Genomic DNA, 126,134 nt, shown 5'->3' with positions numbered 1-126,134 from the left:
CAAACTTGCAGCAGGCGACTGATCGGTTTGAGGCTGCTTTGAACGGCCCACGTTTGACCAACGAATGCTTTCGCACTTTCCAGTGAAAGGCCTCCCAAACGTCTGGTGCAGTGGTAGACTGGTAACTAGCAACCCCGTGTCTCTGCTGATGCTTGCCTCGATTGAACTCTGAAGACAGCCATGCAATGGTAATGGAAGTTCAGAGCATCACACTGAATTTTGCATTACTACACCGGAAGCAATTCCTGCAGTGAATCTATCCATTGTGCCAAGGAAATTACTGATGAAAATATATCCATTTGCTTGCGCCTTTTAATACATCTGTGAATTTCCCTCTCGAGGAAATATAACTAATTGGGACTGATTCCGAGGGTGCAAGACAGAATTCCAGCCGAAAAATGTACGACCTGACGACAGATCATCAGTCCTATTTGCCCAGGATGATCAATTCCTTGGACCCACCGAGCATCATACGGGACCGGACCCACAGGACAGCAATGGCCCCGCAATTACTCGTATAAATACAAGCCATTCTCTGGGGCAGCATCCATACTTTATCTCCACCGACACGAGGTACCATGTGGAAAATCCAATGAAAATGACACGAGCTTCAATATTTTCTTTTAATTGCGAGAACAGGGATTTGTCCCCCCGCCGCCCCCCCCCCCCAAAAAAAATGAAAACTGAAAGAATTATCTTATCGCAAATATAAAATAAAAAACTCAAATATCAAAACGATCAACGTGCTGTAGCTCCAATTGCACAAGATAAAAGGGAACACAGTACAGCAGCTGGTCCTCACCAGTAACCATAACCCCAGTAACATAAAGCCTGAAGCGTGCACTTGCAAGAAAGGCTGAAGATTCTTCTGCAATCCATTTCAGTTTTAACCTCTTTTCATTAACAGCCTGAACAGTACATATATACCTGGATCACAAGTATCATTACAGGTAAATCCTTTTTTACAGCATGACCCTTAAATCATAGCATTTTACAGGTATAAACGTATTCCATCTTTACAGGATTTCTTTACCGTTATCACCCCCACCACCTAAATTTACATTACATTTACGCTATATACCCTCCCCTCCCCTTCTGTACCCCAATTGCAACTACAGCTACAATAATTCCACGCCTGAAAATTCAATCCAGGCATGTTATTCATCCTGGCACTACAAATGCCAATCTTTTCCCCGCGCTTTTATAGAATGTGTGAGCTGAAATTCAGGCCACAAAGTCATGCATCAGAGGCGATGGCTCGAACCGCTGCCGTTGCTGTTGATCCATCTGGTTCGTGGATTCATAGTCTGAAGACGTGGAAGTAACGTTGAGAGGAGCGGTGGCGTTATAGATGTCTTCGTCCCTGACGCCGGGGAATCCCGGCTGGGTGTTTGGCACTGAAGAGAGGCTGTTCTCGGCATGTTGCAGACCAAGCGTCAGGGACACATTGTTGTTGCCGTACCTCCCGAGCTCTGCAAGGTGATACGCCATGAACTGCGTGCTCTCGTCCGAGTGATGGGCGACGGCATGGTGAAGGAGGCCGCTGCCGTCGGTTTCGCCCGGTCTCTGGGCCTTCAGCATCAGGCTCATGAAGCTGTCCTCTGGGTTCGCCTCATGGAAGCCCCCGGCTGGGGCTCCGTTGAGGCTCATCATCCCACCGACGTTGGCCTTGGATTCGTCAAGCTGGTTGCTTTGGCAAGCTTGGCTTGTTGAAGTCTTCAGGTCCTCCTTTTCTTCAGAAGATGGCGCTTTGTCCTTGCTTCGTGCCCCATTGTCGGAAGAGGAATTTGAGTCCAACTCCCCATCACCAACCTCTTCTCTGTACATGTCTTCGATCATTGGCTTCCAGAGCCGGACACGGGCATTAATGAACCAATTTGAAATCTAGGAAAAAAGAAAACAGATAAGTCTCTCTCAATAAATGTTGCTTTCCATTATTCAAAGGAAAGGAAGCCGTCAGATCGGCAGTACTCATTCAAAGCCAAATATTCAACAGTGTCAATGTGTTTTGTCCATGGAAAGAGCAATTGCATGGTCTTTTTAAAAGTTGGTTGCTATTGGAACAAAATTTAAGGTACCCTATTCATAGGATCTGAACTAAAGTCGGCAAGGTATATATTACTCATGCAGATAAGCAGCCTTGCAGCATGTAAAACATGTTTGCAGTTTGCACTTTGCAGCACATTCATATACAGCTATGCAACAACCTAAATTAGTTAGTTCTAGTTTATCCCCAAAAAAACTAAATTAGTTCTTTCAAAACATGCCTATGGATTGTAATGATATGACATGCCAATTATTTGTAAAATTGATGTGCTAGCTAGTATAGCTCTTGCTAGCAACAGAAAATATATCTTAAGTAAACAAAAATACCTGACTTCTTGTTAACCCAGTTTGTCTCGATAACATTAGCTTTTCAGAATCTTTTGGATACCTGAAAGGGTGTCAGAATGTCATGAGAACAAAAGAAAAAAGTGTGAGTAAACATATCTATAAGTTAAAAGAAACTTACGGGTGGAGGAAGTGTTCAAAAAGCCAAGCACGGAGAATTGAGACTGAATTTTCAGGTAGTCCCCTCTGTGGCCTCCAAGCATTTTGTTGTAGCATACCATACTGTTGGAAAGCTCGCTGTTGCCTTATTTGCTGATCAATATAGCGAAGGCGAGTTAATTTGCCCTCTTTGCCAGATGTATTGTCGTCCTCTCCAAGTTTCTTGCGGATAACACCAATTTGATCATTGATAGCATCCTTTAGGCATCGGAAATGACGCGAGATTGTCTGGAGGGCAACTGCAGTATAAGGCTTGGCAGCTCCAGAACCAGCAACCATATCAAACGATGACATTACAAGTTGCATCTGATGATAATAGTGTTTGTACTTTCGGTCCACCTGGAAGCAAATACCAATGTGATCTTAAAAATTCAGATATACTACGTTAGGAAACAATCAAAATACAACTAACTCATTCCTCTGATTGATCCCATGCTAAGATCAATTTACTGCTGAAGGTTTGGTGGTAATCTTACCCTGAATAATAGTTTTATCAATATAACTGTTTCAACAAATGCTCAGTGTTTGTTCGGAGGACCTTTTAGCTAAAAAACTGGATATCTATAGGTTCAAACTTTGTTGAAAGGGCTATAATTGTGGGCAGCTAGCCATTATTAAGAAGGCCAGACCTGCCTAAACTAACAACATTTGACCAAGCTCTCCCAGCTTTGTTTGTCAAGAACTCAGCTCGTGAAGCTCTTGTTAGGAGCTGAACCATTGCAAATGACCTTTGGATCAGGAACCAACTATTTGACTCGATATTTAGACCACAACTCAAACAGAACCCAAGTACTTTTTTAAGAACAAATGGCAGAAAATAGAGTTGAATTTCAATATATAAGAAAAAGTAATCTACAGTGTCCCTAGATGATAAAGTATTGGTTTATCAAACTTTATATTGCAATATCTGTATATTTAAAGGATTATAGTTGAAGCTAATCTTTACGAACAATTCTCTGAATCTTCATGAAGATTAACCCTACACTCTACAGCAATCAGTCTAGCAAAAACATCATTGTGTTACTGAAGTTTGATTTAAAAGGTAAGGTACAAGTGCAGTAGACTCACACACCTCATCCAACATTGCCATAAGTTTTGCCATCTTATTCTGGAGTTCTTGTTTCTCAGCAGTTGAAAGCTCAGCTGCCGCATTGGCGCCAGACTCTTGTGGATTGGAAGACACTCCCTCGCTTTTAATCCCCCCTTCAGTCTCTTTGCCATCTCCTTTGCCTGCTTCAGCAGGGCCTTTATCTGCTTTCTGCTTAACACTCTTCCAAACACTGACAATCTCGTCAAGCAATTCTTGTGCTGCCTTCAGATACTTGGAATTCCGGATTGCCCGTGAGGCCTCAGATTGCATACCCTTCATTCTGTTGTCATCACCCTGGTACGAATTTGGTGTCAGTAAGTCTGGCTTTGCAGACCAATACGGATAGGAAGGTGCCAAGATATGTGTGTTGAGGCTCAGAGACAGCCCTTGGCCTGGTGCTGACGGAACACTTGTTGAGTTGTGGTTGTTTAACATGCCAAACTCGACTTGTGCTGTGTTATGGGCATCACTGTGGATGAGATCACTGCCACTGCTGTGTGCTCCATCCATCAAATGCATCAACATCTCATTTCTCATATCTTTCAAAGGACCAAAAGAGCGCTGCTCTGTGAGTGAAGTGCCCATGTTAGTAGCTTCGTTGGATGATGAATCATGCGACATTGCTGAAGGATGGCCAGGAAGCTCCATGAAGTTCTGCTGAGGCTGTATAATGCCACTAAATTCTGTATATGGTCCAGAAGATGCATTGTTCGGATAAAGCAAGTTCCCTAGGGCTGATGGCATGGGATATGATGCATTGCCTGACTCTGTTGAGTACATGGTTTGTGAATCTCTTTCACTGCCAGGACTCGAGTAATAAGTAGCCATTATTTTAGCTTTGACTACTCACTTATCAAGATTACTGCAAAGGCATAAACAAGTTTGGAGAAGCAACTACAGAGTCCTCGACCAATATTTCTGCTGGCTTTCCTGCAATTGGGGGAATGGAAACAATTGAACAAAAATCAGTTAAAGGAATTATTCTGTGCATATACAGTGACATAGCAGATGATGAAACAGAGTTTTTATTCGCCGTAAAAAAATATGGTGAAAAAGCTTCCAGAAAAAGATAGGGTGAAAAGAAGCTAAACCATAAACCGGTTCTGCTACTTCTACAAAGATAAAATCATAAAAGACGCCCACAAAGGCCAGTCACGAGTGTGCAGACCAGGGCCAAACCCTCAGTTTTGGCAGTAGTTACCACTACCTTGTTCTTTTCTCTAACAAATTTCTGGAGGACAAACAGAAATGATGTTCATCAAATAGGAGAATATAACTGACAAGGTAAGACGCTGGTTTGTGACCTATAGGTACAAGTGGTCCTTAGCTAAGTTGTTGTCCTTTTGCTACTTCCTTACCAAGAGGATAAGAATGTGGTTGTAAATTCCTTCTGCTTCACCAAAATAATATGGCTATTCAAGGCGCCCAACCAGAAATTCCATTCTATAGCATAGGCAAATTGCAAAACCACGAACATGTTTTGATTTCGAAAATGGTTCTTTGAGCAGAAACTGCTTGTAAGATATCAATACCTTCAATCACTTGGCTGATGACTGATGTGTACACTAGGCTTATTAGAGCTCCTTCACCAGCTCAGCACCCAGGTAGAATGAATACTGCTTCAGAATCACTCTGGAATAAAGAGATAAAATAGCATGAGATTTCAAGTTCGAAATTTCCTAGGAGAGACCGGGATGCTTCGCTGCTCGTTTGCAGCTGTAATTTCACTATTTTTAATGATATGAAAGAGGTGGAACTTGGAGAAATGTCCTAGGCAAAACTTAGTTGCCACACGATAGAAATAAGAAAGCACTTCAACTCCGATAAAAGGAGCTAAGAATTCCATCGAACAAAGAATATAAGAGAGTAATCAAGGGAGTAATCCAACACAAGAACCGACTCCTGAAAAAAAGATGGTGGAAATGATTGAAGAAAAAAAGGGTTCGGTGCTTTAAGGGCATGGCCTTCATGCAGGCATCCAAGCCGATATAAAAGAAGAGATTCAAGAATCAGCAACAAATCCAAAACGGCTCCACCGCAATCAAGCTCAATTCTATCATCCCCACAAAAAGCCATCCCTCCCGGTAGCTGACGAAGCAACTAAACTCAGAACTATGCGGTATCAAACGGCGACAATCCAGCAGCAACCACCACGAAGAAACATGATTTCAAGAAATTAAGCAAGAATTCTGAGTACAGATGAAGAAGAGAGGATGGTTTCTCCAAGCACCAACACAAAAGGAATCAAGAACGTGAGGCCAGGAGGTAAAAGGAGAATCATGAATTCAGCAGCCTGAGCCCCATACCTGCACTTCCACAACAAAGCGAACTCAACACAACCGAAGCAACCCCGACCTGCTGGAATTTCCCGATGAAGCTCTCACGGCTACAGATCCCCAAGCCACCTCAAGAACCCAGGAGTAACCAAGAAACCTCACAATTCAGAGAGACCAGCTATCCCAGAGCCCACAGGACCAAGAAAACCCTGTGCTATAGCACAAACACCACATAATTGGGAGGAGACCAACCAATCATTGGGGTCATAACAGCACCCATGGAAACCAAAAGGATTGGTTGCACCCACCGAAATCGGACGAGACACAATTCCAGAAGCAAAGAAGAAGAGCCAGAACCAGAGCAAGCAGACTGAATCATGTATCCAGGGAATATGCACCAAAGAATTCCTGTTGCTGCTGCCGTTGCTGCAACCAACAGGCGGGAGCCAATGATGCGGAGGCGATTGATTAAGCAATAGGAAAATGGAGGCAGACCTGATGGTGTGCTCCTCGTGGGGGGCAGGGCAAGACGGCAGCGATTGCTGTCACCGGACCCGAGCCGATGCTCAGCCTTGGGAGGAGGGGCGGTGAGGTGAGGTGAGCAGAGGAGAGAAGAAGAGAGGAGAAAGAAACCCAACCCCCTCCCTCCCTCCCAGTATGGGGACAAAATCAGATCCCAAGATAACAATACCAAAAGGAAAATAGAGGAGAGAGAGTCTCTCTCCCTCTGCTTCTTCTTCTTCTCCCTCCTTCCTGCCCCGGAATAAAAAAAATCCAGCACCACCCACTAACTGCAACAAACAACAACACCCAATATAAAAATAATTGGAGGGCCTGCTAGAGAAAGCTGTTTCTCCCTCCCCCCTCTATCTTTATTATTGCTGCTGGTGTTCGTTGATTATTGTTGTGGAGGATTATTGGGTGGGGTGGGGGGTTTGGAGGGTTTAAACCTACTCAGCTCGGCTCAAGTTGGCAGCTCTGCTCGGGCTGGTGGGAGGGACTTGGCGGTGTGTCCACCACAACTTCCGGTTGCTTCTTTCTTCACGATAACGCGTACTGACATGGGCCGCTCTTATTCGCCATACGCATCGTCGCAGCACCAATTATGCGGCTATTCTATTGGTCATAGGTGAGTACGCATAAAATTAATTCTCGTGGTGTACCAACTCACCTTTTTTGTTAGCTCTCCTCTTGGGTACATCACCCTTGAGCAGGTATATTAAGTTAATGTTCTGCAGAGTACCATCTGGTAAAATTCAAAATTATCCAAACGCCTCCAACAATTCATTATGGATGGGAAGAGAGACAAGATATTACATTTACCAAGTGATGAGGTAGCTAAATTTTTGTATTGAGAGTAGACCTGGCACTTTAATTCTTATAATTTGGAGCTTCTTCGAGAACACCATTCTAATCTGGAGTCCGGATGTACTGTACACCCACACGTCCTACTCCCCACCCATTAAGCTAAACTCTGAGTTAGCTAAGCGGATAAGTCCAGGTCTATGATACTACTATGTGCTTAGACCTATCCGTAGCTAGATGTCCGATTTAACGAGAGGATAACCTAGCATCATGTACATATGAATATATATATATATATATATAAAAGGTTGTGTTGTACCTTGGATCAGTGGTGATTCATTTATCGGCCGTGCCAAGATAACATCCAGACCGCCGTCCCGCAACCGGAATGCCGCCGTGGGCCAGCGGCATCCAGCCGTGACATTTCTGCCCCCACTGCACGAAAGCCCCGGCCGCCTTGAATAATTGGAGCCTCCTTCCCCGACTGGGCCATGCTTGCTGCTGGCGCTCTCATCTGAGTCGAGAGCCGGACCGGACGGTTGATGCGAACAAGCTGCAGGTTGGCAAGTACAGAGATCTCGCGAATTACGTTTCGGACTGCTTGGAAACCTGTAATTCTGGGAATCGATCTGGATTTCCTGGTACCTGCGCTCCAGAGATCGGCGTACGCAGAGCACGCGCGGGCCATTTGAAAGCATGGGGGACGGTGATGCTTCGTCGGAGCAGAGGCGAGGGAGGGCCGAGACCGACGGATGAGCTTGATCGCGTGGGGTTGCTCAGGCTCCGGCATTGCGCGGGAGGGATGGAGGTGAAACCTCGCCGCCTCGCTGCTTGCGTATGGGATGAAAGTTGTGTTTAGCACAGCTGAAACTTGTTCTGAAGCCAGCTGGTGGCTACCTGTCCAGAGAAACATCTTGTTAAAGAAGCAGCTGGTCACAGAAGTTAAATGTTTGACAGACTGCTTATTGAATGGGCTGAAATCCTGTATGAAATGAGAAATGACTGAAATACCCTTACTGTTTACTGAATATATGTATTTCTTATGTACAGATATATATTTATTTATTTTTATAACAGAATAACAATAGAATTATTAACAACATAAATATATCAAACAATTAATCAACCCGTGTGCTGCTATGCTAAATTGCTAATACGTTCTCAATTTCAACTCTGATGAATAACAAGTAAAAAAGAATCCCTGTGACATCTAGCTAAACTTGCCACGGCAAAACGGGTGGCTTCTCGCAGGGGTTGGCCTAGAGCACCCTGCCGTCCATCCCGTCAAGAAGGCCCGACCACATCCCTTTCACCGGCGGTAGCTGCGCCACGAGCGCGAGCGGCCTGCCGTCCCCGGCGCCGGCGCGGAGCTTGAGCCTGGACAGGCGCTCCTCCCGCGCGAGCCTGCCCACCTGGGCGTCCTTGGCCTTGCTCTCGCGCGAGTAGAGGAAGGCGAAGAGCGCGACGGCCGCGGCGTCGATGCCCAGGCCCTTGAGCGTCTCGGCCGCGCCGGCGGCCCTCGCGGGGTTGGACAGCGCCGGGAGGAGCTGCGTGAGCACGATGAGGCCCCCCAGCGCGCCGCTGGCCATGAACGCGAGGTAGAAGAACATCCGCACCAACCGGAACGGGGACAGCACCTCACTCCGTATCCTCGCCATGGAGCTGCCACACGCAAGGGGCCACGGCGTGGGGGGAGCGGCATGGGCCGGCGCGGGGGGCGCCGGCGGGGGGCGGCACCGGCCGGCGCGGGGGGCGGCGCAGGTGTTCACGGGCGGGGAGGATTGGATCGGGGAAGAGACGGGTGGAGAGGATAAGCTGCGCGAGAAGCTGGTCCGGTCCGGCTGCTGCGTTCAGCTCGTTTTCTTGCGCTATCCGGAAGCGCTGCTGGAGGAAGCTAGGTCAGAAGCGGAGCGTTTGGCCAGCCCGCGACTTAAACTTGCTCAGAAGCTGGCCCATAAGCTGTGCCAAACAGGCCCGAAGGCAGGGAGGAACGCGGACAACGGGGTCAGGAGGGCGGCGACGCGGAAAGGATCAAGGGCCGGCAGCGCGCCGCCTCGGCTTTGCGGTTCGGAAGTTTGGAATGGGTTGGGGGGCTCGGGGCGCGGGACCGTGCCCGTGCGATGCGGTCGAGTCGGACCATTTCATGGGCCGCGGGGTATAGCGGGGATTTTCTGTGGTCGGGAAAGATTCATAATGTTTTTATCTTACCTCTAAATAAATTCGTGCAACTTTTTTAGAAAAGAAAATGTCTCAGGATAAGCAAGTGGTGCTTTCCCATAGCTCTATAATCACAAAGGTATTTAATCCCAACTCAAAGAATTAAGGTTGAATATAAGTGTTCTCAAATTGAGCTGGACTTGTGCAAAACCTCTGCAAGTACATCAGTGAATTAACCTCCCCGTTCGAAAATATAAGATCCTTCTAGCTTTGCCGTAAATCAAACTACTCTAATGTCGACCAAGCTTAGGAAGAATATACCAACACATAACTAATTTCATTATGTCTGTTTAAATATTTGAAGTGCTAATATATTCCCTATAAACTTGTTAAAATTAAAACTGTTTGATTTATAACAAAACTAAAATAGGCTGCATTTTAAAATGGAGCGGTAAACCTATACACGCGACTTTCAAGTATGGCAGACTGTACCCACAGACTCCACACCCATCGACGCAACAAATCATTAAATTAGCCATGAACGGCGATGACGGGAGACCGGCCGGTTTGCTTTGAATTTTTCACCTGTTTATCGTCTGAAAACGCACACATTTAATGGCCGCGCACGGGAGCGCTCGCCCGCCCGCGCCCGCGATTCGGCGGCATCTAGCGCCGGGGATACGCAGGATCGGCGAATAGTTCCACGACAAAGACATGGGCAGAGGATTTATCGCATGTGACATCCAACTCCCCTTGACAGCACTCCACTGGTGGGGGACCTCAAACACTGCAAACGCTACGCTCACGACCAAGGAAAATGAACGCTGTCATCTGAGAAACGGTGATGGATCGGGCGGGCTGCTCACGGAGTCGATGGACTTATGGGTGAGCTGATGACTAGAGAATTTGCTTGAAATCCTTTCAAAAGAAAGAATTTGTTGCTTGAAACCTATGCCTGGTTATCGACAAATTTCATAAAAAGAAAGAAAATTAGAAGGAAAAAAATGCTTGCTATTGGGATTCGAACATTTGCATTATGCTCGTACGTGTAGCAGTTGTGGATGAAGGGAACTCGGGCTCTCGATTATGTGGTCCATGGTGTTATCTTCGGGTCCACAACCAACAAGCTTCTCTGTGCACCGGCTAGGAAGAGTAGGAGGGGCAAAATGTTAGGCGCACCCATACCATTGGGACTAAGGGGGGAATATGTACACATGTCTAAAAACAGATTCTCAATGTGAAAGCTAAATCGACTTTACTTAAGTTCATATCATAATAATATGTCATGTTGACTTTATCCAAATTTGAATGCGCAATAGCTTTTATGCGAATTATGGAGACATAGACACATCATGCCTCCAACTGCCCAACCTAAAAGGTAATTTTGGTCCATTTTTTCTCATAGTAATAATATCATAAAAGATTCCTCACGAACTTAAGAAAAGTTTCTTTTCCTTTAAAATACCTAGAGAAGAATTTCCACAGGTTTAGCTTTTTACAACCTGTGCTCTAAAGTAGAGTCATAGAAGTTGAAGTGAAGTCACGACATCACCCTTTTACTCTTTGTGCACCTAGTAACAAGAGAGCTACTGCAGGTAGCTAATCTCAACAGTAGATTTCCCCTGACTACCTTACCACGTGATCCAAACCAGGGTAGCACGTGTTTCTATAATAATTCTCTCGCTTAAGATCCCAATCCATCTAGGATTTAGTCACCTAACATGCCTGGTGAAAAACACAAGACAAACAATTTACAGTTGCAAATGCTCTTAGCCACCCATGGTTATTTTTAATCAAATTATGGACCAGAGCTTGCAGCACGCACGTTTAGATTGGGAGTGGGCGTTTTGGTTAGGATGGATGGGAGCTGGATATGAAGATGATAGATGATGGATGGATGGTCTCCATCTCCTTATAACAACCAGTTGGTGGACCTAAAACCGCTTCTTGCCTTAGAGCTACAAAGACCACACCTCACCTATCTCCCCACCTTTATATCTTATCCCATCCTTTTCTTTGCTTTTCAGTTTCTTTCTCTCTCACATAACCATCTTTTTTTTCTTAGAGGTTTTGTAATCATGCATGAATGTGCCCACTAATATATGTGTGTGCACTTTTTGGGCTGTCTATGCTGCAAGTGACACTAGGACCACAAAAGGGTATTTTTGACAACGACTTTGTGAAGCGGGGCAGGTAATATGTAAACATACAGGTGGTGAGAGTTTTTGTGTACTTATCATTTTTTATCTGGTGCAACTGTAAATAGTTTTAGTAGGTCATGTGAAGTAGTTGTGGGGCTTTCCTATAATATAGTAGGAAAAAAGGGACTAGACTAGGACATATTTTCTTAGTGCGACCATTTCGCAAATCAAGTAAGTGTATTCGTAGAAAAAAGTTCTAGAATCTAGATCCGTCACCCGAAGACTTATATTTCTTAAAGTTCAAAATATTCCAAGTAAATGATGTACGTAAGGATATTCTGATGCTTTATGAGAAAAAAATGACTTCTTCTGCATAAGAAAAAACTTTTTACCATGCATGTTTCTTGAGCCAATTCTATCATTTTAAGTTGTTCTTTTATCGGGCTTTGGCATTGAGATATATTGCTAAATCAAACAAAAAGTTGAATTAAAATAATTGACATGATCATTCAAGTTGCGACGTGTAAGCCATCGAAGTTCCGTTTACGCATGAATCACGAGCAATGAAAATACCGTGTGGCGTTTACATGTATATCTTGGTGTATACATGTACATGTACTCGCGACGCGGCTCTCTGTACAAAAGTACAAGTGTAGAGAGATTCTTCTTTCTGCCGCCTGGGATGATGCAACAGTGACGGGCTGACGGCTGCTCGATGAGACAACGATACAGCGGCAGGGGTTGCTGTCAGGCACCTTGAATTTAGTGCAGGACGCTTCTGGCTGCTTACTTGGCAATCGATTGCCTATTTGTTTTTTCCTCTCTCATCACATGCGCAGGGCCACTGGCACTGTGCGTGCTAAGCATGTGTCGACGTGTCGTATTTCGCGTCCTTTTTTTTTCCACGGTTGATGGCGTCGCAAAAGATTCTTCTCGCCTTGGACGGCAGAAGAAGCTTCTATTTTGCATGAGCTGGACGCCACGGCCTCTTGTATTTTCAGCTCGCTACAAAAAAGGGCCGTGGGCTCTTTTGCTGTTGTCTCCTTTTGACACCATGCCATTGCCACGCATGCAAAGGAGTGTGCAACCTAGCAGTTCATGAACCTAGCTAGGAGCTACGGCACCTCTGCCTTCTAGAGCTCTAGTGGTAGTAGCTAGGTTCTCCGAATGCACTACGTGATTTGTGGTTGATTAATTACTGATTAGACATTACTAGTTACTTTAGTTAGGCAGGCTCCAAAACAGCATTAGCTAGCGGAGACAAAAAAATCTCCGGGCATTGGTGCTACCTACCTGCGAATTTACGCCCTTTAGACCACATTTTTATTACTTATTGTTCCCTCTGGTCTGAAACCTCCACTAATCCCGACCTGGGTTGTACTTTGTTCCATTGACAGTGGAGAGCCGCGTGTCAGTTTCCCAATGAAGTTTATGCATCCTCTCCGTCTGCTCGTACTATGTCCTTTTCTCATGCCTTTGTTTTTTTTCCCCTCATGTCTTTGAGATATCCGGGTCGGATCATTTCATAGGGACATTGTGATTTCGATGCAAACCTTTTACTTTACTTTTATGCGTGCTATCCTAAAGAATGAGAAGTACACCGAGGCCAACTAAATATTTAGATGCTGCATTTATTAATTTTTCTTTCACGTGAAAAAAACAAAATTGTTTTTATGCATATTGATTTGTCAAAGTCTTGCACTTTCCTCGCAATCATAAAAAGAAGTCTTGCACTTTGGACTGCATATATTTTTTTTATATCAAAGATAGTAGAGATGACTAAAAGGATGACTAAATTAGCATGTCTATCCACGGTGCTTTCTCCTTGATGTAAACTTGGGTGATGTGCAATCCAAGACGCGGACAGTGGCCATCAAGAACTTCAATCCCCTTGGATAAAACCAGGGGATCGCCATCAGGAAGACGACCTCCTCTGTCTCCAACACTGCCATCACCCATACAGGCAACCAACACCAACCACATCGCGAATATATTATTAATATAAACGAGCAAGCGTTGCCCTCTCACACACGGTTAGGAGCCGCCTCTAAACAACGGCACACACGCTAATCGTGGCATTAGTTTAAGCCGCGTATGCATCGACGAGACCGGCGCTTCGGATTAAACAAAGAAACCTCTCCTGAGTGGTCTCTGTGCGGTGCGGAGGCCAGTCGGCCAGGCAGGCGAGGTACAACAGTTCTTGCTTTTTCAGAGAAAGAGAAAACAAGCGAAGAAACTCCTTGTCTTGGATATCCCCCGCTCCGGTCAGCAAGAAGCTTCTCGCTTGTCGTTCCCTCCGGCCTCAGCCAACATTAAATTATCCTATGAACAATGTTTAAAGAAAAAAATGATGCTCTTCCGCCATGAACATAGCCACCAAAACTGGCCTGAACAAAGCTCACTTCTTCTTATCAAAAGAAAAAAAAGCTCACTTCTCTCGCTCGCCGTCACCCACCCATATCCGCTCGGCGCTCGCCGCAAGCCAAGGGAAAGAACGCAGACGCCGGCGGGGTGGCGGAATCGGTTTAACTAAGATCCGAAAGAGACCGGACGCGATCCCCTTTGCGGCGCTCGATCACGGACGTGCGCGCGGCAGGTTGCGCGGCGCGGCCGCCCAGGCCAGGGCCAGCGCCCCGGGAGAGCGGGAGGCGCTAGCCTAGCCACCGGGGCACGCCGGCGGCCGGCCGGCACCCTATGTCCCCGTCCGCGATCCATCCACCCAGCGATCGCATGCGTGCGACACGGAGCAGCAGCAGCTGCTGCACGGCACGGCGGCGGCAGCACACGGCAGGCTCTAGTTTCTGCAAAGCCTGTTGGCCCGTTGCCATAGTGGGGCAGGCATCAGTACGCTTCGCACGGGCCGACCTCGGTTGTGTGCTGCTGCCTGGAACAATAGGCTTGTGTCCACTGTGGTTTGCCAGCAATAGGCCTCTGTCCTCCTGCAGCGTGCAGACTGCAGAGCAGAGGGGGATGGACCTCGAACAACAATGGGGGATCAAGGACAGATTTACTTCAAAAAAAAATCAAGGACAGGACGTGCAGTTCGAGAGGAAAGAACTATCCATGCGCTAAGGATTTCACGGTGATGATACGATTAATACGTGCTTGCTCGTCATCGTCAGCAACGCTACTAGCTATAATAACTGTTCTAGCTTACCCTAAACAGTTGGAGTTCCATTCTCCTAATCATTATCCATTACAAGATCCTTCTTCGTGGCTGCTCAACGGTTGTGACACATAAGGTCAATCGTTGGGAGATTAGTCAATCCCCACAATGATTGTTTAGCAAACCGCAAACTAGTGCTGCAGCAAACTGCTTAGAGTTTCATAAATATATTTCCCCTCGTTTGGCAGGGTGCCCATTGCACGGCTGGACTTGGTTATATATGGGCTGTATCATGACATGGGAAGCCCAAGGCCCAAGGACGCTGTTTTGTTGAAAGCTGAGAGCCTACCAAGACCCAATGAGTACGCTGTTTTGATGAAAATTGAGAAGGTATCGTCGAGGAAGACACGCGCACGCATTGCAAATCTTCTTCACATGGAGCTACGTGTGAGCTTGTGAATAAGTGAATTTGCAAGATTCTTACAAAGTAGTTTTTCTCCCTCTCCTAGGTCTGAACTTCCTTCGGGAGATGGATATATACAGCAATAGTTGTCTCAACTCTCTTTTTCGGAAATTAAAATGGCCTTCCAATATAAAACACACTTGTTTTATAGATCGAATTGCCAACCTTACAGAGAAATAGACGTAAGGAGTCAGATAACTCAAAACGAGAAACACATGTAAAACTATATCTGTGATGCGTCTTTACGTGCAATCTAGTTTCCACGAAATTATAATTATAACGGATCTTGTCAACTTTTTTTTTAAAAAAATGTTTGTTCCACCACTACGAGCCTATGCTCATTTATACCGACACTCTTAGTGAAGAGAACATCACTCATGACAATCGATGAGAGCACATTATATACTACTACTAGTTGGTTTTAATTATCAAATCTCAATTTATTTTCAAAAATTATTAAATCTCAACCGTCAATGCCATGTATAAAAACTGCTGCAACTTTTACCGTCTCTGTTTGAAACCTACTCCCTCCGTCCTGGAATGCAGGGCGTCCTGCGTTTTTTTCTACAGATTATGGTCCTGTTTGTTTCCGCTTATTTTGAATTTTGAAGGTTCGATTTTAGAAAATCCAAAAGTAGGCCTTCAAAATAAACAGAGCCTATGAAGGTAGTCAAATTACGCATGTACCCCTCGTTAGTACTGTTCAGTTAATCAGTTGCGGCATTCTCGGCCGGCTGTTCAGCTGCTGCACCAAAACCAAGGAGATTAACATCCTTTTTTACTCCCCCGGCCCACTGGAATTGATTTCTTTGCAAAACTGGCACACATGCCAGGGTACTCCCGCGTAAAAAAATTATTGGCGCCTAAACAATGCCTAAAGGCTGCATCTTAACCCATTTAAAGACCTGTGAGACCTGTGCCTAAACAAACAGAGGACCAGCGCTAAAACAAAAGAGAGCCAGCACCTAGAAATTCTTAAACAAAAATTTTGGAGACAAAAATTCAGAGGACGAGCGCTAAAACAAAAGAGAGCCAACACCTAGAAATTCTTAAACAAAAATTTTGGAGCCAAAAATTTAGTAGAAGCCCGCACCCCTTACTATAAATTCAGCATCTCCTCTAGGAGCCATCCTCCATCATCCCAAAAAGCTACGGCACCGGCAGAATCTCGAAGAGAAACCATGCCTCCATAGTTCCAATAGAACCTGTTGCAGCCATCATTCGAAATCATCAACTTTTGAAACCAGAGATCAATTACCATGCCAATTGATCTAAACTTCGAGCCAAGTGCAGAAGAAGATCGAGTACTGCCTGATTTAAACCAGCTGTCGGTAATCTATGACGAAGAAGTTGATCCCGCTTTAGGAGAAAATCATGGAGGTAAGTTCCATTGTTTTGCATATGTAATCTTGCAATATTGATTCAACTACTCTTACCTTCTTATGGATTTATGCGAAAATATTGATCTAAGAAATGATAACCATGAGGAGTAGAACCAAAGTTTGCAAGGACCAAATCATGAAGGTAACTCAGATTCTTTGCATCTGTAATGTTGCAATATTTATTCATCCACTCTTACCTTCTTATAGATTCAAGTGAACATATTGATCTAGGTGAGAGGATCTTAAGATGTCTAGAGAGAGTGAATAGGCTAATCTAAAATTTTAAACACTTTGAAAAAGTCAGCACCAAATGAATCCGGATACTCCGGATATGTGTACGGAGTATCAGGACACTAGGTCCGAAGTCTCTGGAGATAATATCCGGAGGTTCCGGGTAAGAATGCTATGATAAGACAGCTAGGTAAATCAACAAGGAAAGTAGATCTAAAGGATTTGCAAGTACTAGGAGTTTCTATAGAGAAATTCTTACAGGTTGTAATACACTAGAAACTTGGTAATAAATAGATCGAGCTCAAACCTTAAGAAGTTAGTCTCACGAGCAAATAACATATAAAACAAGTAAGGAGCATAAGAGAGAGACGTAATTTATTCCCCGAAGTTCACTCCCAAAGGAGCTACATCTCCGTTGAGAAAGGATTCAAGAGACGGTGTTCAAGAACCCCTATGCTCCTCTCCCAAGGGTAAGACCAACGCTCAAATCTAAATCTAAGGTCACTTACTATGTGTTCCTCCGAGTGGAATGACGATTACAAACTTCCTGTGGTGCTCACAACTTGCTTTAGCACTCACGAGCGACACCTAGCCGTCAAGGAGGTTGAACCTCCAAGAGTAACAAACTTGAATCCACCGGCTAGACGAGAATGATGTGCTCAAATGATGGAATGGAAACTCACTAGCATAAATCTTTGCTCTTGCAACAATCTCACTTGAATCCCTAAACGAAATCACTCAAGAATGAAGAAATAGGGGAATGAGAGAGCTCTTTTACTTGTAGGACGTTTCTGGTCAAAATGAGCAAGAAACAATAAGAGTGAAGGGGTACGGGGGGTATTTATACCCCTCTCAGAAAACTAGCCGTTGGTTTGAGGTATCCAGAAACTCCGGGTATATGTCCGGATATTCCGGACATCTCTATACGGATATTCCGGACCAGAATCCGGACACTCTGGATTCAGTAGGAGATTTCACAAGAAGGCTGTTTATAGTGGTAAGTTTGATTCTTATACTTTCTATAGGTTCTCTTGAGCACAACTACCACGTCAACACTTGTAGATCAGAGTCCCTGTTGATAGTACGGTGTTTCTATACTCAATTTTAAAATAAAATCTAAGTAAATTTGAAACACCGCTTTTTATTTTCTTTTTTGAGGGGTCATCCTTCGTAATACATTTTGTTATTCACCCTTAGCACCTGCACATATGCTTGATAACACGATTAAATATAGATGTGTTTTGTCATCTCACACCAAAATCCACTAAAAGACCTATATATCTTTTACTAGAGAATAAAAAACATGACCCGAGGATGAGCAGAACCAAAGTCTTTGAGTAGAAGATCAGGGGCTGCCCTTTGATTTGAGTAATGCTTATATTTCAAAAATCATAGATTCAGCAAACATGAAATAAAAAATCTCATTAGTTTTCTGATCCAGAAAATGATGCAAGGAGAAATTAGTTGTCTAATGAACAACGCCAACAAGTATATGAAGCTCTTCTAGAAAAGTTTGTAAGATACTGCAACAGTTGTTGCTGATTTATTCGGTGTTAACAGGAGAGTTGTGCAAAGGATATGGACTAATGTTAAGAGATGCAAAGCAGAAGGTTCTCAAGTGGACACCAAATCAAAAGGAACACTCAATTGTGGGCGCAAGAGGGTTCATATTGATCTGGAGCAGGTAAAAACAATTCCTCTGAATAAAAGGACTACCATTAGATCTCTTGCATCAGAATTGTTGGCAAAACAAAACTGCATAAGATATTCAAAGAAAGCCTCGTTCGCCGTCACTCAAGCAGTCTGAAACCTTATTTGAAAGAAGAAGAAAAAAAAACGGCTACAATATTGTGTTTCTATGATAGATCCAAATAATGTCCATAGTCAACCAAGATTTATAGATATGCGAAAAATTATGCATATGGATGAGAAGTGGTATAATGGCACTAAGAAAAATAAAACCATGTACTTGCATCGTGATGAAGATGATCCTTTAAGGACAGTGCAGAATAAAAACAACATACATAAATGCATATTTTTATCACTTCTTGCATTGCCGAGGTACGATGCTCAAAGGAACTGCTATTTTGATGGGAAAATTGCAATATTTCCATTTGTTAGGAAGGTGAAGTCATCTATTACTTTGCTGTCTTTTTATTTGTTATAAATTCTTCAACGTATTTGTGGTTTGTCTTTTTTTTTTTTCAGGAGCCTGCCAAAAGGAAGAGCCCCAACAGACCTAGAGGTATTTTGATCAAAAGATTATAAATGTTAAGAGAGAAACAAGTAAGGCTTTCTTGATATCAAAGATTCTCCCCGCCATCGTACGTTGTTGGCCTAAAGAAGATGCTGGGAAAATCATATGGATACAGCAAGACAATGCTCCCTAACATGTTAAACTTGATGACCCAGACTTTGCATGCCTAGATATACGCCTAATGAACTAGCCCCCAATTCTCCCGACATGAATATCCTTGACCTCGGCTTTTTCTCCTCGCTTCAGTCTAAAGCTTACCTTATGAATTCTAAAAATATTGAGAGGGGATGGGGGGTCAGCGGCGAGCGACGAGCTTGCTTATCTTGCTGGGATTGAGATGGAGGCGAGCAGCAGAACATCGGAATGGAAGATTGGGGGAGACGGAAGGCGACGGCAGGTGGGCGGGCGTCGGAGAAAAAAAGACGCTTCGCGAAGGTGCTCGTGCGGTGGGAACTAAAGACCGAAGGGATAAAGGTGATAGTAAATCTTGTCTAAAAAACCTACGACGACGATTTACATTTAGATATAAATTTTAAACCTTAAGATACTTTACATTCAGAATGGAGGGAGCAAAGCCTTGGAATATCGTTATTCTCTCCCTCTTTTTTTGTCTGTCTCTTGGAGTACTACTGAATCCATCATGCTCTATCCAGTTTTCGCCTCGCCGAGAATTCGTTTTCAGAACCTGGACCGTTGCCCGTCTTCGGAAGTCACCAAAGGCGAAAAGCCCAAGGCTTCCCTCTTCCCCTTGCAAACCCCCCACACCATCCCACTCCCCACCTCGCTCTGACTTCTCAGAGAGTCCTGACACATCCCCCAAGGCGGCAACAGCACAGCTGCATCTCGCCTCGTCTCGTCTCCCCCAAGCGAGATCGCCTGCCGCCGCCCTCGCGCGCCGCGGGCCGAGCGCCCCCGAGGCTAGGGTTGGAGGGAGGACACATGTCGGCGCCCGCGCCGGACCGGATCCAGGCGGCGTGACGCGGATCCGGCGGACGCGCGAGTGTGGGGGCGGCCATGGCGTCCTCGCCGGTTAAATTCTTCTCGGTGTTCCTCGCCGTCTCCGTCGTCGGATGGGTCGTCTTCACGTAAGCCCCCTCTGCCCCCCTCCCTGCCTCTGCGCGAGCGCTGGGAGCCCACTAGGACAGTAGGATCTCGCGGAGGCGCTGCCTGGTTTTTTTGGACTTGACGGGCGGCGCGGCTGCTGGGGACGGTGGTGGGATCCGGCATTCCACGGCGGGGCCTCCCGCGAGGCCACAGAGTGCGTGCCACTGCTGCTACTCGCGGGCGATTGGGGGGTTCCGCGCGCGGGGTGGTGAATTGCGGTTTTCGCAGATGATGCCAACTGGCGCTTGGAAACTGCAGTGGCTCTACTTCCGTGGTCTCAGTATACTGCTGCTAGCAGTGGCGGTGGCAGGGCTTCGCGGAGGTTTTTGGCTTGGGTAGGAGCTGCTTGTGCTGGAACTTGGGGTTTTACTGGAATCGTCATTTGGGTCTTTTGTGTTTGAGCAGGCCCAATCGTTCTGGAGCATTGTGTAACAAAATCCTGTTCAAATTAGAGGTATATATATGCGATCATGATATGATAATTGAGCTGGCAAGCTTAAGCATTGTTGTGGCCTGTGCCTTGGATTCACTCTGTATGTTTTGGAGCCTGCAATCGGTAGTGCTTTGTATGATACAGTGAAATAGTTAGCTTTGGTTGTAACTAACATGACACAAGAGTTGCTTCAATCGTGCTTATTAGGTGGTTTTTCCAGTGAGTGTTCTGTTTGGAACTGAATTTCAAAGTTCTTCTACTCTAGCCTAACACCTGACTACTATAATTGCATATGTTCTGGTGTGTTCTGTTGTCCATTTTCTTGCTCTTTGGTGCAGAATAGGATTATGTTATGCTATAGTTGAGCATGGATTCATGGTCACATAGTTAAAATGATGGTTTTATATGGAGAGACTGGAATAACTTAGTTTTATACGGAGAGATTGGAATAGCTTAGTTTTCTTTCTTGCTATTGCATGTTATTGTTATGTTCTAGATTCAATGTTGCCACTCACATGCTATTCTGATGCCACATTGAGGTAAATCTGGAAAATTAAATCTGAGGTTTTTGATTTTTTGTGTCAATGAATTATTCATGTTGGTTGCAGCTCTATATTTCTGCCACTTTGTAATGGAAATTTGACTGGTCACTGAGACATGACTAAACACATTTTGACTGTTCAATGTCACAATTTAGCACATTACTATTATTAATACCTCTCGAAAATTGATCATTCAAAGAGACAACTATGCCATTAAATCGAATGTCTTACATCCCCAAGTGATGCCATTGCAAACAGATATGATATCATGCTAACACTTTCATCATTTCATGTTTTGCTGTAAATATTTTTCTGGAGTTTCTTTGCAGTGTTGATATGTGTTCTCTTCTTTGCAGATTTGCTGCGAGATTGCTAGCTTGGTTCTTGAGCCGTGTGCTCGCAGCTTCTGTTGGGTTTCGAGTTGCTGGGTTCAATTGCTTGCGGGATGTGACAATAAAATTTCATAAGGTTTGTTTTTCATCACATGCTGCTGAGGCCCTAGAGCTATATGAAGTTTATGATTGTCAATACTTTGTTTTCAATTCATTTTATTAGTGACAATTTGCTTTGGTGCCTTTTGTGTGTTTTTTTTCCAGGCAGTTCTGGTGCTTTCTTGTTGTTACTTTATTGTGGTCTTGTCACACACTTCATTATAGTTTTCAAGCAGCTATTAATGCTATGTACAGCCAAAAAAAATGGCTTGCACTGGGCAGAGCCTGAAAATATTCATGAGGTGGCCCCAGTGCTAACAGATAAACTATTGGAGGAACAAAATCATTTTTCCAACAAATTTGTGAAATTCTGTATACCTAGGAGGGGTGCACCTACCAAGGGGGGTCTTGGCCTCTCAGCCCCTCCCTCCCTCTGCCCCTGCTTTCGCAGTTGCAATTATTGGTGATGATTTGGGGAAGCAGCTTAATAATACCTTGACATTTGAAATACGTATCGTGTAACTGTGTTGCTTTTCATGTTGCTTATTTTTCTGCTTTCAGTAGGTATGGAGAATCTGATCATAATATTTCTTTGTGCTATGAAATATTGATGTTTTTAAGACTCAAAACAATCTGTGTTGTGTTGAATAATTATGTCTTTAGTTATATTTCTGCTTTGATTTTGTTTCATTCTTGCTAATCCATCTGCTCATGCTATCCAACTCCTTATCAGGGTTCAGTTGAATCTGTTTCAATTGGTGAAATAAAACTAAGTTTCCGCAAGTCACTGGTCAAACTAAGTTTCGGTTTTATCTCCAAGGACCCAAAATTGCAATTGCTTATAAATGATCTTGAAATTGTAACTAGATCATCATCAGAAAACAAAAAGGTAAGAAAGTCAGCAAGGCCTCGTTCTACAGGAAAAGGGAAATGGCTGGTCACATCAAGCATGGCAAGACTTTTTTCAGTTTCTGTGACAGATTTGATAATAAAGGTAATTTAAACTGACTTGATAATTTTGTATAAGCTAAAATTTGGTTTGTATGACTGCACCTACCCTAACTAGTAACTAGAAATGGCCAGAAAAGTTAGTAAGAATGCAACAACATTTTTTTGGGTACTAGATAGTCTCATCCCTTCAATGTGTGTGAAGATAAAATTTGTGCTCTGTTAGATGACTAATCTTTCTATCATGATATCCAAATAATTGCATGCAAATCTATCTGTAGAACAAATGACAAGAAACAGGACCGAAGTACCTTGCTTTTTCTCTACATGTCTACATGTTGCATAGGCCACTGTGCTGTGTAGATCAATGGAAAGTTTTTTTTTTGCCTAAAGCTCCTGCCATGTGCTATGCTTGGTAGTGTCGATCAAATGTACTCAGAATTTATTTGCATGCGCTACAGCGCTAGCATTCTGCACAATATCTGTTTAATTTACATAGTTCCGATGATCTGTGTTCTATATGCAAAATTCTTGTGAAAAACATCTAGCAAAACACATTACCCACCCATATTGATGCGATTGGTGTGTGTGTGTATACATATGTAGTTTTGCTGATTGCTTGTCTGGAAGCACTGTAGTTTTCAAATAATCTGTTTCCTCAAATATGTGATGTCTGTTCCATGCTGCTACTTAAGTTTTTCCCTCTTAATTGTGAAAACCAATGATGTAGGTACCAAGAGGTGCTGTTGATATCAAAGAATTAACGGTGGATACATTGAAAATTGCTGGACCTAGCCATATTCTTGGTGTCAAGTTGCATCTTTTACCTTTGAATGTACACTTTGGAGATTTAGGATTGGCTGCTGATCCGATGGGCAGTTGTAATCTGCTTGATGCTTTCCAGTCTGATCAAGCTTCTGTATCCAACTCGGAGAAAAGCTTGGCCCCATTTGTTTGTGAAGATTTGTTGATTACTTGTGACTTCGGTCATGAAAAGTGAGTTGTTTTTCTGCTCTTGTCAGATGATACATTCGGGTGGAGCTTATATTTTAGCAACATACAAATCACTCTACTGTAAAATCATCTAAAATGTCTGGGACCTTGCATTTTATTCTTTAATTAGTTTCTGTTTTTGAAGCAGTAGGATAATTCTCTCAAAAGTAGGGATCATGTATGAGAGACAGATTGCATATTTGATTGCCCAAGAAGTGTTCCATACCATAATAATTTGATGTTTCAAATTTCCATTAATTTTTGGTGTGTGTATTTATTACTTGTTAGTTTTTTATCAGGGAGAAAGGTATCAAAATCATTAACCTGGAATTGAAATGTGGGCATGTTATTGCAAACATTGATGAAAGGTTGTTTCGCAAGAAACATACAGTTCCGAAATATAATACTTTTTCTTCGAACACTGGAGATGCTATCATGGATACTTCAGCAATCAAACAGACAACGAAAAGCAAATCTGTTCTACCAGCGTTAAAGAAACAAATGCTCACATTTCCGGATAAGGTTGGTTTACCCAAATGTTTGAGTTGGAAATATCTATTAATGCTGTTGTGGTGTTTTGTTACAATTACTAATTTTTCATGTTAGCCTTGTACCAGTTTTGCTGCATTGCACACGATGTGAAATTCATATTAGAACTGCCTTATTTTCTCCCCTCTATGGTACATACATATCTTATTTACCAGGATAGGTTGTTGGAGCGTTTGAGACATGTATTTTTTGGTGATAGCTGTGTAGTTGAATTCTTGTTTATCTGCATTAGTAATCTGAGCACACTTGCATGAAATGTGGTTACATAACTGTCTAGTCTACAATGTATTCAGGACTGGATTTTGCCAATTCTTTTTTCAAGACTTATGATTTTGGTTTGCAGCTAAAGTCTTGCCCAACTTTACAGTTTAACCAGCTTGATTAGTTAATATAGCCACCATAGCATAAATCATAAATCAATTAACTCAACTTCATTCTGGTGAAATTAAGCCTATAGCTTGATACACTGAGTCTTATTGATGTTTTGAAGGCACAAGTTAAGTCTGGGTTGTTGGTCTTATGTTTGTTTATTGTTAGCAAAATGTGTTGGTTCCTCTGGCTTATCATTGCTTGTCTGCTATGAATTTTTGGTACTTCAGTACTGATGTTCTCCAATATGTGAGTTGCAATTTACATATTTCTGTTGGCTATCAAAATAGCTGAATGTACTACCATTTTTATCTGTCACAAATTGCTTGCTGTAGTTGCAATACATCATAAATGTTGTTTTAGGCATACATGCAGTCAGAGTTTTCAAACTTTGATATTAGTATATTTAATTATTTATAAATGTTTATATTAGATATATGAAAATGTGTAGCTTTGTCTTTGATGCCTGGGACCCAAAATTAACACTGACCTCTGCAAGCATCAAGTGAAGTGAGGAATAACCAGAAAAGGAGTCACTTATTGACGAGAACAGAAAGGGCGCCCTTCAATCGATTTTAGTTGATGTGGTGTCATACTAGGGCAACACGAATGACATGGCATGCTAATCTGAACAATTTGATATGGACCATGCACAAAATTTGGCAGATTGCACAGAGAAGTGAGACGCTTTCCTGCACAATCTGATGGTCTAAGCCACAATTTTCAAATTTGTTATTTTATTACTTTGGATGCCACAGGAACACAACCTTGTCTATTTGATACCATATCAGAAAAAACCGCAATGATTTTTTGGCGAAATCGCAAACACCCCCTATGAGCCAACTATTTAACTTTTTTTTGGGGTGTGTGTGTGTGGTTGTGTGTGTGGGGGGGGGGGGGTACGTCCAACTTGAAGTGACTTCTATGGTGGTATTTTGCAATCTTCCCTTTGAGTGGTGGTATATTTTGTGTCTTTTTAAGAGGTTGAGGATGTCAGATACCTGGTTCTGAAGTTGAGGGTAGGTTTTCAAACCCAGGCAAGAGCTTTTTTTTTGGGTGCTAATTAGACTTGTGCCTTTATTAAGAGTTTGAGGGTGTCAGATACTGTATTGTGTATGTAGATACACTGCAGTAAAACTTATTGGTCAAAACTATACTTTTTAAGGCTCTGTTGATGTTCAAAATGACATGTTTGGTGACCAGCATCATGCCTTTGTCCACTTATGTTCTCTCTGCCCTGCTCTTCCTGAAAAGTGAAAAATATTGCTAAATATTGTGTTTGTTCTTTGGAAGGTTAGCTTCAGTGTGCCGAAGCTTGATGTGAAGTTCAGGCACCTGCATGAAGGACTTAGTGTTGACAACAACATTACAGGGATCCAGTTTACTTGCGCAAAGTCCCTACCACAGGATGATTTAGAAGAAGCTACGCCACACTTCGATGTTCAAATTGATCTAAGTGAAGTTCATGTAATTTTCTCTCGTGATACCTATTAGTCTTGTTTTCATCAGTAGCTATTCTTTAATCAATAAAATTTTACTTTGTTTCTTTCAGTTAGTTAGAGAAGGCTCTAGCTCTCTGTTGGAAGTTCTTAAAGTTGTCACCATCGCATCTTTGGATGTCCCTGTGGACGTAAGTATCCTACACATTAGTTGGTTTATAATAAGTGATCACCTTTAAGAGCCTTAACATATGTCTTTCTTTTAGCCATTTCTTCCAATCAGAGCTGAGATCGATGCCAAGCTTGGCGGGACGCAGTGCAATATTATGTTAAGCAGACTGATGCCATGGTTGTGGCTTCATTCTTTGAGATCCAGAGGAATGAAACTTTCTAAGAGAGACTCCAATCAAGAAATTTCTCAGAAAAAGGAGTTCAAGCCAATTTTGTGGACTTGCACAGTCGCTGCCCCGGAAACGGCTGTCATGCTTTACAGTATTGATGGATTGGCATTGTACCATGTAAGTTCCTAGGTCATCTTAAGAGTAAGGCCTATTATGTTTATGAATGTTTTTGGGTGGGACATGGCATGTTGAATAGTTGTCTTGTGTAGATGACTTGTGCTGATTACAAATAACATTTCCCTGTTGAAGCATTGTGTGCTGCAGATGCCTTTTGTTATCTTGGAATTATTTGTGAGGAGATGATTACTGTCCATTATATATATATATATATATATATATATTGGCCTTGATAGACTTAACACTTTTGCAAAAGATTGTAGTGAGCCCTTCCTGCTGAGTGCCAGTGTGTTAGTGTGTGTTCTTGGGTTTGAGCCTTGTCCTTTGGGGTGATGCATGGGACTGGTTGTTTCTTTTCTATCTCTAATACAAAGAGGCGTGCAGCTCTCCTGCATGTTGATAAAAAAGTACGTACTTTTGGTTGGTGTAGTTCATTTTAAATACATGTGCTGGTCGTGCGCCATTTGAAAACAATGGAGAAGTTTGTCGAGGTGTGAGTGTGTGACTATGCTTCTAGTGTGGGTATTGTGGGTTAGCTCTCATTATGGGTTCTAGCGACACTTTCTTTTCTCTTTTACCTTCTTTGGAGTAGTACTTAGTGGTTGGAATATGAATGCATGTTCTTCTAAGCTAACTTTTGCTTGGTAATTTAGTTATTATTTGTTAATGCTATGTTCTAGACTTTACAAATGCATTGATCCTTTACCTGCTAAGTGTAAGCATCATCCTTTGACTTGTTTTTTGATATGTTCCCTTTATAAATCAGGCTTGTTCTCAGTCATTACATTTGTTTGCAAATAATATTGCAAGCAAGGGGATTCAGATACACACAGAACTTGGTGAACTGCTGGTGCACATGGAGGAAGAATATAGAGAGTTCTTGAAGGAAAACAGATTTGGTGTGGATACTTACTCTGGTTCCCTAATGCATATCGCTCGGGTGAGCCTCGACTGGGGATACAGGGAAAGTGACGTCCAAGATATGATTGAAACTAGTAGGCATGCACTTGTTTTGTCCATTGATACTAGTGACATAGAAGTGAAATTTGGCTTCAAACATTTGGAATCACTTGTGCTTAATTTGATGTCGTTTAGGACTCTATTTAAGAGTCTTCAGCCATCTGGCGGAAGTGCTAAAGAGAAGAATTTGGAGCATAGAGGGGACAAGAAATCGAAAGGTGTGAAAATATTGAAATTAAGTCTACAGAAATGCTCTGTTTCTTACTGTGGTGATGCAAACATAGTAAATATGGCAATTGATGATCCAAAGCGTGTGAACTATGGCTCGCAAGGTGGTCAAGTAATTGTTAGTGTTTCTGCTGATGGCACACCACGTAGGGCAAGCATAACTTCAGTTTTACCGGGAAGTAACCGCAACTTGCGGTTCTCAGCATCTTTGGTAATATCTCATCTCTCTATGTGTATGGACAAGGAGAGAAAGACAACAGAAGCGGAACTGGAACGGGTGAAGACAATCTATGAGGAATTACCTGAGGATCATAGTTCTGGTGTCAGAGTAACTTTACTAGATATGCAGAATGCTAAAATTGTTCGCCGATCCAGTGGCCATACAGAAGCTGCTGTGTGCTCCCTCTTCAGTGCTACAGACATTAATCTGAGATGGGAACCTGATGCTCATTTAGCACTATATGAGACCTTCATCCGCTTTAAGCATTTCCTACATTATAACAAGTTTCAGAATTCTGAAAAGCTGATCAATACTGAAGTCGCCAATAGCAAAGCAAATGAACATGGCAACATGACTGCTGGTTCAATTAAACCTCAGAAGTCTAACAGAAAAGGATCAATTTTTGCCATTGATGTGGATGTGTTAAGGGTATCTGCTGAACTTGCAGATGGTGTTGAAGCAAACATGCATGTGCAATCCATCTTTACCGAAAATGCCAAGATAGGTGTACTGTCTGAGGGCATGTCTCTTAGTTTTAATGGTTCTAGAGTTCTAAAGAGCACCCGCATACAGATATCATGTATTCCTTTCAGCAATGGAAGTTTGCTTGGCGCAAAGGTTGAGCCATCAACAAAAAGAGATTGGGTTGTTCAAGGGCTAGATGTCCATATTTGCATGCCTTACAGGTTGCCATTGCGTGCCATAGAGGATGCTGTTGAAGATATGCTTCGTGCACTAAAGCTTGTCTCATCTGCCAAAAGAAGTTTACTATGTACTGATGGAAAAGAAAAATCAAAAAAGGTTAATTCTCGGGCATCCAAAGTTGGATCTGTGAAGTTTGTATTGCGTAAACTGACTGCAGATATAGAGGAAGAGCCCATCCAAGGTTGGCTCGATGAACATTACCATTTGATGAAGAACAAAGTTTGTGAGCTAGGTGTTAGGTTGAAATTTCTTGAGGAAGCTATATCAGGAAGTGTAGACCCAAACAATCGCAGCTCTGAGAGAAAAATTCTCTATGATGGCATTGAAGTTGGTATGCATGACACGGCAGCTATTCAAAGATTTCAGGAAGAAATCCATAAGAAAACATTTCGATCATATTATGTGGCTTGTCAGAACATGGTACCCGCAGAAGGTTCAGGAGCGTGTTCAGAAGGTTTTCAAGCTGGATTCAAACCCAGCTCGCGAAGAGCTTCTCTTCTTTCACTTTCTGCTTCAGAACTGGATGTTACTTTGATCAGGATAGATGGTGGAGAGGTAGAAATGGTTGAATTTATAAAGGGGCTTGACCCTGTCTGTCAGGAGCAAAATATACCATTCTCTCGGTTGTATGGTAGTGATGTTTCTGTCCTTGCTGGGTCCTTGGTTGTACAGTTGAGAGACTATACTTCTCCTTTGTTTTCCTCGCTCAGTGCGAAATGTCAAGGTCGTGTTGTGCTTGCCCAGCAGGTCAGTTATGTTGCATTCTTTCTTTTGTGTTAGAACTAATGAGTTTTTAAAAGATTTGTAATACATTGAGAATATTGCTTTCACAAAACACAAAACTGTTCTAAGTTACGCCGCCTGACGCATTCTAGATGTATGATTTAGGTTGATCTTCCACATATTAGTATTCCTTCTATTTGACGCAATGCTCATGCATACAAATTTTGAAGGGGAATGGGCATGCTGTTTATCTAGTTAGTCAGCTTCGACAAAAAGCAGATTGATCCCCAGTTCAGCTGCTATGTGGAGCCCCCTCTCCAGAATGGAGGAACTGTGCCCCAGCTGGTATTTACTATTTAGTCTTGAACTGGTCACTGCGATAAGACTGGCAAGTAGTACTGGACACCCAATATTAAATAGTGGTGACTAGAATTATTTCATGGGCACTGGCCATGCCGCACATTGAAAACAGGTATACTTGGTGGTGTCTATGTCAGATGGAACTTAAAGACATAGTATATAAATAATGAACTACAAACGTGACAATTTTGAGTATGACTTGATTCTCAGGTTGGCAGATTTGGATATTCTGATATTGTAGTATTGCACACATGTGCACACATAAATGTACTAGTCAGATTCTGTACTCTTACTGTTTGCCTGTAACTGTTGACCGTATACTTCGATAACTCAGATTCATATGAACCTTTTGTTTTGAAAATCAGTTTTTGTTCATTCAATGATGGTTACCGATGATAATGAATACTTAGGTTATCTAAATTCAAAATTGACTTTTTTTTTAAGAACATGTGATTTTTGATACTTGTCCATACTCGTTTTTCTTTCTCACTGTGGCTACTTTCAGGCAACATGTTTTCAACCCCAAATACACCAAGATGTTTATATTGGAAGGTGGCGAAAGGTCACGATGCTACGTTCTGCCAGTGGTACTACTCCAGCAATGAAAATGTACTCTAATTTACCTATCTATTTCCAGAAGGGAGAGATATCTTTTGGAGTTGGTTATGAGCCATCATTCGCTGATATAAGTTATGCATTTCAAGTAGCCCTGCGGAGAGCTAATCTTAGCAAAAGGGCTAGTTCTAGTCCAGCAGTCCAACCACCCAAAAAGGAGCGCAGCTTACCGTGGTGGGATGACATGAGATACTACTTGCACGGAAAGATAGTTTTGTATTTCAACGAGACCAAATGGAAATTCCTGGCGACAACTAATCCTTATGAGCATATGGAAAAACTCCAAATTGTTTCTGAATATATGGAGATCCAGCAAACTGATGGTCATGTGGATGTTTCTGCGAAAGAATTCAAGATGTTCATCAGCAGCATAGATAGTATTACGAAGAACTGCAGGTTAACACGACCATCTGGTGTGCCTAGACCTTTTATATATGCTCCTTTGTTCTCCTTAAATGTGGTTATTGATTGGCAGTGTGAATCTGGGAATCCATTGAATCATTATTTGCATGCCCTCCCTGTTGAGGGGGAGCCACGGAAGAAAGTTTATGATCCATTTCGATCAACTTATCTCTCTCTTAGGTGGAACTTCTCCCTTAGACCATTGCAATCCCAGTGTGGTAATGGCCCATCATCTCCCTTTTATGGAAATAACTCACTGGTCCGTGGGACCACATCTGGCAGTTCTTGCAAAACAGCTGATGATGAATTCCCTACCATGAACCTGGGAGCTCATGACCTTGCTTGGGTTTTCAAGTGGTGGAGCTTAAATTACAGCCCCCCTCACAAACTTCGTTCGTTCTCTAGATGGCGTCGTTTTGGAATTCCTCGGGCTGCTAGATCTGGTAACCTCTCACTGGACAAAGTTTTGGTTGAATTCTTTTTCCGTGTTGATGCTACTCCCTGTTGCATAAGACATGTAACTTTATATCCGGAGGATGACCCTGCTCGTGGCTTGACGCTTAAGATGTCAAATTTGAAGTATGAGTTATGTTACAGTCGAGGTAAACAGCAGTACACATTTGATTGTAAGCGTGAATCGCTGGACCTTGTTTATCGTGGTCTGGATCTTCACAGGCCAGAGGTTTATCTGATGCGAGACAATAGCAACCTGTCTTCAGTTGAAAATGTATGCAAAGTAAGGACTAGCGTCCAACATTCACCAGGTAAATTTATTCACGACAGAAGTAACATGGGCAATTTCCAAGAAAAACATGAGGAGGGCTTCCTCTTATCTTCGGATTATTTCACGATAAGAAAGCAAACTCGTAAGGCAGATCCTGAAAGACTTGTGGGATGGCAGGATACTGGTAGGAGTCTTGAGATAACATATGTTAGGTCTGAATTTGAGGATGACAGTGAAAGTGACCACACTTTATCTGAGCCTAGTGATGATGATGATGATTTTAATGTGGTGCTTGCAGACAATTGCCAAAGAGTATTTGTTTATGGCCTTAAGATTTTATGGACTCTTGATAACCGTAATGCAGTTTGGTCATGGGTTGGAGGGATTTCCAAAGCATTTGAGCCTCCAAAACCCTCTCCTTCACGACAATATGCGCAAAGAAAGATGATTGAAGAAAGGAATGCTGAGGGCTCTAAATTGGTGCAAGATGCCAGCTCTTCCATACATGTGGCTTCTCCATCAGTGCAACATGTGGATGCTTCAGATTCATCTTCCCCGTTTCATAATAAAGCCAATTGCTCCTCTGATAAGGATGGTATGCTTATTCTTGCGATGTGTTTTTCATGCTGCACCATAAGTTGCAACTTGTGGTCATCTTACTTCTGCCTGAGTCCAACGAAACTAAACATTGTCGAGTTATATTAAATTATTGTGAGCTTTGTTATTTGACGTTGAGCTTGTACTCTCAATGCAGTGAAGCATGACATTTTTGATGACTCGGACAAGGGAGGAACACCCCAGTATATGGTTAATGTTTACACACCCCAATTCAACCTACAACCTGAAGAGTCAAATGTAAGTTATTGTGGAAATAACACAGGTTTCTTTTGTTCTCACTTGGTGAATTTCAATTATGAATTAGTTTGTTATGTACTCGTAATCAAGAATAATACCATGTAGTTTGTGTAGGCAATCTATATCATGCCTTCCAATTATTTCAAGAGTTTAAATTGGAGAACAGTCCAATTTTTAACCTTAACCTTAATTCAGTTTCACCTGTAGACTTGTTTCACGAGTCACTTTTCCATGTTAACAACCACAATAACTAGTTTCGGCTTGCATCTGTTCTACTGGCTACAATTCTTATTGCCATAAATGCCAAAATGATCACGGTTGCCAAAATGAGTGAAACCACTCAGGAACCAGCCCTAGGAACTAGGGTAAAAACTGACATTTTTTTTAAAATAGGGAGTTGCAACCTTAACCATATCTGGAACTAAGTCTAAATTCTGTATGTACCAGGGAAGGTTTCTACTTGCTGCAGCCAGTGGTCGTGTGTTGGCACGTTCATTTCATTCGGTTGTTCATGTTGGCAAAGAAATGCTAGAGCAAGCATTGGAAACAAGCAGCTTACATATTCTTGAGTTACAACCTGAAATGACCTGGAACAAAAATGAACTCTCGGTGATGCTTAAAGACGTCCAAGCTCATGTGGCCCCCACTGATGTAGACCCCGGTGCTGGCCTGCAGTGGCTTCCTCGGATTCTAGGTAGCTCTGAGAAATTGAAGCGCACAGGTGCCTTGTTAGAGAGAGTATTTATGCCTTGCCAAATGTACTTCCGTTATACTAGACACAAAGGTGGAACTGCAGACTTGAGGGTAAGCTAGACCCTGATACCTATGAGTTTTTATGGGATGTACTTGGAAAACTAAACTTTTTACATGAAATATTTTATTGTGATGGTTAATTAATATCATATTTTGTGATCCAGGTTAAGCCATTAAAGGAGCTATGCTTTAATTCTCCAGACATTACTGCAACGATGACTTCACGCCAATTTCAAGTGATGTTCGACGTGCTTAGGAATCTTCTATTAGCAAATCTTCCCAAGTGAGGCTTCTTTGAGTTTAATGAATTCTTTTTTGTTTTCTCATATTTATTACCTTCGCAGTTTGGTCAAATGGTCTATGCCAGCTCACTCAGTAATTATTATTCATTAGAACATGAATATTACTTTGTAGGGTTAATATCAGTACAAAAGTACAGTTTTGGAATCAACATGCTTCTGGCAGGAGTTGTTTGAAATTCCGTCATCTAGCATGCAGGGGTAGATTTAGTTGGTAAACTAGACATGCTTGGTTGAGCATGCATTTCCTTTAGACTAGCATTTATAAATTGTTCACTGGATCAGCCAGCAGTGTGTGTGCGGGTGGGGTTGTTGTTGTTTTGGGGGGGGGGGGGGGGGGGGGCGGGCAGTTGCTACAATAACGAGCGAGGACAGGCGGCCGACAGCCATGAGCCATGGCGGATGCTGGGCAAGGGCACCAAAGCGAGATGCGAAGGGGGAGACTGAGGGCATCAACCGGCTTGGTTGCTAGGCTCTTCAGAAACTTTCCTGAACCAAGGGGGGGCCGGAGCCCACTATGGCCCTAACGTAGCTCCGCCAGTGGCAGCCAATATCTACCCACCCAGGGGTTGAACCCTGGGCACCACATTTATATGTCCACCTCCTCATGCAATGGTTGGCGGAGAGTCCTAGTCTGCCAAAGAAGCAGCTCTTAATATTTTCCGGAATTAGTGTTCTTCAGTGGTATCGAAATTGAGCATTTAGCCTTTGCTATTTTTTTTCAGTGACTGCAATGAATGAGGCTGATTTAGGTGTTAACATGACTCACGCAACTTTGTACTGAACGATTCTTCATATTATGACTTCTATCTAGGTGTAGATTTTGTATAGGTAGGTGATGTCAAAAGAGGGGTTGGGTGGGTGGTGGAGGGGGAGTTGCTTTGGGAGATGTGGCCACATAGGAGGGCAATTCAAGGCTAGTGTTTAATCTTTACAGTGTGGATGGAGGCTAATTATGTGGGTTGCCGTTTACGAGCCCTGGCTGCCACAGATAAAATGAGGGGTTCTAGTTGTTGGGCCTTTTTCATGATGAACGTCACCAGGGTGATTATGAAAGGTACTAAGAAATGAAGAGGACTGATTGTGAGTTGTGACAGCCCAATCGGATGAGATATCACTTGTTTACAGTCTTACAGAAACGTGCCAATGTGTGCTTACATTGTTTAATTTTACTAGTTCTGGGTATCGGTCTTTTGAATCCTGCATGCCAGCACATGTAGATCGACGGCCTGCACATGGCAATTATCATGCTGTGGAGCATAAATTGGACCTTTATATTCCTGATTAGTGAAGATACAAATATCTGTGTTCTTATATTATTACCCTTCTAAGTTTCTCCCTCTTTTTACACAACATATTGAAATAAACTAATCCTAATTAAATTCCTGGCACAGGCCTAGGAGAAACAGTCTTAAGTATCCATCAGACGATGAAGATATTGAAGAAGAGACTGATGAGGTGGTGCCTGATGGAGTACAAGAAGTGGAGCTTGCGAAAATTAACCTTGAACAGAAGGACAGGGAAAGGAAGTTACTGCTTGATGATATAAGGTCCCTCACTGGAAATTGGGATAAGGGAACAGATCAGTTTCATTCTGTAGAAAAGGGTGATTGTTTATGGATGATCAACTGCGGGAAAACTTCATTGGTAAAACCTTGACTCTGGACAGCCTGTATCAAAATCAATGGTTTCATATTTTCTGCAGTTTTCAGTAAACCACTTTATTTCTGTAGCAACTCAACTAATTTGATTTTAGAATAATAAAGTACAAGCTTTGATCGATGATGTACTGTAATCAGGTGGCAGGACTGCATAGGGATTTTAAAAACATTGAGACATCTCGAAAATCTGCATCTTCAGCATTAAGGGAAGAACTTCATAAGGCTGCACAATCATGCTTGGAGAAGGGGAAGAATAAAACCCCTTCTTGTGCCATGCGGATTTCAATGAAAATTAGCAAGGTTGTATGGAGCATGCTCGCAGATGGAAACACTTTTGCAGAAGCTGAGATCAATGATATGGTGCGTGCTCAATATTTCTAGTAAATATTTATTTGCAATTTTTCTGATCTTTTTGTTTGCTTCTTTTTCCCGGTCAAATGTTCCAGTTGATCGTGGCTTCACTTCTTATTGGCTTTCATTGAGGTTTTATCATTGCGCAAATTGCATATTTGCCAGTAGTTTGACCCTCAAACTGGGATTTGCCATTAAAAAACTGGAAATTTGCCATAGAAACCCCCTCCAATTAGATCTGTTTGACACCAGTTTCTAATTTCAGTTAGGTATCCATTGGTGCAAAAATATTTCAGAAAATTCATTTTAGAAAAGGGGCATTTGTGTCATGTTCATGGCGTTTGCTCCCTTCAGCATAGGGAATGTTTAATGGTTGACTGACACTTCTAGTGGCAAATATGCTGTTATGTCATCTTTAGTGGCAAAGCCACAATAACGATCCAAAACGGTGGCAAAAATGCAATTGGCCCATCATCATTTGTGGATGAGTCTTCACCTATATTACTACCTTTCCTTGAGGTTTGGAGAACTGTTTCTATTGCATAGCCATTTTGTGGTTCAATGATAGCACCTGAATATATTTGCAGGTGTATGATTTTGATCGGGATTACAAAGATATAGGCATTGCTCGGTTTACAACTAAATACTTTGTTGTGAGGAATTGCATGGCCAATGCGAAATGTGATACATTATTGTCCGCCTGGAACACACCTCCTGGAAAGTAAGAACTAGTTTTCATTTTATCTCCTTGGTCGCTTTTCAAGCTGTTCTATTGATATTTAATTATAGTGTTGAAAATTCTGTGAAAGATGTTTATAAGCCGTGTTGTTCTTTTTCTTTGTAATGTCTTAAGTTCACTGTGAGTTCCCCTTAAAAATGGTATTCCATTTAATGATGATTGATTGGATTCTTTTACAGAATTAACATGCTCCGTGTGGATGCGAAGCAAGGTGCTCCTAAGGATGGAAATTCTCCACTTGAGCTCTTTCAGGTTGGTTTAGCTAGTCAAATGGTCAATTTATGGTTCTGCGCCTGCCATGCAATTATTAAATTTTGGCCCTGGTAACTTCCAATGAAGTTTGTTAGCTACTCCCTCCATTCCAAAATGTAGGTTGTTTTGGCTTTTCTATTTCATAGTATTTGCTATGCAACTAGATATAACATATGTCTAAGTACATAGCGAAATCTATGAACCTAGAAAAGTCAAAACGACCTACATTTTGGAATTGATGGAGTACTAAATATTATGTGAGCTAATTGCCTTTGTTTGTGGGGAGCTAAATGTTTTTCAAAACAAATCCATCTTAAACTACATGGACGCTAGCACAAGAAAACATGTAATATATTTGTAGGGATGTCTACAATCATGTGAGACAGGCGGTTCACCTGTCTACAAACCTTACGTAGTTTTTGCTATGTATCTAGGCATAGTGTTTATCTAGGTGCATAGCAAAAACTATGTATCTAGATTTGCCAAAACGACCTACAATTTTGAATGGAGGGAGTAATATATGGAACTGAGCCATGTAAAAAAAAGTTTACATAGAATACTGTTATACTGTGCTCTGATTTTTGAATTGCATTCCTACTTATGATGACAACATGTTCCTTTGGGCACAGGCAGGATCTGTGAAATCCAATTTTGACCATCAAGTTATTTTACATGCAAATGTGAACCTTTATCTTTGTCCAGTTGCTGTGACAGTAAACAATTTCGAGCTCTAAATATTTCATGATTCTACTGAAAACTGTTACTGTCTAGTGTCTGCACTCTTGCTTTGCTAGCTCTGTTCTTTTTCATACCAACTCCTTAAGTTTTTTCAGGTGGAGATATACCCGTTAAGAATATATCTGTCTGAAGCAATGTATAGAATGATGTGGGAGTACTTCTTTCCTGAAGAAGATGATTCGCAGCGACGACAGGTAAGCTGCAAGGCCCTGTTTGTTTGGCTTATACTAGCTCCTGCTTAACTTCTAATCAATTGGTAGCCAATCAAAGAAACCTGCATTTGAGGAGCCCCTTTCAGAAGCCATCTATTTGTTTGAAAAGTTGACGTCTTTGGAAACGGGCTTCTCAAGTGAGCTTCTCCGATTACGTCCCATCGCACCATGGAGCCACGCAGAAACCAGAAGCCACCCAAGCAAATTCTGTTCCATTTTTCTCCTTGCTTTGTCCTACAGTCCTTATTTTCGATTTTTTTTTTTTGGGAGAAAAGGAAGTTTGGAGAGTTTCAACATCAACTGGACCTCGAAGAACAAGAAGGCCCTCTTCTGGTGTTGATGCTGCTACTTCTAGCAGCTATTCTGTCAGAGAACATGAGCTTCCTGGGAAGTCAGGTGCAATTGTATCTACATCAACAAATGTCTCGAGTTGGCAAGGCTTACACGGTGACAACTCACAGGTGAGTCAACTGGAACAATACAATAGAGTCCCTCCATTTTTAAATATACGATGTTTAGGGAAAGCTAGCTAGTTCAGGAATATACATTTGAAAACGCAGGGAGTGTCTTGTTTGGGTCAATACAATGATCCAATCGAGTCCCTATTATTTGTAACATGGTATCACAACTCTAGGTTTGTGATTCAGTCGCCTCATCGTCAATCTGCTTTGTGTATCTTCTTCTTAATATATTGATGCGCAGTTCTCCTGCGCGTTTGAGAGAAAAATCTGCTTTGTGTAGCTTTTTTGTTTCAATTGTTGCTGGGCTGCGGGCCTTATTGACCTGGATCCCCAACATGGCCTCATTCCGGCCAGATCTCCAGCTGTTGTTACATTTTTTTTACTGGTGGTGGCCCTTCGTGACCCAGTTATCCTACCTGCTCGTCATGGGACAGTGGCACTGTCTGGACATCTCCATGCCGTCTGTTGTGGTACTGCTCCCTCTGCATCCCGTCGCGGCATCCTCTACCGCGGCCTTTTGATGCCCATCGCTCATGGAGATTGCGCCATATCTCACTGCTTACTGCAGTTCACGTGCAGCTCGTCATTGTCCCTGTCAACAACGCGTAGTCGATTTGTCATGATCCCCATCAGATTCAACTGCTGTGGACCCGTGTCTGCTGCTCATGAAAGATCTTCCATCACGGGTCTTCTTTGTTGATGTCCGCCAGTTGCAGACTCGGCACTGCTCTTCTGCTGCCACCCAACATGGTCATGTCCTGCTGTCATTCAAGCCATCTGTTTTGTCCTTCACACTGCCCGTCATCGCGAGTGGGATATTGCTCACCCCAATCCCCCAACATCAACCAGCTCCCCTCGTGGGATCCCTCCTATAATACAAAGATACCCAACTCTCCTATGTGTTAGAGATAAAAAAAAAAGATCCCATGGATTAATATTCTGCATTCTATTTGATCTCTAAATTTGAGGTGATGTGTTATATAGAAGTCTATTGCAGAGTAAGGATTACAATGTCTTCTTTAAACTTTGAGACCTAAGGATTTAGTCTGAGATGGTGGTGGTTAATGTTGGTGAGTATATTGCAGTATAAACAAACTGTCTTTAATGCTTAATCCGCACACAGGTGTCGAAATTTCAGAGTATAAAAGCAAATATGGTATGCGGTTCGCATCAAGAGTTGCGCCGGTCATCTTCATTTGATAGGACTTGTTATGAAAGCGCGACAGAAAGCGTCACAAGTAATGATGTGCTATCACTCGTGAACTCTTCAGCTGTTTATTCAAAAGTAGATGTGAACAGTTCTGTGTCAGAGAATTCTGTTGTGGTAACTGATATGTGGAGAAGTAAAACGAAAGATTCTAAGCCTGCCAAGTCTGGCCGTCTCTCTCATGAGGAAAAGAAAGTTGGGAAGTCAAATAATGATGAAAAGAAGACACGAGCTCGGAAAACGATGGAATTTCGTAACATCAAGATCAGCCAGGTATTATCTTTTTTCGCTGCATTCAGAGGTCCTATAACAGTTATTTTGGTTTGTCTTACTTAAATGTTGCTGATGTTGTAGGTTGAACTTCTTGTCACGTACGAGGGATCGAGGCTTGCTATTAATGACCTAAGGCTGCTTATGGACACTTTCCACAAGCCAGAATTTACTGGTACATGGAGGCGACTATTTTCTAGAGTCAAGAAACACATCATCTGGGGAGTTTTGAAATCAGTGACTGGAATGCAGGCAAGTGTTCTGGGTGTGCGCCATTTCATTTTTACAAAATCTGTGCTCAGTGCTTAGGCTGTATCGTATTCTAGATCCGCATTATCTCCACTTTTTATTTGGTCAAAAGCTGTTTTATGTTCTGTTTGGTTTTAGTTTCTGTACTTTTGGAGTCTGATACCCTAATCAATACTCCCAAACAGTCTTTGAATGTCGACTTATAACGCAGCTAAGGTTCAGCTCCCGATGCAGATCGGTGGGTTAGGTTGTTTCTTAGTTGGTCAGGTCTTGTATGTTCTATCTGTAATATTCTACAAGTGTCCTGTGTAAGGGCATGATACAGGCCCCTAACTGTATCACCCGGGGTTTTTACCCCTCTTTCTTCTTAATATATTGATGCGCAGCTCTCCTGCGTGTTCGAGAAAAAAAAAATGCTCCCGATGCAGCTAATTTCTATGTGGGTTCTCTTTCTGCAAACTTTAATGGGCCTGCCCCTGAGAAATTACCTTTACACCATAACTGTGGGGTGCTGCTTGGGCCAATATACCATGTTTTTTTCTCGAACATGCAGGAGAGCTGTCTATCTTTGTATTAAGAAGAGTGAAAAAGGTAGGAGAGCTCTCACAGCACATGCACACATACACACTTAGGATACTAGATTACATCTGCACTTGTAACTGTAAAATAAAGCGACCGCGCTAACATACAATGTTGCTTCATGTTCTTTTAGTTGATAGTGTTACTGAGTTATGGGATTCGCATGGTCCCTTTTCTGTTTATTGAACAGACCGAGAATAATCATGTTCATCTACTGTCAAACCAGCATCCACATATTTTGAGGGGAAGCCCTTCCCCAATAATTACTTTACTTCAATCCGAAAGGGTAACTGATGGTTTCCATTTGGGCAGGGGAAGAAGTTTAGCAACCATAGGGAAATACTTGAGGGTGCTGTTCCTGAAAACGATCTAAATTTGAGTGACAGTGATGTTGATCATCATGGAAAACCTGATCAATTAACAGCTTCATGGTTGAAGAGGCCAGGCGATGGTGCAGGTGATGGATTTGTCACGTCAATTAGAGGGCTCTTCAATACACAACGCCGCAAGGCGAAGGCCTTTGTGATTCGGACAATGCGAGGTGATGGACATAGTGATGAATATCATGATGAATGGAGCGAGAGTGATGGCGAGTACCCTTTTGCGAGGCAACTTACAATTACAAAGGCCAAGAAGCTTATACGAAGAAAATTCCGTCCAAGAGGGCAAAAGAACTCGGGTATTCCTGCCGTGTTGATACTTTGGTTCACTACTTGAACACAAGTGCAAATCCACTCTTCGTAGGACTAACGATTTCTTTTCATTTTCACCTTAGGTCTGTCATTGCAAGATTCACTCCCATCTAGTCCGCGGGAAACAACGCCATATCAAAGTGATTCCTCCAGGTCATCATATGAGGACTTCCATGAGCAGTAAAACCGTGCTGGTAGATGGTTGGTGCTGTTTTCAGCTTCTACATTTGGTGGACAAGATACAGTTGGATGGGGGCAAGGACAATCTCCGTATAGCCCTTCCAAATGTGGCGGAGCTGTCTGCCTGCCCAGGCGCATGGCAAGCCCCTTGTACATATAGGTAGGGTGTAGTGGAGGAATTTGTGTAGCGTGTGTTTAGCAATCAGATGTATCATCAAAACATTAAGATGTATCATATATATAGTGGATGGGCATTGTATCCCTAATTATATGGCCATGTAAATTAATAAAAGGCCCCTCGTGCTCCTAGAAAACGAAACCCCTAATTCATGGCACAAGGCCCTCACATGTACTTCGGAACTAGTATACATGTATATTCAATGGTGAACGCGTAAAACTACTTACACCCCAATATACCTGTACGTGTATTATTGCCGATGTTAGGAATTAGAAATGCATTGCAAACTAATTCTAGGATTACTTCACATTTGACAATAATGATATGCTCAAAAGAAATTTACATGTCAAGTAACCCTTCAAAAGATGGCGTCTAATTGATATCAATAAGGTTTACCGTCATGTAAGTATGGGAATGTTACAATACTTATGCGATCATATTCAGAAATAATAGATCATTCTTGGTTCGAGAACATACTCAGAAATCCAGCAAGTAAAAAGTTCAACCTGAGTTGCATTTCATGTCTTTTCCGTAAGTTGATAAGAAACAAACATTATTCTATATATCATCGAAGGTGTAAGGATTAGCAATTACAGCAACTGCCGCTGATGCACATTCATTTACAAACCACAACGGCATGTTAATTTCCAGTCAAATGGGTCGCTTGAAATTAAACCTAAATCATCTCCCATGTAAAGGTAGTCTGGCAACTGAAGGGGGTGCTGCCAAAAGGAAACGCCAATGGGAACACCCATCACACCGTGTCATCATGGAACCACCACCTAGTCTCCTTCGGTGACCTCCCATTGCGGCAGTTCCTGACATAGCGATCATTATCGGCTGGGCGTTGCTGCAATCAGTATCTGTATTAGCCAGACATCAAGGTCCACTGCTTCAAGAAGGATAATGTAGAAAAGATATGTAACCTTTGCTGGTGAGCTTGACAACATAGACAAGATGCTGATACAGACAGAACTGACCGTCATCGCTGGGGACCATGAGTCATACAATATATCTGTAGACAAGTGAAGGAAATGTAAACCGATAATCCGTCTCGGATTGTAACCTCCACATATATACGATTCTAGCAAGTTATTAGAATAGCTTCTCATGGAAAAATTCCAACAGGGAAGGTCAGCTTTAGGGTTTAGTCTTGCGTCAAAAAACAAGAGCACAGGAGAGACTACATGTTTCACCTTCTACAGCACTCAGGATACAAAAAGAATTCTAGCACAGAAGATATTTGTTAAGTTGTCATGAAACTGGCAGATTGAGGTGAGGCAATATGTGCAGATGCTGAGCAAGATGTGGTCAAACAAAGCGCAATTGCGCAAAAGTGTGCATTTAGTGGAATACACAGAATCATAAATTTCCTAATGCCCGCCAAGTTGTAAACAACAAATATGCAAGGTGCCTCACCTCAAGCTGAGTTTTGTGATGCCAATCATGGCATGAAAATGCATCCTAAATCTAGTTTTAACGTGAGTTATGTGATGCCCAGGCCCTCATCATCGAAAGCAAAGATCTCTAGTGAATTTACAACGCAGGAGATGGACAAAAAATGGTGACTAACAGTTAAGAATCATACCTAAACAGATGTGCCCATTGCTGTAGATGTGCGGATGCATTGGTGCTGGGTGCAGAAATATAACCTGCAAAAGTAACCAAGAAAAAAAAACTAGAATCTAATGCACAACTAATAATCAATTGAAACTAAACGACATGGGGAATAAAGATACTGACCTGAGGTGCCTCCATGGGATAATGCTCAGGGAAGTCCACCTGCAGCTGGTACGTCTCGCCGGTGTAGAGGGTGCCTGGCGCTCCAGCCACATCGATGACCCACCTTTAGTATTGTTTCATCCACCGTTATTTTTCATTTACGTTTTCCTTTCGTTCAGGATAAAAAACTACTACAAAATTATAACGAAAATCTCTTTGGAAAAGAAGACAGAGAAATCCGCAGAGAATTTCACAGCAACAAACCCCAAACGCACGCAACGCGTCTTGGATCAATTCGGTGGCGGGTAGAGCTCCTCGATTTCACCAGGACTAATCGAAACTCGCAGACAGAAAACAGTAGCCATGCGTCGAGCTCGAGCCACGTGCGGAAAGAATCATAATAGGAACCCCGCAGGCAGTGATTGCTCGGTGAGAAAGGGCGGCGAGGGAAGAATGGGCACCTCTGGAGGTTGTCGGTGACCCTGTGCTTGAAGCCGGCGGGCGGGTTGACCTGCCACTCCGAGAGCTCCTTCTGCAGGCGGCTGCACGCGATCTTGCTCAGCGCCTGCACCCCCACACCCACAAGCACGGAGCAAGGAAAACCCACACGAAAGGGGGGAGCGAGAGAAAGATCAGTCGAATCGGGCGGCGACCTCGGGGTTGGGGGGGGGGGGGGGCGGGGCTTAGGGTTTCTTACCTTCCGGGAAGGGGACGAGGAGGAGGGGGAGGAGCTCGTCATGGCGCGGGCGCCGGCCGGCCGGCCGCTGGGTCCCCGCGGTGGCGGAAGGGGCGAAGAGGGGAGGGGAGGGGAAGAGGAAAGGTATCTGCGCGCGCGTGTGTGGGCGGCGCGGCGGCTGTTGTATTGGTGGTGGGGCGGCAGCGCCAAGGGGGAAAGACCTAGGACGAGGAGACTTTTGGCCGAATGGACGGCCTTCCGCTTTGCATGTTCTCGGTCCCGGCGGTTTGAATTTTGGATGATGATTCGCTAGGAAATTCGACTAGAGTATAAACTCAAATCCTGTTGATCTGTTAAGGTATCCCTAGCCCTCCGTATATAATAGTTTTATAGCATTAATTATATCGTCATATAGAATTTTTATTTTGTATATAAGCAGAGGAAGAAATTGGATCTCACGTAAGATCCGGTGCCAATATATAAACAAATACGCTATACACTATAAGTTGTGCATTGGAAGTGAAATGGTGTCTTCTTAATAAATGGAAAATAAATATGGTAGGTAGAGAAAAGAGAGTGAATTTAATAGGAATCTACACCAAAATATTATGGATTGTAGAGTGTAGTTTCTAAAAGTGATGTTTTGATGATATGGCAACCTAAACACTATCATAGACACTATGGGTTAGGATTGCCCTAACATTAGTACTATTTTATACTAAAAGAAAATATAAAAGAACATTTTATGTGCTATGCCTATAATTTATCTGCTACAACTCAAATAAGGATTACCGAAGGTACATTAATTAGAATTTGAGGAGCAAGAGCTGCCTTCAATACCCAGAGTCCGTTTGGCAAGATTTCGGACCCTTTTAGAAGGACTCCGGCTCCATACTCGGAGGGCGGAGCCAGAGCAGGCGGAGCTAGTTTTCCTAGCTACGCCTGCTCAACCATCTCGTAAGCAAAAGCTGAAAAAACAGCTCTCGTATGTTTCGATGGAACCGCTTCACCTCCTTCCTCCGTTTGGCAGGGCTCCAGCAAAAGCTGCTGAAGGAGCCGGAGCCCTCCCTAAGGGGCCCAGCTCTTATAAAAACGGCTCCGGCTCCTCTTGTAGAGCTGCTCTCTAGTGGAGTTGAAGCTGTTTTGAAAAATATTTGGCAAAACAGCTTCACCCTCCTTTTCATGAATGAATTGAAGAGCAGGAGACGGTTGGAGCCACAAAATGTAGCTCCACCATCATAGTGGAAGCCGTTTTGAGCTTCACCAATAATTTTAAATATGGAGCCGCTCTAAAAACAACTCTTTAAGCAAGGCTTCAGCTGGCGCCGGCTTTGGAGCCGTTTTTAGCCCTGCCAAAGGGGCTCCTAGGCTTACATAATGATGGACTATGTGAGGAGTCTAAAATGCCAACAATGATGAATGTAATGACAAAATAATAAGATGGTAGACTATCAGCAATGAAGTATAGCTTGTCAATAAGGATCAAAAGGATACAACATCAGAGAACTACAACTGAGTAGGATTCCGTATAAGGAGCAAGAGAAGAAAGAAGTATTTTAACTAACTAAGAGATAGAAAAAAAGATAGATAGTCGTGCCACCACGGTAGAAAGTAATATTTAATACCTCTATGTTGATTATGTAATAATTTTTCTGTATATATGATAGAGTTATTTTGTATATTACATTTGTCGTTCACCTCTTCTATACACAAATGTAAGCCTAAGAAAATTAACGTAACCGTAAATAAAACATAGAAGAAAATAGAGAATCCTTTTTACTCATTAATTAACTATCTCTCTCTTATTTTGGCTTTTCACAACGAAGTCTCTCACCAGTCCTACTTCCAGCCCAGCCCGCAGGCGAACCAGCGTCCTATTTCTGATAGTTAATGCCGGCCCAGTCCCAACAACTCCGCCACGGGAGCGCGGGCTCACAACCGCCGCCGCCGTCGACGCCCGGCGCTTGCTCCTCCCGAGTCCCGATCCAGACAACCGGCGGCGCTCACGTCAGCGTTAGTCAACCCGAGGCCCTCTACGGGGCCACCCGGCGGTGCGCCTGGGCTGCGCCAGCGCCGCAGGACAGCGGGGGCTCGCAACCGCCGCTGGCCATCCAGCATCCTCGCCGCCTCGCCTCCGCTAGCCCCTGTAAGTGTGACTGCTACGGCGTCGTGCCCTATTCCTTGGGCCTTGTCAATTTGAATGTACTGGTGGGTGTATCTCAGTATCTGAACTACTGGTTGTGTGGATCAGTTCAAGCAAACGGGTTTATGAATTTAGTAGGGTTTAGTGGTCCAGGTATAACAAATGAAGTGTTTAACATAATTTTCCTCCAGAATACCCAAAGGAACTCCCCCATATTGTGTAGTGTTGATGTATTGGCAGGCTAAAGGTGCAAAATGGCGCAACCTTCTGTCATTCTAGCAACTGCAAGCTATGATCACACGATCAGGTTTTGGGAAGCCAAGAGCGGTCGCTGTTATCGCACGATTCAGTATCCAGACTCTGTAAGTATTGACTCTGGGTTGTTAGAACTCTTGTCATTCGGTTTGCATATACTCCCTCTGTCTATCCATCAATGTAAGGCTAGTATTTTTAGGAGAAAGTCTTTGAAGGTAAATTTTTCAACCTTTAATTGCTCTTGCAATATATTGTCAGTTGCTACAAAATCATTTTTGTCATAAAAATCCTTTCAAACACGAATATATGATGCAATTTTTGTACACTAAGTCTAGATATAGTCTGACTAATCAATGCTCAAAATTGATGAACTTTGACATTTTCAAATCAAAATATGCCTTCATTATGGGACAGAGGGAGTAACAGATAAGATGATTTTCTTTATTGATTCCTTTTTCTGACTGGTGAAAAAAAATCAGTATTAGATGCCAAGTTACCTGCTGTTTGTCATAGTCACGTTCCCTATATTTTTCTTCTTTCATTTTGATAACCACAGTAAGCTTTTTGTAGATGTACTTTTTATAAGAATCTTGGCTTAATATGATCTCGGTCTGTGCATTTTTTATGCTACAAAACCAATGAGGTAGGTACCTCTATATGTTGTCAACGTGACTGATACTAGCCAACAAAAACAAAAACCAATGAGGTAGGCTCGATTTTTGTCATTGCAATATATTATCAATTGCTACAAAACCAATGAGGCTGATTTGGATGGTTAAATTGAGCTTCTTCATTGACATGCTGTGCGACAAAACAAAAATTGTTCTACATACACATAGTAACTTATGGACCAAAGCTTGGGATATGGTGATTCACTTTAAGATTAGAGCAATCTAGTTTTATACCAATGTTTTGTACCTTAAGTCTATTGTAACCTCTCGTTTGCAGCAAGTTAATCGCCTTGAGATAACCCCAGACAAGCGTTTTTTAGCTGCTGCTGGCAATCCTCATATCCGTCTTTTTGACGTTAACTCCAATAGCCCTCAACCGGTATGTATCTGTTTACAACAGCAGCCATTGTGGGCCACCATTTCCTTTTCCATATTTAATCAAAATGCACCTGGCAGGTAATTAGCTATGATTCACATACTAGTAATGTTATGGCTGTGGGGTTCCATTGTGATGGGAACTGGATGTACTCAGGTTCAGAGGATGGTACTGTACGAATCTGGGATTTAAGGTGAGATTTCAAAAACTTATTGTCTTGGTTGGCTCCAATCTCCAGAGTTGCAAACCATTTTTTTTCTTGGCCTGCGATTCTTGTGTAAATTTCAACGACTATTCTAAGTTATAATTAGGAGGAAAATTTATTGCAAATCCATCTCCAGGTGTTATCATGCAAACCCAACAATCCACCATATAGTCCATCAGGTTGGTTTGGAGGGACTAGATGTATGGAAAAACAAATGTCACATGGATGAGCATGATAGGCGCTAACAAATTAAGAAATCATCTATGAATAATCCCTCCACGTGATATCTAAATCTGATCCATCCACATTTCATACAACCACCTATACGAGAATTCGCTATTAGCCTTCTAATTTATGTACAGTGCTTATGCTACTAATCTTCCGATCATAATTCATTTTATGCCTTTGATATTTGTCTTTGGTCTTGTGCATCTTTGGTTCCAGGACTGCGACTTGTCAGCGAGAATATGAAAGTCGAGCAGCTGTCAACACAGTAGTCCTACACCCAAATCAGGTTAGAATCATTTTATTCTGTTGTCATCTTCTGTATACTTCAATACTGTCTTTAGGTAATGACTGGAATTTTCGGTTCCCTTGACAAACCTGTATTGCAATATGTTGACACATTACGCCTGCATGCATGCAACTTTGAAACCTTTTTTTCCCCTGTGTATCCATAGCTTTCAACATTTAGTTGTGGTACCCGATGTTAACCATAGTGAGAGTGAAGTGAACATGTGACAAGCCTTTATAACAAATTATGGAGATGGTTTGATTTACATGTTTTGTCTGTAGTATTTTTCCCATTAGTGATACAGTTTTTTTTAAAAAAAACAAGAGTTGGCGATACAGTTTGACTAGGCATATTAATGATGACACACACGGGTTTCTATTACTATTTCCATTGTCTTGCTAAAGTTCAGTTTTCAGTTCCTGGGCATTGTTTTTTGTTAAGCTTTTCTCTTGTGGCTCTAAAAGATTAAAGTTCAGTTGATATTAACTGTGCTGTGTGCTGTGGTGCTGTGCTACTAAGGTTTATGTTATTGTGCCTCTGGAAGTTATGCTTTCAGCTAACTGCTTTAAGCAAAAGATCAGGTACTTTTATGAGCAACTCCATTGTGTAAGAGATCCCAAGTCTCCCTCTGTTGGTCTTCAGAGTCCCTTGTAAAACTTCATTTTCTTATACATAATTTGAATAGCATTTATTAGAATGTCCCGGCACTTGAGATAATTCTCGTTTGCCATTTTTTCTCCATGCACTATTATATTGATTTCTTGCCGTTCAAATTTGGTAACATTGTATCCCCAATTTTTCAGAAAGAATTAATATCTGGTGATCAAAATGGAAACATACGTGTGTGGGATTTGGCTGCTAATTCATGCAGCTGTGAGTTGGTGAGTCAAAAAAGTCCTTATTATGGTTCTTCTGGGGTAGGTGATACGCAAGAACACAATTGATTTGTTGATTCCATTTATCCAGGTACCAGAGGTGGATACTGCTGTAAGATCTCTGACAGTCATGTGGGATGGGAGTATGGTGGTTGCTGCAAATAACCGTGGGACATGTTATGTTTGGCGCCTACTTAAGGGTACACAGGTCAGTCAGTTATACTGACCGAACAGCTGCCGTACAGTCACTTGTGATCTATATATTTTCAAACTGATGAAGTCTATTACGCAGACAATTACCTGCTTTGAACCCCTCCACAAATTGCAAGCCCATGATGGCTACATTCTGAAGTGCCTACTTTCGCCAGAATTCTGCGATCCTAACAGGTAACGTGCTCATTACATAGTTGTCCATTTATCAAAATGCATTTGACAGTAATATTCCATTGTAAAGCGCCGTCTGCTCATCACAGCTCAAGAATCGCTTAACTCACTCAGTACCACGTGCTCTTTTGGGAACTTTTGTAGGTATCTTGCAACAGCATCATCTGACAACACTGTAAAGATTTGGAATGTTGATGGCTTCAAGTTAGAAAGAACTTTAGTAGGTAATGTGTTTCCAACAATTTAACCAAAAGTTGTAAAATTTTCTGAATGTGATCTTGAAACATCGCGGGCTATCAATTTCTCAGGTCATCAACGCTGGGTTTGGGATTGCGTGTTCTCAGTTGATGGTGCTTATTTGATTACCGGTACAAACTACAGCTTACATCACTCTATGTTCCATATAATCCATGAGCTAATCAGATGAATTTTTCTGCCATGCAGCTTCATCTGATACTACCGCGAGATTGTGGACGATGTCGACTGGAGAGGCAATCAGGGTGTACCAGGGACATCACAAGGCAACCGTCTGTTGTGCTCTACATGATGGGGCTGAATCAGCTCCCTCATAAGTCATAAGCACCGTATGACCTTGGATTCTGTACATAACTCTGACTGCCTAGTTTCCAGCATTGCTGTAACTGAGAACATGTGGCTACTGTAGTGAAACTGTACACAGCCGTATCTGGGGTTTCGTGCGAAGTAATTTGGATGCTAGTATTTGTCAAATTGTTTTGGGAATTTGCTGATATTCAATTACTTATGCAGAACTGGAGGCTGAAGCACTCCATTTCTTTTTACAAGGGGCGCACACGTTACAAGATTCGAATTTCTGATATACGGCCAATAATTAGCTTATCCTTTTGTAGATTTTTTTTAAAATTCTACATTAGCACAATCGGATCCATATTTGAACGCACTTTCCTAGACTATAGTTTTGTTGGCCTGGGATTGTATGCTTGGAGACCGCGCTGCATCCTATTGTATTGAAATGGATGGAACAGTTTGTTTATCAGAGTATGCGTAGAACGGCGGCAAATAGGCTGAGTCGCTTTCGGTTTTTGGCTAGCTGGCCAGTTGCATGATGCAAGTGGCTGCTGGTGACACGACACCATACCTGTCTTCAACAATATTATCTTTCGGTTAGGGAGGCACTTAACGGCTACTAAAACGCATGGTCGATATGCATCGCAGTAGAAAATCTCGCCGACCGTTCCGTAGAAAACGGTATGAGAGCACGAGCACGGCCGCTCTTTTTTCTGCAGGGGTCAGTACCATGCACGTGAACGCGATGGGAACAAGCACTCCGATATTTCCCTGCCGACAAACTTTCTTTCACGTGAGCATCACGTTTTCGAGAGGCTGCTGCACCGATTTAAATTTGTTTTACTCGACTCAACCAAAGAGCGTCTGACCAAGATGGCATGCTCTGGTCCTGTCAGGAGCTGCAAAATATCTGGATGGTCAAGAAATAAATGAAGCGGGTATAAGAAGGAACCGGAGATGAACTGATTATACAGAAATGAATCATTGACATCCAAACTGACACGAAGGCCTATAGCACAAAACACCTTAAACATGGAGGGGAAGATGATGCAAGAGGCTTATGATCGGCATCCTGAGATTCCCCACGAATTAGCATGTAACCAAAACTTAATCCAGCGCAAGGCAAAGTAAGCCATTTTATTGCTGAAACAACCACAGCAACAGAACATCAAAGCAGTTCCTACATATGAGCCCATTTTATTGCTATCGTGCCACACACTAAGTTAAAAGAGCTTTTATCTCCATTTATACTGTTACTTCCATACAATGAACTGAATAACTCCAAAAAGACAACAGGTAAAAAGGAAAAAAGAAAGGAAGAAAAAAGCTTACATCTAGCTCAGTCATTTTTTCTACTTGGATTATCCCAATTGTGGGTAGGGAACTAGGGCAAACAATGAAGGATTAATACAAGGGTCTGATTATTCATAAATTAATGGAACAGAAAAGGAGGGGCTGAACAAAGGACGGACTCGGAATCATAGCAGGACCTCACTAGGCACAGAAACTCTGCAAGAATTAGCCTTCACTACCACCACTGTGTCTGAACTCAGTCTGACATTTTTTCCTTGATGCTTGTGATCCCAAGTCATCAATGTTGATATGAGTGCACAGCAACTGGCACCGATAACTTGTCATCTCGATAGGTGCACATGGATGCTCATGGGATAAGTGAGCAGCAGTTATCTGAGGAAGCATAAACATGCTTTCAAACGATGTTTGCATACTTGTGGTCTTATGGATGCTGACACAAAATACTAAAAGATAAATGTCCATAATAAACTGAAAGTTCAATACAGATATATTCCATCTTTTTGTCAACTGCCATGACCAAGTCAAAACAAAAGGTAAGCAGTACAAAAAGTGGCAATGCATCTCACAGAAATGCTAAAACAAAGGGAGAACATCAAGAAGAGGACATAAACAGAGTAATACAATTTTAGGTTACAAGATTAAAAACAACTTACGAACACAAGCCCAACAAATAAATGAAGCAGGAAGGTTATATTACCTAGTTGACCAAAACCATGTCATCTCCAGCAGCCTTGGCAGCAACAGCTTCCAATTGTCTCCATGCAGATTCTCGTTGCTCTTGGATCTCTTTAGCTTTTGCTTGTTTCTCCATGTATTGCTGTTGGCACTCTTCAAATAGCTCACTGTCCATATCCAAAAACATCTTACGCACATTTGCAGTGAGACCATGAACGGCTTGATTCCAGTGGCTCTGTATATTCCTCTCAAGTGCTTCAAATATGATTGGAAATATAGCACCACGATTTTGGGCTATCAAGCTTACAATGTGATCATTGTTCCACAAGAACAATGCACGCTCAGCAACCTGACAAAGGAAAATCAATAATCAAGCAAAAGAATCAGACATGGAGAGGTCATGTATCACAGTAGCAGGAGCTAGCAGCTTAATATAGTGAAATACTTGTCAGAACAAACAATAGGGAGCAGATTTTGTTCAGCAAGGGTAGCTGATTTTTTTAAATTCTTTATTGCAGAATATACCTAGCAGGGTCAACATATCCATAAAAATGATAAAAGGAGTAGGAAAAAAATATTTCATAGGCGAAGACCAGGAAAGAAATCATTGAGTGGAAGAGCCATCATTGGAACATGGCGCAGAGATACATGATGAGATGAAACTAAGCAGAGAAAGGACCATTCAGCAAATTGTTCCATAAGGTCCTGGTATTGGTGCCCACAAGGCCACAATATTGAAATAAGGTATAATGGTTTGAGTGTAGAACCAAAGAAACAGAATTTCAATCATTCGTGCAAACAATATAGCTTGGGTGTATACAAGCAAAACGTATCATGTATCTAGTCTCCAATAGTATAACCAAACGCTATAATGAAAAAGGACATTACTGCGCCACAGTTGATTAAATGGATGTGTTTAGCTAGAAACCAACTCCAAACTTCATGAGTTGAGAATGACTCGGAGCACTTTATCAACCAACACTCAGTATTGCACTATGAAGAGGCATTAACGAACTATTCAAGAAGAAAGTGCACTATACTTGCATAATGATCAAGCTGAATAGAAACTGTCGTAAATTAGTATCCAGCAAGCATCACAATCGAGTATTTAACACCCGCAGAGTACTGGTGCTCTTGAAATGCTTAAAAATAAAATAGAGGAAAATGGTTGGACCCAATACAGAGGAAGTTTGAACAAATAATTATAACCAACTGATTTCATGAGGAGGCACAGTGGGGTCTGGAGTCAATGGCATACAAGAAATGTTACAACTACACAAGAGTAGTCTAGAACAGCAAGCTTTATTGTAGTAGCACCATGGTTCTCAAGTCATTGCCTACGCGTCGCCTTGGCGTCCGGGCGGAATTTCAATCCTGGCGTCGCGGTCGCCACGCCCTCCCCGTGTATGGGGTCCAAAGTCGTCGCCTAGGCATGATTGGCGTCGTTGTTCCGCCCAGCGGACGCCGCACGAGCCAAATCGACTCTGCGCGCGGGGAGCAAAGAGCATGGCGCAAAGTTGCGCGCGCGGAAAAGAGGCACGGCGCGGAGTCGCGCGTGCGGGAGCCGAAAGAATTGCGCACGGGAGAAACAGCGGGAGCAAGAATCGCACGCCTACACCTCCCCAAGCGACCCCATCTGTGCCGCGCACTGATTCAGAATGAGGGAAGGAGAAACGAAAGGAGAAGAGGGCGGCGGCTCTCCGAATCCTCGCCGGCGGCGCGGAGCCTCAGTCCAGCTGCGCCCACACCTTGGTCCAGCAGCTCCATCCCTCTGCTGCGAGCCTGCGACCAATCCAGTCCGCCTACATCTACATCCAGGCACTCGTCGTCTCGTCCCTTCTGCTCTGTGCTCTGCTCCGCCTCCTCGTCCTCCCGGTCTGCTCGCCATGCACGTACCTCTTCCTCTCCCTTCCTCTGCTCTATTGCTTATGCTTGGTTAGCTTGGACATGGATATACTCTGCTCTGCTGTGCTTCCTGAGGTGGGAGGCAAACAGCATTGGCTGCTCTGCTCCACTATACGGATTATATAAGGTAGCTTTGTGTGAATGTGTGCCCGATGACTGATTCATGTGATTCTACCTTACTGCATTTTTCTTAGTTTTGCCACTTGCTACTCTCGGCTTCAGAATTGACAGCAACAAGGTATGTTTATGCTGCTTCATCTTAGATTAGGATGAGTATGGCGTCGCCTCGCCACGCGCCTTACTCGCCTAGGCGTCTTGAAGGGGGTGGGTGGCCACGCCTCCCCTTACCGCCTTAAAAACCATGAGTAGCACAGAGAGTTATGTTCCTATATTAAAAAGTTAATGCGACATATGGGCCAATATTATATGACCATATGGGCCACAAGGATGAATTAGCTACACACCTATAGTACACAACCAAAAACAAAATGATTGAGACCTGGAGAAAAATTATTACCATTGGCAACAAGTTATTTTAACCTATTGAACTTATCTACATGCTACAAAAGTCCACTTAAAACTGGATAAACTGTGACATAAAACAACAGCATGAGAAAACAAAAGGGAAAAGGGATTGTTTTCTAAAGTCAACTTAAATCTTCAATCCAATAGCATTCAAGTTTTCTAAAATATTTCAAAATTGCAAGACTGGAAACTCAATACATATATGCCACGACTCTTATTAATATTGCTAACACTTCATGACTACCCTTGGTTCTTGTATGCAGCCCATTTGTCCTGTGAAAGCTATCAAATTGCTACTACATTGTTTGGAAACAATTAGTTATTACGAGGTGTGTTCTACTGTATCAGAAAGAATGCTTGTTTTTCTGGCTAATTACAGGCAAAAAGCTTGATGAGAAAGAATGTGTCAAAATGATGAAAACATTTCTTTTCCCTGCAGCGCAGTTTCTGACTTCTCAAAGCAGCCGGTAAACCCCAAAATGACCTTGCATCCAAGAAGCATGCAAACCTATACCTCTAGCAGTAAGCTATGATGGGTGATCAATAAAGAGCATACCACAAATACAAGTTCAAAACTATTAACTCTCAATGGTGGTGTACACTTGACTGAAAACTCATTTGCATACGCTTCAAGAAATTTTATGCTAGGTTGTTAGAACATGCAAATGGCAATACAGCCATGTCATTTTTCATATTGATAACACAATGCCTTGTTATAATAGCTTTGTTTTCCCCCACATGCAAATAGTCATTTGGAGTAATACCCACTCAAAAAGCATATCACAAAACATATGGAGCGCATTTGACTAAATGCCATTGTTAATGTATGCAAGCATGCTGATGAAAATATACTCAGCCAGAACCCAGCAAATAAATTAAAGCAGTACCTGGAAATGAGAACTGTTAAGGCACCGGCCAATCTGCTTAAAGAGTGGCACCATGCAACGCTGGAACTCTGCAGGCTGTGTCGCCTCGAGCACTTCTTCTAGCTCTCCCAGAAACAACACCTCCTTCTGGCAATTTGTGACTGGCCAGTATTTGAGCAGTCCCCTGATCACAGTATCTGCTAATTTGTAGTCCTTCTCAACGAACTGAACAATACAGTAGGATAGCTGCTGATGGTAGATTGCAACAGACTTGGGCTTGTGCAGGGGGATGAGAGCACGGGCAAGGAACAGCTTGTGCTCCTCCTTCATTGGCAAGGCAAAGCCATTAATGATGCTTCCAAGGATCTCAAGGAGCTCCCCTATGCCATTGTGGCGCTGCGTCTCAAAGATGAACCGGTAGAACACATTGTTGATGGCCTTGCGGATGAATGGGCGGTGTACCATGAACTTGCCATAGATGCGGTGGAGCACAGTCTTGAGGTACTCACGCTCACGGGGATCCTCGGAGTCAAAGAGGTCGAGGAGGCGGAGCACGAAGGCATGGTCCACGTACCGCTTGGCAACCTTGGTGTCGGTGTCAGGAGACACGACATACCGGAGCAGTAGATCATAGACGAGCTGGAGGTGCGGCCAGGCGGGGTCGAGGTAGGGCTCCTCCTCGTCATCAGGTGTGGCACCGGGGTCGATCGTCGCAGCGGACTCGTGCAGCGCAGGCGGAAGTGTGCGGAAGATGTTGGCGGAGATGGCGGCGACGAGCGCCTCCTGGACGTGGTCCGGGAGGCGCGCGGGCGCGTTGGCACCCGCGGCCTGCGCGGGGGCCTGCACGTAATCGACGAGCTCGAGGAGCGCCTGGCGCTTGGCCTCCTTCTCCCGCGGATGCTTGAGCGAGTCCGAGAGGTCGAAGATAGCGGCGACGAGGCGGAGCTTGCGGAGGAGAAGCCCCGGGCGGTCGGCGGCGGCGACATCGCGGAGGAGCGGGAGCGGCTCGAGGAGCGGCGGCGACGCAGCCCCCGCCGCGGGGTTGGTCGCGAGCGCGGACGGCGCCACGTGCGGCGAGGTCGGCGAGGACGGCGTCGCGGCGGAGGCCCGGGAGGCGTGGTTAACGGTGACGGGCGCGGCTCCCCCCGCGCCGCCACCACCGCCCCCGGAGGACGACGAGGGCGCGGCGGGGCGCGCCCCTGGCTCCGCGCTGTCCCCGCGCGCGCTCTTGCGGTTCCCCCGCTTGATGATCTTGTTGAACATGGCGGCAGCGGCGGATTGGGAGGCCGGTGGCGGCGGATCGGTCGATCGATCAGCCAACGAACGAATCCCCTCCTCTTCCCTCGGGGATTTGGGGATTTGGTGGCGACGGGAAGGCGAAGGCGGTGGGTCCCAGGTGGCAGGGAGAGGGAGAGCAGTGGGGAGGTGGGGTCAGCCGGTCAGGTGCGGCGAGGGGAGGGGAGGAGGCGGCATGGCTCGCTGGCGATTTGGGAGACAAGAGGACAGGGGAAGGGGATCAATGGGGGAGGAAGGAAGGGGAAGGCTGAGGAGGAGGAATGGGGATTTTCGGATTTATTTTTCGGGCGTTTTTTTGTTTTGTATTTATGGGAGGCGTTTCTTTTGTATTTTGGAGTTATTTGATCGGGTTTTCATTTCCACGTCCGGATAAATGGGACGGAGTTCTTGATCTGGCGCTCGGTTGGTAGGGTTTGATGTGGCTGGACCGGGCTTTGCTTGGAAGCAAAATAGGCAAGCTCGTCTAAATTTATTTCAATTAGCGGATAAAACCAAGCTGCAAAACTCCAATGACATTCACCGCTATACATTCATCTTAATATACTTACTAAAAACTGCACTTCCACCCGCTTGTGTAGAAGCGCGGTATGAGAGTTAAGTTCTCAAAACTACTTGTTCTTGTTCTAACTTACTAGAGATTTTGATCTAGTTTAGAGAGGTGGAACGATCCTCAGTTACAAATAAAATTTATAATAGATTAATCATGACGCCTTTAATGTTTGTGCCATATAGTTTTACGTCACTTGCCTGCCATCAACGATTTAAGACAAAAAAGCTAAGATCTTATTTAGAGAGGGGAAGATGTGATATGAAACCACCGCTCAATAAGAGACTAATGCTGCATCAGATAAGTGGAATACTGCGTCATATTAGAAGGTAGTCGGTTATGTGTAAGGTTAGAAGATAGTCGGTTATGCATAAGGTTATTATCTTGAGACTATGTCTTTTATATGACTTCCTTTAACAGCCATATAACCATACATGGTTGAGCCCTCGCCAAAGCTCATATATGACTCAAGAGGATGCGAGAAGGGAGTATCTCCAAACACATCTTCTATATCAGATATTGATTTTTCAGAGAGAGGGCAAAAAGTGGAGGGGACGTCACGTACTCCACCCGTGCGTGCCTTGTTTAAGTAGCGCACACTAGCCAAAAGTTAGTTTCGCTTATCGCCTCAAACTATCAGTTTCGAAAGGAAAACGTCCGCGGCTAGCGGGCTCCATCCACTTCACTAATAGCATACTACTACATATATTAGCATAAAGAGGCAAGGCCAATGGTGCTCATCAATCAGCGTCCATATTGGCAGTTCTTCGATCAACGTAAAAAAGTGTATTAACATAACTCCTTTTCACTTGAGAACGACGGCCACTAATTTGGCGTTACCGGACCGTACATAAATTATACGCTAATATAACTAGGCAAATACGTTCGTACCATGCTAACGTTACCGGAGTCATCCATCAACTAATGTTAATATAACTAAATAAATATGCCCGCGCATTGATACGAATAAAGTTAGTATAAATATCGGATGCGTATAGTTATCCGTACAATACGTAGAAATCTAAGTGATCGAGTCGTGAATGGAAGATTGGTAGGTCCATCCTGTGACACGAGACGGATCAACCATTTAGATGAAAATTTTACGTGCTTTAAAAATAGGTATAGATACAGATTAAAGAGTTGGACTAAAGTATATATTACGAAACCAAAGATTATGATTTTTCTTGACGAGTCCAATTACTAGGACGGAGGAGGATAGAGACGGGCAGCTTTTGGATAAGTCACGCTGGACGGTAGAGATGCGGAGACGGCGACAGGCGGCAGCGGCAACCGCACCGTGTTCTTCCGAATTGAATTTCTTTTTTTGTCTCTCGCTTTTCCCATATTTTATCGGTGCCTCTGAGGTCTGCCGTCGGTGTCACCCCGTACTTTCCCGTGCTAAGATGAAACTGAAAATAATCGCCGGACTCGAGCAATGTGAATGCTCAGATTTACAAGATCTTCGAATCGATTTACAGATATTAAGGTTATGTACAAAAGCCATCACCGGCAAACCATGAAAACGAAATAAAGGAACGACGCAACCTATTGGTTTGCTAAACAGAGGCATCACAGAACAACACTCTACCTGTGCAAATAGAAGATACCCATCTAACATGGGGTCTGCTTGGGCCAACTTATGGGCCAGCTTGTGAGCAATTTTAAGCCGCGGGCTGGCCAAACGCTTCGCTTATGGGCCGCTTCCCCCCCCCCCAAGCGCTTGCCGACCGCCTTCATGAAACGAGCAGCCGCGTCTGACCAGCTTCCGCAGCTTCTCGCTTCCCCAATCCATTCCCCCTGCGCCGCCCCCCTGCGTCGGCCTCCCCGCGCCGCCCCCCGCGCCGGGCCCCCCGCGCCGGTACAATTGCGGCTAGTGATGATTGGTGGGAATAAAAAATTCATGTAAGCAACCTTGAATTTGATTTTGTTGTATTATCAAATTATGTTGTTGTATGATAATATAAACTCATAGAGTTTTTGTGTTTCAGGCCATGCCGTTGTGCAAGAAATTTAGATTTGCCCCTTTGGATAACGAAGAAGATGTTGAAATCATATTTAGTGGTGCGTCCTGCACCAATGCGAATGCTGTGGCTCCAGGTGCAAGAGAGGGGTCAGCCGGTAATGATAAGGATAATGGTAGTGATGATGTCTAAGAGCTACATCCAAGTCCTGCTGAAAAACAACCTGTGAAAAGAGGTGCTGCTTATAAATCTCCAAAGAAGGGGAAGAAAAATTTTAGAGATATGCAGTTCAGCGATTTGTGGACTCATTTGTGGAGAAAGCTAGTTCAAGCTCTGCAACTTCTTCACCCACTGATCATGTTAGGCAAGAGATAGCAGAAATGTTGCAATCAGTCATTGAAGCTGGGGCATGTGAAGGAAGTGATGAATATTTTTATACCACACAACTCCTCATCAAAAAAGAATTTAGAGATGTGTTTGTCACTCTTAAAACCCCTGAAGGGAAGCTTGGATGGCTTAAGAGGACTTGGGAGGAGAGGAAGAAACGCTAGAGATTAAGATTACTAGTGTATTATATTTTTAAATTATCATTTGTATTGTACCTTTAATTTAGTGTGTAGTATGCTGAATCAGTTTTGAATTTTGAACTTTGACATATGGTTTTTAGTTATCTATACAGATGGCTTTCACTTCAAGTGAGTCTAATGATTCTGAAATGGCAAGTAATTCAAGTGAATTAAGTGGTTGGATGTATGAAGCAGCAGCAATAGTAGCTTATGCAATGCTTGATTCTGGGATATCTTCATCTGAAAAGAAGCCAAGAAAAGTGTCAGAAGAATCAAGTTATCAATTTATTCAGAGGCAACTTAATAATGAAGAGAGCTGCTATAACATGTTCAGAATGGGAAGGTTAGTGTTCTATAGCTTGCATGAGGAATTAGTTAACAATTATGGTTTGACATCCTCAGATGAGATGTGCTCGATTGAAGCACTTAGTATGTTCTTATAGATGTGCGGTGCACCTCAATCAGTTCGGCAAGCAAAGCATATTTTTTCACATTCTTTAGAAACTGTGAGTAGAAGGTTCAATGATGTCTTAGAAGCTGTGAATCTTTTGGCTGCCAAAAATATCAAATCCATAGATGAGATCTTTGCTGTGGTGCATCCAAAAATCCGAGAGCATAGATCCTGACCTCATTTCAGAAATTGCATAGGTGCAATAGATGGAACACATATTGAAGTCATTGTTCCACCATCTGAGCAGGCAGTGCATATGAATCGACATGGATATTGCAGTCAGAATGTTATGGTTGTTTGTGATTTTGATATGAGGTTCACATTTGTGGTAGTGGGATGGTCTGGGTCCGCTCATGATACTCGCATATGGAGGGACACTGTGTTCAATAAATACAAAAATAATTTTTCACATTCTCACGACAGGAAGTACTATCTTATTAACTCAGGTTACCCAAATAGAAAGGGCTATCTAGCACTTTATAAAGGTCAAAGTTACCACATCACAGAATTTCAAAATGCTAGCCAACCAATTGGGTTGAAGGAGTTGTTCAACCATGCTCACTCATCGCTTAGAAATGTTATTGAGCGTTCATTTGAGGTGCTGAAAATGAAATGGCGCATTCTTTTAAAAATGCCGAGCTACTCAATGAAGAAACAATCAAATATTATAATTGCTTGCATGGCGTTGCACAACTTTATTAGAGATAGCAATTTGAGTGATAATAACTTTGATACACTTGCATCTGATGAGACATATGTTGATGGGGATGCGGGAACTCTAGTTATGTTGGTGATGAGGAAGATATGGGAGATGTACGAGATGCTATTGCACAAGTATTGGCTGGAGGATATTGATAATGTAATTTGCGCAAAAAAATGATATAATGACACTCTATTATCTAATTTATAATTATGCTATCTAATTTATAATTAAGTTATTATTATCTTATTTAAGAGTAATTTATGATTAATTATTTGATATATTTGTATTGTTAATAATTCTATTATTATTCTGTTATAAAAATAAATAAATATATATCTGTACATAAGAAATACATGTATTCAGTAATCAGTAAGGGTATTTCAGTCATTTCTCACTTTAGACAGGATTTCAGCCCATTCAATAATCAATCTGCCAAACATTTAACTTCTGTAACCAGCTGCTTCTTTAACAAGCTGTTTCTCTAGCCAGCTAGCCACCAACTGGCTGCTAAAACTTTAGCCACCAAATAGCTTCTGAACAAGTTTCCGCTCTGCCCAACATGACCATGGTCTGGCTCGGTGCTTTTCTAAACAGCGGTTTTCAGGACTGATAACAAAAGTAACAGCAGACTTTGGCACTTTGCATTGTTTTCAGCTATTTCCAGGGATACTTGACAGCTGTTCTGTTATAATCCTTGCGTTGCAGATATTCTGACTAACAATGACAAGAGACCACTGTTGACAGGTGTTCAGTAATCCTTGTATTGCAGATATTCAGTGTTTCAGACTAACAATGACAAGAGACCACTGCGAATATATCCTCGCAAACAACCATGTATGAACAACAGTGACAAGCGAGCATCACTTAACATACAATCCATGCAAACCGGCTATTCAGACCAACAGTGCCAAGCAATCTCTAAAAATATAATCCTTGCATACCAGATACTCAAATCAGAATCACTGAGAACCTCAACTCCCTACAACTGCAGGATGCACCACATGCACAACTGAAACATAAGGTAACAGCTCAGAGCAAGATATAGGATCTCAACAAGCAAAAACAGTCTGCCAGATAAACTTATCAAAGAAGGCAACATCAGTGCCAGTACTGGTTGAAGAACAGAATTAGACATAAAAGTGCCAAGGAGGGATACATTAATCATTCAGGTACACGAAACTGCAAACATTAAACTGCAACATCAAGAGCTTGGGTCTGCAACGGTTCATCAGTAGCGATCATCAAAACGTCCTCCTCCCCTGCTGGGGCGATCATATGGCCCAGGCCTCTCCCTGTAACTTCCTCCGTCATAGCGTGCAGGTCCTCCACCGCCATAACGATCAGCGACACCACCACGTGGACCATCCCTGTCATAGCCACCACCCATGCCACCCCTCGGGCCATCCCTATCATAGCTTCCACCACCCCTTGGGCCACTCCTATCATAGCCGCTGCCGCCACCACCACCACCACCACGAACTCCATCCCTGTCATAGCTTCTTTCTCGCTCCCTACCATAACCACTTGGTGCATAACGATCTGAGCCACCTCCATACCTGTCTGCACCAAAGTGATCGCCACCGGAGGGGTAGCGATCATTGGCATAACGATCACGGCCCCCAGCATACCTGTCTCTTGTGTCAACTTGGTCACGGTACCCATAACGACCACCATCATAACGATCATCCATGTAATGATCGCCAAACCTATCTGACCCAGAGAAACGGTCTCCCCTGCCACCACCACTGCCACCACCAAACTTAGATGAGAATCTGCCAGAACGACCACCACCAGCACTAGGGCAATCACGAACCCAATGTCCAGGACGACCACACTCGAAGCAATTACCAGGGGGTGGACCATCACCTCTACCACCACGATACTCTCCTCGTCCACCACCATTGTCATATCTTGTGTCATCTGTGTTCATCTTAGGCTCAGCCTTGTTCACTGAAATGGTCCGACCATCTAACTCTTGGCCATGCATCTCTTTGATAGCGCTGTCAACTGCCCGCCGATCTTCAAACGTCACAAAGCCAAAGCCCCTGTGGCGGTTAGTGTGTCTCTCCAGCATGATCTACAAGTAAAAACGCTCATTAGTATATAATGAATGTGAAGAAGACAAAAAGATACTAAAACAAGTGAAAAGAATATAGATGTCAGTAACAAATGGCCTGGAAACAATTGTTTCAGTAACATACAGCCCATACACAAGCCACCATCCATAGTAAGTACTTGAATTTTGAAATAAATACAAGGGCAACAAATAATTTAATTTACGCAAAATAATTCTCCATTTGGTACAAAAATGTTGCTCTAACATTTCAACATAAGCTTACTAATAATATTATAAAACAGCATTGTATCTTCCTACTTTATTCGAAATTAGAAGCATACATTGCTCAAAAAAGGTTGCCACTTATGAGACTGCTACCTTAAAGCGTAGTTATACAGAGGAACCATTAAAACACAGCACACTAACATAGTACAATGTGAAACAGATTTCACTAACCAGAATCATTTCTGGATAAATTTAGAGACAGTTGATGGACAACTTTAAGACATTACCTTGGGAGGGAGAGAGAAGCACTGAGATTAGGTTATTCCTGGATCTCTGTGATTCAAGAACAATCGTAATCCTGACACAAATGCATCTAGCTGTAACTATCTTGATCAAAAAGTCTATTCCCAAAACAGCAAAGCTCATTATCAGAACAAGGAGCAAAGTCATAGAGCCTCTGGGCACCATGTTCCGGCAAAGTGAACTATTTCCAACCAGGGACCAATTTTACAGCTACCCACATGAACTAACTTCTCTCAATAATTTCAGCATATTCTGGTGTCAAGAAATCTAGCAGATATGCCACCGCCATATATACTTCTACTTTACACATCAGATCATCTAAACCAATGCTGAAAACCTAGAGAGGCAAGCAACTTCCATTTCCATGAAAACAACAGTGAAACTCTGAGCCGCTGGCTACCTCGTATGTTAAATAAATCTGTTCTCTTCCCAATACTGCAATACAACGCATGGAGGTGGCTGAAAGCAATATCACACAGAGACAATGAATCAAAGGTCCGCACTGGTGAGGCTAGCATCAATTTTCTGCTCCAGCAGTAGTCTGTCAAATGTCCATACATGATCACTGAATACTGTCCAATGCACCGATATGCAAATCTGGACTTTCAACAAATTTTGACTTCCATCAATGGAAGCATTTACCGACTCAAGCAGGCAAGCAGCAATAGTATTAATAAAAAATGGATTATACAAGAAAGAACATTGGAGTGAAGTGTCCTTAAGAAAGGAGTTGCTTGAGTTTTAACAAAATAGAAAAAAGGAAAAACCAAATTTTGCTGGAGCTTTTAACTATGCAATGAATTAAGCATGTCCATAAAGAGTTGCAGCTGTAAATCATAGCAGAAAGACTTTATCTAGTTCTAACAAAATACTGGAACAGGGAAAGATCAAACTTGTCTCTAGTTCGCATAATGCTGAGAAAGGTAGCAAGATGTAAAGAACTATGCAGTCAGGTCATATAGATAAAAACAAAACAAGCCAACTGTGGTCATGATCTCTGTCTGCAAGCATGCCAATGAACCCAACTGAAAACATGGCCATAGACTCAACCAGATACTAATAACAAATCGATGATTTCTGTTGCTTCTTATCAGCCAATCAACTCGGTTCAACCAGATACAGCTGTAATTTGTTTTGATCTTTTCATAGTAGAGCAATGGGCCACTCCTGTGTCATGGATATGGGCCCTGTTGCTTGTTCTCCACAGGTGTGCACAGCTCTTGTGCTGGAGGAGTAGAATTTCAAAAATCACAAGGACTGCAGACAACAAACTAAAGAAACAGGGTAGGGCAGGTATGCTCGTCCAATTGTTTCAATTAATTGGCAGTAACGTCCCATTCATTTTTCATCAGACCACCAAACTGAACTAAGGAATAGCAGAAGACTAGCAAAAGTAGGACCAATGGCTGTTCCCCCTTATTCAATACGGATCAATGTGCTCAATTCAGGCATCTAACTGTAACGAACATCATCACATTTCAGCTTGGGAAAGCAACACGTATCACTGTGCAATCCAGCTCTGGAAATCTGCCAGCTCATTCAGCCTCAGCAAACAATGAATGGAGAGCAGACCCCAGATGCAAAGAAAGATAGACAAAACAAGAGCAGTGAGTTAAATTACCCAGAGAAAGCATTCAACATTGAAAAATAACGAAGGATCCTTTGAGAAGTTAAAATGTATGTATCTGCATTCCCATTGTGGCGTATATGATACTGAAATCTTTAGCCCATCTTAGCAAGAAGGCCCGATAGTCATCATTTTAATTTGGTTCCGGAAACCAAAGGATTTGGTTACCTCTAACTAAAGAAATTTATTTTTCCTTCACCTATTTGCGTGAGAGGTATAAACGCAAAGCAGATTCCCGTTCGACCACACACAAGAGCAATCCACAGATCCACCTTTCCACCCTGCACCACCACACGCTCCGGCCCTTCGTCTAAGCATAAAACCGTCGAAAATCGCGCCGCCGACTACACCAAACTAACAGATCCAGCAAAACTTGCCGGGGCATGAGGCGCTAACAGAGAAGAGCGGGGGACTACGGGTACCTGCGCGTCGACGACCTTGCCGAAGCGGTCAAAGGCTTCCTGGAGCTTGCGCTCGTCCGTCTGCCACGACAGGCCGCCCACGAAGATCCGGCCTTCCTCCTTCCCCTCCATCGCCGCCGAACGATCCAATGGGTTCGATGTGGAGGTGGGGAGGGAAGATTAGGGTTTGGGGAGAACTGGAGAAGAGAGAAGGTGGTTGCGAGGGGAAATAGGGAACGCCGGACCGGACAGCGATAGAGAGATGGGGGAAGGTTCTAGTATTTGCTTGCTGCGCGCACGGTGGGCCGTGAACTTGGTAAGCACCTATTGGGCCTTGACAGAGAAGGTCGGTCTTGTGGGCCAAATAGCTAGTTGCGACCTCTGTTTTTCAATATTTGTTACTTTTACTATTCCAAATTTAACCAGAGGCTTTTATTAATACATATCAGTTGACGAAAAAAAATTCATGCAGCGACCATGCAGTAACACACTGAACCTGGACAAAAGACTTGCTAGTCAATCTGACCCGTTGATTGATAAGAAAATGAGATGTTAAATTTAGGAGTGAACGGCTGGTGTACCGAATTTCTCCAATAAATTATAACAGCAAAGCTGCTGATACTGTCGGTGTTTAACCAGCTGCCCACCGAGAGATATACCCAAGGTGGTAAGTTTTGGGTGAGGAGACGCCGAGATCAGGAACTCGAAGGTGCAAGGAACACAAGGCTTTTAGACAGGTTCGGGCCGCATAGAGCGTAACACCCTACGTTCTGTATGGTGGTTTGTATTCCCTTTGGTGTAGAATGACCTAATGATCTTCTCCTTTTTTTAAGAGGGGTCCCTGACCTCCCTTATATATCCGAAAGGTCAGAGTTACAAAGATGCTAACCAACTCCCGTCGAGGGATCACACCAGAACACATCTCGAGTAGATCCTCTCCGTGTTGGTTAGCTCTATCTTCTATTTAAACGGGATAAACAAGAGATAAACAAAATGAATAAGAGATAAGACGGGCTTAATCTCTTAAACTTCGTAACGTGCCCAGCCCGATGGCCCCGGGTCTGACAAGCCCCCGAGCTCTTCGTAGCTGAGTACTGCAGGCTTATCGAGTACTTTCGAAGCAGTCTTCGACTTCTTCCAAAGCTTCGTCTTGAAGTCCTTCTTCGAGTACTTGTCTGGCTGCATCGAAGCTATGAGGTGCTCATGCCCCGAATTTTTGTTATGGTGTGTGATTTAAAAATCGCACTCCATATGGAGTAGCCCCCGAGCCTTAGGTTGAATCGGAGAATCAGGCTGAGGGTTACATTAATCTGTAATCCTCCTTATCCTTCAAAGAAATTTGAAAAATAAGTAGTCGATGCCACGTACCCCGCAGCCCTCGAGCCTTAAATCCAAATCCCACAAAATTGGAGATAAGGGTCCAAAAATTGTGGCATATAGGCTAAACAATGACACGTTAAGGGGAGACCAAAGTGATAATACAAATGATGTAATTAGACCAAAGATTCGAAAATCCCCTTTTTTCGGGCTAATTAGCCCTGAAAAAATGATTAATTGAATATTTAATCCATTCAGACCACCAAACGACCCCTCACCTTCGGAATATTCCACAAAATGACTCTTGAACTTCAGAACAATAACTTTCCCCTCCCACTGGTTACTTAACCCGCGGCAATAGGAGGGAAAATTGTGCTTTCAGTCCGCATTCCGCCAAAAACCACCAAAACCCCAATCTGAGCCAAACGCTGCCGCCTTCCCCCCAAGAAAACCTCCCACTCCGACCTCCCCGCCCCTCTCCCCGCAGCCCCCGAGCATCTCGTGGCCGGTGCGTCGGAGATGGCGTCCAAGAAATCAGAGATCGAAGAAATGAAGAAGGATGCGGAGCCATTGACGACGGGGTGGACACACAGTAAGTGCTCCCTCAACAATCTGAAAAAATTAGTTTCCGAGGGGTTGCTGCAAGAGAAGAACCTTGTCAACTGGTGCCCCTCATTCCGTGAGCCCTTCCCCATGGAGAATGTCGACGAAATCGTCACATTCTTCCATTTTGCCGAACGGGGATTGGCCCTCCCCACTTGTTCCTTCTTTCGTGGCCTTCTTTACTACTACGGGCTTGAGCTCCATCACCTCAACCCGAATTCCGTTTGCCATATTTCTATTTTCATCCATTTCTGCGAAGCATTTCTCGGAATTGAACCCCTCTGGGATCTGTTCCGCTTCCTCTTCCGCATCAAACCCCAGCCTACCACAAAGAAACTAGCCGTGGTGGGGGGCGCCGGCATCCAACTGCGACAGCAGGCCGGCGAAAAATATCTTTCATATAAATTCCCCTCAAACCTTCCTGGATGGAAAAACCTATGGTTTTACATCGAAAACCATACTCCCCACCTGCCAACGAAGTCGAGCAGACCGCCAGTGGTGAGGGGGGAATGGAACCTTGACCCCTCCGGCATGGAGATGATACAAGTCAGAGAGCTGCTGGAGGCCATCGAGGCACAGAAGAAGGAGCGGGTGACCGGCGCCTCCGTCATGTTCTCATTTTACAAGCGCCGCGTCCAACCCATCCAACAGCGCTGTTGCCTAGGCTTCGAGTACACCGGCCCCGCTGACCCTTCTCGCATGTGCACAGAGGAAGTGCCAGACGAAGTCGTGCTCCAGCGAGTTCAGCGGGTGCTGCTGGATGTGAACGCCGTGCCGTACGTGCCCACCTTGTTCTCCGCGCGAAATCTGCCCCCGCCGGTAAGTATTCGACTTCTTTCACTGAAGAAATCTGCTACTGCACCGGCGCTGAACTGAAGGACTTTCTGCAGGGTCACACGGAGCTATATTGCAGCTACCCGCCGCAGCCTGACCTCCCCCGAGCATATCATCTCCTCCCTTCTGCTGTCCAGGAAGCTCGCCTTGCTGCAGCTCAAGGCAGCAGCGAGTCCGCCGAGCGCGTGGACTCGTAGGCGGGAGGAGAAGCCGAAGGAGAACCGCGCCCTGCTGCAGCCACGGCAGCCAAGAAAGCTCGCCTTGCCGCGGCCCAAGGCAGCAGCGAGTCCGCCGAATGCGTGGACTCGCATGCGGAAGGAGGAGCCGAAGGCGAACCGCACCGGGACAACTCCTCCGACCAGAGCGTGGAGTTGGCCGGCGCTCTACCTCCGGTGCCAAAGGGCCAGCGGCAAGTGCGCAAACGCAAGGCCCAAGAAGTCGAGTCCTCCAGGTACTGAGTTGTTGTTTTGGCTAGTTGCCAAGTATCAATGGTGCTGAATACTGACAGTATCCACTTGCAGTCTTCCTGCTCCGCCACCCGGGACTGGACCCGAAGGGGTGGAAACGGGCCCCACCGCCGCCGCTGCGGTGACAATTGCCGTGGCGGGAACCCCTCCATCGGCCGGCCAGGCCTCGCCATCAGCAACGGGCATTCCTCGACGGGCCTGGCGGGTGAAGAAGGCCACCAAAAAGAAGTCGACACTGTGAGTTGTCCTCCTGTCGCTTGAAGATCTTGCTTTTGGCTACTTGGATAACAATGTCTTTGATGTCATCAGGGCGGCGAGCGCCGTACAACTGCAGCTGGAGCCGGGCACAGCTGTAGCGGCCCCGAAGCCATCGACTCGCGCTGATCCCTCCGGTGCGGAGCCTGCCTCGACTGCTGCAGCCTCCGTGCCCTCGGCGCCTGGGGGGCCAGTACCCGCGGAGGTGGCCCCTGAGGCGGATGCGGCGCTCCCCGACTTGCCGCCCCCCGAGCCCTAGCAAGAGGGAGCCGGACCCAGTGGCGGAGAACAAGTCGAGATCCTGACGCCGCTCGTACCGATGGCACAGGTATGCGCTTACCCGCCCGTGACTGGCTGCCGAGGTCTGGGCATAATGTGTTGACCACTTTGTATGCTTGCAGGTGTCCAGCCGCCGCCGTCCGGAGATGCCGCCGGACCCTCGGGGGGCCCCCGTGAGGTGTTGAGGGCCGGGCCAGGACACCAGAACGTCATTACCACCGACCTGGTGGATGACCTCCTGCTATCGGCAGAGAACATGAAGACCTTCAAGAGCACCTTCAAGGAGTTATACGACTTCTCCATGGTAATACTCGGGTAATGTTCCAGATGTGCACGTTAGAGAGTTGTTGAGGACTCATTCCCCCCTTTTGCGCAGCATGTGATCACCAAATCCCAGAAGAAGTCGGAGAAACTCCGCGCGGTCATGAGTGACGCGTGAGAGCTAGCTGCCCTGGACAGGCGCATCTCCGAGGAAATCATGAAGAATTGCTATCTGCAGCGAGAGCTTGATATACTGAAGCAAGAAAGGACTCGAGAGACCTGGTTGCTCAAGAATGACCTGAAAAATATGGAGAAGTCCAACTCCGAGCTCCAACAACAGCTCAAGGAGCAACAAGCAGAGTACCAGGAGCAGCTCAAGGCAGAGAAAAAGGCGCACCAAGGTAGGCCCTCGCACCCTTCGAGTACTTTTCCTTAGTTACTTCTCTTAGATGCTGAAGTACCCTTACCACAGAACTTAGGAAAATAACGAAACACAAAGAGAAGCTGCTTACTGACGTGAAGAATATGCTGTATCGTCGTACAGATGACGTCGAAAGGCTGCAGAAGGTGATCGGCGACACTGAACGCCAGTTTGTCGACTGCCTTCAGCAAGTCAAGACGCTGGGCGAGAAGGACGGGCAGCTGCGCAAGGAGCTGGAGGACCTCCAGGGGGCCACCCAGGAGCTGGTGGACATGGTGGATCCGCCAGAAGAAGGCGAAGCAGGCCCGCGGCCCCTGCTAGAGCGGCTCCGCGAGGCCCCGAAGAAAATGCTGAAGTTCCTGTCCGAAGCTCCAGTTGCGTGTGTGAGTAATGCCCTCGCCTATGTAAAGTCCTTCGTGCTGAATGCGCAGCTGAGCATCTTTGCGCAAGGGATGGCGGCGGACTGCACAGACGAGCGATTCGAAGAGTACTTGCAAGAGGCCCAACCTGTAGCGGAGCAAATTGTACACAATGTACTACAGGATTAGGGTGTATGAAACAATTAATCATTCTCTTATGTAAATGCTTTACTCGACATCTCTACTTGTTTGCGTGTCTTAGCTGAATTGGGATCCAGGCTTACGAGACTCAAGTAGTAGACGCCTCCCTGGGTGCAACGACCCGAAGGGCAGTTAGTATTCGTCTAACAGAATAGCCACAACTCGATCGAGCGGGTCTAAACTTGTTAGGAAAGAACGCGAGCATCGTCGCGGGGTTGCCGTGCGTAGAGCTTAAAAATAAGACTGTCCCGAGTGCGGCGGCCGGGGTGTAGTCGAAAGTCGCTCCTGCTGTGAGCGTGCTCCGTAAGCTGGAGAAGACCCGGACGGACGGATCAAGCTTGCAAGGAGCGAGTGCGGGCTGCGCCGCGAGCTTTCCATTCTTTTTGGCAAAAACAAGACTGTTCTGAGTGCAGCCACTCAGGATGTAGTCGATGTGGCTCTTTATGCGAGCCTTTCCAACGTACTAGGTGTAAGCCAGTCGAGCGGATCGACTGTGTTGGAAAAAGTGCGACTGCTGTCGCGTGCGACCATCGAAGGTCGCGGCGGAACTCGATATGCCGAGGAGTTAGCCGGAGCCGAGGGCTCTGTGGGAAATGAAAGTCGAAGGGGGATGACCGTGGCCGTAGCCCCCGCGTCATGCGCGACAAGAAGTCGATATATATATGTTTGCACGTGACACTGGCCATCGTGGAAGTAAGAAGGCATGTACAACCCGAGTCGTGTGGCTCATGGCCTCCAGAGTGATTCGGGAAAAGGAGATCTTCTGAGCCCCCGGGGAATTAGCGATTACCAGGCCTCGACTTAAGGGTAGAACTTGCGCAAGTTCTGAACGTTCCAGGAGTTTGGGACTTCGCGACCCTCGGGGAATTGTAGTCAATAGGACCCTGGCCTTGTGACCTGCTTGATGACGAATGGGCCCTCCCACCTTGAATTGAGCTTGTGGAGGGCGGACTCGTCCTGAATACGGCGCAAGACCAAATCACCGACGCTGAATGGCCGCTCCCTGATGTTGCGATCATGGTATCGCCGAATCCCCTACAGGTACCGGGCTGACTGAACAAGGGCGGTACAGCGAGCTTCTTCCACAGAATCGAGCTCTAGCTGCCGCGCCTCGTCCGCCTCGCCTTCACTGTACATTTCGACCCTTGGAGACTTCCACATGATATCGGCTGTTAGAATGGCTTCGGATCCATACACGAGGAAAAAGGGTGTTTGTCCTGTGGCTTGGGACGGCTGAGTCCGAAGCCCCCAGACGACCTGTGGCAACTCATGCATCCATTTGCCTCCCTTCTTGCTGCTTTCATCATAAAGTCTCTTCTTGAGGCCGTCAATGATCAAGCCGTTCGCCCTTTCGACTTGTCCGTTAGCCCTGGGGTGCGCAACCGAGACATATTTAACTTCAATGCAAGCATTCTCGCAGAACTCCCAGAACTGGTTCGCCGTGAAGTTTGACCCCAAGTCCGTGATGATGGTGTTGGGGAAACCGAAGCGATGCATAATATCTGAGATGAAGTCGACGACCCGGTCTGGCGTGATCTTGGCTATCGGCTTGTACTCGATCCACTTAGTGAACTTGTCGATAGCCACCAGAACATGGGTGAAGCCGCCTGGTGCCGTCGTGAAGGGCCCGATCATGTCAAGGCTCCAACAGGCAAAAGGCCAAGATGGCGGTATGGTGATGAGGCTATGAGCTGGGACATGCGTCTGTTTGCCGAAGAATTGACAATTTTGGCACCTGCGCACGAGATCCTCCGTGTCGGTGACTGCAGTAGGCCACCAGAAGCCGGCCCTGTATGCTTTCCCAACCAGCGTTCTTGAAGCCGCATGGTTGCCGCAGACGCCTTCGTGGATCTCCCGCAGTATGTCGTAACCATCTTCCTTCGTGACGCATTTCATGAGAACTCCTGACCGAGCGCCACGCCGGTAGAGCTTGCCGTTGACCAGGGCGAAGCCCTTGCTTCTTCGCAAGACGCGTACCGCTTCTGCACTCTTGGCGTCAATTCCCGCTGGTAGCCGTTGGTCTTGAATGAAGTCGATAAAGGCCGCTCGCCAGTCCTCCCCCAGCACCATAACCTCTCGATCGGGTTGTTGGGAACCCGACTCGATGGTTACCTGCGGAGAAGGCTTGATGGATGGCTGATCGAGCTCCTGGACGAAAACCCCCGGCGGGACTTGAGCGCGTGTTGATCCCAACTTGGACAGGATATCTGCACCAACATTGTGCTCCCGTAGCACATGGTGAACCTCCAAGCCGGAAAATTTGCTTTCCAACTTGCGCACTTCCTGTACGTATGCGTCCATTGTCTCCTTGTTGCAATCCCATTCCTTATTGACCTGCTGAACAACAAGAAGAGAATCGCCATATACGAGTAGTCGCTTGATCCCTAGTGATATCGCCAAACGAAGCCCGTGAAGCAAGGCTTCATACTCGGCTTCATTATTGGATACCTTCCATAGGATCTGAAGGACGTACTTCAGTTGTTCGCCACGTGGGGAGATAAGCAAAACACCAGCGCCCCCGCTGTCGAGCTTGAGGGACCCATCAAAATATATGGTCCAGTGCTCTGGCTTGTCCACTGGGGTTGGGACTTGATTCTCCCTCCATTCAGCCATGAAGTCGACTAGAGCCTGTGACTTGATTGCAGTGCGTGGCTTGAAGTCGATTGACAAAGCCCCCAGTTCCACTGCCCACTTAGATATGCGTCCTATGGCATCTTGATTATGGAGAATATCCGCCAGCGGGAAATCCGTAATCACAGTGATCTTGTACTCGTCGAAGTAATGGCGCAACTTTCTTGATGTAATTAGAATTGCATATAAGAGCTTTTGAACAGCTGGATACCGTACCTTTGATTCGGAGAGGACCTCGCTGACGAAGTAAACAGGCCTCTGCACTCCAAACGCATGGCCTTCTTCGCCTCGCTCGACTACAATAGCACTGTTGACAACCGCGATGTAGAGTAGTAGATCCTCTTCCGATAGCGGAGCTGTAAGGATCGGAGGCGACTGGAGGTGAACTTTCAAGTCTTGTAGAGCCCGCTCGGCCTCCTCCGTCCATTGAAACTTGTCTTGACGTTTTAGGAGCTTGAAGAAAGGTAGTCCTCTCTCCCTGAGTCGGGAGATCAACCTGTTCAGGGCCGCCATACAACCTGTCAGCTTCTGCACATCCTTGATTGTGGCCGGAGCCTCCATATCAGTAATGGCAGTGATCTTTACAGGGTTGGCTTCGATGCCCCGGTTGCTGACGATGAACCCGAGCAATTTTCCTGAAGGTACTCCAAAAACGCACTTGGTGGGATTGAGTTTCCACCGATATCTGCGTAGACTGCTAAATGTTTCCTCCAAATCTACGATCAAGTTATCGGAATCCCTGGTCTTGACGACCACGTCATCCACATAGGCCTCAACATTCCGGTGTAGCTGATCCGCGAAACACATCTGGATCGCACGCTGATATGTTGCTCCTGCATTCTTCAACCCGAAGAACATTGTTTTGTAGGCGTAAGTCCCGTACGGCGTGATGAATGCAGTCTTGATTTGGTCCTCCTCCTTGAGCGCAATCTGATGATACCCTAAGTAACAATCAAGAAAACAAAGAAGGACACATCCAGCCGTCGAATCGACGACTTGGTCAATGCGCGGCAGCCCAAAATGATCTTTTGGGCAATGCTTGTTGAGATCGGTGTAGTCGACACACATTCTCCATTCATTGTTCTTTTTCTTTACAAGGACGGGATTCGCTACCCACTCTGGATGGATTACTTCTTTAATGAATCCAGCCGCGAGAAGTTTAGCGATCTCCCGTTTAATGGCCTCACGCTTGTCGTGGGCAAACCTCCGCAGGCGTTGCTTCTTAGGCGTGGCCTTCGGGTGTACATTCAAAGCATGCTCGATCAACTCCCTGGGCACCCCTGGCATATCCGCTGGTTTCCATGCGAATATGTCTCGGTTAGCCCGAAGAAAGCTGACGAGCGCGAGTTCCTATTTGTCACCCAAGCCCGCACCGATGATGGCGGTCTTGGATGAATCTCCCTCCTGGAGCTGGATCGTCTTGAGGGCCACATCATCAGTCGACTGGATGCTCGACTTGTTGGCCTTCTTGTAAGGAATCTCCAGCCCGGTCTGGGAGAGCTGCTGCGCGGCCGCGAGTACTTCTCCCGAAGCATCTGGCACGCGAGTAGTCGAAGCGTACTGGATCGCCTCCTGATTGCAGTCATACGACTTCTTCAAGTTGCCGCGGAGGGTGAGCACTCCACCGAGTCCTGGCATCTTAAGAAGCAGATAGACATAATGCGGCACTGCCATGAACTTGGCAAGTACCGGTCGACCCAGTATTGCATGGTAAGAAGAGTCAAAAGTAGCCACTTCAAACTTGATGAATTCGGTACGATAATTCTCCCGCGTGCCGAAGGTGACTGGGAGGACCACCGTACCAAGCGGGTGCGCCGCATTACCTGGGACGATGCCGTAGAAGGGGGACTTGCTGGGAACCAGCATATCCTTGAAATCCAGACCCATCTTCTTTAAAGTGCTGATGAAGATGAGATTGAGCCCACTCCCGCCATCGATCAGGACCTTGGTAAGCTTGACCTCCGCCACCACAGGATCCAGGACCAAGGGAAATTTACCGGGCTCAGAAAAGCTCGTCCACTGGTCATCACGAGAGAACGAGATGGGGACCTCCGACCAACGGAGTGGTCGCGGTACCGCCGGCTCAATGGACAAGATCTCCCGAAGAAGCAGCTTCTGGTCCCGCCTGGAACCGAAATCCTCATCTCCTCCGAAGATAACGTTGACGACCTTTGAGGCATCCTGGAACTTCGGATTGCGCCCCTGGTCGTCGTGGTCGTCATCCTCGGATTCTTTGTCAGCAGGCTTCTTATTCTTCTTTCCACCACCGGTGTTGCTGAACGTCCTCCGAAGGTGGTAGCAGTCAATGGCGGCATGGCTAGCGCCCGGATGCCATGGGCACTTCTTCTGCAGGAGTTTCTCGAACTCCTCCTGCGTCGTCGACTTCTTGCCCCGCGAAGGACGATCGATAGCCGCGATGACATCATCCGGGTTTCGTTTCCGGGGTGGCCCGGAAAAGTCCCGCTGGCCTTTATCGCTGCGGTTGTCGTTTGGGCGCCACAGATTGTTATCGTGGCGCCGCGGGAACCGCTCCCGCATCTTCTCCTCTTGGTCGGACCAATCGTGCATCATATCACGAAGGCCCGCAACAGTTTTCGGCCTGTTCCGCCCGAAGTCCCTATATATGCTCGGGTCGGTGATGCCGTTATAGAAACAGTCGATGATGTCCTCCTCCGAGATGTTCGCGATGGTGGCGCGGACGTCGAAGAAGCGACGCGTGTAGGACCGCAGGAGCTCGTTGCGTTCTTGCTTGCACTGGGCAAGATCATGTCGAGTACCTGCACGAGCAATCGCTCCCTGCAAATTGTCGATGAAGACCTTCTTAAGTCGTTCCCAGGAGTCGATGGAGTTGCTGCCGAGGCTCTCCAGCCAAGTGAGCGGCGTAGGATCCAAAGCCATCGGGAAGTAGACGACTTTGGTAACGTTAGAGCCCCCTGCTACCTCGATAGCCGTGGAATAACAACGGAGCCACTGCTGAGGAGCCTGCTTGCCGTCGTACTTGGTGATGCCAATGGGTTTGAAACTCTCTGGGTACTTGTAGCTGCTGAAACGTGCAGAGAAAACAGGAAATCGATCACTACAGTCAGTACCTTCGTTTTCGACTTCTTCGCGGGTCTTGCGCCTGGAAGAAATTACGGTCCGCGCATCGCGGCCTTCATTGATGTGCTGGCGCAGATCCTCCGGAGGAAGTCGATGATTGGCTTGTCGTGGCTGACCCCCTTGCGGTGGCTGCTGCCTCCCGCCAGGGGTCTGGCTCCCGCGGGCGTTGTCGTTGCTGGGCTGGTGTCGAGGTCGGCCGCCAGCCGTTCGGCTGTGAGCCTGGCTCCGGCTCTCACCCATGCGCTCCTCCCTGATGGTGGGCGCCGGGTTGTGCTGATCCAACTGGATCCAGGCCCTCTGTGCATAAAGGAGCGCTTGACGCACTTCCGGATCATGGCTGCGCTCGAGGATGGCTGTTACCCTGGCGATGTTGGCCACCGGAGTCCGGAAACCCCGCTCGCTTACGGCGGCAAACTCAGGGTCGAGCTCGCGATGCATAGATCGCCTTCGCTCGTTGGCCCTCCTCCGCCGGATCGCGCGGGCCCTGTTCCTGGCCCTCCGCGCTTCGCGATCGCATCGTTCTCGTCAGCGGCGTCGGCTGTAATCTCATCCTCAGAGATCGCTTCAAAGTTGACGATGAGGAGGTCCTCATCGCCCTCGCCTTCTTCGGCCATCAGCACCTGGCGGGAGGAGAGCTCGTGAGAACTTTCGTCGACTAGTTCAGTCGACCCCTCCGCCATGGTGGCCAAAGGCCTGCCCTCTTGAAAAGGCAAGGGCTCAAGGTGGGCCACGAGTCGACCCTCTGCCTCGAGTAGATTGGGGAGCGGCATGCCCCTCCAGTGCACCACGTGCCCCTCCGACAGAGAGGTGACCACCAAATCACCGGTACCAGAACAACCCGAAGCCCCCCGACACGCGGTGGCTTCAAGCTTTCCGACCTGGAGTAGCAAGTCCAGGTCCTTCTCTAACATGGAGAGGGACCCAGAGGCGTTGGCCTCCTGAAGGTCAGTGGCCGATTCGCACAAGCCGAGTTGAGATCGGTTACGCAGATCCCTAGATTGGAACGAGTCCAAACCAGGGGGAATTGCCGCAACACCAGAAGAAGTCGAGGTTGGAGCGAACTCCATCTCGATCTGTGCTGCGGAAGTGTGGAGCGACAAGTTGTCGAGCCCGTCGACGAACTTGTCGAGGTCGCTACGGAGATCCACAACGGGGGTTTTTGGCTTCATGTCGACGAGGAATCGCCGAAAACTGCCCACACCATCTGCGACGCAGACCCATGAACCAAAAACGAATGTCGTGCCCTGAGAGGGAACTGACCTGACGAATTTGAACGATGCCATCGAGCTCGCCGATGGATCTTCGACGCGCTCCCCTACCTGGCGCGCCAGCTGTCGGTGTTTAACCGGCTGCCCACCGAGGGATATACCCAAGGTGGTAAGTTTTGGGTGAGGAGACGCCGAGATCAGGAACTCGAAGGTGCAAGGAACACAAGGCTTTTAGATAGGTTCGGGCCGCACAGAGCGTAACACCCTACGTCCTGTATGGTGGTTTGTATTCCCTTTGGTGTAGAATGACCTAATGATCTTCTCCTTTTTTTAAGAGGGGTCCCTGACCGCTCTTATATATCCGAGAGGTCAGAGTTACAAAGATGCTAACCAACTCCCGTCGAGGGATCACACCAGAACACATCTCGAGTAGATCCTCTCCGTGTTGGTTAACTCTATCTCCTATTTAAACGGGATAAACAAGAGATAAACAAAATGAATAAGAGATAAGACGGGCTTAATCTCTTAAACCTCGTAACGTGCCCATCCCGGTGGCCCCGGGTCTGACAGATACGAGTAAAGACAAACAGCTAGGGAAGCCGATTGTAGTAACATGAGCAATGTAAAAAGCTACTAAAACATGATTTAAATAGAGCTCGGTAAATAAACGCTCGAAACATATCTAAATCAGCTATGGAATAGTATATTTTAATAAATCTGATCTAGCTGATAGAAGTTATTTCAAGCTGAATCAATTGGTGATAAAAACTAAAACTACAAGATTTGAGTTAAAACTTGTAGATCTAGCAGGTATTGATAAATTGTGAATAAATCTAGATAAAATGACAGCGATGCACCCGAAGTTAAAGTCTAGAAAATATTCGATAAACACGGAACTTACCAGCGAGCCGGAGATCGAAGCGATGCGGCCTCGCTAACTCAAAAGAACTCGTGGAAAAAAGAAAAAAAGATTCGACGAAGTCGCTAAATATGAAAAGTAGATTGCGAAAAAAATAGGATTTTGGTTTATATTGATGTGTACAAAATTTTTTTAGACCACACAGGGTCGCTATTTATATCCTACGATACAGACTCCTTATCAAGCAGGACAAACACAAAACTTGACGCTAAAGAAATAAACTTTCTAAACAATCTTATCGACCCACACAAGAGTTGGACTCGACACGGAACCCTAATCGACCACAAAACGCCATAGGCCCAATCCGGCTCAATCGGTTGTAATGTTCGATTGGCAATCAGCTGAATCCCTTGTGCAAAATTGGCCAATCCTCCAATCGGCAACCCCATCGGCCAATCCTCATTTATCTCTTCTCAGTCATCTGAATCAGCGATTTTTTTCTTTCACGCCACAAAGGCCCTCCTACTCCTTTCCGACGCCGAACTCGACACGTGCCAAAATAAAAGGTGTCAACAATATCTAAACCCTATTACAAAATATAAATACTAATAAAGTGGTATCAATATCAAATCTATCGATCATATGTTAGAACAGTGTAGTCAATAGTGTCAATTATTTGAAAACAGAGGTAGTAACTCTACCATACAGAGGTGGACAGGATCCAACGTTCAAGGATCCTACCAGCTTCATCAGCCAGTGTAATGTGATTTTGATGTAGGCTACAAACAGTAAGGGCCGTGACCAATTGCAACTGAAACGTTTAACTGCAGAATTTTGGCAAATGGAATGCCAAATATGTTGTCAGCACCAATGGCAAAATAAATATACAAATGTAGATCGCATCATATGATTTTGAAACTGCGGAAACTGAATTCTTCCTTGTATAACTCATGTTAATTACTACATTGCAAATATTTATACTTTTTTCAGTTCTTCAAAATATTTCAATGTATGCCGCCAAAGCGACTGAAGTATTCTTTTTTTTCAATTATATGAACCCTCACCTATTTTTCAGTTTTTGTGATTTTGAGTCCTCAGCTATATTTTTTTTAGTTTATGATACATTACCAAAATTATCTAACAAAATCGAAACTAAGGAATTACCGATGGGCGTGGTCCTTTTTTCATTACCGATAGCCGTATTTAAACTTCCATCCTAGTTGTCCTTTCATTAAAGATTATATCTCATTGTACCCTTGGTAATTTTTCCAACTTATTGTTTCAGTAGGAATTTATTCAACAAACAGTGGCAAGTCAAGATCAAGACGATGAATGACCTACTTACACCTACTTAAATATTAGCTATCAACAGTTGTTTACTCAAATCAACATATATATGCCATGGGTATATAATTCAGAAGAGCATGGTTAAATTTCCATTTAGGGGGTGTTTGGTTCCCTGAGATTATTTTAAGTCCCGTCACATCGAATATTTCAATATCAATTAGAAAGATTAAATATAAATTAATTATAAAACTAACTGCATAAGCTTATGGCTTATTTACGAGATGAATCCATTAAGCCTAATTAATCTATGATTAGTATATATTTATAGTAGCATCATATGGGCTAATCACGGACTAATTAGGTTTAATAAATTCATCTCACGAATAAGCCTAGGGGTTATGGGATTTGTTTGATCATTAGTCTCTATTTCATACTTCTAATTAGTATCCAAACATTAGCCCCAGGTAACTAAGCACCCTAAACCCCTTAGTCTTGAATGCAAAACTCTATTCAGATCTCAAATTATCAAATTTAGACTTTTGGACCTTACCTTGCATAATTTTAGCGGCAAAGACTTCAATTCGCTGCATCCACCAAAAGAAGACTCCTCGTACCTAATCCGTTCCAAATTGTAGGTTGTTTTGGCAAATTTAGATGCATAGATCTTGCTATGCATTTAGATATACATTATGTCTACATACATAGTAAAATTTATGTATCTTGATTTGTTAAAACAAACTATAATTTAGAACGGACTGAGTAGTTAGTAGATAAATATGCATCATAAAAGAACATCATATTCATGCTGATTCTGCATTATTTTAATTTATTTCATTCGGTGACACCCAAATAACATAAAAACCACAGGTACACATGATAAAACGTAGATAAAGTTTCCAGTCCTATCACAATTGAGGCAGTTCCTTATGTGCCATTAAAAAAGTTCTTAATTCTATACTTGCCACTGGAAATGTTTTCAGTCCTTGTGTGCCATCACTTGAATTTTTGTTTCCTCATATGCCATTTCCGTCCACTATCTGTGAGAGGAGAGTTAGATTACATGCTAAAATATATTTTTGCACATGGGATCTACCTGTCATCCTTCACCTTGTCCAGGGAAGACAGAGCCATCGGCGTCGGTCGCCCGCACGGCTGGAGGTTGCAGCGTCCGCCTGTACGCCCTGAGCCTGGACACCCTTACGTGGCCATCGAGAACTCTTCAGCCCCGCTCTGGATCGAGTTCGGCACGCTCGAACTGAGGTTTGCAGTGCTCGAATTGAGGTCTGCAGTGCTCAAATTGAGTCCAACGCACTCGAACCGTGGTCCGCAGTGCTTGGATTGCGTCCAGCACCGTTGTTGAATCGAGGTGCGGCCCTGGTGACGGACGGGTGGGAGCTTCGCCGGTGGCGTGCGTGTGGGAGCACTGCGGCTGCCGCGCAGCGTCCGTCGCCTGCGTGAGCTTCATCATACCTTGAGCCACCACTGCATCAAGCGGAGGGGGAATCTGCCGCCACCAGCCACGAGTGAGATCTTCGGCGCGAGCGGCCTCCATTACGGGCAACCTCGGCATGGCGGAGGCAAGATTTCAGGACGCAATGGCAACGCACAGGGCGGCGGCGGAACGTCGTGAGCGAGGCAGCGGGCGGCTCGGCTAGCGAGAGGGAGAGGGCCACAACGCAGCAGGGAGGCTGCGCATGGTCAACGAAACCGTGAGAGAGGGCAAGCAGGGGTATTGAAGTCAATTTTGACAAAAAAATCTGACATGTAACGGATGTTTTAACTCCAAAATTTGACGGCAGTGGTACTAGAATCCAATAAAAATTGACTCAATGGCTGGTGGCAGGTACCGAATTAAAAATTTTTTTAATGGCACATAAGGAAGTGCTCCCATCACAATTTATTCAATTTATTCTGAGCAGATAGAACCCAGTACACAAAGTGACTACAGGTGTGAATGAAGTCTAGACAGACAACGTTACACAACTTAACCAAATAAAGGGATGGATCAAAATACGAGACCAGATCCCTTGAGCTTGTCTTCCATGACATCATCTAACTTCTTAGCCATCTCTTTGCTCATGTGGTCCTCCCAGTCCCCCACCTTGCCTTTCCTGAAGAACATCGATTTCCCAATGACTATGCTGTCTCCACGAGCAACATCTCCAGCCTGGTTGGGCTCCAAGCCGCTGAGCATTTCGAAGCTGCACAACCTCACCACCTCCTCTCCTCTCTTCCTCTTCGGTGAACGGGACGGCAAAGAAGCCGGCAAGCGTCCTCACAACCTCCACCGGGTCCGACGCAATCTCTTCATACTTGAGGAAAAGGACCTGCTCGGGCCTCGCCAATCTCTCCTTCCAGTACTCGAGGTAGTGCTCCCAGAAGGGCCCGAAAGGCGAGAATCCCTCGCAGAACATGCTCAGCGCATCGTCAAGTTTTATGGGAGAGGACCCCTTGCGCATCTGGTTCGCGAAGTACCACCACGAGACGAACGCGTCCTTGGGCTGCCGGCACAGGTACACGACGCGGCAGCCGGAGGCGGCCACGGCCGGCGGGAGCAGGGAGAGGGGCAGGTGGGTCGCGAGGAGCCGCGGGGAGGGCATCTTCTCGATGCCAGCCAGGTCTCCCGCCGGAGTGGGCACCTCAAGGGTGGCCGGCGGCGGCGGGCGCGTGGCGGCCGCGGGTCGTGACGGTGAAGGCGAGCGCTTTCAGCCAGGTGGTTCCGCACTTCGGGTAGGTGGCGAGGATGATGTCGTCGCGGCGAGGCTTGAAGTGCGCTCTTTGACGGGGATGATGTGCTCGAGCCTCTCAGGGTTCAGCCAGTAATTCCGGTACAGGACGAGCGGCTTCGCCCACCCTCCCCGCCTAGGAAGCGTGGATACCAGATCGATGTAGCTTTTGGGTGGAGTTTCATCAGCTGAGGATTTGGTGTCGCTCTTGCTGGATTCAGAAGGGGCCTGCACCATGATTGTGGTTGAGGAAAACGATGGCCGATATGATTGGATTGGTAGGAAATTACGAGGCAAGCAATGAACTGATATTCAGATCGGGTGAGCACAAGTAGAGCAAGAGCTGAACGGGAGGATAAGCTACAGTAGGGATCACCGGCGAGGAACGCGTCGAGGACGAGGAGCTTGCTGAAGCACGAGAAGTCCTCTGGCACGAGCTCGAGCTCGCTCCGGGCGTTCACTCTGCTTGTCGCCTGCCGCGTGTCCGGCCGCTCGGTCGCCGCTAGCTGCGCGCACTCTCCGACAGTCCGCGGCCAGCTCGGCCCGCCGATTTTCGCCGTCGCTTGATCTCGGTTGTGCCGTGTGGAGGGAGAGTATAGAAACTAGGACAAGGATAGGGTTGTGCTCCCTCCCAGTGCTGCAGGCGGCAGTCCCTCGTGGGCTCGTGGCCCGTGCCCAGGCGGGCAGGAAGACGGGCGGACAAGCCGCAGCCGCTCGAGGCTGGAGGCCGGTAGCCGTCGCCGGCTTGCCCCAGGCAGGCCTGCAGGCTGCAGTGCTGCAGCGAAAAGGAATCCGCGAAGATGAAGCCACCGAACCCCACAGGAGGTGCAGATGCTTCTGCTTCGTCGACGCACTCGAAGTGCCTCCTCTGGAGTGCGGGAGTGTGGACTGTGGAGTGTGGAGTGTGAACATCAGGACATGTGGTGATGCTGTCCTTCTGATTTGCTGTGTGCGATGTGCCCATGTTTAGTTCACGAGTAGTTGTCTGTTGACACTTTGAACTCCTTTATGGGTAATGTAGGACCCTAGAGTAATGCATTGATCAACTTATTTATGTACTGCTGTATATTCTCATATACTCATTTGTGTAGTGTGCTAGTACCAGGGCTGTACGAGTTTTGTCGCATCGAATATTTGAGGTGGTTACATAATTTATTATTCTTATTTTGAAGTAAGGATTCTCATGGTTACCGACGAAATGGTTCGTTTTCGGTGTACTGTATAACCGATTTCGTTACCGGTGTTACCGTTCTCCTTCCCGTTTCTGAATCTAAAATGCAGTAACGGAAGTGGTTAGATGGTTTTCCCTGATCATTGTCGACCATTTTCAACCCTAGACAAGGGCATCTAAGTACAGATACAAACACTCGTGGGTGGAGTGGGACCCACAGCTTTGGTTATCCCCTCTGCTGATGACGATCGGCAAGGTTTTGATATGAGATCATGCAGCGAGAGTTCAGAAACAGGGGGGAACATTTCTGTTGTCAAAATAATCTTGGCTATTTGCCAAATTACTTTTGTTTTGGCCTGCTTCCTACAAACCTGCTCACCGTGTATAGAGAGATGGCTACGGTACGTTCCTTGATTCCGATCCCTTACCAAAGCGGCGGAAGACTTACCTCGACCTTGCGCTCGTCGGTCTGCCACGGCAGGCCGCTCACCGTGATCTGCCGTCCCTCCTCCTTCCCGGCCATCGCCAACTGCAGGTGGTGTGCCACTGCTATGTGGGCCGGAGCCCACATGGCATGCAGAGGCACAGTGGGCCTTTAGTTGTATTCCTTTAAATTCGGCATTACAAGCGCCGGCGAAAATCGGCGGTGCCGAGCTGGTTCGACGTCTGCTTTTTGTGGGCTTGTGGGCCGGAGCCCAAGGATGACGCCTTGCGGTTTTTTTGCGCCGGAACGTGTCTCAACTCTCAAACGTGCAGCGTGCACGCCGGCCTTGCCGCCGTTGGTTACCCGTTACCACGCACCGCCGCCGCCGGCCCGGCCGTGCGCGGCGGCGACGGAGTGGCTACACGCGCACGGCACGTTCCCGCGCCCGACGGTCCGTGCTGTGTCCACATGCGCATAAGTCACCGAGAGATCGTCACGCGGTACATGTAAGTAGCGCAGCGCACAAATTCGCCCAACACGATGTACCGCATGCACTAGCTCGCTGAAACATGCATCCTACAGATCAATTGACCCTGACAAGGTACATCAATGGACTCTGTGGTGGTACATTTGCTCAGGGAATAATCTCCCTTCATCACCTCGTTAACAATTCAAACCTTGCTGTTGCCATTGCTGCTCTCGCTGCTGCTACTGGTGTCCCTGGCGTCCGTGTCACTGACACCGCCGCCGCTTCTCGTTACTACCTCATCCACCTTCTTGTCCTCTCCTCCTCCTCCGGCAGCTGCCGCCCCGACCATGCCGACCTCCCTGAACCGGCCGTACAGGTCCCCGCGGTAGAACTCCCTCGTCCTCCACGCCAGCACCAGCGACACGAGCGCGCCCAGCAGCGTCACGCCGGTGATGATCAGGAACGACTCCCTGAAGCACCGCACCCCGACGCAGGTGAGGTCCCGGCCCTTGCGCCCGCCCTGCCGGAGCGCCTCCCGGTCGTACATCCGGCCGGCGATCCGCACGTTGAGGATGTAGGACCCCACGGGGCTCGCCACGGCGCCGAAGTTGTAGAGCGTCGAGTAGTACTTGAGCCCGAACACCTCGGAGATGATGGCGAACAGCAGCGGCCACTGCGCGCCGAAGCAGAAGCCCAGGATCACGGACGCCGCGTAGAGCCCGTTGCTCACGCCGAAGGCGATCAGCGCGTGGCCGACGCAGGCGAGGAGGAGGACCACGGTGAGCGCCAGCGGGCGGGGCACCTTGTACCTGGCGAGGACATACTCGGAGGCGAAGCCGGAGACCACGCGCCCGGCGTAGTTCCAGATGCTCACCAGGGAGACGAACGTGGTGATGGAGCGCTGCGGGTAGCCCAGCGACTGCCCGATCTGGCCCATGTTGTCAACCGCCGTCAGCGTGCCGCCGATGCCGCAGATGGTGGCCACGAACAGGACCAGCATGTCCACGCTGAACAGGGCCTGCAGGATGGTGTAGTCCTGGCCCCTCGCCGGCGGCCGGAACACGTCCTGGAAGCACGACGGCGAGTTGTCGGCGGCGGCCTGATCATCAGACGCCGGTGCCTCGTGTGTTTTCTCGTCGTCGACGGTGATCGCCACGATGGAGGAGGTCGCTGTCTCCGGCGCCGGCGGCTGAAGGTATGTCTTGAGCTCTTGCTTGACCACGATGACGATCGGGAAGAAGATGAGCAGGAGGAGCACGGTGGCCGTGACGTAGTAGGCCGGCTTGGGGAAGTGGATGACCTCCAGCTCGACGACGTTCATGACGAGGAGGTAGACGGCGAGCACGATGGAGGCGTAGAGGAAGAGGAAGAAGGCCTTGCGCTCCCCGCTCGCTCGCCCGGCCGCGGCGTTCGGCCGCGGCATGATGCGGATGGTGGGGATGAACAGCAGCGAGATGGCGGCGGGGAGCCACGCCATGAGCAGCACGAGCTCCGCGCCGTCGTTGTCGGTGCCGTAGATGGCGCGGTAGAGCTGCGTGAAGATGGCGCCGCTGAGGCCGACGAAGCCCTTGAGCAGGCCGAGCACGACGCCGCGGTCCTCGGGGAAGTTCTTGACGGCGGTGACGAGCGCGCCGGTGTTAGCGAACGACTGCGAGTTGGCGCCGACGGCGATGTACACGCACATGAGCCACACGGGCGGCCGCGCCGTGCGCCCCGAGACGGCGAGGTAGATCATGAGGTAGCCGGCCAGGTTCATGCCGGCGCCGCACGCCAGCACGACCCACGGCGGGGTGACCTCGTTGATGAGGCCCGGGAGGATGCCGACGTTGGCGCCCACGTCCTTGAAGAAGCTGAGCGTGTTGAGCGTCTGCTGGTCGTACCCGAGCGATGTCTTGACGGCCTTGGAGTAGATGCCGAAGATGTAGGTGCCGCCGGCCGCCGCCATGATCAGGATGGACGCGAAGAACATGAACCACCGCCCGCGCACGACGTGCCGCGCGAACCGCATCGTGCCCGCGGCGTCGGCGCCGGGGCCGCCCGTGGCGCGGTCGCCGAACACCATCGTCGTCGCCTGGTGGTTCTCGATCGGGACGACGACGCACAGTCGCACAAGGGGTTTTCGCTTGAGCTACCACTCGTGTGAGCTCCTGTAATTGTGGTGGCTAGCTTATATGTAGTGAGGCAGTAAGGGCTGTGGAGTGTGTGAGCTTCCAATTCGGATACATGACTGAAGTGTAATTAGGCCTACGGCGTGGCTACGACGAATTATCAAAAGGAAGTTTCCTGACATGCGTTTCCGCTGCGGTTTGTTTGGATTGAGACATTGATAGTTCAATGAATCTTTTTGTAGGTAATTTGAAATTTATCGATTTATAAGCAGGAACACGAGATGTGATGCCACAAGTTTGAATAGTATGGTTTGAATCCTTGAGTCGAAAGCGTACAAATAAAGGATATTCTCGGTCTCTGTACTGCCCTTCACAGCGATACATACGACGACTTCGCCATGCATGGGCTTGCACTGTGCTGCTTGCTGGCCGGAAGACGGCCCCGTCGACTGGTCAAAACACAGGCCGCCATTTCCTGGCACGCCACAAATTGTAAAACGTTCTAGATATTAGGCCTGCTACAACAGTCAATTGATTCCTAATAACAGACTAGAAGGGTTGAAACTGCACAACGACGAGTCGACGACCAACATCTTTCTTACCACTTGCAAAATGAGAAAAAAAAACCCATCGGTGTGTGACGTGATCATTGCCTTTCTTTCAAGGATCGATGATGTGATCGTTCCTAAATGCTTGTACATCTCCTGGTGCTCACGTTGGATGCATCACAGCCGCGTGAATCTCAGAGGAAACAATTTAATTCCCTTGATTTTGTGCTGGATGCACGGTTTTTTTTTTTAAAAAAATATTGGTCTGGAACTTGTTGCACTACTTAAAAAGGACAGGACTAAACAGAAGAAACTAGTAAGCAAATGTTTTTGGTCAAGGAAAGAACATACGTACCGAAATACAGCCGAGGACGTACATCTCCTACAGATGTAACTATGCTATCTACACATGTCGCTACGTAGGAACGCGATGCTATGCAAAATGAGAGGATCAGAGACAAATCAGCCCATGGGAACGCGAGGCTATTGACTAGACCCAGAGAGAGACACTCTGCGCTCTTGACCCAAAAAGTGAGCAGGCGTGCTGGTCTCCTTCACCTGCGATCACCGTCGTGTAGAAAAATCCTGGCACAACCTCCGTTCGGCACTTGGCCGTGCTCAGAACACATTCTGTCGGAAGCACCACGACCTCCTCACGCAAAATTTTGCGAGTGGTGGCCCTTCAGGAGCAAAGGGTTCCACCACGTCAGCGGCAGGAACTCTGGACGAGTTCTAGATGCGCTTGTGTGCAAGTACTTACAAGTGTACGACATATGTGGTGGACAATTTCAGGAGATTTTGTCATGCAAGGACTAGTCTGTTTTTAAGCATGATACAATTAACAGTGTCTTCCAAAACCGCACTTATAGATCAAATAGGGTTCATACTAGATGTGCTCAATCTCCTGCCCTGCAGGGAGGAACTCTCAAGGAGATGGTGCGGTCATCGGACGAGCCTCCTCTGCAGTACCGCAGAAGGATGAGGACTCGTCCTACTTATATATGGCTCCCAGCTGAGTGGGACTCACATGTACGTGACATCGAGTTCCTCAGCAGTAATGCAGAGGAACCGGTTCCGTGGTCCTTAGGGCGCACGTTCGAAAGCATAAGTGTTCAAATCGTGATGTCTATCTCCATGACACGCAAGGTCGAATGCTATGGAAACAATTGCCCTTGCACCATGGCGTCGTGAATATAATTACTCGCGACCTTTCTACGAGGGAACTGATGATTTCCCCAACTACCGGGAACCATAGACGCCGGGCCTTCAGCCTCGCCACAGGCAGTCAACGATGCTGACTGCCGATAAGTTGCGAGCTCTTTTACGCACATGAATATTCAACCGCATCTCTCTATCAGCCCGTCACCACTCACCAGGCACCATCGATCTCTTTCTCTGACCAAGCCGCGTGAGAATCTTCAAAGGACGGCGCAAATTTAAACTCTCGAGTCAGCCGGCTCCGGCCAATAATGCCACTACAAAACTCCCGGCTGCGAGCTGTTAGTCTGAGCGGCGTTGCTTCCGGGGCGTTTCATGGCCGGATAAGCGCACCGGCTTCTCAGCTATTTGGGGGTAGTCTCCAACTCTCCGTTCACACGTGGCCAATGGCAAGGCAACAAGCCACAACCAAACCGAGGATTTTTTTCAGAAAAAAAAAAGATGAATGGGCGATGGTTTTGCTTGATAACTCTGACTAAGCAGCTGGTGTGGACAGTTGCGTCAGGAAGCGGTAATCAATCATTCATAGCTTCCGTTGATTCTAAATCTAGAAAATTAAGTGCTAAGGCCGCGTGGATGGCGGTGACGGGACCGTGACTCAGAATTGCGTGCCCCAAATGCAACACAAACATCCTATGATGTAACAGGACCTACAAATTTATATCCAGCAAGTCAGAGCGTTCCAGAGCCTGTACAAGGATGCCAGAAATTTCAGAGGCAGCACCTACAAGGCTGCAACTAGAAGCTCTGAAAATCACTCTGAATTTAGGGAATCCAGCACAGATAGATTTTAAGACTACATGACGAAGGCAAGCCACTTCGGCGACTTAGCTAGTTCTCAATCGAAGGATGAGTTGTCCAAAAGATGATCTGAAGGTCATGCACCCCGCCTATGAACCACGTGCCATATTAAAACATGGTATATAGCACACTTGCCTGGTACAAAAAAAGTAGTCCTGCATCTGGCCGCCCTAACTTATACCTTTGATGACTAAGTTACAAAGTGAACCATGAATGTAGGCATAATACATTATTCCCACTATAATCCAGAAGCAAACATTTTGAAAGCTTTACGTTGTGTTTGTTACGAGTTCCACGTAAATAATGAGGAGAATAGTGCGTATGGCGTACCAATATTTAGGGATAACCCCATCTGTGTAGCGCGTAAACTTTGATAGTAACCCCTCCAGCATTCCACACCACTGCCAATCTCACCTCCATGTCCAAAGGCTTGTGAGAAAAATGAGCTTGAGATGGAGACATACCTATCACGGTTTGGAAAAGAGATAGAAAAAAAGACCCAGAACTTGGTGAGAAAGGATCATATACACCTGCCCGTCTGGCACACAACATAAGCTGACTGGCACTCTGTGGACATGAAAGTGCATGGATGTATTGTAATTACCTTGCACTCGGGCAATGCCTCAGAGCAATATCAAGGGCTTGGATAGTATCCTGTGGCAATTCCCTCTGCCTACCAGCCAAGAACTGATTAAGGATGTACAGATCTATTTTTGCAGCATCTTTTATGGTCACCTTGTACTCTTTCTCACTGTAGGCAGGAAGACAAGGATTAACACAACATAAACACATAAAAAAACATGTTCTGGTATGAGAAGCAAAAATTATACCCCTGGTTTGCTCTCTCAGGATTTGTTAGTTTCAGAACAAATTCTTTGGTTTCGAATGGGAGTGGACCAGCAGTGAAAAGGCCCTTTTTACCATCATAAACAGGCAGTCGCCCATCCAATTACTGCTTGTGCAATTTAACAAGTTCGTTAACAATCCATCGGTTTCTTTCCCGCGACTTTGATTGCGGAGTAATCACCACCCGCACAAGTAGAAGGTATAGAGATTGTACTTAAAGAGGGAAGATGAACGTACATATATGGTACTTTGATTTAGTTCCAAAAGTAGGAATAAACTTGGCACAAGCTCTGAATTGCAGCGGGCTTTTTCCCAGGTTTGTCATGAGCCCAATTTGAAACTCATTTTACATACTGATGTATATATGGAGCTGGACCAGCTAGTCGATCATTTCAGTGTCATATCTTTCCAAAAAGTATTTACAAGAACAAATAATAACACAGCTCTATGTGTGCACGATCAATAGAATCATTGATTCAGTAATAAACAACAAAGTAGCAACTGATACGACATACTAGCTAATCGGACAGTGTAAGAGGATTATTTAGCTTCTGATTAGGTACTCGTTCGGTTTACTTGCGTAAGGGCGCGCAAGAAGCAAGATTCAAAATTTATACATTCTAAAAAAAAACTTGAAACGAGTAAAACATGAGAGAGAGAGAGAGAGAGAGAGAGCCCGTGTGCAGACATCGTAATGGTAGATCTCCGTGTCGGCGACGTGTACGAGGAAATGGTTGGATCGCACGCGGCACCTCCGCCCGATCGTCCCGTAACCCGGCCGCGCGGGGAACACTAGCGCCTTGCTCGACGCCGGAGGCAGCCTCCCTGCAGGCGCACCCACCACCTGAGCCGCCTGGCCAGTCTGCACCGACGGCATCCCTTCCGTCTCAACCTGCGCCGCGGCAGCAGGTTCATCGTCGTCGGGGCCGACGCCGCCCCCTCGGCCGCCTCCGCGACCACCACCACCCTCTGGACCTCGCCGCTCAGCACCTCTACCTCGGCAGCTGGCAACGACGAGGCAGACGGCGAGGCCACCTGCCAGCGCCCCTGAGCAGCGGCGCCATAGTGCTGCCCACCTCGCCCGCCGACCGGCTGGGCCCTGTGGAAGGAGTGCCCCGCTCTCTCGCCGCCCCCACGGCCGCCTCGCGCCGCACCGCCACCTCGGCCACCTAGCTCCGCGGCGCCTCGCCCTCGCCCTCGCCCTCGCCCGCCACCCCCACCTCCACGGCCTCCTCCGTGCTCGCCTCGGCCGCCCCGCCGACCGCCTCCGCCACCACCGCGCGTAGACATAGGGCCGGAACCCTAGCACGGGCACGGCAAGCTCTCGCTCGTAGTGAAGCTCAACATGCGCGCCGAGCGGCGGGCGGAGACGATCGAGACGGTGTCTGGTCGTGGAGCGTATATATCGGCGTGGCCTTGGAGAGGCGGACGCATACGAAAGCGCAAGCGACACGCGCCGGCGTTCCAACTGGTGGGCCAACCCCGCACGTCATCAGGACCATGGCAGGCGCCGGCCGAGCGAGTGGAGCGGCGGAAGCCGGGGAGTCCGCCGGCCTCCTCGCGTTTTCCTTTTCGCACCATGCTGGCGCCCGACCCGCCGCGCGCGCCGAGACCTCACCCGTCGGCTGGGCCCCTCGTGTCAGCGGCGTCCGGCAAGGCGCCTCCAGTGAACGCAGCAGCGAGTGTGCGGCCGGGCCCTCGTGGAGCGGCGGTGCGCGCGCGGGCCGGCGCGGCGCTTGGGGAACCGTGTGTGAGTGTGGGATGGGGTGGGGGGGGGGGGGGGGGGCGCGGAGCGGGGACAGGACGGGGAGCGCAGGCTCATCATCACGGCTAGGTGCTGGCACAGTGCTCGTCGTCGCCTGGTCTTTGATCGGTCATTTTTCGCGAGGCATGCAGAGTACACTCCCTCAAGCTGCTGGAGGAGGAGGATGACTGGATGACGGCACGGCGGCGAGGAGGACGCGCCAGTCGTCGTTGGCTCACGCACCGCACCCGCTGGCACACGCCGATATATCACAGCGGCCGACGGCGACCAGCAGCCACGTGCATTGCGGTCACCGCGCGAGAGCGCCGGACTGAAAGCTCGGCCGGCCGGGATAAGTCGAGAAGCTGATCCACGAGCAACCCGACACGCATGCCACGTCGAGATCCTGGCGATCGGGGGTCGATAAGGAGGGATGCGTCGGTCGGTCGGTGACGGACAAATGCTCACTAACCTACTACTGCTAGCTCGTAATTAGTGTGCCGTACACTGTTCCGCAGTCGGTAGTAATGTGGCATACACACTGTTCTGTCCTAGTGCTCCACATTTCTGGCCTTCAAAATTTACCCCATAAAAGAATGCATTATTAGGGCCTGTTGCTTATGTTAATTTAGTTCCAATAAATTCTTAAAGTGCCAAATATGATGATTTATTAGGACTAAAGATCTATAACTCCATAAGTCCTAAATCCTAAAGTTGTACCTTACCGAAGCTAAAAGATATTTTTGATAGCGATACCTTTCATTTATTGCTGCTACAGTACCCTCCCTTCCGCACCCACATTAAATGATTAGATCTTTACACAACCATATTAAATAACTTTAGTCCTACAACCAAACAATATGGACTTAAGTTTAGTCTCTAAGTTTAGTCCCTAGAGGAACCAAACAGGACCTTAGTACTTCCTCTATTTTTATTTACATATCGTATTAGATTTATCCTAAATCAAATTTAGCCAACTTTGACTAAATTTTAAAATAATAATAACATTTACAATATCGAATATGTTTCATTGAATACACCATGAAGTATACGTCGATAGTGCATACGTTGTTGTTATATTTTTCTATAGACTTGATCAAAATTAGCTAATTTTGACTTAGGACAAACCTAATACGACATGTAAATAAAACGGCGGGAGTAGCTTTTAGACAAACTAAATTTAATTGTAAGAACATTTAATTGCCTTAAATTTTCTGTTATCAAGGAGCATGTACATTTAGTTGACAGCTTTTTTTTTCTTTCCAAGATTCATTTTATGCACCAAAACTGGACTAGAGGGCTGTGGAGAATGAACTCAGTAGAGCAAATGGCAAGCTTTGTGCAGCTTTGGGATCTGGTGCAACAGATTACCCTCACAGGTGAGCAAGATGCAATAACCTGGAGGTGGACGAGTCATGGGGATTGCACAGCCAAGTCTGCTTATGAAATGCAATTTGTTGGAGCCAGCAGGGATGTGCCGGGCATGGCAATCTGGAGAGCCCACGCAGAGGGAAAACACAAGTTCTTCACTTGGCTTTTACTTAAGAGTAGGATTCTAACCAAGGATAGGCTAGCTGCGAGGGGGTGGCAAGGGAACAGCAATTGTTCTTTCTGCAATCCTCATGAAGAAACTGCAGAGCATTTGATCTTGAGTTGCCCCTTTGCGCAACAAGTGTGGAACAGGTGACAGTTTGGCTGCATGGAGTCATGTCCTTCCAAGGGTTTGACCTCCAGTTGGATGATTGGTGGAGAGCAAATTTGCAGAACCTGTCCAAGCAAGGACAAAGGGTCAAAGCGGCAATTTTGATGTATGTGGCTTGGAACATCCGGAAGGAACGAAATAGAACTGAGTCAAGAACAATGACAGCGACGTCCTTCGAGAAATCAAGTTTGAAGTTGGGCTTAGGCAGCAGGCCTGTGGGAGCCCTGAGCTTAGTTAGTTTTAATGCATCTTTTGCTTTGTTCCAGTTTGAGTTTCTTTTGTTTTTTATGTAATGGCTCGTTGTTTTTTTATGTAATCGCTCATTGTAAGAACTCGTTTGCTTCCAACTCTTAAATGACATAGCAATGCTCTTGCACATTTTAATTGTCTACTTTCCCACTTCTCCAAGGTTTAGATCATCAAGACGTGGTTGATTAACTGCTTTAATTAGGGGCATCCAGGTCATTTCTCATGCCTACTAATTTGTTCTAAACACCCTAAAAATGTTCCTTTGTGGGACCGATGGAGTAATTATTAGTGATGTGACATACTCTATTATACACTATTTCGCAATCAGTAATGTGGCATACACTATTCTGAATGTAACAGCGAGGAATGATCATTTCTTGCCTCCCATGTTCTTCCCGTTAGAGAACACACCGTCGGAAGGATATTAGCAATTTAAGAAAATCATCGAGATCAAAACTCATCAAAACATCTTCGTGCAGCAACAGAAACATTTCAGAATCACAAAAAGCCTTCAGTTTAAGAACCATGACAACCAAAATGTGCGTTTTTGCAGTTTGCCATAATGAGCCATCCAAAAAGATATCGCCTGTTGGCTTTCGATAACTAGTATGCCATTTTTGCACAACAGCGATACTTCTAAGCCATGCACACGACCACCAAACGTTGCCATGTCTGGTCTTAGAGGGATACCGTCCACCTCTAGCAGTAGAACATGAACTGCTGGACGTTTTCCTTGATTTTGGGGAGTTGCTTCACGGGGACAGATTGATCATACGTCCAAGAGGTCCCCGTCGATGAGCCTTGGTCGAAATTGTCCTCCTCCATGTAGTAACGCGCACGGAACGCGCCCAGGTGCGCATAATAAGCTGGAGGAACTGTTACAACATCAAGAACAGATCAAACTGTAAGCACAAACTTGAAAACGAAAGGAGAGAGATTGCGCCGACGAACTAACAGCTCTTGTAATAAGCAGAAACTTGATTTTCTGAATGCAGGAGCACTCACCTATAGACACTGAACGAGTGCACCGGGCATAGCTGAGCAAAAAAGACACCAATATAAGAAAATGTCAAATCATGGTAAAATTGTAATCTTTTATGCAAACTGATGAGAGAACATCACCAACGAAGCTTACGTGTAGCACAGACTGTAAGTCAAGGTCTGTAGCGCGTCAGCAGAGAACCTATTTTCGTCGAAAAGAACATGATAATGTGCTGGGCGGCTTGTTCCCTGTCCAAAGGCAAAAACGAACGTATCAAGAAAATTACATAACAAATCTTTATCGATATAATTAAGGTGGATGCTTAATAAAGATAACACAATACATCACAAGCACTGAGCAGCACAGCATGCAACTCATTCATATGCAGCATACCTGAATACCAGAATGGCTACAGAGGTAAAAATCAAACTCGCTGGGATGGCATATCGTTGTGTCAACAACCGTCCCTGGGGTCAAAAAGCACTTGAAACTCCAATCTTGTTTTGAAACAAGCATTGACCTCAAAATAATCATGCATATCAATATTAACAGCTTCTAAACGAAGAAGACTTACCAGGTAGAATGTTTCCACTCCTATCTGTCTGATCTTTTGAACGATGATTTTCAGGAAACAGGCGGGTGTGATGCCTCTTTTGCACAACAACAAATGTGACTGGGGGAAGATAACCCTCCTCTAAACTTGCGCATGCCTGACAGCACAATCACAGACAGCAGTATGTCACAAACACATGCATATCAAATAGGCATGAAATGCACAAAATGAAAACGCCAAAAGTGGGATAAACACAAAAAACAGACCTTCCGAATAGCATCCATTTCATAAAGCAAGACTTGGCTGAACTGCCCCTCACTAACACCATCTCTGAAAATAATGTCATTCAGTACATCAGCATCAAACAAAGAAGAGAAAAATGAATGCATGGAATTATGTTAACAAACCGATAGAATATAATCCTCTTTGGCTTATGGCCAGTTGACTTTTTGAATGAAATAAGCAAATCCCTACAATATAGAAATGTTAGCACCGCAAAAAGTAAACAAACAAAAATATTAATTTGTCTTAACGTACCTAATCATTCCACCTCTGACAATGCCCTTGACTGAATCTCTCACTTCTGTGAAAAGATCATTTATGATTTCGACCCTATGCCCTTGTGAAGACACCAAGCATTTGTACTTAGTAACTTGCGGCCAATCCATGGATGCAACGACCTACATGGATACAAATTAGGAAAACTTCAAATCCAACATGTAAGCAAACTATCAGAAAATGTGTGCCCAGACGGGTGTGTATGCTGGAAAAAGTGTGTGTGTGTGTGTGTGTGTGAGAGAGAGAGAGAGAGAGTGTGTGTGTGTGTGTGAGAGAGAGAGAGAGAGAGAGAGAGGCACATACCGCTGCAATAGATGGAGCCGAGCCCTCACCAGGAGATGGATGGGTAACATCAGCTCCAAAGACTATCGTAGGCATATCTGTTAGAAGTGGTATATTCCTGTTCAAAGCATCTTCAAGCACTGTGTTCCTCCCTCCAACCTAATTGAAAAATGCAATGCCGTCACTTTTCTTTTAGTCTGATTATAAAGTGTATAGTAGCACCGCAATGAAAAAGCTTCATCGTACCTTAGCATTGATTTTTAGGGCGAGATTTTCAAGAAACTGTTTTCCTCCTTTCTTAACATTCTTAGGTGCGCAACACTGAGTTATTACACCAACCTCAGTTTCACAAAGTCTTTTAATCAGTCCTACATATATTGGGTAAATTGCCAACAATTAGAACTTTACGTTAGAAAAGAGAATGAAGAATCATTAGCTTGAAGATCCATTTAAAGAGCATACCATAAGAACCACTCATATCAGGTAAAATTATGATGAGTAACTCAAGTTGTTGCCCTGATAAACCTTGCTGAGCAAGCACTTCTGCAGAATGCCCATAAATATCTCTGATTGCAGCTTCTAAATTTTCTTGGCGTGCTTTCTTGATTTGTACACACGGTTGGGTGCTTATTCGCTACAAACAAAATAATTAAAAATTCTTTTAGCCAAAGTATTTGATGGTGTAAGAAGTGACTTCTAGAGAGAAACTTACCATGCCAATGCTGTTGCACATCATTACAAGATCCTCGCAAAACCTCCCGATCTCATTTGGATGGATTTGAGAGGTAAAAGTTAGACATGCCCAAAATCTGATAGATCCTCCATCAACCATTCTCTGAAAAATTCACCAAATATGCTATGATATTGAGTTATAGACTATAAATCTAATAGACAAGTAAGATCTAAAAGCACCAATAGAAATATCCCTAAAGAAATATAGTGATCCTAATTTCAACACATTGCAGTCATTACACAAATATTTCACAGTTATAAATGAGTAACCACAACAAGAAACATGAACTTTAGGCGAACAAGGTATGTGCAGAATGAGAAGAGATGAAGCTTATAGAACAGCAGCATTGTACCTTATTAATCATGTTCCACTGGCCAACAAAAGGGTTACAAACCTTTTCTTTTCCAGACTCATGGTATTTAAGCTAAAAAGTAGAGGTGAATATATAATTAATATATGTTAAGTTAAAAACCACTCCAAAAGAAAAAAAATGCATTTACCTTTGGTGCCGGAAGCACACGAGCATCAACCAAGGCAAGTTGGTTGTTCACCTTAATGCCAAATTCTTTTGCATAATCATCAGCGGTATAGTTGTTCTTCTTGAGAACCTGAGAATGCACATAAGGTGTTGATACATTATGAAAACAAATCTAATAGTGTGAATAAGAAAAAACATATGGACTGGAAAATAAAAGGTGAAGTCACAGATAGGGTTAGTGACAGTATTCACCCCCAAAGTTCTCTCCTCTCTCTCTGCTGGCCGCTGACAGGCCAACCTCAAGATATTTTTGACTTGATGCTCATTCAGCTTACTCGAGTAGCGCTGTCCCTTAGCTATGTTGCAAACCTGCATAAGTAGAACATTGTAATAACATGTCAACAGATCAGATATGTCTTGAAGGAGGCTGACAAAAAGGCATAAAAGCGAGACCTCCATAGGTAAATAGGTCGGTCTGCTAGCACTGCCAGCTTGAAGGCATGGCCAGTGAGTGTATTTCAGTGAGTAATTATATTGCCGTCTGAAGTACTGCACAACTGACACCCTTGTGCCATCTTGATCAAACCTGTAAACACAAATATAAATATTTAATGATACAATGTGATTACAGAAATGGAATGACAATACGAAGAACTCTGTAGTCAAAAAGATACGTCAAATCATTTAATGCAGCTGAGGTTAGCCCTGTAATCTTGTATCGTATGGATATATCACGGCGATGTGTGGTCTCGACCCGGACACCCTTGAGTGCTTTCTTCAGCTATGATGTAAAAACAAATCAGAAACAGGATGTAATAAAAGAATTAAATAGAACTAAATTGAGGGAATCATAAAGGTATCATGGTCCATACTTTTATGCGTTCCTGATCAGACAAACGCTTTGAAGTATCACGGACGTTCAGATACTCGACTGCAAAGTCTATGATGGGTTGAGCCTTGTAAAATGCTGTTGCAGAAATATCTGAAATACAAGAAATACAAAGTTCCATCACAAGTACTGGTTTTCAACAACAAACTCCATATATACTGTAACACGATATTAAAAGTAAAGCTCATCTCATTAAAAAGGATGTATTATATTATAACTCAAAATAAAATACAATGCCAAATTTGTGTTTTATTTTCCAGGGGGCAGGAAAAAAGAACAAAAATTCTACAGTATATATTATGACTGCTACAACTTAAGATCCTAGAAATTAAAGCAGAACATATTAAACTAAAAAGTCAAATGAATCAAATTGATAATTAATTTCAATCTTCTCTTGATGTAGGTGTTATCATGTATTCCTGTCTCTCAATCCGAAAGTCCATAGAGAAAAGCTTCATGGTCAAATATTCAGATCATACTAATGGACTTTCTTTCTATTCATGTCTCTTTTCTGAGCAAGTGAGCATTTTTTTTGCTCACATTTACTTGTTCAATCAGTTAAGCATCAAAATAAGTTCAGTGCAGGTTAGATCATTTTTTCTGTTAGTCCAAGAGCATGTGATGCCAATGGTCAGTTATGTTACAATACTAGTATACTACTGTAATAGTTATTTGTTTTCCTGTAAGAACACTAGGTTGTGACAGAAGCTTTTACAGTGTTGATGAATAAGATGCAGGACGAAGTAGGCCAAGGTTTATAGAATACTTTGTATGGTTGGTGAAAGGTATCAAAATTATAGTTGAATTAGTGAGCCTAGATGTTTTGACTTAAATTAGCAACACCTAGGACTCAAATACTTTGCTGTGCTTATGCACCAAGATCTTATCAAAACCATGTGGTTACTGCACACAGAGACTAACATTTAGCATGATAAAAAAAAAGACAAGTTTGCACAATCCTAGCTCAGTTGATGATTAAGATACACAAAGCACTAGGAATGTGGGTGTGGATTCCCCCCCCCCCCCCTGAAACAGAAGCATCTTGAAAACAAATATGGCAAGTTTGTTACTTGTAAGAGTTAGGGATGCAGATGTAAATAGTATACACTACCACCATATATAATATGTGTAAATGCAAAGAAAACAATAGAATGACCAAGCAGCTGTGATTTAAGGTAAAAAAGAAGCATTAGGTACGAGCACAACTCTACCAATGTTAAGGGACAAGCCCATCTGTGTAGGGCGTAGGCTCTGATAGTAACCCCTCCAGCATTCGACACCATTCCCGAGTGGTCCACCAGGTCCAAATTCTTGTGATGAGAAAAATGATCTTGAGATGGATGTATACCTGCCACAAGATTGGAAGGGAAAAAAGGAACACATCATCATAAACTAATGTAAAATATGACACTGGGAGTCGGAGAAGTAATAATAGAACCATATAACAGTAGATACAAAATGATTGTCCATCTGTGCATTGATGCATTACCTAGAGGATGGGCATTCCCTCAGAGCGATATCAAGAGCCTGGATAATCTCCTGTTGCATTTCTCTCTGCCTACCAGCTAAGAACTGCTGAAGGCTGTACATATCTATCTTTGAGGCGTCCTTGATCACCACCTTGTACTCTTTCTCCCTGCATGACGCTAGGGCTACACATAAGCACACAGGAGAGCACAAAATAAACATGCACGCAAGGTTAACTACTGAGTCGCGTCATACCCCAGGTTTGCTCTCTCAGGGTTTGTTAGCATGAGAACAAATTCTTTGGCTTTGAATGGCAGTGGACCTGCTGTGAACAGGCCTTTCTTTCCATCATAAACAGGAAGCCGCCCGCCCAAGTACTCCTTGTGCAAGTTCACGAGCTCGTTGATGATCCATCTGTTTCTTGCCCGGGAGATCGATTCGGGAGTGATCGCCACCTGTATAATAAGAAGACACAGACGGCACTTATTCGATGCAAGAGATGAATATACATCACAGATCACACTAGTTTTCTTCAGATCAAGTTCCACATCATTATTTGTTATAGACAGAACAGAAGAATACCGAACGAGAGATTGAGTGAGAGGGGAGAGGTATAGGTTTCCTGCATACATCGTAGTGGTAGATCTCCTTGTCGGCGAGCCGGACCTGTACATGATTGGCGCGCACGCGGCATTTCCGGCCGGCCGTTCCGTACCCCGGCCGCGGGGCGAGCACCAGCGCCTTACTAGAAGCCGGAGGCAGCCTCCCTGCAGGCGCCGCCAGCGCCATCTGTGTCGCCTGAGCCGGTGACTTCCCTTGCGTCTCCAATCGCGCCGTGGCAGCAGGCGCCTGGCCCGGCGCCGGCGCCCGTGCTGGGACAGACGATGAGCTCCCTGCAGTCGCCGGCGGCGCCGCCTGGCCCGGCGCCTTCGCTTGCATCCGCGGTCGCGCCGCGGCCGCAGGAGACAGAACCGGCGACGGAGCCTGCCTCTGCGCTGGGGCCGATGACGGGCCCTCAAAGGGCCCCGCCGCAGGCACCTGTGTCACCACAGCCTTCCTCTCCACCTGGCGCCTCAGCGCCTCAACCTCCGAAGGCGTCGGCGCCGGCGCTGAAACCTGCTGCCCGCGCCCCTGATGAGCCACGCCAGGGTAGCCACCTCTCCCGGCCCCGGCCACCGGATGTGGGGGCTGGAAGTTGCCCCCTCTCTGGGCGGCGCCTGGCGCCGCGGCACCGCCGCGATCGCCACGGCCGCCACCCCATCCTCGCGCGACGCCGGTAGGGTGGGCACCGAGGTCCGCGGCGCCCTCACGGCCGCGCCCTCGGCCGGCGCCGGCGCCTCCACGGCCTCCTCCCTGGTCGCTCCGGCCTCCGCGCCGGCCGCCTCCACCGCCGCGCGACGACATGGCGCGAACCCTAGTACAAGCACGGCAGGCACCACCAACTTGGATCAGTAGCAGAAAGTTAAAGCGTTGTGGACCGTAGGAGACGCGGCGGGCTACTGCGGCGGGCTGTAGCTCTCGCCTAAATACTGGGATCCGTGTGGGGGCCCGCGGATGGAAATCAAAGCGGAAGTCCAAGCGAGCCTGCTTATCCGGCTGGCATGTGGTCCCACATACGGCACGACCCCACGCGTCATTGATTCTTGGCAACGAGGTTCATGAAGCGGGCCCGGCATGTCAGTTTCTTGGCAACGAAACGTCTGCGGTGAGCGTTGCGAAGTAACTGCCGGCCGAGGGCCCGCGCGCGCGGCCATCGGCAGGGCCCTCGCGCCCGAAGCGCGGGGCGGCGGGCGTGCGCCGTGCGGGCCGCCCCGCGGCGCGTCGCTTGGGAATCCGGGACAAAATCTTCAGGCGGGCCCCAGGAGATCCGCGGTCGGGGGCGAGAGGTCTCGCTCTGTCGCCGTCGGGGCGTCGGGTCTCTCCGCCATGACGTGAGGTAGCGGCGGCATGGCAATGGGTCTCTACCGCTCACGAGTTACGAGGCCAGTTTGCAAGCAATGATGCCCGCCCCACTGCAGCGCGCTGCGGCGGCCGGCGCGCGAGCGGGAGACTACGCTACGCAGGCCGCCGCGGCGACCAATCAATCGATCAATCAAATCGTCATTTACGCTGGGCGGCGCCCTGATGGGAGCCTGGTCTGATCGCTACGGAGGGCATGTTCTGCTCCTTTGCTGTAGCACGATCGCCTCTGGAATTTGCAAAATCCATTGATCCAAAGGTATCATCGTGATGGAACCTCCCAATTTATAGGCACGAAAATTAGAGAAAATGGTATTAGTATTTTCTTGAAACGAAAATGGTATTAGTAAATTGGAAGCGAAAGGGATTCTTGGCTGGTTGTGCGTTTAGTTGAAGAATACTCCGTATGGTAAATCCACTCTTTACCCCAGATATAAGATAGTGTCATCTGGACGTTTACTTGGAGAGATGGACTATTTTATTTTTATTTGGTCAGAGGTGGGGTGGCCAATTGTGGTTTTTACATATATGAGATAGTGGTCAATTGTGGTTTTTACATATATGTGATATGCCAATGTCAATCAATTTTTAGTAGCTGTTATGTTTATCACATGAGTCCACCCCCACCTAAAGTTTTCAGTGAGGTACGCCACTGCTCGTGGGTGAGCACCGGTGCACAGGATCTGGCGGAGCGTCTCATCTATCATGTAAGGCCTTCTGAGGATCTTCTTCCGCGCACAGCTGATCCCGTGTTCACTACCAGCGCTGATGACCAAGCTCGTCATCCCCTACCACATCGACCTTCGACCACACCGAATCAAATCACGCCACCACTCAACTCGTCTTACGCCAACCAAGTCGAAGCTCCAACTGATGCATCGAAGCCGGCACTACCGAGCTCATCCTCTGCCCGCTAAAATGAGGCTCGGACCGCCGAATCGAAGCGCAGAAGCCGCCATCTCATCCCGAACGATCTTTGGGCGCTCCGCCTCCTCACTTCCTGAGTGGGCTCTAGCCTCAAGCGCTCCCTCAACTCTTTTTGTGTGTGCCCGCGGGGGGGGGAGGGGGGGATGGGCGGGCTCATATTAGATTTTGAGAGGGATATTGTTTTGTGGATCCACTTCATCCATCGCTCTACAAATAAAAACTACCAAGAACCGAGTAGCTCCATCCAATTTCCTTTTATACCATGAACTAAATACTACCTAAATTAAGCTACGCCGGATTCGCTACGCTAGTACTCATACGCAAACCATGGGAAATGTATATCATACCTTGCGCCTTGGACGAGCTTGGTGGGGAATGAGGTAGTGGATAATGGATCGTTGTTCATGTTAGGTTGAAGTATGAGCGAAGGACAATGCCGAGACGAAAAGAGGTGTGGACTGTTCCAAGGGTAGGTGCAGCGGCGGCGACGGTGATGAGGCAAGGTTTAGGGTAGGGAGGGAGCGGCGGCGGCAAGAAGGAGGCAAGGTTTGGGGTAAGGAGGGAGCGGCGGCGGCGGTGGCGATGAGGAGGCGGGGTTTAGGGGGGGAGGGAGCGGCAAAACGACGGGGTTTCGGGTGAGGGGGGGCAAGAAGGTGGGGTTTGGGGTAGGGAGGGAGTGGCGGTGGTGAGGAGGCGGGGTTTAGGGTAGAGCGTCGGCGGCGAGGAGACGAGGTTTAGGGGAGGGAGGGAGGGAGGGAGTGACGGCAGCGGGCGGTAAGTTGGAGTAGGGAGGGAGTAGAGATGTACCTAATGTAGGCTAGGGTTAGAGGCTTATATATATATGCTGAGGATAAATCTAAAGCATTGGAAAGTGATCAGATGCTTTAAAATTCTAATTATTTTAGAAGGAAAATATATTCAAACAAAAATTAAACCATCCTCTATATATCACTCCAGTTGGAGAAAAGTGGATGGAGATAAGGGAAATATTTTTTTATTTTTGAATAGAATGTGAGTCTTTTAGAAGTGACAAGTTAATAATTTGTTTTAGTCATTTTTAATCGATGTTTTGTCAAATCATAATATGCCTCGATACCAAATCTCAATTTACTATAAACTAAAAATAAAGATCGATTGAAAAATGAAAAGCAAATCGTATAACAAAATGAAAAAGAAGAAGATTGATGGAAAAATAGGTAACAAATCAGTAAAACATACTCAAACTGAAAGTCCATATTCCATTTTAACTTTTCTACTCTCACAAAATTTCAGTGCTACTATCAGAGTGTGTGTCACACCCACACCACACGCCCACACGCACACACACTTTTTTTAGAATGATATTATGCTTGCAGAGTGGCGATCCTGGTGAAAAAAAAGCAGAGGGTTTAGATATTATGCTTTTATCAAAACAGAAAGCCATTATTAAGTAAGATTCAATTTTTTATAGAATGATTTTATGCTTGCAACAACATGAGATGCATATGCTTGTACCCCCTTTGGATGGGTCTAAAATTTTATTGTTATTTGTATTTTGAATGTTTCTCTCTATTAGTTTAGGAGGAAGTATAAGTGGACGGTGGAGATTCATATATTCCAGCACATGCTCCTACATTTTTAAACGATCCTGGATGGAAAGGAAAGTAGACCATAACAATCGCCTTTTAGAGCATCTCCAAAAGCATCTAAAATAAAATTTTAAAAATCAGTTTAAAGGAGAAACGCGAAAAACAGCTCCAACAGTAGCCTAAACCGTTGCCCAATTTATTGGCACGCCCAAAACCAGCCGCAAACGGAGCTGGATTTGCGTCGCTCGCGAGCGCGCCCCATCCCGCGGTTTGCGCGCACCTCGGCCGCTTCGCGGCGGTTCGCAGCTGGGTGCCCGCGTGACCACATCACTTTTCTTCTCTGGAGACCACGGCGGTGTTTTTTTTCCCCTTGGCATCTTCTGATTAGTCTACGTGATGGAGTTCAAGTAGCAAACGTCGTCCTCTTTTTCACAGCAGCAGAGCGCTTGGTCAAGGTGATTTTTCTTTTTTTTTATGGAATCTCAGATTAGCTTCTTCAAGGATAGCAGAAGCGTGGCGTTTGGTAGATTCTGTACAAAAATTCATGAGCTGGCAGGGGCGAATTGTGACGTGGCAAAAATAAAAGTTATTTTGGGAATCAATTTTTGGCAACTGTTGGTGGAGGATACCTTTTTTGGCTCCCAATAAGTTTTAGCAAGTTCTTAAAAGTAGTTTTTAGGACTTAATTTCTTAGACACTCTTGGGCTGATATTTTTAGGCTTCATCTCAAGTGAGCTACAAACAACGGCTCGCACGACATAGCCAATCTTATTATCTTATTTATCACGTAATACAAAAATAATTTCACATAATCCGATGTAACTTGAAAACTAACTTATCTTAGCCCAGCTCGCTCGAAATTATTTGGGTGCCAATAAAACAAGCACCTGCCAATGGTTTTTATAACGAAAAGTACAAATTCCTACCGTTCCATCTCCCTACAATCAAATAGAAAAAACAAAATTAAAATTAAAGGAGATGTCGGAATCTCCAAGTTGGTCATCCGATCCGGCAAAAATGTGAAATTGATAAATTCAAGTCATGAAACTACCAGGTGACGATCAGACATTCTCTGCAACGGCATAACCATTTATCAAATATCTGATCGTACCTTATCAAAAAAATTCTGACCATTCTGTGGCAGTTATCATGAATTTTCAAATGTACAACAAACTGAATATTGAACAGCCGCAAATGGTAGACCTGCAGTGATCAACTCATAACGACTTGCCACAAATACAGTAGTATCGTGAAAAATGTTGCTTACCTACCAACTTGGCATTTCCATCTGCAGATACTCACAAAACTAATGAATGGCATTATGTTTTCTTGCTTACTCGAATCATTTGACTTCAAAAGCTTGGAACTTTCGTGTAATTTCTCCAAGTCTTTCCTTTCAGTTTGTGTCGTTCAACCCGTGTGGCTGTAACACTCCGTCCTCCAAAGTTGCATAAGTGCATCATCAACTCAAGAATTGAAGTTGTAGGTGAAGTATGAACAGTATGCATATGCTTTGTGATAACAAAAGATGGGTACTCCGAGAGGTCAAGATGAGTGACAGAAACATGTCTTAGCTACTATATGGAGGTACTTGCAGAGGTTTGGCTTTGACTTGAATCTCCTGTTGCTATCAGATGTGAGATCGATGTGGTACCATGCATGTGCATCAGGTGCAGTCTGAACTGTGGAGTTTCACCAACAACAGGCTAGGGACATGGTGGCTAGCTTTGCGGCCGCTGACTTTGCAGCGCACTCCAAATGGCTGCAATTTGCAAACTAAAAAGTTAATATATTAGGCCACCGGAATCTGTAAGCTCATTGGTACGTTCACCTGGTTTTCTCTTTGTAAAAGTTTCATTCTTGGCCATGCAATAGGTCATAGCATTTTTTTTGAAAGAAAAAGCAATAGGTCATAGCACTTTTTTTTTTGAAGAATTATAGGCCATAGCCTACTGCAATACAACAGCAACATTGCTTGAACGTAGTCGTTGGATTTCGTCCTAAACTTATTCGAATGTAACGAGATTCACCCCGCCCCCAGGAGAGGACGAAAGCACTAAAAGTCATCCGCACAAAGTCCTTATCCAACTAGCGAGTGAGTGAGTGGGGTAATGAATATCATGTGAAAAATATGATTTTCTGGTGATGATGCATTTAGATCAAACGTGTGAGACATAAAAATTCAGGGAAACATCAGCGTCAACCATATTTACATGATAAGATAAAATGAAAATACTTAGTATATAAAAAGTCTGAATGAAAACTCAAATACTAATGGGTTTTTTCCCGATGAAAATGTGGCGACAACTTTTTTTTTCTAAAAAAAGAGAAACAGAGGGGAAGACGTCCCCTAATTCAGCTACTGGACCCACGAGAGGAGAACATGCCTGTGAGTTTGATCAGAAACTGGCCGGGGTAGATGCTGTCATGCAGAGCTTATGCACTCATTCCATCACAAAAGAAAAGAGAAGAAAAGAACATTACGGTATGTCTGAAAAATTAAGATGAAAGTGTTGGTCAACAAAACAAATTTCTTACTCCAAGGTCAGAAACGTACGATATTCCTGGACCATTCCTGCGTGTATGGATGAACGACTCAACTCATGTAAGGTCTTATTATAAAAAAGAATCATGTAATAATGTCTCTAGCCAGACATCAAGAGGGCTCGCATGCCTGGCATGTAACCGTTCAGCCAGGCAAATTAACCGTACTCTGGGCATGTTCATTTCCTACCCTCTAAATTTTAGATCCATCACATCAAATTTTTTTTTGCTATTTAGAAGTATTAAATAAAATCTATTTATAAAACTTTTTGCACAGCTGGGTGCTAATTCGCGAGGCAAATTTAACGAGCCTAATTAACCCATAATTTGCCACAGTGATGCTACAGTAATCATCCGCTAATTATGGACTAATATACCTCATTAGATTCGTCTCGCGAATTAGCACTGGGGTTCTGCAATTAGTTTTATAATTAGACTTTATTTAATACTTCTAAATGATAAGATTCTCTTTGATGTGACCTCTCTAAACTTTAGACCCCAGAAAACGAACACACCCTTATCATTTAGAAGTATTAAATAAAGTCTAACTATAAAACTAATTGCAGAACCCCAGTGCTAATTCGCGAGACGAATCTAATGAGGTATATTAGTCCATAATTAGCGGATGATTACTGTAGCATCACTGTGGCAAATTATGGGTTAATTAGGCTCGTTAAATTTGCCTCGCGAATTAGCACCCAGCTGTGCAAAACGTTTTATAAATAGATTTTATTTAATACTTCTAAATAGCAAGATTTTTTTTGATGTGATGGATCTAAAGTTTAGAGGGTAGGAAACGAACAGGCCTGTATCAACAGCAGGTGACCAAATGCTCTGCAGCGGTACTGCCTGATGCAACCGGTGAGATTGCTACGACAAAGCAGAGTTCAGACTTGAGACTTGATCGTACTGTACGTGTCAGTAGCTCCCCGTCCATTTTTTTACCTTATTTAATTTGGGACGTCGATGCATGATGCAGAAAGTTCTCCAGAGTTGTAAGTTAGGGGCTGTTTGGAATATGGATTAATTTTTAGTCTGAATTACATCGGATATCTGGATGCCGGGACTAAATATGGGCTAATTATAAAACTAATTGTATAAATAAAGATTAATTCATGAGATGAATCTATTAAGTCTAATTAATCTATAATTAGCATATGTTTATTGTAGCATAACACTACCAAATCATGGACTGATTATATTTAATGGATTCGCGAATTAGTCTCCATTTATGCAATTAATTTTATAATTATTCTATATTTAATACTTATAATATGGTGTCCAAATATATGATGTGCTCGTGGAATCGAAACGGCCCCTTAGTAACATCAAAATACAATTGATTCCGGTGCTACATTTCATAGAGCATCCTCTCGAAACCACCAAGTTCGTTTGCTGCAAGAGAAAATCAGGGGAAGAAGGTGTGGTGTATACAGTAGGATATTCTTTTTCTGCATTTCCTGAGCGAAATATTCGGAGTGACATCATATCTGAATAATCCATGTCTAATTGAACAGCTTCGTTATTTTTACTTCGAAAACTCGTCGTAGCAGAGTTTTGACTATTACGATTGCACAATCTGACAGATCAAGCGACCACACGCACCGCGACGGTACGCCATGGGGGGAGGACGACACCTGGAGGCTGGCGCACTGCGGAGCGGGCGTGCGCGCGACGGGGCAGACAAAGGCTGCCTTGCTGTGCCGATGCAGGCGGCGGCGGGTGGCTTGCCGGCGGCACTCTTAGCACTTATTCCGGATAAGTGTCCTCCTCCTGACCTCGCTTGCCGGCTCTCGGCTCGCCGGCGGGTGGCCTTGCCGCCGGACACGGGGACCAGGGGTGGACGGTATTTCATTTACCGTCCACCCCGGGCAGCCAAGGGCTGTTCGATCCGCAACCGGCGGTGAGGATACACCCGATTCAGCCACGTTATCTCCTTCCAAGCAACATGACAGCAGCAGGCAGCCACCGCACGCCGTTCGGCCGCCCGTCGTACATCACCGCCCCCGACTTCTCCCTCCCGCACGGCGCCGCGTACGATGGGGACGCCACCGCGTTCCCGCGTGTGGCGCGCTACTCCGATCACACGCACCGTGTGTGACGGTACGGCATGGCGGCCGGCCGGCCAGCTGCAGGCGCGCCTGGCCCCTGGCGCTCTGCGGAGCAGCACGACGCGCGCGCAACGGGCCAGTTGGGGGCAGAGAGAGCTGGCAGGCTTGTCGCCGACGCAGGCGACGGCGGGTGGCACGCCGGCGCTCTTAGCGTTTATGCCAGAGCAATGTCTGCTTCCTAGCCTCGCTGGGGGCGGCCCTGCCGCTGCGACTGCAACCAGGGGGTGGACGGTATTTCATTTACCGTCCACCCCATGGCCAGATGAGGGCCATCCAATCCGCATACCACGGCCATGAAGGCCCCAATACGAACTGTAGTGAAGCGAACGGAGCTATCCCTCGTCAAGTCGTGATCCCCGCGAGGCTGCCTCGCCGGACTCCGGCGAACTCCCGAGCCTTGCACGCACAAGCGTCGAGCCGAAGTTCATTCGATCTGGCTGGAAAATCTCGATGGTTCTTTAATTCTTTATGTATGGCAGATTCGATGCGAACAGAAACTTGGAGCGTCGAGGCCCGCGAGTTCGTTCGACGTGCCTCTTCAAGTTTCTCTTGGATCTTTTCTACTTTAATGAAACAACGGGCAGTTCTCCTGCGTTGTTCGAGAAAAAAAGTTTCTCTCGATCTCCGACGCATCTCAGCCCGTTTCTGTGTCCATGGATGCGCATCTCAGAATAAATGGTTCCTGTAGTGTAGATGTGCTATCGACCCTGTCAAGAATATCTTAAAAAAAAGACCCTGTCAAGAATAATAGTAGGAGCAGGGATGGCATGGCATGGCATGAAAATTGTCCCTGCGAATTTCTGGTATACGCTTCGTCCATAAGAATTTGCTCGGTAGTCTGAAAGTGTGCGCACCTTCTTCACCTGATACAAAGACCAAGACTTTTCTGAGTTCCTTGTTAACCGTGCTTACTGCATAAAGCAGAGGCGTCCAATTTGTATCTTTTTTCTTGTTCGGTCCTTTGTCAGTATCACTCTACCCTGTACCCCAGTCCCCCTCCATGTCGGCGCAGTTTGGATGATTAAACTGTCACCGTCACACCATGTATCTTTGGGATTGGACTGAAAGTTTGGCAGAAAAGGAAACAGATCAGCCTTGACACAAAACAGTGGAACCTTGCCAAAAACATTTTCAACAATCCAAATCCAAGCCAAAATTGGTCAACGTATACACACGCTACTGGAGTAGCATAGCAGCCTTTTAAATATTTGGCAAACTTAGGCTTCAGTTATCATATATTCAGTGACGTCCTTCGTCTCTGTTCTTTTCGTTCAGTCACTTGACTATATACTGCGGACATCATCCTGAATAGTAATCTTTATCACAATAATGGAGCACCCGGTATGTAGATGATTCTACCAGCAGTACGTCCAAAAACATCAGTGGTTTTCTCGCCATCTGATACACTTCTGATCACTTGTATGATTGTGCTTATTAGGTGTCGTAGGTTCAAGCCAAATGATATATGCATTGAGGTCAAACGACCTCCGAGTCCTACATGCGACAAGCTTGTAATCAAGCCGGCCTCAACATATCCGTCTTGCTTACTGCTGCATGACTGATACATGCATGGAGTGATGGAGACCGGATCGCACGAACCATTTTGCAGAACTTTATTGCAACTTTTGATGCTGTGAGCATGCGATTTTTTGACAGCCTCAGTGTAGAAATAATGGATAATTTCTGCTCGATATCGATTAGGTTCAACTGTTGAATTTGCAGTTGACTTTATATACGTTTTTTTAATCTTAACTAGCGAGGTGACCCGCGCTAATAGCGCAGCTAGCTCGCTTTTTTATGCCAATATTTTGATAGTTTAGTTCAAAATAAATGGATGCAAATAGTTGCTTAGTCAAATCATTGTAACAGACCAAGGTATCTTATATACATTTTTTTCATCATCATATTCTAAAGTATATCTTTTTGGGCTATAAATAGTTCGGGAGAAAAGGTTTACAGAAACATCTTTTTTAGTATTTACTGGAAGCAATATAAAGATTTTAACATTATTACAGGATTGTTTTTAGATTTTTGGCTGGCATTGTACATTTTTGTTTGCGAGTCCTTTTTAACATTTAAATTATTCTTATATTTTTAGTAGAAAATCTAGGTGAGTAGTTCAATGTATACCACCAAAACTAATAATTATAATTTTATTTTTAGTTGTAATCAAAACATAAATGAGTTGCGGCTGCATCCCCTTTAGTTCTTATCTTATCTAAAGCTCCTCTTTTTTCTTTTTATTTTTCTTTCAGTTGTTCCTGAATTCTATGGTAGACGACCTCACCAGATAGAAAAAAAATGCAAACTTGATTGTTAGTATTGATCATTTTCTTATCCATCATTGACTCCTGCATGCTTGATCACGATGATTGTAGCTTGTATGTGCTTAATTTTCTTATTTTCTAATTTTAAATTTATCTATTTACTAATCATATTCGGCATGATTCTATTATTTATTTTTAATTCTGAAATTCACTATTTAGTAACCGTATTTGTTATGGACTCTTGAGCTAGTTTAGACTGTTAGATCTTCATAAAATTCAACGGTGCAAATCCTTCATTTTTTATATTAACGTGAGAATTTCTAGACCCTCTCAACAAATATGGTGACTTCTTTTAATATTCCCTTATCAATTAATACTCTACGGTTTGGAGCTTTAGCAGACTTATTGATAGAAATCAATTGTGTATTCCTATATGCTTTGTCATTCCTTTTTTCATTCTAGTTATTTCTATGCGAGAGATAGGATTCTTCTTGACATGAAGAAAATTTTCCTTTTTAAATTGCTTTTTAGTATATGAAGCAAAAATAAAGAAAAATGGATAACAATTGTATTCCTTAATTATTTCTCTATCTTTTAGTATGTTAAGAATACCTCTAGCCAGCAAGATCATCAAGGGAGCATAGAAACTCATCTCTTCAAACGTCTATCACATCGCTGCTTAGAAAAACTAAGGAACGTGCATGTTTCATTCAATTTCTCTCCATCTTCTTTCAGTTCTCATTCAATTATCATCCCCGTAAATGAAGCTGTCCGCCGGTCTGGTTTCGGGAACCACTATGGAGTTGATCAAGCTAACACACTATGAGCCTACTGCTCCGTCATGTGTCACATGCTTATCCAATTAATTGCTTAGTAGTTCTGGATCACTTCTAATGCTATTTTTTTTATTTTTCTAATTCCAAATTTAGCTACTTACTAATCATATTCGATATGGACTCTTTGTTCATATCCTACTTTTTGTTAACTTTTCAATTTTGAAATTACCTATTCACTTGTGTTTGGTATGGACTCTTTGGTCATAAAATCCAACGGTGCAAATCCTTCTCTTTTTTAGATTAACATGAGAATTTCTAGACTCTCTTGGTGAACGTGGTGGCTTTTTTAACGCTACCTTATTAATATAATAGATTTCCTATGCTTGGATGAGATCTATTTGCATTCGTTAGCAATTATTCGAACAAAGACTCTGGTTTTTGAGTCATGATATTTTTCTGACAATGAACAAATCAAGTGAAAGAATCTCTACAAGTTGTGATCATTTATATGTATGATGGCAAATGTCAACCTGAAAAGAAAACCAAATTGCTGCATACATATCTTTTCAACAGAAATGGCACCGCGGTTAGGTAAGCTGTGGGAGGCTAAAAGCAACTGTCCAAACTGATTTCTAATCCCACTTGCCATTATAACTTAATTATGTAAACTTTGGTCAAATCGTATATTACTAACCCTATTATTGTGAGATATCTCCAATGCTTGGCAAGAATAGTTCATTACACTGTGGGATATACCTAATGAATCTACATATAGGAGACCAAAACTAGGACTTCAAATAAATTTTCAATAAGATCGTTATATTGTCTTGATGAATTTTGGAATGGACCAAGTTTTGATGTATACAAAGTTGTGCATCCGGCCCTTTCACAGTTTATGCGCTTCCTCGCCAGATTGAGCTCTAAGACCATCTCCAGCAATATCCCCCATCCCACCCTTTCTCCTAAAATAAAGGAATTTTGATACTTTTCACATCTCCACCGGTTACCCCAACGTCTCCCCAAAACCCGGAGCGCCCCCCGCGGCCACCCATTTCTACGAGTGTTTCTCTCTCCCCTATCGCTCCGAGCCAACGGTCACGGGACTTCCTCTCGCTCGTCTTCCTCTGCTCGTCTTTCCCCACGGTACTCTCTCTCGCTCATCTTCCCCCTCTCCGCCACCACTCGATTCAGCGGTGGTGCAGTCTCTTCTTCCTTCCTCCGCACTTGCGCCCTTCCTCGGTGTACTGCGCCCTCTCTTCATGCGTTTTCGTGGCCGTGGGCGCGTCGTGAGCTTCCGCCCGCGCGCGCGACTGCTTCCGCCTTCTTCCGCCCGCCCGCCCGCGCGCGGGAACCAACTGCCGCCAGCCGGATGGGGAGGCCGAAGCGAGACACCGCTGGAAACGGGGGTTCAACCGAGTTGGGATAATGGTGGGTCCCACGGGGTTTTCCCCTAATATGGGTTAAGAGATGGGTAATGTTGCTGGAGATGGTCTAATGAATTACTTTGAACACCCATACACACCATCGTGCATCGAGATTAATATAACCCGACTCGCATGCATCCATCATGTGAATCCACATTATATCTACGTTTTGGAAAAAAATCATAGGAAACAGAAAATAATATATATATAGCATGAAATCTTTGTAGGTTTTTATATGACTTGAGGCCTGACGCCAAATTATGCTCTGCACCTACTCCCAAAGCGTGGACATTTGACGAGCAGTCCTGTCCATGCTGCAATCCTAACATTTTTCTTGCCCTATTCCAGTACTTGCTCAAATATTTGGAGCTATCTCTTAAGAATGCTGCAAATGTTTTGTTTTTCGCTCAAGAACTCTGTATCATCAGTCTGCTCAGCTGGTCTTCTTTTCAGCTTCATGTTCTGAACCTGTCACCGATGGCCCTGAAAGTGCCTGTCTGAAACCGCACTCTGCAGGACAGCAGCCAGCAGGAAGAGTAGGCGGATGGCAGCCGTGTCTACCAGAACGTGCCTGACCACGCCGGCGGCGGTTTCACGCAGGAATCTGGCACCGAGGAACGTAAGGCCGGAATGCGGCGGCGCCGTACGGGCCGAGACGCGCGCGGCATCAAAGCCAGAGGCGGCGCTCCGGCCGGTCCTTGACCTCCGGAACACCGGCCGGTCCTTGACCTCCGGAAACTCTTTGCTCCGCGCAAGCTGGGGCTGCTACGAGACCGGCAGGGGAAGAAAAGGTACCCAAGGGATGCCAGGAGTGAGGCGGCGCTCCGGCGAGTCCCGGCGGAGGACCGGATTGCAGTCGCTTGTGAAAGTCACCCTGGATCGATCGCGATTAGACGATTCAATTATTTGCAAAATGCCCCCGTATATTTACATATAACCTCCTAATTTGGATCACGATTATTAATCGCGATCCAAATATTTTCAAAATACCCCCAAATATTTACAAATAGACCCCTAATTTGGATCGCGACTACTAATCGCGATCCGGTTATTTGCAAAATGGCCCCCAAACATTTCATATAGGCCCCTGGTTTCGGATCGGGTCCTCCTCCCGGTCTCTCCTGTCCGCCGCCGCCGCCGCCGTCCTCCGCCTCCGCTGCGCCCGGGAGTGCATACCCACACCCATCCGATCCACCAATCCCCCCGCAGGTCTGCTCAAAAGATCAGCAGTCATTTGTTCCCACAAACCGCATCACGATATCTACCGCATGCCAGAGGCGGGCGGCCATTCGCAACGAGACTGAGCTCGCACCAGCTGCGCATGCATGGCGAGCTCCGGCAGTGGCGGACCCTAGACGTGTTTGTGGAGACGCCACGCCTGCTTGGCCTCCGACGGGGCTGCCTTCCTCGATCGAGAATCGCGGCATCCGCCACCTGCGGAAGCTGCTCGATGAAATGCTGCACCAGCAGGTAAGAACCGGAACGGCTGATATGGAAGGAAGCTATGGTTAGCTGCCTTAATTCCTGGGTGTTTAAGTTGAGATCTGGGAGTAGGTAAGTTGAGTTCTACGAGCAACCGGAAGTAGAGTGAAAATTAACCAGCAGACAAGTCGTTGGTTGCAACTTGCAAAATTTGGCAGCAGAAAACATGGTGTTGGCTTCTGAATCTGCTACTGTTCCTGTCTAGCTATAAGATACGCAGTTAGAGGATAATCAGGCAGATCCCTTAAAATTTGACAAGTAAGCTGATATACTAGAATGTTAGAACAAATAAGTAGTCGAACTGAAAGAGAACTTCTCAGAGCTTATTTATCTTTTGCATTCACATCTGATTTTGGTCTATCTCAGGACTTTATGCCGTCCAGTCAGCTTGTCTTTGCTGATTATATATATCACATTCGAACGCATATCATTGTTCAACAAACACGCTAACTGGGATAGTGATGACATAATGTGAATTCTGAGAAATCATTTTGATAAGGAAAACTTGGAGCAAAACTTGTGGATCCGCAACATGTAAAATACACTAGCTGCACTTCTAGATGTCATGATCAATCCCCGGCCGAAATTAGAAACCAGCTAGAAGCATATTACTCAAATATCTACCAACTTCATTTTCAATTATATCCATTTCATTTTTTTTGTAAGATAGGTGCATTATTCAAATCTCTACCAACTTCATTTTCAATTGCTTTCTAATTTCTATCCATTTTTTACAGAAACCATATCCATTTTTTACCTCTAATCCGTTGGATGAACCTGGATTGTGGGTGAGACCTGAACATAGAAGTGACTATTCTAAGCAGTTTTTTTTTTTAAAAAAGGATTATTCTAAGCATCCAATCTATCAGGCCAATAATTCAGAATCAGTACTCTTAGTTTTCTCGTCGGTGACAACTAGGGAAGAACGCCCAAGTGATATGCTGCAACCTGCACCACATCCTAAGGCTGAGGTGCCAACTGGGGTGAGAAGTTCATTCTGTGATGTTGATGTCATCTTTTTAAGTACTCTACTAAACATAATCGACACACCAATTAAACAATATATCATCGCAAAAAAGTGATAACTTGCTCCTATAGAATTAGATACAGAAGTGAGAACTATCAAGTCTATGTACAAGAAAAACTTACCAGGTCCTCTCCATCAGCTGGTCAATTTGGCAGATGAGATGAAAGAAGCAACACTGGCTAGGCCAATAACAAGCTAGTGCCCAAGTGGCATCCATATGAGAAGAATTAGTCGTTCAGAGATGCATGCTCATATACACCATGTATAATATGAGTTGATCTCAATCTCGCTGCTAATACAAAATATGGATAAACAAAATATGTGAGTGCAAGCTATGTATATGTTATTACCTACCATATTGCTTATCATGAATTAGCTATTTTATTACTTTGCTTATTACATCAGTTGATCACGGTCCAGTGGTGCACTCACTAGATCGATACAGATAATCCAGCTTGCGATTGGGTAGAGCTTGTAGCTGGTAAGCAAATACGTTTGTGTAATTTTATCCCTCGTACTTGGTTTGTCGTGCAAGGATGATATTGATTTGGCAATTTCCGAGATATTTGCTAGAATTACATTTGCATAACTCATCTGAGTTAGAAGTTAGAAGTGCTGCATCAAATGCCAATATTAACTTGGTGGCAATAGATTACTTGAGTTAGAAGTCACCTGGGGTTCGGGTTCCTAACCCAACACAGGTGCTCACATTTACGCCTAAATATACTTTCAGCGTGGTAAGGAGGTACCAGTCGGTGAGAGAACAACACATATATATACTTGATTTGTACTCTTCTCTGGAAAAAAAGTATAGATTTTAATATTGGAGATTACAATTGTGTTTGTCTTATATGTTGATGTCTGCTTACCTGTTGCATGATTTTTTTATCCCCTGATTGTTCAGTTTTCTGACCGTTATATTGAACCCAGCATGCTAGATACCTTTCTCCCATTGCTTCTCATGGCTAAAAAGTGGGTGAAATGGCAAAGGGGAATAAAATGATTTTCTGAAAAAAAATCTGGAACATTTAATTTCTCTGCTTCGAATAATTTGTATTGTACTAGTTTTTTAGTGACAAAGAAACATTATCTAAATCAATGCGCTAAAGCTTACTGCTATACAAGCAAGGATTCTTTTTGCTGAACTAATAAAAATCATTTGAGATACAAAAAGGTTTAGGCGAGTCAAGAATGATGACCCGTAAGCTAAGTCACCTGTCTAATTACTGTGGAACCGTGGTAATTATAACCGGGAACCCTGCTGCTTTCCTAGATTTTTGCTTTACATGAAAAGTTCTCAGCCCCTGCGCGGGAAGCCAAGCTGGCTTGATTGGCCGCGCAGACGACCAAACCACCGGTCATCCACGATTTCTGTTAAAATATGGGTGTTATTTGCTTACTTTTGCCTCGGACTTGGAGAAAATTCTGCTGAATCCTGTTCTTTCTGGACTTTGCCAACTGTTTGATGATCCAAATTGGATTATCCAAGGTTGAAGGTTCCGGTCCGAAGATAATTAATTAATTAATTCTGCCATTTCTTAGACATTATAATATCATTAGTTGCAAATCATATGGTATTTGTATAGCACTTCAAATCTTTCTAAAACAGTCATCGGCGATCTGTACGTGATCGATGAACCTTTGCATAGCCTTTCTCTTTTTATTTTTTTTATAAGTATGTATTTAAGCCTCAAGAAGGGCGGAGCGCTTCAAATTTGGTAAAATGCAACATACATTTTTTTGAACTAGCCATCGGTTGTAGTGGTCGACGTTAACCACAAGGCAGCATGGTGCCATTAGCCATACCGTTGGACTAGCTGCCCACTGTCATCTCCACCCTCTACAGTAATTAGCAGCCGTTGTTCGTCCTCTGCTTCTCCCTGTTCCAAAAGTGCCACGATGCTAAGTTAGACAGAGAAAAAAGATCCACAATTAGGTAAGAGCCAGCTGATGCAATGTCATGCACGCACGAGAGCTCAGCAGGGGTTTGGTGATAGTGACATCCAAGATGAAGCTCCGGGTGCTCCATCAGGACCGGTTCAAACCACCTCCCTTCTTGATAAGGCCGTGTCAACCTCTCTGTGTTCACATATCCATGACGCCGTTCAAGCTTGCATATAGATGTTGTACAGCTATATATATCTTGTGTTTGTCCCAGTATTTAGCCAACACAAACCAGAGCTACAAACCCAAAGCCCAACTGCTCAAACCAAAACAAAACCACACGTACAACTTCGCACAACTCGGCCTCTCTCTTCTCTCAGCTAAGCTAGCTCACAGCAGAGAGCAGCACACCAAGTAGTAGTAGCTGACAGCTAGGTAGTTTCACCTGTGTATGTGCATGCACATAGCTCAACGACGAGGAGGAGAGACGCCATGAAGGTCAAGATCACGAGCTCCAGGGTCGTGAAGCCGGAGTACAGCGGCGGCGTGGCGCCGACCACCGGCGACAGCGTGCCGCTGAACGTGTTCGACAAGGTGACGTACGACGTGCACATTGCCGTCATCTACGCGTTCCAGCCGCCCAACCCTCCGAACGCGGCGCTGGAGCGAGGGCTGGCGCGGGCGCTGGCCGTGTACCGGGAGTGGGCGGGGCGGCTCGGCGACGGGCCCGACGGCCGCCCCGCCGTGCTGCTGAGCGACGCGGGCGCGCGGCTCGTGGAGGCCACGGTGGACGCGCCGCTGGCCCGGTCGATGCCGTTCAAGCCGTCGCCGGAGCTGCTGCGGCTGCACCCGAGCATCGACGGCCCCGTGGAGGAGCTGGTGCAGGTGCAGCTCACGCGGTTCGCGTGCGGGTCGCTGGTGGTCGGGTTCACGGCGCACCACCACATCGCGGACGGCCAGGCCACGGGCAACTTCCTCGTGGCGTGGGGGCTCGCGACGCGGCGGCTGCCGGTGGGGCCGCTCCCCGTCTGCGACCGTGCCACCCGGTTCCAGCCGCGGGACCCGCCGCTCGTCGAGTTCCCGCACCGCGGCACGGAGTACTACCTGCCCGCCAAGAGGCGCGCCGCGGGCGAGGACGGCGACGAGGAGGAGGAGATCGGCGGCGCGGCGCACGACAAGATCAAGGTCCACAAGGTGCTCTTCACCAAGGAGTTCGTGGCGCGGCTCAAGGCGCGGGCCTCGTCGGGCCTCCCGCCGACAGCACAGCGGCGCGGGTACAGCACCTTCGAGAGCGTGGTGGGCCACCTCTGGCGCGCGGTGACCGCGGCGCGCGGGCTGGGCGCCGGCGAGGCCACCAGGCTCCGCATCTCAGTGAACGGGCGGGCGCGCATGCGGCCCCCGGTCCCGCGCGAGTACTTCGGCAACATGGTCCTCTGGGCGTTCCCGCGCGCCGACGCCGGCGACCTCGTTTCCCGGCCCGTCCAGCACGCCGCCGACCTGATCCACCGCGCCGTCTCCCGCGTGGACGACGCCTACTTCCGGTCGTTCATCGACTTCGCCTCGTCCGGCGCCGTGGAGGCCGAGGGGCTGGCGCCCACGGCCGACGAGTCGCAGGTGGTGCTGTGCCCGGACCTGGAGGTGGACAGCTGGCTGGGGATCAACTTCTACGACCTGGACTTCGGCGGCGGGTGCCCGTTCTACTTCATGCCGTCGTACCTGCCCATGGAGGGCACCATGTTCCTGCTGCCCTCCTTCCTCGGCGACGGCGGCGTCGAGGCGTACGTGTCCCTCTTCGAGGGCCACCTCGAGGAGTTCAAGAGGATATGCTACAATGTCGCCTAACAATAATCCAATCACTGATCCAGCCGCCAAGAATAAGAAAATTATAACCGAGAACATCCAGCCATCGATATCATACAGGGTAGCTGCGGTCGTCGCTTTGTTAGCATCGACTCGTAATTCCATTTGAAGTAACGCTTGTTTTAACCTTTGTGTCAAAACTAAAGAGCGCCTGGATACGTGCTGGTGATGCGCGGGGCGAGGGATATAGAGGCAGCCAGCGTTGAATTTTGCGTGGAAGGAGGTGTATACAACTATAATATATATGTTAAATGCGTTTGCCTAGGTTTGTACATCATGCCTAGTGTTGTTTGCTCCGAGTAACTGTCCTAATCACGCAGCGGACAGAACCACCGGTGTATTAATTGTTCGTGCAGAGGGAGCTCACCAATAATCAGTGGGAAGTAAACAAGTAAACTAATAAAGCAAGATTCTCGTCCGTGTGGTAGTGCGTGACTGCTAACGTTTTCGTGTACTCAAGATAAAGATAAAGGTTGATTGGGTACAGCACCGCCAATTACTGATGGGTAGTTTAATCTAGTCCGTTTTATTTCATGGAATGAACAGACGCTTGCAGTAATGCCCATGGAAAAAGAAAGCAAGCGTGTATTTTCTGAACCACGTGTAAATGTCCATAACCCTTTTTTTAAGAAAAACTTCAAATGGTATAAAAAATACTTTGATATTGGCTACTTAAAAATATTTTCGTAAATGCACCTTGATTAGGGTAGTAATGGATCATAGCCTTAATGGGCGAATGCTGAAATTAAGTAATTTCATTCATTTCAAAACAAATTTATACTCAACACATAAAGAGAATTCGTACCCAACTGGGCAATCCAAAATCGCTTATTATTTGGTTTCTCATTATTTGTGACCGGAGGAAGCAGGACATTTGTTGATCCAAAATCGCTTAGCGTGCTTTTACTTTGTTAATCTATAAAATCTACCAGACTGCTCGATCATGACTTCAAAGTTAAAACCTTCAGTCGTTCACAATGTCCAGACTAAGCCACGCACTGCTCCCGCTCCTCCTCCTCCTCCCCCCAATTCACAATGGCGAAAGCCTTGCTGAAGAAACAGCATGGCGCATCCCGGCGGCGCCGCCCAACTCAAGAGCGACGCTGCCCGACGGGATTTCCATCGTCCTAGGGAACCACCAGCGAAATGATTTTGGGAAGCCGGCAGTGATTGTCCTCGGAGGCGGAGACGGCGACGAGGCGGCGACATTCTTGGACGTAAGAGGCTACGGTGAAGCTCCAATTGCCGTCTTCGCAAAACGCAACGGGAGCAGCGACTACAAGCTGCTCGCCGTCGATGACGGGCAGCGGAGCCCTGCCGCTGGTGGACGGCTTGCGCTCCGAACTCAAATTTCAGTAGTTTCTGGCTCCCCCACCCACGCACACCCCCACACCTTTATCCCTTTATCTCCGCTTCTTTGTAATGAATAATCTGGTCGTGTGCACACGGCGGAGCTCCTGGCCGTGCGCGTGTTCAGCTCGAGGCGTGCTTGGTCCACGCCGGAGCGCGTCGGTTCACGTCGAGCGCGGCATGAACCGGGACGTGCAAATGGTCATGCCGTGCAAACAAGTGAATTAGGTGGCCCAAACGGCCTCGTTGTAGTCAAACTTTTTGAAAAATAAACCTTTGTAGTCTGCTATTCGTTTCGTTAAACAGAGGAGAAACAAACCGAAAGAAAAGGGTGCAGGAACTTGAGCAGCGGAAAAACGATCGCGCGCCCCGCCAACAAGTGGGGCCAAGCACTGCGGCGCACCATCGACACCATATTGTTGCACCATCTCTCGCGGACGGGCGCCGACAAGTGGGACCTCCATGCGCTCTCTCCCCCAAACGCCACCGTCCCCGGCTCCCCGCATCCACCTCGATCTCCCACACCATTTCTGCTCCTGTCTCCCGTACGGGGACGTCGCCCCGCCGGCCGCCGCCTCCTCACGGTCCCTCCAACCGGCAACGACCTGTACGTCTAGGGCTGGAAAAATCGCTCCTGGTTAGCTCGGTCGACTCGCATCCGGCTTAGCTCGGCTCAATCCAATTCCTAACGAACCGAGCACAACTTCGTGCTTGTTAGTATAACGAGCGAGTTCGAGTACCTCGCGAGCCGAACGAGCTACGCGTATAGCATGATTTTCACCTATGTTACAGGCCGTCTAGAAGCCAAGATTCAATATTTTTTTATGCCTTTGTACTTGTCCAATATCCATTGAATGGACCTATCAATTGACTCACTATTTTGTAACCTTTTGGCTTATGATAGACTAGCTTTTGGGCATACATTATTGATGAAACGTGTATGGTTGATGAACCATGGAAGTATCACCTATGGAATTGTATATGGTCCTGAAAGTATGGAAATGGAACCATATGTTATCCTAATATTTTTTTTAAATTTGATCTGTATGGATGTACATCACCTAGGAGAATATTAGTGTTTAGCTCGCGAGCTACCCGAGCCGGCTCGCGAGCTGAACCGAGCCGAGCCGAGCGCTTTTATGCTCATTAGGATAACATGCCGAATGCCGAACCGAGCTAGCTTGTTATTTTAACGAGCCGGACCGAGCCGAGCTGACTCGTTATCCGGCCCTAGTCTTCCTCCCCACTTCAAATCCCAAGTGACGCGTAAGGAGATTGAAGACAGGAGGATTTTGGAGGAGGACTTTGACTTGCGCGGCTCCAACAGCCACGGAGCATGGTGCGTAGGGATGGGCGTGATTCAACCATGGAGCCAACCATAAGTCATAACCGATCCATCGATCCACTCAGCTTGGATAGGAGCGCCAATCGATTCATTTTGCATTAGTTGATTAATGCTCTGCCCGAATGGAAATCGTGGGTCGACCCATCAATTTCAGCATCCATACTACATGTCTACATACTGCTTGTGGCTTGCTTGCTTACGTAAATAAGAGACTGGCTTGCTTGCATGCGCGTGCACTGTACGTGTAGATACGTACTAGATACAGATGTTTTTGCATTGTGTTTTGTCCCACACCACAAGCATGTAAAAAGTAGCATAATTTTGTAATTAAATACTTATGCAGCTTCACGGCGTGACGAGTCCTTAGTTTTCACAAAAAGAAATGGTGACGAGTCCGGAGGCGCTGGCCGTCATCCTCAGCTTCCTCAGTCAGCTCAACCTTCTTCTCGTTTGCTGTGGGGTTGGCGCTCGTGGAGCTCTCCATGCATGTCCCCGTCGGCCGGCGCGAAGAACACGACGCTGGCAAACACGTGGGGCGCGCTAGTGCCGAGCGATAGGAGCGCGACGGCTGGTTGCAGCCGCAGGCCGCTTCCTGCCCCTGCGACGAACAGAAGCACTTATTGATATGAATATCAATAATTCGTGCGTGGAGGCGTCGTCGATAACTTTCTTATTCCCTTAGTGGTATTATTAAATTTTTAGCATTGAAGACATATCCTATAAAGAAAAAAATATATCAGATTGTCATATAAGAGAGCAGAAGAATTAATGAGTGTTATTAGATGCATTCACTCAGCATATCATGGTGTCCTGAAGGGTCAATACGGGTACTTGTGCCAAGAAAGAATACAAGCGAAGCAACATCAAGCCATACAGATGAAGTTACCGTCATGCAAAAGTTAGTGGCATTCAGAGGAAGTTAGCGCTATGTCTCAGAACGATAAGCTCGGCAAAGAGGATAAGAGCAGCGAAGATCTCAGCACTCTCCGCGGCAGTATATAAGGAGGATATGCTTCACACAACGGAGGCATCGGAAGGAGTAGCCAGAGCCTCCAAGAGCGAAGTTCATGCGAGAGTTCCTAAAACCAATAAAATCTCTAGTACCATCCCCTGTAAGATAGTCACCAAGTCCGTTATAATATACCTAGGTAATATTTTTCCCCTCCTTGTTTTAAGAGTTTAGGGTTCCCTAATAAAGTAGTTTCCCTTTAATTTTTTTGTATCTACTGGTCAGGTTGTGCATTCTAAATCTTTGGTTGTGCATTCTAAATTTTTATGCCAAGGACCCTAGAGAGACCTCTTCGGTAGTTCTCGTTTAAAGCAATGTTTAGCAATTTGAGAGAACGTTATTGCTATAGAGAAGTGTTTCTTTCGGGTGCAATTGTCTAGGGAGATGATAGGTGTTTAGACCGCATAGTCATGACTGTAGATAATTCTAAGAGATTGCTTATTAAATACAGACTTGCAATAAATATGGTGAGTACCGAGTAGGACTTCACAACCACATAGCACACCGGCTATTGTGTTGGTTTCGCCAACCTGAAACGATCTTACAATACATATAAAACTAATAAGCTCCGGAGCATATAAAACTCTAATCACAAAAGAATAAAAATTAATCAACAAATAAACAAATACACAAGTCGTATACTGTAGAGTTTGTATCGCAGTATTGATCGTCGATCTCTCCCCCGATGAGCATTCGTTTCTCCGTGCACCAGAGCTTCCAGACCAGAATGCAGACAGTGGCTGATCGCTTGGCTGTCTGGTTGCCAATCTTTTGACCGCAAGCATATGCATGCTACAGTGAAAATACTGTATCTTAGCGACAAACTGAAAAAGTGTATAAAGTTAAAGGTCTGTAGGCTATTTCTGCGGGGCGACCGGTTACTGCCCCTACCCTCCGCCCCCGTCAAGGATCAGCCTAGGGATCCCCAGGACTCACAGGGCCAAGTCAGGTGTCCTGTCTGCTACAGTTTGTCCCGTTGGAGAATGGGGATGCGTTGGTCCCCGATGGGCCGTGGCACCAGTAGAGGAAAGAGGATGGCATCTGCTTGCTCACCGTTGAGCGGCCAAAGCAAACGGAATTTACGAAATGCAAAACGACATGCGCGCCGAGGGATCACCTGCACGGCACGGGCGTCGGGCGCTCACGGCCGGCTGAGAGGCCGTCACGTACGGGCTGTGGTGTGCCAGCGGAATACACACGGGAAGGCACTAGGGGCCTGTTCCTAGCGAAAAACGCAAAAAAGCTGTAAACGCAAAATTTTTGAAGGAATCTTGCTAATTTGATTCCTTAATTATAAATTAATTAGCATCATTAGATTCGTCTCGCGATTTACAACCCATCTGTGCAAAAAGTTTTATAAATAGATTTCATTTAATACTTCAAATTGATAAAATTCTTTTAATTTTTTTTTTACATTTATGCGCCGTGATCTAAACAGGTCCTAGGCCCATGAATTCGTGTGCCCAATGTACCCCCCTCTCGGCTCCCGAAATCTCGTTCCATGCGCAGACTGGGTAGGCACACGCGCTACTGTCTCTGACATGTGACACGTACCAGTTCACGGGACCACTTGTCAGTGACATTGGTAGGCCCCAACAGCAGTTTATTCGGCGGAGACTGCGTGTGGCCTGTGTTGGTTAAGTACAGATAAATCATAAATGCATGGACAATGCTATATATAGTTATATTTAGCGGGAGGAGGGGGATGAAAATACCATTTCTGAGATAGGAAAAGAAAGACAACCACAGGTGTACAATTATTCACTGTGTGAATTTTAATTGAGCAAATTTCCTATGTGCCATTGATAAATATAACTCATCCTCTATGTGCCATCGGAAATTAGCATATCCTTTCTATGCCATCATTTATAATTTCTCATCCTCTATATGCTGTAACCGTCAAATTCGCATGTTAACGGCATTAAACTTCTTCTTTTAGGATATTTTTACCCCTATTCCCAAACCAGAAGCAGCGCTCACTAGTCACTAAATGGATAAAAAAGAACGCGCCCCCACGCCCCACCCGGCCGCGACGCACCCATCCCGCGATGCCCCCCAAGCCGGACCCTAGATCGGCCCGCCGCCTTGCTGCTCTCCCCGACCATCCTGCATCCAGCGGTTGCGATAGGAAGGACAAGTACGAGCTTCAGTAGACGATATATCAAAGAAAAAGAAAGATGTTTATTTATCTGCACCATCATCCTACCAAGCTCAGAAATATGATTCAAATTGGCAAATCTTTCATCAGCTCTCATGCTATCGATGTAAATAGGAAGCTCACGAGCAAGATCTTTTAGTTGTGTTGAATCAAAATCTTCTGGGTATGACTGAGTCAACTCCATCAAACTTTCAAATTTGTAAGCATCAAAAGAGTTCTTGGGATTAAAAGAAGCGATCTGGGTAAGAAGTTTAGAGTTCACCTTGTCAAAACGATCATTGAACTCTGCAAGTGGCAAGTCAATAACTGGGTTCAGACAGTCATATCTATAGTACCTTGGGCCTCATTGGAATCTCTGAATAAGTAGCAATACAAACAAAAACACTTATCCACCTTCTCGCTATACTCTGGCCAATCATATGTAGTGAACCATTCATGTTGACATCGACGTGGAACACCTGCTATGATAGTTTGTGGAAATCTGAAACCAGGTGGTGGTTTACAAGGACCTCTAGTCAAATACTTTCGCCTTACATCATCTTGTAACTTTTGTCCAATGTAATCTGATATTCTCCTTCTATCTGCAGGATCATAAGGAAGCTCGTCCCAATTTACCTCCTTTCGTGAGATTCGAGAAGTACGATGGGCAGTAGGATTGATGTTTGATGCATTGCCATCTGTTCTAGGAACCACTGCATCACGATCATCTCCATCACCAACTGGAGATGCTTTTCTTTTCAAGAATCGTTCCAGCGTGCATTGATTACCTATTAAATTAGTGAGGATAATTAACACAAGAGGAGAGAGCGTGAAGAAAATCTGATTATGCAACAACCACTATAATGAGTTATCAAAATTATTAATCCCTTACCTGGCATTTTGCTTTGCAACAAAAATGAATAGATTGAAGAAGCTAACAAGGCTCTTGCTGTCCACTCGTATCTGACGTCAAAATACTAGTAGCTAACAGATTGAAACAATAAACATTCAGACTTCAGAAATTGAACTGAGATTGCACTGGAGATTTGGAGAATTGAGGTTTTGGGGTAATCAGTACCTGATCTCAGAGGCTCAGAGCCTCGGAGCCTGCGGCCGAGGCTGCAGGAGGCAGGAGCGGAGGGGTTGCCGGTTGCCACGGTGCGCCGTCGTCGCCGTGCGGGCGATAACCGAGAAGACACCGGTAGGAAATTGGAAAACGAAGCGTCGCTGCGTTGGACTTCAAAGCAATAAACAAGAGGCCTGTGTGGTTGTGCCCTACTGCCCTGTGATGGGCCGTTGGCCCATTGCATATTGAGTTTATGGGTTACGTACTTGCGTTTATGGGCAACAGGGCAAAACGTCTGGCTGTTGGTGTTGGGCTGCCGATGTCATCAATTTTTTTACCGATGTCACAGCAGGTAACAAATATATGGGTATAGGAGTTTTTTGGCAAGTCATCGTTGTCAGCTGACAACGTTGGTTGAACGTAGCTCCGCCACTGGAATTGTGACTTCGGTGATGTTAGCGCAGCTGTACTCGTCTGAGAGGAGAGATACTGATAGTTCCAAGAATAATGTATATGCTTGCGGTGCGTTTGGATTGTGGAACGAGTTTGGATCTGGATTCTAACTTACATGTTTGGATTGCGGAATGAGACCGACTCATCTGGAAGGCCTGATAGATCCGGCATGGAAAATAGACCTAACTCGCATTGTGCACTGCAAGTGCAAGATGTTGGTCGCCAAAAGAG

General features: G+C 45.6%; 10 protein-coding genes and 1 pseudogene across 15 annotated transcripts; 3 read left to right on the top strand and 8 right to left on the bottom strand.

Annotated features, from left to right (window-relative positions):
- Positions 1-878: 878 nt before the first annotated feature.
- LOC112874033 (BEL1-like homeodomain protein 7) lies at positions 879-6,845 on the bottom strand. Of its 2 annotated transcripts, none has more exons than XM_025937181.1 (6): positions 6,412-6,845; positions 5,173-5,272; positions 3,623-4,570; positions 2,513-2,889; positions 2,374-2,434; positions 879-1,884 (listed from the first exon to the last, which is right to left on the bottom strand). In XM_025937181.1, the coding sequence occupies exons 3-6, from the start codon at positions 4,466-4,468 to the stop codon at positions 1,225-1,227; spliced, it is 1,944 nt and encodes a 647-aa protein (XP_025792966.1). In that variant the 5' UTR covers positions 4,469-4,570; positions 5,173-5,272; positions 6,412-6,845; the 3' UTR covers positions 879-1,224. The 2 variants fall into 2 exon arrangements, with proteins under 2 accessions (XP_025792966.1, XP_025792967.1); XM_025937182.1 differs by lacking the exon at positions 6,412-6,845 and adding an exon at positions 5,947-6,367 and having other exon boundaries at positions 1,225-1,884.
- A 1,539-nt stretch (positions 6,846-8,384) lies between these two features.
- On the bottom strand, positions 8,385-8,879 carry LOC112877450 (protein LOW PSII ACCUMULATION 1, chloroplastic-like). The gene has a single exon (XM_025941762.1). It carries the CDS (start codon positions 8,877-8,879, stop codon positions 8,481-8,483), a length of 399 nt encoding a protein of 132 aa, XP_025797547.1. The 3' UTR covers positions 8,385-8,480.
- Positions 8,880-19,707: 10,828 nt separating this feature from the next.
- LOC112874995 (protein SABRE) lies at positions 19,708-41,131 on the top strand. The gene is made up of 23 exons (XM_025938652.1): positions 19,708-20,043; positions 21,394-21,505; positions 22,202-22,462; positions 23,147-23,412; positions 23,709-23,931; positions 25,621-25,794; positions 25,880-25,957; positions 26,033-26,284; positions 27,051-29,144; positions 29,986-31,816; positions 31,976-32,076; positions 32,524-32,880; positions 32,994-33,112; positions 34,523-34,775; positions 34,928-35,149; positions 35,728-35,861; positions 36,059-36,131; positions 36,965-37,063; positions 37,357-37,542; positions 38,666-39,022; positions 39,104-39,271; positions 40,160-40,526; positions 40,623-41,131. Exons 1-23 carry the CDS (start codon positions 19,973-19,975, stop codon positions 40,721-40,723), a joined length of 7,899 nt encoding a protein of 2,632 aa, XP_025794437.1. The 5' UTR covers positions 19,708-19,972; the 3' UTR covers positions 40,724-41,131.
- Positions 41,132-41,390: 259 nt separating this feature from the next.
- On the bottom strand, positions 41,391-43,541 carry LOC112874996 (ubiquitin-conjugating enzyme 15-like). Its single transcript, XM_025938653.1, has 6 exons — positions 43,317-43,541; positions 43,081-43,184; positions 42,641-42,743; positions 42,486-42,549; positions 41,824-41,912; positions 41,391-41,747 (listed from the first exon to the last, which is right to left on the bottom strand). Exons 1-6 carry the CDS (start codon positions 43,356-43,358, stop codon positions 41,652-41,654), a joined length of 498 nt encoding a protein of 165 aa, XP_025794438.1. The 5' UTR covers positions 43,359-43,541; the 3' UTR covers positions 41,391-41,651.
- A 1,643-nt stretch (positions 43,542-45,184) lies between these two features.
- On the top strand, positions 45,185-49,518 carry LOC112878150 (target of rapamycin complex subunit wat1-like). The gene is made up of 11 exons (XM_025942569.1): positions 45,185-45,441; positions 45,679-45,800; positions 46,642-46,743; positions 46,821-46,933; positions 47,390-47,459; positions 48,263-48,340; positions 48,426-48,542; positions 48,627-48,721; positions 48,863-48,942; positions 49,027-49,086; positions 49,163-49,518. The coding sequence occupies exons 2-11, from the start codon at positions 45,693-45,695 to the stop codon at positions 49,288-49,290; spliced, it is 951 nt and encodes a 316-aa protein (XP_025798354.1). The 5' UTR covers positions 45,185-45,441; positions 45,679-45,692; the 3' UTR covers positions 49,291-49,518.
- Positions 49,519-50,427: 909 nt separating this feature from the next.
- On the bottom strand, positions 50,428-56,139 carry LOC112874668 (serine/threonine protein phosphatase 2A 57 kDa regulatory subunit B' alpha isoform-like). Of its 3 annotated transcripts, none has more exons than XM_025938131.1 (3): positions 54,571-56,136; positions 51,276-51,602; positions 50,428-51,008 (listed from the first exon to the last, which is right to left on the bottom strand). In XM_025938131.1, the coding sequence occupies exons 1-2, from the start codon at positions 55,810-55,812 to the stop codon at positions 51,276-51,278; spliced, it is 1,569 nt and encodes a 522-aa protein (XP_025793916.1). In that variant the 5' UTR covers positions 55,813-56,136; the 3' UTR covers positions 50,428-51,008. The 3 variants fall into 3 exon arrangements, with proteins under 3 accessions (XP_025793916.1, XP_025793915.1, XP_025793917.1); XM_025938130.1 differs by having other exon boundaries at positions 50,484-50,950; positions 54,571-56,135; XM_025938132.1 differs by lacking the exons at positions 50,428-51,008; positions 51,276-51,602 and adding an exon at positions 51,626-53,509 and having other exon boundaries at positions 54,571-56,139.
- Positions 56,140-61,115: 4,976 nt separating this feature from the next.
- LOC112874784 (glycine-rich RNA-binding protein RZ1C-like) lies at positions 61,116-64,943 on the bottom strand. 2 transcript variants are annotated; one of them, XM_025938307.1, is made up of 3 exons: positions 64,707-64,777; positions 62,642-62,712; positions 61,116-62,150 (listed from the first exon to the last, which is right to left on the bottom strand). In XM_025938307.1, exon 3 carries the CDS (start codon positions 62,145-62,147, stop codon positions 61,302-61,304), a length of 846 nt encoding a protein of 281 aa, XP_025794092.1. In that variant the 5' UTR covers positions 62,148-62,150; positions 62,642-62,712; positions 64,707-64,777; the 3' UTR covers positions 61,116-61,301. The 2 variants fall into 2 exon arrangements, with proteins under 2 accessions (XP_025794092.1, XP_025794091.1); XM_025938306.1 differs by lacking the exon at positions 62,642-62,712 and having other exon boundaries at positions 64,707-64,943.
- A 15,702-nt stretch (positions 64,944-80,645) lies between these two features.
- Positions 80,646-82,264, bottom strand: LOC112876751 (annotated as a pseudogene).
- Positions 82,265-83,594: 1,330 nt separating this feature from the next.
- LOC112877463 (protein NUCLEAR FUSION DEFECTIVE 4-like) lies at positions 83,595-86,235 on the bottom strand. The gene has a single exon (XM_025941772.1). It carries the CDS (start codon positions 85,616-85,618, stop codon positions 83,759-83,761), a length of 1,860 nt encoding a protein of 619 aa, XP_025797557.1. The 5' UTR covers positions 85,619-86,235; the 3' UTR covers positions 83,595-83,758.
- A 7,027-nt stretch (positions 86,236-93,262) lies between these two features.
- Positions 93,263-100,141, bottom strand: LOC112875167 (protein argonaute 12-like). 2 transcript variants are annotated; one of them, XM_025938907.1, is made up of 22 exons: positions 99,345-100,141; positions 98,970-99,169; positions 98,737-98,883; positions 98,459-98,595; positions 97,231-97,340; positions 97,033-97,139; positions 96,812-96,944; positions 96,611-96,727; positions 96,381-96,488; positions 96,233-96,304; positions 95,860-95,982; positions 95,610-95,781; positions 95,394-95,515; positions 95,169-95,306; positions 94,845-94,987; positions 94,715-94,777; positions 94,574-94,637; positions 94,329-94,464; positions 94,148-94,221; positions 93,908-94,002; positions 93,778-93,809; positions 93,263-93,647 (listed from the first exon to the last, which is right to left on the bottom strand). In XM_025938907.1, exons 1-22 carry the CDS (start codon positions 100,116-100,118, stop codon positions 93,472-93,474), a joined length of 3,243 nt encoding a protein of 1,080 aa, XP_025794692.1. In that variant the 5' UTR covers positions 100,119-100,141; the 3' UTR covers positions 93,263-93,471. The 2 variants fall into 2 exon arrangements, with proteins under 2 accessions (XP_025794692.1, XP_025794693.1); XM_025938908.1 differs by lacking the exon at positions 96,233-96,304.
- Positions 100,142-117,001: 16,860 nt separating this feature from the next.
- On the top strand, positions 117,002-118,722 carry LOC112877666 (agmatine coumaroyltransferase-2-like). Its single transcript, XM_025942018.1, has one exon. The coding sequence runs from the start codon at positions 117,176-117,178 to the stop codon at positions 118,523-118,525; it is 1,350 nt and encodes a 449-aa protein (XP_025797803.1). The 5' UTR covers positions 117,002-117,175; the 3' UTR covers positions 118,526-118,722.
- The last annotated feature ends 7,412 nt before the right edge of the window (positions 118,723-126,134 follow it).

Source organism: Panicum hallii, chromosome 9 (assembly GCF_002211085.1).
Source record: "Panicum hallii strain FIL2 chromosome 9, PHallii_v3.1, whole genome shotgun sequence".
In the NCBI taxonomy this organism is placed as follows: Eukaryota; Viridiplantae; Streptophyta; class Magnoliopsida; order Poales; family Poaceae; genus Panicum; species Panicum hallii.
This window is presented reverse-complemented; position numbering and strand designations above follow the sequence as displayed.

Excerpts from the sequence above, each read along its gene's own strand:
- LOC112874033 (XM_025937181.1), bottom strand. The coding sequence starts at position 4,468 with ATGGCTACTTATTACTCGAGTCCTGGCAGTGAAAGAGATTCACAAACC. Across the intron at positions 2,435-2,512 it reads TTTGAACACTTCCTCCACCC|GTATCCAAAAGATTCTGAAA; the intron begins GTAAGTTTCTTT and ends ACACCCTTTCAG. Across the intron at positions 1,885-2,373 it reads CTGGGTTAACAAGAAGTCAG|ATTTCAAATTGGTTCATTAA; the intron begins GTATTTTTGTTT and ends CTTTTTTCCTAG.
- LOC112877450 (XM_025941762.1), bottom strand. The coding sequence starts at position 8,879 with ATGGCGAGGATACGGAGTGAGGTGCTGTCCCCGTTCCGGTTGGTGCGG.
- LOC112874995 (XM_025938652.1), top strand. The coding sequence starts at position 19,973 with ATGGCGTCCTCGCCGGTTAAATTCTTCTCGGTGTTCCTCGCCGTCTCC. Across the intron at positions 37,543-38,665 it reads TACACGGTGACAACTCACAG|GTGTCGAAATTTCAGAGTAT; the intron begins GTGAGTCAACTG and ends ATCCGCACACAG. Across the intron at positions 39,023-39,103 it reads GTAACATCAAGATCAGCCAG|GTTGAACTTCTTGTCACGTA; the intron begins GTATTATCTTTT and ends CTGATGTTGTAG.
- LOC112874996 (XM_025938653.1), bottom strand. The coding sequence starts at position 43,358 with ATGACGAGCTCCTCCCCCTCCTCCTCGTCCCCTTCCCGGAAG. Across the intron at positions 42,744-43,080 it reads GTCACCGACAACCTCCAGAG|GTGGGTCATCGATGTGGCTG; the intron begins GTGCCCATTCTT and ends ACAATACTAAAG. Across the intron at positions 41,913-42,485 it reads CAATGGGCACATCTGTTTAG|ATATATTGTATGACTCATGG; the intron begins GTATGATTCTTA and ends ACTTGTCTACAG.
- LOC112878150 (XM_025942569.1), top strand. The coding sequence starts at position 45,693 with ATGGCGCAACCTTCTGTCATTCTAGCAACTGCAAGCTATGATCACACG. Across the intron at positions 46,934-47,389 it reads GTACGAATCTGGGATTTAAG|GACTGCGACTTGTCAGCGAG; the intron begins GTGAGATTTCAA and ends CTTTGGTTCCAG. Across the intron at positions 49,087-49,162 it reads TGGTGCTTATTTGATTACCG|CTTCATCTGATACTACCGCG; the intron begins GTACAAACTACA and ends TCTGCCATGCAG.
- LOC112874668 (XM_025938131.1), bottom strand. The coding sequence starts at position 55,812 with ATGTTCAACAAGATCATCAAGCGGGGGAACCGCAAGAGCGCGCGCGGG. Across the intron at positions 51,603-54,570 it reads TTAACAGTTCTCATTTCCAG|GTTGCTGAGCGTGCATTGTT; the intron begins GTACTGCTTTAA and ends TTCCTTTGTCAG.
- LOC112874784 (XM_025938306.1), bottom strand. The coding sequence starts at position 64,817 with ATGGAGGGGAAGGAGGAAGGCCGGATCTTCGTGGGCGGCCTGTCGTGG. Across the intron at positions 62,151-64,706 it reads GCAAGGTCGTCGACGCGCAG|ATCATGCTGGAGAGACACAC; the intron begins GTACCCGTAGTC and ends TTTTACTTGTAG.
- LOC112877463 (XM_025941772.1), bottom strand. The coding sequence starts at position 85,618 with ATGGTGTTCGGCGACCGCGCCACGGGCGGCCCCGGCGCCGACGCCGCG.
- LOC112875167 (XM_025938907.1), bottom strand. The coding sequence starts at position 100,118 with ATGTCGTCGCGCGGCGGTGGAGGCGGCCGGCGCGGAGGCCGGAGCGAC. Across the intron at positions 96,489-96,610 it reads GAGAGGAGAGAACTTTGGGG|GTTCTCAAGAAGAACAACTA; the intron begins GTGAATACTGTC and ends GTGCATTCTCAG. Across the intron at positions 94,988-95,168 it reads CGGCTCCATCTATTGCAGCG|GTCGTTGCATCCATGGATTG; the intron begins GTATGTGCCTCT and ends GTATCCATGTAG.
- LOC112877666 (XM_025942018.1), top strand. The coding sequence starts at position 117,176 with ATGAAGGTCAAGATCACGAGCTCCAGGGTCGTGAAGCCGGAGTACAGC.